The 144179-nt window shown below is 39.3% G+C and overlaps 1 protein-coding gene across 1 annotated transcript; it reads left to right on the plus strand.

Moving 5' to 3' along the window:
* The first annotated feature begins 67302 nt into the window (after positions 1-67302).
* LOC124721281 (protein jagunal) lies at positions 67303-118023 on the plus strand. The gene is made up of 4 exons (XM_047246169.1): positions 67303-67546; positions 92309-92450; positions 113127-113342; positions 114216-118023. Exons 1-4 carry the CDS (start codon positions 67458-67460, stop codon positions 114342-114344), a joined length of 576 nt encoding a protein of 191 aa, XP_047102125.1. The 5' UTR covers positions 67303-67457; the 3' UTR covers positions 114345-118023.
* Positions 118024-144179: the final 26156 nt, after the last annotated feature.

Here is a 144179-nt window from a genome sequence, read left to right on the forward strand (position 1 = left end):
CCATGCCTCCACCTTGTTCGAATCAGTTTGTAGATGCTCCTATGTCCCAGTACAAAGGCTGTCTTGTGAATGAATCTAGCATTACGGTTGGCTCTTATCGAATTTACCCGCCGAATTACTGATGCCACCAGTGTTGAAGCACTGTCTGCCTTTTCTTTTTCTTTCTACAGACTGGACTTTCAATGGCAAAAAAATATTTTACACCGATCGTGATATTGCACCAACAATTAAACCTTGCAAACTACCCTACACGTCGTCAAATACAGAAAGACTTACTAAATTACACTGCTCTCCCACTGAGAACATGAGCTTGAATATTAGAATGTGAAACTGATCTGCAACCAATCAATACATCAGTGTGTACCCTACATATCGTTAAATACGGAAAGACACCCACTGAATTACGCTGTCCCCCCACTGGGGCCAGGAGCTTGAATATTAGAGTGCGAAACTGATCTCCAACTCAGCAATATATCCCTGCCTACCATGTCGATGTAGTAAACATACGATTAGTATCCTACGCCATACAAAATCACAATTTTGCATCAGAAAGCCCTCAGCGAATCCAAGTCACTCTCAGAACTGATGTGCAAAGACTGGCCCATTTCCCCCTTGGTACAAACACGCTAATGTTTGTGGTCCGGACCTGCCTGCTTGCTTGCGTTTCTACACCCATCTCCAGACTCTGGAATTACACGAACACAAGTGCCACAATATTATACCATTTGCGATGTACTTCTGTATTTCAAACACACAGCAGTAGCCCACCAATCGCTCGTGCAACACAATTCCGAAGTTATAGACTGGAAATTACTTCTCTACAAACCATAAATTTTAGCACTTATCCCATCTGTGGTGACCTTTACGTGATAAAACTTGAAACAGTCAAAGGAAAAAGATATTTTCACTCTTGAATACCGAAGTCAGTTATGTAACAGATTCCTAATCATCCCTATAATTTACAAAGTCAAATAACATGTTTCTCATGTATAGAGAACCAGCAAACGTGTCGTCCACATGCTAGATGCACACACCACAATCGATGCTCTCTCAACTAAATAAAGACGAGGACTATGCAGAAGCAGTCAACCACACATTTTACATGGGAGGGATTAGCGGTCCAGAGGAAACGCACCTCCATATTCAATCTTCTCAAATTTCCAATTGATCACGATAGCTATCCAATACATACTAAGTATGAGTTCGCTATTCAGTCATCCAGAGGACAGCACAGTTAATTCATCTACATTCCTACACTCCAACAGGCCTCTCCAGTCTGACAGCTCCTACTGTTAACAGGAAACGTGAATCGCCTCTGCACATGTCAACGGCGCTGCGTGCTGAGCAAGAACAGGTAGAATGTTTATCCTAAGAAATCGGACACAAATATATTTTATCCCTGTACTTACAACTAAATATTACAATCGCGATCTCAGTTGAACGACATTCGACAATGAGTTAAGTATCGGAAATACACGCACTTGATGTCTAGGGCTCTGGAAATAGAAGTATCAGTACCATTCTTATGACTTGACATACTCTTCCCTCTGCTATCACGGTATTCCACAGTCATCTCCGTTGCACATGTCGGAACACAAACACATATTTTATAAGCGTGATGCTCAAGCTGAACCTATCACACTTCCCCCACTACTACTAAGTATAATACTTCGTCAATAACTGATTGCCTACCATATGAGATAATACTGAGAGAAAATCATGGCTCTTAAGTTTTTCCATTGAACCACCATGGTGTCTTAGAAATCGACCAGATGTTAAAAAACGCGATAGCAACAACTACCGTATGTTACTGTCAGAAGCAGTCTTGGTTCTACAGGTGCACACAAGTATCCATGGTAAAAGCTATACTGGTTTTATAAATCGAGGTACCACATTACCTCTGAATGAGGTGGTTTTTTTCCGGACAAATACTGAGATGGTGATCATAGGAATGTGTATTATCAGACCAACACATAGCCCACGATGCAACCTCATGATAAAATTACCACATTTTGAAAGTGATTTGGCTAAGGAACATGGTATGTAAGCGGTATATGCGACTCCCCCACAACACCCCAGCTAGGTTATTCTACAATATTGTACCGCATCCTGTCTCGATGCAATGTCAGAGGGTCGGTGATATATCTGCTGGGCTATAGGCAATGGTTGATTGAGAAGGATCACAAACAGTAGTAGATGGTGTGATGATTGAGGTCGTACGAAATGTACACAAGCTTTTCAGGTCTCTAATGCCACGCTATACGCTAGAAATGCTGTCTGGGATTTGGAATCAAGTCTTTCCATTCAATCACAGACCTGAAATGGGTCGTTTCATGATTACAACCACTACTCAATCATATTTCTGGCACACTCATATCTCCTAACGATCCACCTTTCTCGGATCCTTCTGCTGCAGTAAAATTACCGCGTCGTTTTAGGTAGCTACTATACATCCTGCAAATGCCTGCTCAGACTCAATGCTACCATTCCTGTAGCTTTGCGCACATGATCATTCCAGTGTAAGTCAGAACTGTGTAGGGGTCAGACGAAACTATGTTTAACACCTCCGGCAATCGGTGCAGAAACAGGCGAAGCTGAGTTACTGTGACAGAACTGTGTTTTGATAATTCAAGGGAAACGAAGCCTACTCCTGCAACACAAAGTAGTATAAAAGACAGCATGGGAACTGGAGGAAAGACGTGAATTTTGCTACTGCCTTGTGGTGCTTCTCCAAACTACGTACAAATACTACAGGTCCATGTCCATTTACGTTTATCCCCCCCCCCCCCTCTCCAAGATGCTATCTGCGTTATTCTGTACCATCCATCAGAGAATCCCGTAGATAAATAGATAAGATTTTTACCACATCTCCCTCCTCCCATATATCGAAAACAAATGCCGTATAGATCCGGGCATCGAGCAATGTGTAACGATCCTATTAAATATACAGGAATTGATCAACTGCAAAGGCCAGTTTAAAGTTCCATCACCTGTACTGTAGGAGGATGACCGTATCCCACAGACCATACTGTAAGCTGCAACAGACGCTCCCTGTGACCCTGTCTCGTTGTTTGAAACATTATTTTTTTATGCTCTAACACGCTTTGTACACTGCCAAACATTTTGTTTTTCTACCACGACTTCAAGGTCTCTGTCAGGTTCTAAACTGACATTAAGACGTTCTGATCCACTGCCTCTCGCAGACAGCAAGGACATCAACCCAAATTACCGTTATCCAAGACGTCACACTGTGACACTATTGACGTCATTCAAGATAGCGGCTGTGACGTCGGCTGATGACGCGATTTACGTCATTCATTAAGACGTTCTGATCCGTGGCCTCTCGCAGGCAGTAAGGATATCACCCCAAAGTACAGTTATGCAAGACGTCAGCTGATTACGCGATTGACGTCATTCAAGATGAATGCCATGACGACAGCTGATGACGCGAGTGCCGCTACCCAAGGTGGCTGGAAAGTGCCACACGCCACACACCCACTGCCTAACTTCCCCCTCCCCCTTCATGGGGGAAGTTCGAATTTTGGAGGGAAGATAGGTCAATTGGGCTACCTCTAGACATCGCACTGTATAAACCACATTGTTACCGCTGTCACCATAACACTGGATGATTTTAAATAAAAGACAATTACAACATAAGGAAATTGAAAGAGTTTGGCTGCATTGTGGAGGGTTTCCAAACTGATGACCGAAAGTGATTGACGACCTCTACATTTAAACTCATCTCCCACAGTGACGGAATAGATGATGGCTCTGTGTTCCATTTCGACTGATTCCTCATACTGCACTCATGTACGTGATCACTGTTTCGCTGCTAGCAGCCCCCAAAAGGTGTCACCAATCCACAAAACTCATTCCCCAACTCAAACAGGCGCTGTCAGTGAATCATTATATGGTAACCAACAGTGCGCCAATGCACGGATGGGATGGAAAAGACACCGCTGATGTACTGTAATAATAAGCATCACAGTTTATAGTGCGAACAGTTTTAGCAGTTTTACAGTAACTTCAATACCGGCCAATAATGTGACAGCATGTTTTCCCCATTTCAGTATCATAGCTAAACCGCACCTTCTCTACTTTGCGAGTACCATTGCAAGTGTAGATAGATGACTGCTCAGTACGTCCTTTCAGCGTTAATTCTCGAACACATAAATCATCAAAGTATACCAGACAGCGCTCTACATATTTCTAACACCTCGATCATAGTGCTTCATTCTGAGTATGAGAGTCACAGAGCATTCTCGCTGTCTTAGGGTAAAATTAAAGAGTGAAAGTCCCTCATCACACTGTCATTGACCAACGCGCTCTGCAGCACCGTGAGCGAATTAATCTGCAATCGATCAGAAGAAGATCACTACACTCCACGTCTCGTGAATGAATGAGCTTTGCGAATCATCACCCATCCAAGTGCACAATATTTCTCGAGATGCGCCCATGTCGAGGAGCTTAGCACTCCTTATCGATGTATAGTAACGGATTTCAAAGTGCCTTGGTGTAATAGCGGACAGTTAATAAGCACAAGAAACGAATGATTTTTATGCTCGATGGAGCTCCAAACGGATGGAGTTCAACGAATTTTTACGCAAATTAACCAAACTATCAGCTCTAAAGTATGGTTCTAGAGTCTAGGATCGGTACCTGGAAGGTACTGTTAAGAGAGAACATAAACACACGCACAACTAAGGCCAGAACGTTCTGCACTTAAAATGGACTATAATGTTGGATCGCTTGCGTTTCCAACCTATCAGTAGTATGGAATATAGCGCGGTTAATATTCGAATGTAAGAAATATACACTCCTGGAAATTGAAATAAGAACACCGTGAATTCATTGTCCCAGGAAGGGGAAACTTTATTGACACATTCCTGGGGTCAGATACATCACATGATCACACTGACAGAACCACAGGCACATAGACACAGGCAACAGAGCATGCACAATGTCGGCACTAGTACAGTGTATATCCACCTTTCGCAGCAATGCAGGCTGCTATTCTCCCATGGAGACGATCGTAGAGATGCTGGATGTAGTCCTGTGGAACGGCTTGCCATGCCGTTTCCACCTGGCGCCTCAGTTGGACCAGCGTTCGTGCTGGACGTGCAGACCGCGTGAGACGACGCTTCATCCAGTCCCAAACATGCTCAATGGGGGACAGATCCGGAGATCTTGCTGGCCAGGGTAGTTGACTTACACCTTCTAGAGCACGTTGGGTGGCACGGGATACATGCGGACGTGCATTGTCCTGTTGGAACAGCAAGTTCCCTTGCCGGTCTAGGAATGGTAGAACGATGGGTTCGATGACGGTTTGGATGTACCGTGCACTATTCAGTGCCCCTCGACGATCACCAGTGGTGAACGGCCAGTGTAGGAGATCGCTCCCCACACCATGATGCCGGGTGTTGGCCCTGTGTGCCTGGGTCGTATGCAGTCCTGATTGTGGCGCTCACCTGCACGGCGCCAAACACGCATACGACCATCATTGGCACCAAGGCAGAAGCGACTCTCATCGATGAAGACGACACGTCTCCATTCGTCCCTCCATTCACGCCTGTCGCGACACCACTGGAGGCGGGCTGCACGATGTTGGGGCGTGAGCGGAAGACGGCCTAACGGTGTGCGGGACCGTAGCCCAGCTTCATGGAGACGGTTGCGAATGGTCCTCGCCGATACCCCAGGAGCAACAGTGTCCCTAATTTGCTGGGAAGTGGTAGTGCGGTCCCCTACGGCACTGCGTAGGATCCTACGGTCTTGGCGTGCATCCGTGCGTCGCTGCGGTCCGGTCCCAGGTCGACGGGAACGTGCACCTTCCGCCGACCACTGGCGACAACATCGATGTACTGTGGAGACCTCACGCCCCACGTGTTGAGCAATTCGGCGGTACGTCCACCCGGCCTCCCGCATGCCCACTATACGCCCTCGCTCAAAGTCCGTCAACTGCACATACGGTTCACGTCCACGCTGTCGCGGCATGCTACCAGTGTTAAAGACTGCGATGGAGCTCCGTATGCCACGGCAAACTGGCTGACACTGACGGCGGCGGTGCACAAATGCTGCGCAGCTAGCGCCATTCGACGGCCAACACCGCGGTTCCTGGTGTGTCCGCTGTGCCGTGCGTGTGATCATTGCTTGTACAGCCCTCTCGCAGTGTCCGGAGCAAGTATGGTGAGTCTGACACACCGGTGTCAATGTGTTCTTTTTTCCATTTCCAGGAGTGTATTTCAAGTGCAGGTCATACACTACTGGCCATTAAAATTGCTACACCAAGAAGAAATGCACATGATAAATGGGTATTCATTGGACAAACATATTATACTAGAACTGACATGTGATTACATTTTCACGCAATTTGGGTGCATAGATCCTGAGAAATCAGTACCCAGAACAACCACCACAGGCCGTAATAACGGCCTTGATACGCCTGGGCATTGAGTCAGACAGAGCTTGAATGGCGTGTACAAGTACAGCTGCCCATGCAATTTCAAAACGATACCACAGTTCATCAAGAGTAGTGACTGGCGTATTGTGACGAGCCAGTTGCTTGTCCACCATTGACCAGATGTTTTCGACTGGTGAGAGATCTGGAGAGTGTGCTGGCCAGGGCAGCAGTCGAACATTTTCTGTATCCAGAAAGGCCCGTACAGAACCTGCAACATGGGGTCGTGCATATCCTGCTGAAATGTAGGTTTTCGCAGGGGTCGAATGAAGGGTAGAGCCATGGGTCGTAACACATCTGAAATGTAACATTTACTGTTCAAAGTGCCGCCAATGCGAACAAGAGGTGACCGAGACGTACAACCAATAAACCCCATACCATCATGCCGGGTGATACGCCAGTATGGCGATGACGAATACACGCTTCCAATGTGCGTTCACCACGATGTCGGCAAACACGGATGCGACCATCATCATGCTATAAACAGAACCTGGACACATCCGAAAAAATGACGTTTTGCCATTCGTGCACCAAGGCTCGTCATTGAGTACACCATCGCAGGCACTTCTGTCTGTGATGCAGCGTCAAGGGTAACCGCAGCCATGGTCTCCGAGCTGCAGCAATGTTGCGATACAATAAACTGCTATCACGGTAAGCTACAATCCGACCTTTATCAAAGTCAAAAACGTGAGGGTACACATTTCTCCTCCTTACACGAGGCATCACAACAACGTTTCAACAGGCAACGCCGGTCAACTGCTGTTTGTGTATGAGAAATTGGTTGGAAACTTGTCTCATGCCAGCACGTTTGAGGTGTCGCCACTGGCGCCAACCTTGTGTGAATGCTCTGAAAAGCTAATCATTTGCATTTCACAGCATCTTCTTCCTGTTGGTTAAATTTCGCGACTGTAGCCCGTCATCTTCGTGGTGTAGCAATTTTAGTGGCCAGTAGTGTATATATGTGTCCGATACCTTAGGATAAACATTCTACCTGTTCTTGCTCAGCACGCAGCGCCGTTGACATGGAGGCGATTCACGTTTCCTGTTAACAGTAGGAGCTGTCAGACTGGAGAGGCCTGTTGGAGTGTAGGAATGTAGATGAATTAACTGTGCTGTCCTCTGGACGACTGAATAGCGAACTCAAACTTAGTATGTATTGGATAGCTATCGTGATCAATTGGAAATTTGAGAAGATTGAATATGGAGGTGCGTTTCCGCTGGACTGCTATTCCCTCCCATGTAAAATGTGTGGTTGACTGTTTCTACACAGTTCTCGTCTTTATTTAGTTGAGAGAGCATAGATTGTGGTGTGTGCATCTAGCATGTGGACGACACGTTTGCTGATTCTCTATACATGAGAAACATGTTATTTGAATTTGTAAATTATAGGGATGATTGGTAATCTGTTACATCACCGACGTCGCTATTCAAGAGTGGAAATATCTTTTTCCTCTGACTGTTTCGAGTTTTTTCACATAAAGGTCTCCACAGATGGGGTAAGCGCTAAAGTTCTGGGTTTGTAGAGAAATAATTTCCGGTCTATAGCTTCGGAATTGTGTTGCACGAGCGATTGGTGGACTACTGCTGTGTGCTTGATATCTAGAAGTATATCGCAAATGGTATAATATTGTGGCAAACTATGCAGAAATACTTGTGTTCGTGTAATTCCAGAGTCTGGAGATGGGTGTAGAAACGCAAGCAAGCAGGCAGGTCCGGACCACAAACATTAGCGTGTTTGTACCAAGGGGGAAATGGGCCAGTCTTTGCACATCAGTTCTGAGAGTGACTTGGATTCACTGAGGGCTTTCTGATGCAAAATTTTGATTTTGTATGGCGTAGGATACTAATCGTATGTTTACTACATCGACATGGTAGGCAGGGATATATTGCTGAGTTGGAGATCAGTTTCGTGCTCTAATATTCAAGCTCCTGGCCCCAGTGGGAGGACAGCGTAATTCAGTGGGTGTCTTTCCGTATTTAACGATATGTAGGGTACACACTGATGTATTGATTGGTTGCAGATCAGTTTCACATTCTAATATTCAAGCTCATGTTCTCAGTGGGAGAGCAGTGTAATTTAGTAAGTCTTTCCGTATTTGACGACGTGTAGGGTAGTTTGTTGGTGCAATATCACGAGCGGTGTAAAATATTTTTTTGCCATTGAAAGTCCAGTCTGTAGAAAGAAAAAGAAAAGGCGGACAGTGCTTCAACACTGGTGGCAACAGTAATTCGGCGGGTAAATTCGATAAGAGCCAACCGTAATGCTAGATTCATTCACAAGACAGCCTTTGTACTGGGACGTAGGAGCATCTACAAACTGATTCGAACAAGGTGGAGGCATGGTATGAGGGTATGTATGGAAAGTTCTGGGAATGCAAGTGTTCAAAGACAAGTTGAAGCATATCATCCATCTCTGGCTGGGATGCCATCACTCATCTGCCACTATGGCATTAGGACATCTCCAGACCTGTAGCTGTAGGATACCGAAAATTCATGACTTTTTTTCTCTTCTGTATGGCAATGCTTCGAATTCTGGTTCTGTAATTGTTCTGAATCGCCCCCGTCTGTGCTTAGACATTGCTCTATTTCCAAACACAGAGAATGGTCTTATGATTAAGGGTGTTTTTGCAAGTGTGCACAGGCTTTTAGCTGTGTGAACGTTTAACGTTTCTTTGATGTATATTGGCAGCAGGACGAGCATTCCACCGCGAGATGTGAGCCATGCTTGGTATGCAGGCACGGCAGGACACGTCAGACATGGTCTGTTACAAACACTATGGAGAATGCTGCTTGTGCTATTCTGGAACGGATTTCTGCAGCGTCGCTCCACAATTAGCTCTTCACCGGACTGCAGGTAGGGGGAGTGTTCACGCCAGAACTGTCGAACACATGTGTACATGGCCCACCTAGGAGCATCTGCACTTCGAAAATAGGTCTTCGCTCCCATCCGATCACGTCATCAACGTCGCCTAGGTGATTACGTATTTTGAGAGGAATTTCTCAGGTGTGTCAGGTATGATGGAGATGCCGCCACCACATGCTTGAGAGACCCAAACATGCACCTGTGCGTGGCTTGGCAGTTGGCGGCATCGTCACTTTGCGGGGGTTGCCTCCAGCCTCCTCTTCGGTCCAGTGGACTGGGGTTGGTGGGCAGTGTCTGCGTATGTTGTTTGCATCTCTGTTGCATTTTTTTGCGTGCAGGTCAGTAGGCTGAGCTATGCACTTTTTGGACAGTTTACGAGTACTGAGCATGTAGACACATCAGTGTGATGCATTATTTAGGAGCAGATTGCAGGTCTCTACTGAAATTCTTTTGGTGTAGTAGTTTACATGTGTTTAGGCTATGGAATGCATTACTACAACAGTCTACAATTAGATAGCCTGTGTGTTGCCTTATTTACAAGTAGTTTGCAGGTCTGCAGACTGTGTATTGTGACCCCAAGCACATCAGGACAAGTGTTTTGTGTCAGTACAATAAATATACTCCATTTTTAAATAAATTGTTTTAAAAGAAATAAAGCACACTCCTTCCTCTCTCCACTAGTCTAGTGCAGGCTGAGTCCTTTTTCTCACCGTACCATAGGAAGAGGTGGGGGTCGGGTGACTTAGGTTAGTGGAGTTAGTCCAAGTGATCTATATTCCAGCCATTTTCTTAGGTTGGTAGAGAAACCGCAAGTGACCTTTCTTTACTGCCAAAATTCAAATTTGGCGCCATTTCTTAGGAGGAGGTTGTGGTCGAATAACTTAGGTTAGTAGAGGTGTTCCAAGTGTCCTTTCTTTCTCGCCATTTTCTTAGGTGTGATGCATTATCCTGTTGGGATTTGAACCTCCCGCCATTTTTGTGAGGGAGGGAAGGGGGGTTAGGTTAGTGGAGGTAGCCAAATTGACCTATCTTGCCGCCAAAATTCAAACTTCCCGCCAGGGGGAGTGGCTCTTGTCTTGGATGACGTAATGCGCTGTACACATTAGTACACGTTAGTGCATGAGTTGATAAGTGGATGTGGCGGTCGGTTGAAGATCGTGGTGGAGACATTAACTATTTCCTTCCAAGTCCAGGTGGACGTGGCACTCGCGAAAATCTGAAAAAATTTGAATTTCCCACGTGGGAGGGGGGCGTGGCACTTTTTGAATTTCTTGCCGCCGCCGCCTTGGATAATGGTTCTAGCGTCATCACTGCTGCCATCTTGGATTTGGGGTGGGAACCCTATCAGTGTATCTGTGATGTCACAGGTCTAATGGTACTTGTGTCATCATGTGACGTCATGGCCGCCATCTTGTATTTGGGGTGGGAACCCTATCATTCCACTACTCCTATTATTATGTGTTAAATCTTGTATACATGTAACAGAATAGTCCATATGTGTTTCTTTTCCAGTGAAGCTGTAAATTATCATACGGAAAAAAGTGGGAGTTCACATTAAGTCTAGCAGTGGTTAGTTTACAGTTGTCAAATATGCTTGAATCCTTTTGAAGATCCTCCTTAATGTCTGTTTGCAGCACTAGAATAATAAAGCGAGGTGTTTCTACCTGGTTAGAAGTCTTAGTTGGCGAGATGACTGTAGAAGGATCAGATATTCAAACAACTCCCATGAACAGAAAATTAAGGGCAGTTACTGTCCTGAATTAAGTACACGAAAAAGTTTAGATTTTCTTTTTTCTGATAGAAATAGTTGCAATACTTTCGAAATCAATTTATCTAACACAGTTTTATGCTCCTCCTCTCTTGTTCAATAATGTACGAGTTATTACCTTTAGCACTTCGAAATAGAATCAGTTCCTCCTTAGCATTCATTACAATATGATTTCTGTCTTCAAAGAAGCCCATTAACGATTTGAGTGAAATGCACAAATTAAAGGAGTTATCCATTGATCGATCAACGAATTATCCTGCGTTTTTCAGATCAGAGGTTGATGCAGAGACATATCTCTTGGACATAGATGTGGTCTTAACGTTTCTGTCGCAGTCGATTTTAACTCGATTGAGGCCAAGTTCTCATTCTAATGAGCAAAAAAATTTTCAAAGTTTCGGATTTTTTTAAACAATGAAAAAACACGCAAAGCGTATTTTTTGGGGGGTTTATGATTAATCATACTTTGAACTTTATTTTATATTTTCAAGAGAAAAAAAAAAACAAATGTAATTATAGTCTGATCAAGGGCCTGCAAGTCTGCAGCATACATAGATTGCGTCCAGTGTAGCCCCTCGGGAGTTGTCTGAAATAAAAAATGGTAACATCACTCGATACCACATTAAATTTATGGTAGCTTACATGTAACTGCAATGAAATAATCTTAAATTTAATGGTATAAAGCTAGCTCGAGCTTTGATTTCAACTTTTGGGGGTTTGTTTCACTCTTTCTGGCTTTACAAAAGATAGTTTTAACAAATTTCTTATAGTAAGGGTATAAGCTCCCAAAGAAAGTGTTGAGTTTTGGGGCGTTAAAGGTAGAAGTCAATAGGTTGAATCATTATTTTATATTGCGCGCAGTTTTGAAAAATTGTTTCTCAAGAAAAGCCTGTTTATAGTTTAGGGAAAACTTTTATATGTATTATTAGTTCAATATACACAAAAACTACGTGTTATTTTATATTTTTGATGTCGCTGAACACAAATCTGAAGTTATATTTTCGAATATAAAAGTGACTACTCCAATATATCGGACCAAAAACTATGTTTTGACGATTTTCTAACACAATTTGTCCAAAATTAGTTTTTTCGTCACTTACGGTTTGTTTGCAATTCCAGGACCATATATGAGCCCTTCCTCCAACTAGAATTGTTCCTGGTGAGTAATTCCCTCGTTCTTCTTGGCAAGAAAAGCCAGTCTGGCTGAACTGGATATACTGCGTTCGGCAGTATGCACGGATTGTTTTTCATCTTTTTCGGCGAATATGTTTGCAGGTATACAGAAATATAACTCATGTTGTGAACGTGCATCATGGCACAACAAATATTCTACATGAACCGGGTGTCTCCACCTGAGAGCATCCCACGACAGCCGGGACACTACTGTGAACAATGGGCTATAGATACTTCCGTAACGCATGGATCAAAAAGACGTTTCGTCCCAACATTCTACACACACATGCCTTTTAAAAAATGCAATAAAAATCGAATTTTCGACCATTTTGAATGAGAACCTGGTATTTCTTGAAACAGGAAGGCGAATGCATTATGTGTAAGGCGCGTTGTTGCTGATGGTGCTGTGGCTTTCTTAGGTGTAAATATTCCCTCCAAACATAGAAAGGTCTTGCTTGAAAGTATCGATCCATCTTGATGCTGTATAATAATTTGTACCTCATTATTAATATTGAACATACCTAAGGCAAACGGTTTGTGGGAATAATATTCCTGGCAAGAAACACGCTTCTGATATTGAACTGGAGTTGTAACATCGAATGACGTCATTACGAGGTTTCGATCCAATGGATTTAAGAAACTCGTAGTACTGGCGTATTATCACTTTCTATTTCTGCGGCGAAGTAGTCTTCTGTTGATTAGGTATGCCGTATTTACACTTATGACGCATTATTTTGCTTCAGATGAAGACGTGCTGTAATTTCCTCACCGCAAAAATTAACTAGATTCGTGTTCTGATTTACGACATGCAGCTCGAGATGGTCTAACGTCAGAACAGTCACAGAGAGATATGTCGGATTACTGGGAACTTCTGCAATTTTATAACCAGAACTGACTGTATGAAAAAATGCATACATCGTATGGACTAATCTGTCGTGAAGGTACGAATTCGTCACGATATTACACTCTATACGAATCGTACTAATTGGCAGTATGTCCATTGGCTGATTTTACTAGTAAATTTTATCAGTATTATACACCATTACTTGTCCCCGCGAGAGATCTAGTAGAAATCCTACAGAAATTTTGTGACTAAAGTCCACTGTCTCTTCTGTTGTTTTGATCTGTTTTAAACGTATTAACGTTTGCATGTAACTCAAATCCTTTTACAAATCGATTTATATATGTATTTAAATCGTCAATTTCGTAGAAGCCAGAGGGTGTTACCACAACTTCCCCATTCCCTAGATGCAGTTTTTATCTCAGTGATATTAGCCATGCTGTTATATGTTTCCAGACCGATCAATGCTATACTCCACTTCTCAGTGCTCAGATCTGTTGGAGGAAAGTAGTTCGCTTTTAATGTAAAAGAACGTTCTTTTATAGTTAGAGTGAACGACTTCGCATCTCGACTTCAGATGATGCAGTAACGCCCACACTGCTTGTTTTTATTAAAACATTACGCAGAAATGTCTACAGAGGTATGAATTTAAGCTTAGGTAGCGCTGAAAATTGTAAAACACCTGGTTTATGTCGGTGAAGTAACGAGACAATCCTTCAGCCGGTCTCAAATCGCTGGATGAGTCAAAGTAGTAGATGGTATTCCGGTTTTTTTTAACATAAGCAATTCAGAGACTTCCATATCCCCCCACTACATCTAAACTAACAATCCCACATTCCTTGGATTTCCGCATTGCCAAAGTCAGTGCAACCTGCATAAACACACCGCGAAATCTTGAGATTTTGAGTTTTCTGACGAATTCAAGGAGTTCTATGTTTGTAATGGGGCTCTCCAGTAGTATTGCTATGGGTTCCGTGTTTTTGTTTATATGCAACCCCGCCCCTTACCTATGTGGTTTTAAATATAGCCCTTTACTAATGGTAATGGTCTCCATAGCCATATTATGCTTTTTCGCTTCTTGCAGTTACTTCTCAGCGTTTTGTGCATTCTTTACTGCTTAAATTATGGCAGTGACTTCCACAGCTAACGAACAAATGGCTGATATCCCAGAAAATTCAGGGATTAGAAACGGAATTATTCCACCAGATTAGCAAGACTCTGGGCGTTTTAACAAGTCTCTTCTTTCCTCCTTTATGCCTCAGGGCACCTCTCGACACTATCACCACTGATTTGATGCAATTTTTTAAACATCCCATAGGGTTGTTCTTCTTTAGTGTGCAATAAGCTGTATTCATTATTTGCTTGAAGGTTATTCAAGTACCCAATTTAAGCTTGGTATCCATAGCATTATTGACCACAAATGCAGCAATACGTTGTCCTATACTAATATCCATTCTTCAAAATATCTGTCTAACCTTAACAGCTAATATTTGGTCTGCAATCCAACGATCTTTATTTGCAGTGTAAGCAATATCATACTCCTTGCATGTGCTGTCTAGGATATTAATTCGCTTATCACTTTGAGCTAGGCACTGTTTCAGTTTCTTACAGGTGCTCAAAAATTGTACCGAGAGGCCGCCTAGTATTGGTACAAGGTAACGTGAATTTGTCTTCGAAGCTGTGTGGGCCAAGGGCGGAGAGCCAGATGCGTCAGCAAAGGACCGGATGTGGGAATCCCAATACGGGGCATTTTGGCGAAGGATGGTCGCTTAGCAGGACAGGCAATATCGCAAGAAATGCAGAATGTCAGACAATCTTAAAGATTGCTAAGTTGCAGCTGTCTGAACTTCGACAGTAAATCACTGTTACATATTAATGCAAATCTGAATACACCTGCGATCTCAGAAAATTGAGGCACAACCAGTGACACAACTGTATTTCAATATCTTTAAAAGTACAGAAGTTAATATTTCACAGTGAATAACCGCTTACACAATAAACCTATGAATCAATAACTTTTAATCGCTTCATGCGATTTCAACAAACGATATCTCATATCATAGTATTGCACTACAGCTATCGTCCCTGAGAGCTGCGTATATGTATCTATTTCATTTATTGATTTATGACGCCTTTTATGTCTTCTTCATTATGCAAATGTTTGTCAGATCATCGTATTCTCCACATTTACGCAACAAATGAGCAGAGCATCAGCACCTCATATTTTGTCATACTTGTATTTTTATTTAATGAAGAATTTACTATTTTGCCAGCAACTTGATTAAAGTGTTGACTGTAGGTGCTATTAAAAAACTGCGCTAATTTAAAAGTGGTCAGTCGCATGTCTTAGCAGACACCACTATTGAATAGTGAAACAAAAGACGCTTCTGTCAAGAAGGCATAAATAATTATTTAAATCGTATTTAACGACAATTCATTATCATTTAACATGAACACACTAGCGCAAAAGTACTAACTTACTCATTTATGAACAATTCATTATTCACAATTATTGTGAATGGTCTGAGTGTGACACAATGTTTATAACATTTCTTTCATTTAAATATTATTGTAATATATTAGTTTAGTGTGGGAAAGTGGTAATGATGATTCAGATCATGTATTTAGAACATAAGAATGATGTATTTTTGGCGGGGACAGCCTTCAGCCAATGGAAAAGCAGTCAGTATTGGAACACTGTGGAAGTCAAGTGGAGACTGGGACTTTTCGAGAGAAGGTCTCAAGGGATTTGGTCATGTTAAGTGATTGATTCTGGGTGGTGAATGGTGAATCCGCTCTTTAATTCTGAAAGGCCATTATATTTTGAGAGGTCTGAATGTGCTCCAGAGTAGGACTTTAACTTGTTCCACTTGTTTTACAGAACTGAAGATGGACAGAGATGAGTTACTATTATTTGTATCATGTGTGTTAATTTGCAAATCATCATGTTGAGCTCTGAAATGTTGTGAGCAGGTGAATATTTCGTGTAGTGTGATCATGAAATGGACTAAGTTTGTAAGTAGGCTGTTTATGTTTTCTTTATGTAAGTAGGCTGTTTAGGTTCTTATATTGGTAACGCCGCCGCCAAGTAGCGCTCTCTGTATGAAAATTACTGGCTGTGCTGTGTGCAGTCTGTGGCTGCTTTGCATTGTTGTAATACTCGCCATTGTAGTGATGGGCAGAGGCAGCTGGCTGTGAACAGCGCGTAGCGTTGCGCAGTTGGAGGTGAGCCGCCAGCAGTGGTGGATGTGGAGAGAGAGATGGCGGAGTTTTGAAATTTGTCATGAACTGCTATATTTATATATGATGATATCAAGGTAAATACATTGTTCGTTCTCTATTAATATCTTTCATTTGCTAACTATCCCTATCAGTAGTTAGTGCCTTCCATAGTTTGAATCTTTTATTTAGCTGGCAGTAGTGGCGCTCGCTGTATTGCAGTAGCTTGAGCAGCGAAGATTTTTGTGAGGTAAGTGATTTGTGAAAGGTATAGGTTAATGTTAGTCAGGGCCCATTCTTTTGTAGGGAATTTTGAAAGTCAGATTGCGTTGCGCTAACAAAATATTGTGTGTCAGTTTAAGCACAGTCATGTATAATTGTTCAAAGGGGACGTTTCATATGTTGACCCTTAGCCTAGGATACCTCACTGGAATCTTCTGATTTTTTTCTTGTAGTTTGTGTATTTAGTGTAGCTTTTGTTTATTGCTAGCGCGTAATTGTAGAGAGAATCCCCTTTGTAGTTGTAGCCTTTCATTGTTGTACAGTAAAACAGTTGTGGCATGCCTATAGATTTGCACCAAGTATTTCGCAGCTACGCTTGCAATTAACTAGATATTATTTTCAGTGCTATGTTAATGTGTTCTCCTATTTTTGCACTTCAAATTGTGCTTTTCTGTGTTATCGTGTGAAATATTGTGACAATTATGGCGTGCGAAAAACGTAACACTAGGCTCCAAAGTAAATTGAGAAATGATAGTGACGACGAGCGTAGCTTGCCAGCACCACTGGGTAATGAATTAACTAATGTTCAAAGTAGTAATTTGGTAATTGCGCATAGGGAAATGGAGCGGGCGGCAAACAATGGTGTAGACAGTGAAACAGGTAGTGAACAGGGAAGCGTTATCGATCGATTGGTCGGCAACAGCTCGCCTCAGGAATCGGGAATGACAGAACACAATATTGCAAATACTGCAGACTCAGGTTTTGGGCTCTCACCGTTTTCTCAAATGAGTCAAGACACATTTTCCGCTTGTCAAAATGTGAATGTTGCTGGTGCAAATTCACTGCCGAAAAGCACTGAGGAACATGTTTCAGACACCAGTGCATTGTTATTACAATTAATGCAACAAATGGGACAAAAGCTTGAAAAGTTAGACACAATGGAACAAAATCAGAGACAAACACAGCAAAAGTTAGACACAGTGGAACAAAATCTTCAAAAGTTAGACACAATGGAACAACACCAGAGACAAACACAGCAACAGTTAGACGCAATGGGACAAAATCTTCAAAAGTTAGACACCACACTTGAACAAACACGTGAAGATTTAACTAGTGAGTTACATAACATTGAATCGAAATGTCAAAAAGTCTGTAATGACATAAAAACACAAATTTGTGAGCATTTTCAACCCATTTTTTCGCGGCATGAAAATGTATTACAGAATCACGAAGCAGCCATAAAAGAACTGCAAACCATTGTTCATGAAAATCACAACACCTTGCAAGCTACAATTGACTCAGTTGCATCTACCGATTCGGTTACGCATCTTGCAAAAACTCAAGAAAACTTAAAGAACACAGTAGATACGATTTCAACACAAATGGACACTCTGAAACTTGGTTCAGAAAAACACTCTGAGGAAATGTGTTCACTATCGGAGAAAGTAGCCGAACTTTCGGATAAGGTCACTAACTTATCTACAAAGGTAGATGATGATCTGAATGACACAAGACCTGTAGCCTTCACTGACACAGAAGAGTATGAACAAATTAGAAAATTCAAACAGAATCAAAATCAAATCAATACACAGTACAAAAGAGAAATCCGAGAAGTACAAGATCAGCTGACACAGGTAATACAAGAATTACGTATTTCAGAGGATACTCGCGCCCCAATACGGGAAGAGGGACACAGAAATACGGAACAGCCACAAAATAATAACACAGGGCATTTCGGAAGTTATGAAAGAAATTGGGAATGTGCACCGAATTTTGAGATGGAACGGCCGACACGACCTAACAGTGACCGATATGCGACTCGCCGACATGATGATTTTGACTATAAGCTGTTCATTACTACACGTAAATTCAAAACATTTAAGAATTCTGGCAACGACATTCATCCACAAGCATGGCTTCATCAATTCTCGCATTGTTTTCCTCCCAACTGGTCGTTAGAACACAGATTAGAATTTATGTGTGGCTACTTGGAGAATGAACCAGCTGTAAGAATGCGATCGGTAATTCACGATTGCCACAGTGAAGGAGAGTTTTACCATGCCTTCCTCTCAGCATATTGGTCTCAAGCCACACAAGATCGAGTAAAACATAGCATCATAATGATGAAACGTTTCGAACAATCTGAATTTTCCAGTCTTGTGAAATATTTTGAAGACATGTTGCATAAGAATCAGTATCTTTCAAACCCATACAGCCCCTCAGAACTCATCCGCATTTGCTTAATCAAACTGCCTGAACATTTGCGACATATTATTTTGGCAGGACGTTGCAAAGACGACATCGAAGCATTTCAGGGACTGTTACAAGAACTGGAAATTGACACTGACAATCGCGGAACGCAGGAGCACAACAATTACAGATCACATCCGTCGCAATTCCGCAATGAAAGAAATAATAACTGGACACGACAAAGCTATTCTCACAACACATATCGTGACCAAAACAGACACCACCCGTACGACAACCGTTGGCAGAGTAGTAATAATTACAGGGAAAGATCACCTCTCCGCGGTAGTGACTATCACAGAGACAATCAGAGAAACAGACAATATGGGAACCAAAATAATTATTATTACGGGAGGCAGAATAACTTTAGACGCAACGGTCCAGCGCGCAGTTACGATTCAGGGAGAAATTCTCCACCACTTAACCGACAAGAAAGAAACTACAGGAACTACCGAGATGACGACAGACGATGTGATCGTAACAACAGACCTGAATTGCATCAGAACTGGCGGGATTCAAACAGGGCAGGGCCTTCTCGTCAGAGTGAATTTGTAGAAGTTAGGTCTCCTAATCCCAATAACGGCGCGCGCCAACAAAGAGACAGACAATGACTCGCACAGCAGGCAGCCGCGTGCGCCCGCTGGCTCCGAGAAAAATAACATAAGACGCTAGCCTGGAGAAAAATTTTAGCATTCTTTACCGATGTATACAACATGATAATTGCGTTGAAGTTGAAACTCTGCGTACTAGGAAGAGTAAAGGTTTACACCACATTTCACATGTAGAACCGTTTATTGAAAGATAATCTGCTTTTTAACTTTGTCTTTGCCATATAACTTTTCACTTTACATTACTAGTATGCTGTGTTAGACTTAAGAAACTGCTAACATACAACAATGTTTGAAGTTAAATATCCAGTCTAGAACCTAGGGAACATTTTTAAACAGAAATTACGAATGCATTCTAATAGTGAACAGACGACACAGTGTTGTATTTGTACATTCTTGCTTGTTAGTTGCACGATTACGTAACGACTATCAGGCTTACATACTTAGAACATTTACCAGTACTGCTAATGAGATTTTAATGAAACATTTTGGTTACCTGAAAATACATTCTGTATTTAAAGTACTTTCTGTGAGATACCAGATGACACAGTGGTTAGTTTATGGGACAGCTACACGATTTATATCACGACGTTACTAATGTGTGACAATTTACATTGTTGCTTTTGCGGAGTATCTGTTTTATATCTGCACAGTTTTTCTGTATTATTCTGGAAAGTAAAACATGTTTTAATAGTAACTTTTGTGGTATAGCTACAATGAGACAGCCTTTTCCATAGCACAACAATACGTTACAGCACAGTAATTTCTTCATCACAACAATAAGCGTAATAACTAAGATATCTATACGCAAAGCATTTCACTTTTGTTTATCATGAGGTAAGTACATTGGCTTCTGCAGAACTTAGCTTTTGGAGGACGATAACTACGACACTTCCACAGAGATTATCTTACAACAAGATGCACATTTAGCGCTGCAGGACACGCATTTCAGTGATTAATGTTGTACTTAAAACATTTATTTTTAAAGATTTTTGAATTACAAAGAAAGTTTTCCATGATACATTTCATTCCATTGCTGTAATCTGTAACACCTGAGGGTATAATTACATTTATCCTCAGGGGGGTACACGCTTACTTTTTGTATCATGTGTTTGGCAAGCACAAGGAGCCCTAGCTAATATGGTATTTGCTTATACAACTTTACACATCGGTACCATATTTCTCTAACACAGAATTACACAGCTATCTGATCATTTAACAGAGAAAGAAACTTTTTTTACTACATCAGTGACACATGTTTATGCAACTTCACAGTTGGGTAACTTCACACTTATGAAATTGTATTTTGTCTGTACTTTGTGAAATGCTCATATTTTTCCAGAACCATTGTGATATCATGAGGGCTTTGAATGATGTATTTGGTATGAGATCATGATTTTTAAAGTACGTTTGAGGTAGATGACACTATTGAAATGAGCAGAGAATTTTCTTTAGGTTTTGAAATTATTGCAGAAAGCTACGACGTTTTCGAGGTTTGACTGAGGTGTTATGATGTTATTATTGCGACGACGATGTGTATTATGCTGCTGAGGTATGTTTATGATTAATAAGCTGATGCTATATGAGTTATTTGACTATGCTACATATTTCTCATGATGAAATATTGAAGAAGTGTCGACGAATATGTATATGTGTAATAAGGTAAGGAATAATGAGTAGTGGTTAGGGACTCTGACTTGTGAAAAAGGATGTTGGAAACCAAGAATAATACTTTAAGAGTTATGAAATGTGTGTAAATGCGTGAATGTATCACAATGCCCGCGAAAACTTTTTGGACACTTTTATATTTACAGGATTTTGTTTCTACACGTTTGTAATGCAAATTTTCGACCTGTGAAATTTTTATATGAGACTGTCACTGTAGCGAAAACTGCTGTCGTAAATATTTCGGTAAGAAAGGTAAGTGACCGTGACGTAATTCGTTGTGAGCGGCCAGGTGTGCCAGCCGCCTTGAGAAAAAGCCATTAGGTGGTAGAAAAAAAAGGGGGGAGGCCATTATCCTCGCTATCGACATTCCTTTGTAGAAAGCATCGTAAATACGACACCCTAAAACTTGAAAACATGATTACACTGTAGAGTTCTTAATTTATGATATTTACTGAAATGAAATGATGAGAAACATTTTATGTCTATTGTCTTGTTAGTTAAAGATTGTTTACTGCATAATGAAATGCCATATGGCTAGTTAATGACGTTTGACGCCTTACTTTGCCCATTTTTTTTAATATCTAGTTTCTAGCTGCATGGCAGCATTGGTTAAAATAAAATTTAATATATGTACTAATATAGTTATTTTATGCCTACAGATCCAGTCAGTAAGAAATTTATGATCTACTTCCAAGAAAACGAGGGCACATAAATAGACATTTCCCTTCACAGGAATTGCATAAATATTTTCTTTACGATTTGGTAACTTATCTGCTAGTGTAAGTTCTCGTGATGCATCACTCTAGTGTTAAGATGTGACATAGGTATTAGACATGGCCATTTTTAGTGTACTATTTTTTCTGCTTGAGCTTTGTCATGCTTAGGTATACGTCATAGCATTTGCTGCTGCTGTTTGCCAGGCATAGTGTTACTGAATTTGACTTTGTGTTACTCTTCTAAGCTAGTTTTTCTTGTTTCCTGCACAGTGCCTTATATTAGTTGTAATTTTGCATTTTTTTTGTTAATTTAGATTTACTGCTGCTTGCTTTGCAAATTGGCATTTTTTTGTCATTGCTGTTTGTATTAATTGTTTTATGTGCTGCTGCATTGCCTCGTCCCTTAGTTTAGCATCTGAGCTCAGTAGATTTAAGTTAGCTTAAGAGGGGGTAGACTATATAAGAAACTAACTATTATAAATTTATAAGAAATAGGATACTGTACAGTGGAGAAAAACTATTATTGACAGAGGATGTGAACAAAATACAGAAAGCAGGTATAGATAGGACTTTTTGGGAATAATGATGAACAAAGGGAGATCTCCATGCAAAATACTGCAGTAAAACAAACCCTGTCCTTTCCCTTTTGTGTTATCCTACTATATGTTTGTGTACCCTTGTGTATTTGTTTTCTTCTTGTCTCTGTGTAGTTTCATTGAATTTTTTCTTCTTTTAATATTAAGCTACATTCACTATGATGAGGAATACTGTTATCCTCGAATATAATTGGCATTAATAATATGTTATTTACTTTGTAAAGATGTTACACATTATTAATTCCGTTCTGTTTAATGCTCATGTGTGAAGTTGATGTTTCAAAAGTTATTGTGATCTTTTATGTATGTACTCATGTCATAATTCCACTGATGTATATGTTAGTTCGATTCTTTTGTAAAGCCTGAACTACAAATGTTATCTGTATTATTATGTTCTTTAATGATGTATTTTGTACCTTTGTTATTGTATTTTTATGTTACCAAATTGTAATTGTTACCAGTTCTTCAAATTAAGTAACATTTCACTGCACACGTTTCTGTTGGTCATAGTACATGGACACTATGTGAGAAGTTGAGACTGTTAGTGTTTGCACGTGTGTTAATAATTCAGCAAGGGACTGGATAACAGCATTGCTGGTTCTAAGGACAATTCCAAAAACTTTGTGAGTGCACAAGTGGTGGTTATGGACTTGCTATATTATCCGCAAGACTCTTCGATGGTGAATGTGCACCTGCACAATCGCAACAGATGGCTGCTGGACATTTCTACTAGGACTACAGTGGGTCTACACCTTTGCTGACTCACCAGTACCATTATTTCTGCAAGGACTGCAGTGGGTCTGCGACTCTGATGACCCACTAATACCGTAATCTCTACCAGGACTGCAGTGGGTCTACTCTGTGATGACCTACCTACCAATGTTCTTCAAAACGTCGAATGACTCTGCTGTGGGTTTGCTCTGTTGTGGCCCATTATCTGTCAGCATGTCAAGAGTCAGCACTGTCTTTCCGTTGGAAGGACAACACTACTTCTTCAAGACTGCATGGAAATCCACTACTTCCCTGTGCATTTTCTTTTACTCCTCAGACTTTGAGAAAAACACTGCAATTTTACTGTGACGAATGATGAGGACTGTCTTTATGGACTATGAGAAATTTTTAGCTTTTGACCAACATTGTATCAATAAGTGTGTGCATTTGATTTCTTTGTTATTGTAATTGTGAAAAATTTTTGTCAAATCTGTATTGGCCAGTGCCCAACACCATTTGTAAAAATTTTTTGTGGGGAGCATGGGGGCTATGTAAGTAGGCTGTTTAGGTTTTCTTTATGTAAGTAGGCTGTTTAGGTTCTTATATTGGTAACGCCGCCGCCAAGTAGCGCTCTCTGTATGAAAATCACTGGCTGTGCTGTGTGCAGTCTGTGGCTGCTTTGCATTGTTGTAATACTCGCCATTGTAGTGATGGGCAGAGGCAGCTGGCTGTGAACAGCGCGTAGCGTTGCGCAGTTGGAGGTGAGCCGCCAGCAGTGGTGGATGTGGAGAGAGAGATGGCGGAGTTTTGAAATTTGTCATGAACTGCTATATTTATATATGATGATATCAAGGTAAATACATTGTTCGTTCTCTATTAATATCTTTCATTTGCTAACTATCCCTATCAGTAGTTAGTGCCTTCCATAGTTTGAATCTTTTATTTAGCTGGCAGTAGTGGCGCTCGCTGTATTGCAGTAGCTTGAGCAGCGAAGATTTTTGTGAGGTAAGTGATTTGTGAAAGGTATAGGTTAATGTTAGTCAGGGCCCATTCTTTTGTAGGGAATTTTGAAAGTCAGATTGCGTTGCGCTAACAAATTATTGTGTGTCAGTTTAAGCACAGTCATGTATAATTGTTCAAAGGGGACGTTTCATAAGTTTTCGCATATCTGCGCTTAAAATTTAGTTTGGGCATTTTGCTACCATTTAAGTGTTACAGTGCCTATGAACAATTACATAACTAACTCTACCTCACACAAGGTAGATATACTTTCTGACTGGTGCAATGCCAATAGCCTGTCTAAGAACATAAATAAAACACAGGAATTAAACATTTCTTATAACAATAGAATGACTTTAGAGACAGTTACTGTAAAGATTCTTGGCATTGTTTTGCAAAATAATTTAGGCTGGCAGGCACATGTGAATTACTTAACACCAAAAATTTCTAAAGGAATATTTATGCTCAGAAAATTACAAGCAACAGTAGATGAGAAAATTTTGCTTTCTGTCTATTATAGTTATATTCACTCTCATTTGACGTATGGGACAATCTTGTGGGTACATAATTGCTACTCAAAATGCTTATTTACAGCCCAGAAAAAAGCTGTCAGACTGATATGTAAAGTACCACCTAGAATTCACTGTAGAGAATTATTTATTAAACTTAGTCTTATGACCTTGCCATGTATATACATATTTCAATGTCTCTTGTACATTAAAAAGAACTTCTCTAGGTTTGATCTGAATTCTGATGTACATAGTTATAACACATGACACTGTAATGATGTAAGAAAAGACTACCGCTCATGTACCAATAATCTAAACAGCTTCAAATACACATCTGTAAAGCTATTTAATAAACTACCAGAGTCAGTTAAGAGTCTGGAGCTGAAAAAATTTAAGATATTTGTAAGAACTTTATTGATTCAAAATTGTTTTTATACAATGGAAGATTTCTGTGAGCATAATTTCTAACATATGATTAGTTATTTGTGTATTTATTGTCATTGTTGTTTGTACATTTATTGACGTTGCTTATACAAGCTTTACATCCCCATAAATGTTTTGTTTTTGGGCAATAAAAATCAATCAGTCAATCAATTCTGATATCACTCTCGATGTAGCTTTATGTACTTTCTGTCTGAATTTTAACTAAATATCGTAGGATCACTTTCTGTTTATTTGAGATGTCCTTCCTTGAAAAAAACGTTATTTAACTAAATTCTATGTCGTCTAAGTAGTTACAGACGTTAGAGGAGAGCCCCTGTTATTTAATAATTAACTTTTGTTTTGTATGTTTGTGTAGTCTATTAACTCGCAGTTCTAGCCAGTGCATAGAATATTTTATTGCAGGATCGTAGCAACAAGTTATTGTTTGCAGTGAATTAGCTGCATAGCATGAAATCAGACATACATGACCCGGCCCTATGACTACATTGAGCTATTCTTTTTAAGTGGAGTCATCATAGCCCAAGTACCTAAAGTACAAGTATCCGCAAGTAAAGAGGAAGCTGATTTACTCGTCTGGATTGCTGTTTAGAAGAGCAACTACTCAGCAATTACAGTTAGGTACCATCGCACCAGGGATATGACTTCGAATGGCAGATTCTCAAGAATGCAACATCCATCTCTGTTGATGCATTTCCTAGCACTCATGTCATCCTAGTGCATGGTTTGAGGTTTGCATGTCCTATTATACAGCAAATTGCGAGTGTTCACATAGCTGTTGTGCTCCGATGAGAAGCCAAGCCATTTCACTAGTGCCTTATTCTCTTAACGCCTCATGACCTGCTCTATGAGAACATGTTCAGTTCAGATCTTTTCTGTAATTTCTCTGTGTAAAAACTCCCTGCAGTTTCTTCACCATCGCTGTCTTTTGAACTATATCTTTCTCTGTTGTTATGCTGCACCTTGGAAACTGCAAATATCTCTGTTGACCAGTTCTGTAGATAGGACCTACCAAACTCGGCTTTGTATTTCAAAATACGTACTAAATCCCCTACATTGAACTTCTACTTCCGTGGATTAACCATTTTAATACGGTTGTATACTGTATTTAGCAGTCCATTATCACTGACTTCAATATACCCCTTGTTAACTGTACCAAGAGTAGTGCGATCATACTCGTGATTGGTTTGTAGTAGGATGTTTAGCTATTTGTGCTTCCCTTGAAGATGAAATTGTTTCCACAATAGATTTTGATCCTCCTGTTCAGTAATTCGACAATTCTAGCTTTCAGATGGGAGAATCATGAGTAATGATTTATACCATATCGTTCCGTTACCACTTATTGTAAAATTCACCTTCATAGTCAGTCTGAAAATTATTGGGGCACCAGTTCGTTCCAGTATACAACAGTTGTTCAGAAACATCTGAAATCTCCTTGCCCGTCTTTACCTTCACAGGCAGGGCCCAAGCGAATTTTGAATGTGTATCTATGATCATTAGAATGTATTTGATCATGGGTGGATGATTACCCTGATGTCCGTGAAATATGACATGTATGCAAACTGCAGTCAAGTCTCATTCCCACAAAAGCGCGAACACATCACTGCACTTCATGCTCCACTGGCTGCAGAATGGGTGCACTCAGGGCAGGGCTGCTTCATGCAAATTGCAGGAGTGCAAGGGGGACAGTAGGGCCCTCCCCTCCCGACCCCTCCTTCACTGTGCCATGTGGTTCCCAGAATTGTAAGGAAATATAACGTGCACAATTGTCTAAACTGTAATATGACACCAGTGATAGGGAAATGCTGGTGTTGATGTCAGTGAATTCCTGGCTCCTCGTCCCCTTGCCACCCTCCTATCAAGGATGAAATTCGGCAGACAGCAACAGAATCCTAACATGTACCAACAGGCGCCAGGAAAGACACACAGGTAGTTTATATTGAGACACTAGGAAGAAAGGAAGGAGGCACTAGTCACGAAGAAACATGTAACACTAGCAAAACAAGCGGTGTGTCAAATAAAGAAGTTGTAAGCTACACTACACGAGCATAAGATGAAAACTGTAAAAGACATACAAGAACAAACATCGCAAAATCCAGAGAGGATAATTGAACTAGAGCAGCAGCATGAAGAACTAACGGAAGTATAGGAGAATGTCTCACAAATTAGTACATAGCAGAATGAAATTATGAAAGACACTGAAGAGTCGCAAGGTCGCCTAAATCGCGTTGGAAGTCGTTCCATGAACAGACTGACCGTGGACAGTGATTCCAGTAAACGAATGGGACAAGAAATGAACACTGAACGAACACATTCAGATATAAAGTAATATGTGCATACCGTAGAATCACCTGTGTGTCGTGCAGTCGATGCATGGCCACCACAAATATACACACCACGAGTCATGTATCAGGGTCCAAACCATTGCATAATTATGTACCATTACAGAGGTGTATGGTGCACATTAATGAAGTAAACAGTGCAGGAATATGCAGTAACTACTTGTGTAATGATGCCATACACCACAATGAAGAAATTCGCGTTTCAGAAGCAAGGGAATGAACGATCGAAAACAATGATATGAGATTCGATCACAAACATTCCCTGTCTGTTCAAAACTATCGGGACAATGGTAAAACTTTGCATCCCAAGCTGCGACTGCAATATTTCATAGGTCAACGCCCCCTTCTTGGCCATTAGAATGTGAGTGCAATTTATCTGTAGACGCATGGAAGGTTCAGTCGTGGAAAAGTTGCATGGTATTGCAAATATCTGCAGAGCATGCAAAGAATTTAGAGATTGCGTTACTTTCGGCCATGAGACATGCAGGATAGGATAAAACAGGAATCATGATGTGCCGAGACTTGGAATCATTGGGATTCAAGGATCCTGTGAAACTGTTGGAATCACTTGTCACGAAGAACCTGTTTCTGGGCAAGACATGTAACAACAGTGAAATTATCCATTTCTGTTACTGAAATTGTCGTTCAGTTACCAGGAGGTACTTGCAGAAAGGTGTGGAGACAATACTGAAGTGTTTAAAAGCATTCTCCGTGAACTGTAGTTTGCCTATGAAATGAATAACGCATAAGAGAAGAGGAGGAACTGTAAAGGAAACTTCTGCGAACCACAGTATAGGAATAACGAGAGAAGGGATAATAATAACAATAGATACGTATCTTCAGGATTACGTGATTATGGGCAGCCCCTCCAGTCAGACAGAATAGCTGCAACAACTTTCATGGAGGAAACACGACCAGACACCTCGAGAAAAACTGGAGAGAACCAGGCAGCAGACGACAAGAAGTCGAAACTGGGGAGGTTTAGCCTCTGAATCCAGCTGCAAAACATGGTAATGGATAGTGGGCCACTGTTTAACAGAAGGGGAGAATATAAATTCAAATTAGGTCAGGAGTATTTTGTTTAGATTCAAGTTGTTGTTGAGTAAGAAATTAGTATAGTATGTGGTCACATTTCACTAATAGTTTGTGTCATCCCAGGGTTGCAATGACAGTTGTGGTCTCATTCAGCTTGGAAGAATCGGACTGTGGTTTGTATCTTCATACCTGCTCATTTCACGATCACTGCTTTGAAAACGAAGGCGAGAGAATGTGCTACAGATTCACACAGAGAAATTTAGTAACAGACCATAAGTAATAAAATTACAAAGAGAGGTGCTCGTTTGTCATTCTACTACAATTTCGGAGTATCCATGTTGTTGTCTGTCTTAAACTTAGTCATCTATTCGCTTATTGTTGACAGTATTGATATTCTTTTGTGTTGCTGTTGCTGGCCATGCCAGATCTGCGTGTTGTTGAGTTTGGTCCACGCTAGGGTAGCGTAGGGATCCCTTTGTTGAGTGTTTCTTACGAACTCCCAACGTCATGGTACATGTGCGAGGCAGTCGGTTTCTTTTCAGTGAAACTTAAATAATGGCACAGACAATGCACATCACTCTGAGAGGCAATACATTAAGCAATATCTAATGACTAGGTCGACCAAAACTAACGATCTCACAAATGACATCATGAATGACAGGAATTTATAACTTTGTGAGTAGTAGGACAAAGCTGGTGTCACCCCACACTACACTGTTGCCAAATTTATTCAAGGGGATGGACCCAATATGGTGCCCATAGAGGTGGTAACATCACAATGATGTCATGGAGGAAAGTTCAAATTTTTTGCAGGAAAATAGATCAATTGGGCTACCTTCACTAACCTTAACCCTACCCCTCCACCTCCCATCCCCTCCCCCCCTCACCTCCTCTCCCCCATCTGGAAATTGGCGGGAAAAGGACTCAGTCTGAGCTGAGCTGCTGGATAGGACAGACGTAAGTCTTTATTTTGCATGCATTGTTTATTTAACCCTTGGGTGGGCGCACATTGCATACTTCTATGACTGGGCGCGTTGCGGCTTTTACACCACAGTTGGTATCACACTTTTAACCTAAGGGCCGGCCGGTGTCGCCATACGGTTCTAGGTGCTTCAGTCTGGAACCGCGTGACCGCTACGGTCGCAGGTTCGAATCCTGCCTCGGGGATGGATGTGTGTGATGTCCTTAGATAGGTTTAAGTAGTTCTACGTTCTAGGGGACTGATGACCACAGATGTTAAATCCCACAGTGCTCAGAGCCATTTGAACCATTTTAACCTAAGGAAAAATAATCTCTATATAATCGCCAGCTGCATTTTATTGGACAAGACATAACATAGCATTACATGGCTCTATAAAATTAATCTTTTATTTATTTGTTGCCTTCACAATCGTCTATTATTGTCATTGTAATTTATAACAAGCCGATATTCTTTATCGCCTTAATGGGTGTTTTAATTATATCACTTAATTGCACTGATTTATGTGAAAAAAGTAACAAGGGAACACAATATGAAATGGAGCATTCATAAACTCCCATTCCTGTTTATGACTGTGAATAAATTAGTCAACTTCCATCTGCATCACATAGTCTTCAAGATGTACAGTTAGACGGTGCCTGTCAGATACCTTGATTTTCTCCATATCCACGCTTTTATGAGACCTAATGAAACACATTTTTCTACAAAAGTAATATATTGTAGCAAATCAATATCCAAGATTGTAAAAAGTAATGAAAATTGCATATGGGAACTTCGATTCGATTCGAATATTCATTATATATTAATATAAAAGAAAAATTGCCTTGATGTAAAAGAAAAACAGAAGTATAGAAAATACTTACATCACATGGTGCATAGTGGCAAACACACCGCAAATGCAACACTCACGTTCCGAACAACAATAGCGACCAAACTGCAGAAAACATGAATCCCACAAATGTAGTAAGTGGTGACATCTGTTAAGAATAACAAGTACATATCTGGATGTGGACGCAACTGTAATGCTATCTGTAATACTAACAGAAAACTAAATCTTGCGGCTAACTGCTGCAGACATGCCCACCAAAGGGTTAAACAGTTTGCATTGTCATATGCAGTAGCTCCATCCAGTGTGTTCACCATGAGATCCAGAGTTCAACTGACCTAATTCACAGTATCACCATCAGAGGGCACTGTCGTCCCTTCCCCTCACCCCTCCTGTGGCGTAATCCAAGATAACGGTCTGAGGAAAAATGGTGGGAAAAGGACTCAGTCTGTGTCTAGCTGCTGGACGGGGATTATGAATGTAATTGTTTTCTGTGTTCAAAGGACAAGATGTCTGTGCTGGAGAACCAGGAGTATCTTAACATGTGAGGACTGTGTCAATTGCATTGATATTTGGTGACAACGAATATGGGCTAAGTTATGTTTCACAACTCATACTGATAAATGCATGTGCTGTAAATGTAGATCATTCGATAAAAGTCCAGCCAAAACACAAGAGGCAAGACATTCACCCACTCTGGTACAAGCAGCCATGTGTACAATTTAGGAAATGCTGGTGATGAGCAGGCATGAATTTAATAGGTGTACTACATGTGATTACACGACTGAGGACTGTATCCATAGCCTCCTAGACTATGACTGGAAAGAAAATACAATGGATGAGGATGTGGTGAATAGTTTTTGACAAATAATGTCAATGCAGCAGGATGGCGTGAACATGCATTTTAGTAGACATGCAGATAGACGCTTGTGCTGGAACTGCCTACCTTTTCTGAAATTGTCTAACACCCCACATCAGCTTTGTCCTGTTCCATATGAACCATAGGTGTTCAGCTTCAGGGTTGAAGACTGACTGGCCTAGTTCACAACACCACCACCAGAGTGCACTGTCGACTCCTCACCATCACCCCCACTTCCATGACATAGTCCAAGATGGCAGTTAGAAAAAAAGTGGAGGGGATATAGGGCAGGCTCAGCAACTCTGTGACCTCAGTCTTACTAAGGCAGCCAGCAGCAGCAGCAACAGCAGTAGAATAAGAAGAAGAAGAAGAACCACGAAGCCTCAACAGCAGTCGCGATCTAGCACAGCCATGCAGAACAAGAAGAAACGGAAAAGTAAGTCATATATATCACGTATTTGTCTCTAGCTGGCATTATTATTATTATTGGTTGTTTTCGTGTCTTGGTCCATATGCAGTGCTCCCTCCTCTTTGTTCAGCAGTTGCCCACGACACTTCCAAGCCTGCAGGGATGAGCGCCAACTTGTCAACCTCTGCCGTGTTCGATCCTCCAGCAACCTCAGCTGCCATCTTGTCAAGACCTGCACCGACCTCTGAACGTATGGCACCAACAACCTCCAGTATATCTTAACCTGAAGCAAGCATGTGGGATCTTGTACTGCACATAGCCCACTTGCTGGAGCAGGACATGGAGTTGTTGTTGTCTGTCCTACTCATTGATTTGTGTGATGAGGACATGCAATCTGCCCCCAACACACCAAATGCTGGTGGTGATCTAAACAACATCAAGATGGAGGACAGTCCCAGCAGAACATCCTTGTGCCAGTGCGGGAACAGAATGCAGCTGCTGTGGACAAAAAGGTATGAAGTGTACCCACGCTTTTCCATTCTACATACAATTTAACTATCAGTGGAACGAAACGTGTAAATGTGGCTATAGAAGTACATCACGTCTGGGGCATGCATGTGAGAATAGAAATTGAAAATGCATCGAAGAACATTAAGGGGCCTATTTCTGAGTTCAACTGGAACGATATGTGTCGTGCAGAGTGCTACATCAAGCAGGAGATGACCACAGAGTATTATCCAACTCGTCCCCCCCCCCAAGGACATTTGCCTTGCTAGTGTGACACTATCTATTACAACAGTGTATGACGACTCTGCACTATGTGTGAAATCAAATGACAAGTGTGTTTATCTATGGCACACCTCAGTTATGAATTTATACAATGTGGATCCTGTGCTAGGTGTTGTATTAGATAGACCAAGTCATTCATTCCCAAGCATAGATCCACATGCAGTGATGTTCTAAGGTTTGTACATATGCATAGTGTACGTGTTGATGATTTGGAGCAGTGCATTTGTTTGCACATGAGTGCAGAACCAAAAGAGAATGGGTTAAATGTGTATGCGAAAAACCCAAGTATTGTGTGGCACCCATTGGCTTGAAGGAGATACGCGCGGAATTTATTACCTATCAAAAAGCTTTGTTTGGGAAATACTGTTCAGGTGTAAGGAATAAGATAAAGAAAGAGTCACGATTTTTTTGAAATACTGCAGCCGATGTATGACATTTAAATAAATAATGTGTGTGTATATAATCTCAAACTGTGCTTGTGTTATCATTCATTCCTCTCTCATTATAGTCCAAGTATTGCACTTAATAATATCATTATTTTCAATGCTGCACCTATAATGATGCAGCAGCAGACAATTGATCCCAACTATCTCCCAAACAGTCATTGACAAAATGAGTGATGAAGTTAGTCTTCATAAAATATGTAGCTGATTTCTCTGTGTAGCCAATCTAGCTCAGTTGGTTAAATGATGGAGCTGTAGTGGCTACACATACTATTACTGTCCTTTCAAGTTTATCTCTCTATAAATGCCAACTACTTGTCAGTACCTAATGTAGTCGGTATCATGGCAGGATGCATGAAACATCCTCAGCACAATGACTTTGTTGTGGGTGACTGGTCCTGTGAAGATGCAAAATAAAACCTGAAGAAGAAGAACAAGAAGAAGAATGGAATACTCTTTCCTGATAACGTACAAGCAATTTTTGTAGGTACATCCAATTATGGCAAAACTAATTTCCTCATGATGCTGCTAACAAATGTAGATGAAGTCCGATTTGAACATGTTTTTGTACTCTCAGAAACACTGTTTCAGCCCAAGTATCAGTTATTACAGGAAATATTGCGCGGTGTAAAAGGTGTTACATACATGACATTCAGTGAAAGCGGTGATTTTCCCCCATCTGAAAAAGCACAGCCAAACACTGTCTTCATACTTGACGATGTTACTGTTGAAAACCAAGACCAAATTCGAAAAATTTCTATTTCGGCCGTCATATAGATGATTATGTATTTTATCTAAGCCAAAGTATTCCAGAATCCCGAAACAGTTGGTTAGGGATAATGCAAACCTCATTACAGCCTTCAAACAAGACAATCTGAATTTAAAACACATTTACCATGCACATGTAGGAACTGACATGTCCTTCAATGATTTTTGTAAGGATATGTACTGATTGCTGAAAGCATTCACAGTATGGATTTCTCGTTATTGATAAAACAAGAAAACTGAATGATGGTAGGTACGGGCGAAAGTTTGAAGAGTTTCTGTATATACAGCCCGATAAGGAAGGTGAGTACATCAGTATATGCTGCACCACGGACAAATTCGCGCCCATATCTCGCTCTCAACCCCAGAGAATGGGTGTCTGCAGACAGAACATTCGCTTGTGCATGGATGCGAAAATTAAGATTATTGTGTATAACGTTGGACTCTTCTGATAATGAACTGATGCATTAAATGAGTTAATTAATGAAGTTGGTAAGAAAGTAATCAACTTAACTGAAAAGATCGAGGCTATTGAGGAAAAAATGGCTGTAGAGGTCCTTGTTGTTGAGAAGGGGGAGCAGGCACATAATAAGAGGTAGAAAAGCACATACATAAAGCCTCACGCTGCGGAGACATCTGATTAGTATACACCGAGATACCAACGAAGCAAAAGTTATTCAGGCGTGGAAAGCGTTCGAGAGAAGTTGTGGTTGCTAAGGTTGGGACATATGGATCGGAAGCAAACACTAAGGGAGGCCTTTAAGCCGGTTACTGAATCTCTCAGGCAGCTCTCAGCAAAAACAAAACCACAATATAAACGATGGTGTTGCCGTTGACAAATTCATTATCCGTCACGCCCCTGGCCAGATAGATAGGACATTCAGCGTTAGCAGGAGAAGACCATACATGTTGGGAATGCGGCCTATAAATGTAACTGATGACACAATACAAATTGGTGAGAGGCGGCTTTGAGACAACACCTGCCTTAATGAATCTTATTTTCCTAATACCCACGAAAAAACTTATAAATTATTCAGTTAATGGTAGGGAAATGTACCGTGAAACAGTGCATCTGACTGATGCACGTAAGATCGCAAAAAGCCTAAGCAACAAGAAGTATAAAACCAATACTTAATGGTGAAAACAAAAACAATAACAGCAGCAGCAGCAATGGTATTGAAATTGAGCATAAAGCAGTGAACAATCGAATCTCACAGTATACATAGTATGACGACACCAACAAGCTAATAGATCGAATACGGCTGCTAATGGCATCAGCTGCTCCTGTTTATATAGCTCATTCGAATGAGGTTGTTTCAATAATCTCTAAGCTCAGAGAGAGAGAGAGGTATCATCGAGCAAGTACGGAAACAGTACTTCGAGAACTCCACAAACCAGCACGCAGAACGTACTCTTGTAGGCGTGTTATGAATAAAGATTTGGATGACTTGTGACAGGCTGACCGTGTAGATATGAGGGAATATTCACATGAGAATAATGGATTCAAATACACTCCTGGAAATGGAAAAAAGAACACATTGACACCGGTGTGTCAGACCCACCATACTTGCTCCGGACACTGCGAGAGGGCTATACAAGCAATGATCACACGCACGGCACAGCGGACACACCAGGAACCGCGGTGTTGGCCGTCGAATGGCGCTAGCTGCGCAGCATTTGTGCACCGCCGCCGTCAGTGTCAGCCAGTTTGCCGTGGCATACGGAGCTCCATCGCAGTCTTTAACACTGGTAGCATGCCGCGACAGCGTGGACGTGAACCGTATGTGCAGTTGACGGACTTTGAGCGAGGGCGTATAGTGGGCATGCGGGAGGCCGGGTGGACGTACCGCCGAATTGCTCAACACGTGGGGCGTGAGGTCTCCACAGTACATCGATGTTGTCGCCAGTGGTCGGCGGAAGGTGCACGTGCCCGTCGACCTGGGACCGGACCGCAGCGACGCACGGATGCACGCCAAGACCGTAGGATCCTACGCAGTGCCGTAGAGGACCGCACCGCCACTTCCCAGCAAATTAGGGACACTGTTGCTCCTGGGGTATCGGCGAGGACCATTCGCAACCGTCTCCATGAAGCTGGGCTACGGTCCCGCACACCGTTAGGCCGTCTTCCGCTCACGCCCCAACATCGTGCAGCCCGCCTCCAGTGGTGTCGCGACAGGCGTGAATGGAGGGACGAATGGAGACGTGTCGTCTTCAGCGATGAGAGTCGCTTCTGCCTTGGTGCCAATGATGGTCGTATGCGTGTTTGGCGCCGTGCAGGTCAGCGCCACAATCAGGACTGCATACGACCGAGGCACACAGGGCCAACACCCGGCATCATGGTGTGGGGAGCGATCTCCTACACTGGCCGTACACCACTGATGATCGTCGAGGGGACACTGAATAGTGCACGGTACATCCAAACCGTCATCGAACCCATCGTTCTACCATTCCTAGACCGGCAAGGGAACTTGCTGTTCCAACAGGACAATGCACGTCCGCATGTATCCCGTGCCACCCAACGTGCTCTAGAAGGTGTAAGTCAACTACCCTGGCCAGCAAGATCTCCGGATCTGTCCCCCATTGAGCATGTTTGGGACTGGATGAAGCGTCGTCTCACGCGGTCTGCACGTCCAGCACGAACGCTGGTCCAACTGAGGCGCCAGGTGGAAATGGCATGGCAAGCCGTTCCACAGGACTACATCCAGCATCTCTACGATCGTCTCCATGGGAGAATAGCAGCCTGCATTGCTGCGAAAGGTGGATATACACTGTACTAGTGCCGACATTGTGCATGCTCTGTTGCCTGTGTCTATGTGCCTGTGGTTCTGTCAGTGTGATCATGTGATGTATCTGACCCCAGGAATGTGTCAATAAAGTTTCCCCTTCCTGGGACAATGAATTCACGGTGTTCTTATTTCAATTTCCAGGAGTGTATTTTTAATGGTTATTGATACATACTCCACATTTGCTTGGGCATTACCTGTTAAAACAAAACGGTTAGAAATGTTGCAGATGTGTTTGTGCGTTTACTGCAAACAGGAACGAATCGATGTCCAGATTACCTGCAAACCGTTCACAATGGAGAGTTTTACCATAGGTATTCCAAGACCGTGGTGCAACGGTATGGAATACATCGCTACTCAACATTCACCCATCTGAAGGCAAATATCATGGAGCGTCTGAACAGAACAATGAAAAGTTTTAATCTTCGTGGCTTATACAAATGGACAGATATCCTCCCAGAAATAACTGCTCAGTATAACTGAACCAAACATAGCACTATAAAAATGAGACCAATCGATGTTCGTGAGAATGGACTCATGGATACAGTGTGCTATCGCATTAAAATGCTGGATCCACGCAAACAGAAATGTAATGTAGGTGGTATTTATCTCAAAACACAAGACAACATTTGAGAAATCATACCTACCGATCAGGTGATGCTGAGGGAATTAGATTAGGAAATGAGACACTTAAAGTAGTAAAGGAGGTTTGCTATTTGGGGAGCAAAATAACTGATGATGGTCGAAGTAGAGAGGATATAAAATGTAGACTGGCAATGGCAAGGAAAGCGTTTCTGAAGAAGAGAAATTTGTTAACATCGAGTATAGATTTAAGTGTTAGGAAGTCGTTTCTGAAAGTATTTGTATGGAGTGTAGCCATGTATGGAAGTGAAACGTGGACGATAAATAGTTTGGATAAGAAGAGAATAGAAGCTTTTGAAATGGGGTACTACAGAAGAATGCTGAAGATTAGATGGGTAGATCACATAACTAATAAGGAGGTATGGAATAGGATTGGGGAGAAGTTTGTGGCACAACTTGACTAGAAGAAGGGATTAGTTGGTATGACATGTTCTGAGGCATCAATGGATCACAAATTTAGTGCTGGAGGGCAGCGTGGAAGGTAAAAATCGTAGAGGGAGACCAAGAGATGAATACACTAAGCAGATTCAGAAGGATGTAGGTTGCAGTAGGTGCTGGGAGATGAAGAATCTTGCACAGGATAGAGTAGCATGGAGAGCTGCATCAAACCAGTCTCAGGACTGAAGACCACAACAACAACAACCTACTAAACTGGTCAAAAAAGATACTTACAGTTTCAAAGGTGCAAAGAACGAATCATAGAACTTATTTCTTGAAGGATAGCACAGGTAAAGCAACTGCAGATTGCTTCTACACCGAGGGGTTGCAGAAAAGCTAAGAACCGGATGTGTTTCTCGTGCCGAAAGTCATAAGACGTCGGGGAAATAGAGCCTAGGTAAATGCCTTGGTTTTCCTGCAGCACAAAACAGTTGGATTGATGCTAACGATTTGCTGTGGAATGGGGTGCATAGAGAACAACCAGCACAGTAGCATAACATGTGTGCAACGAGACACATTAGAGGACGGGGTGGTATTCTAGACAAACTTCCAGTGGATTTACACATTCCGGAATATAACTACTGTGGACCTGCAACAAAGCTTCAGAAGCGCTTGGCACAAGGTGACAAGGGGGTAATCTGACCGATGAAACGGGTATGGAAGACGACTTTGCTTAAACTGCAAATAAAGATCTCTCAAGTCGTCACATTGCAGATAGGATTTTAGCTGATAAGGCTATGGCTATACGCAGGAGAAAGGATACTGGTACAGGTCAACCCACTGCAGCATTTGCAGTTGTATAAAATCGTGCGTGAAAAATTAAGTTAGGTTTAGGAGTGATGAATTTCAAGCGAGTTATGAATGCTGCATCGAGTCAAGAAGAAGAAGACGTGTGGAAATAGTGTTGCTGTGTCTGCTTATGAAAATGTAAAATTACTTTTAAGTTGGATGAGAAATAACTGAATTTTTACCTCATAATATGTGTATGATTTTTCTGCACCCAGTTCCCGTTTTGACAGCATATAATTTTAACCAGATACTGTGTCTGTTGTTTTCTTCAAGCATCAGAGATGCAATTTCAGAAACGTCTGCTATATGTCTATAGAAGCAGATGCGGTCACATGCCTCCTGTTCCCATAACCCAATTCGTGTCGCATGATAGGCATAATTACATGCAACCATTCTACATATTTTGTTATTCTTATTATCCTCAGAAAAGCTATTTGTGACCTGCACAGCCTTTATATATATATATATATATATATATATATATCTTTTTTCCTGACATGGTCTATGTGTGTAAATACATGTGTACATTTTACATGTAAATATTTACACCACGCACACACACACACAAAATTACTTACACTATGATAAAAGGGACATACTACTACTCTGCAGACACACTCTCCCCCCTCCCCCCCTCTCTCTCTCTCTCTCTCTCTCTCCCTCTCTCTCTCTCCCTCTCTCTCTCAATTCTCTCCCTCTCACTCAATCACAGTCCCTCACCCCTTCTCTCACTACAAGTGAATACTGTGAGTACAGGAGAGTTTCAGTTCTGTCATCACAAATGACCCTTTTATCCTCATGAGGCGACAGCCTGATTTTAGACTGCAGCACAGTGTACACCTCGTGTCCCCTCGATCGAACGCTGGTCTGCTGTACCATACACAATGGCTGCGGTACAGCACCACAAAAACCGCTGTAGAGGCACCGCAAATAGTCTTCGATAGAGAGGGCTCTCGATTCCCTACAACGCTCATCCTTAGCCCGCCTCTTGGTGGCACCTTCCAATGTGCAATACACATACATTTTTGATTGCAAACTTACAAACTCCACAATCAGCAAACCATTCACTTCGTTATTCATAAGGTCAATAACCTTCTTATTCTGTGGAACAATGCCATAAGGGTTATCGAACGTGTATGGGGACATGTCGAATTCATTACTGTGATACCTCATTACTTCATATGGATCACAGTTCGTCACCCAATAGATGAAGCTATCTGTATCCATATAAAGTAATTTCTGATCTGCAAAATGCGTTTTCGCAAACTCATAATGAAAGTGATGCATATGGAGTTAGGATAGGTCTAGTATGCACATCCCCACATAAATAATTTTCATAAACTCTGTTGCAGGCTTCACCATCTCCACAGCAACAAAGTTCTTATTGAATATGGTGACTCGCTCAAAATTTGGTCTGGCAACGTATTTTCTTACGCCGTAACGCCCATCCCATTCAGTTCTATCAAACATTCACCTTGCTCCCTCACATTCTCCATTGTTGTACCAATAACTGAATTATTCATTAATTTGTAAAAATCCTTCTCAAAGTCACATGTTGCGGAAGCTCTCTGTCTCGTATTCAAATCAGTATACTCCTTCAACCAGGGGGACTGCTTGAATGAGATAGCCTGGGTAATTCTAACCAGCTCCATTCCCAAGCTGGGACACTGCTCGAGATTACGATAATGAATAACATATCTCCACTTATTCCCCAGCGTTGTCATCAGTTTTGGGGTGGAGCCACCTCACAGAACTAGTTGCTCTGGACACAGTGGGAAATCGGCGTGCACATCATGCAAACTAATAGGGTATGGGAGGTCTGCCTCCACCACATACCCTACGTAAGCATCAGCTGCCATACCCTCATGATTTTTCCAACTAATGCCTTGCATTCGTCTTTGGGCACCCATCGAAACTCATCAGTCGGCAGTGATTCCTGCATGGCATGCCCGTATAAGTTATTTACATCCAGGTGCATTATGTAACTCGAATCAAGAGATGTGTTGAAACTGTCACCTTTCCATGGGTTATTTGCCTTTGTGTGTCTATGGACACATTGGCAAAGTCCCTCATGGATCCCTTGCTCAAAGAAAAGAAGCATGTCAGTATCAGTCAATAATTTGATACTGCACTTGGTTTTCTTGATCTCTACATCCCAAGACAATCCACATGCCATGTAATAAAACGTGGAATCCAGAGAATATATGGCCATGCATAGATTCCACAATTTTTCGAAAACGTCTGCAAGTATGTGCACATCCGTATACATGTACAGCCATGCATACTTTCCTAAAGCGAAGATGTCGAATTTCCACCAGATATTCATGGCATGCTCATACTCTGCATCCACTATGGCTTTGCCAGTAAGGATGCTGGAGAATGTAGTTATGCTGGGTAGCCTGGTTTCGTTGAGTTTTGCCATACTATCCACATACTCGTATGGGAAAACACCATTCCTAGTAACAAGCTGAAACTTTTCCTCATCAGGAAATGCAGCTTGAGTGAAATGCATGTCCTCCCCCCCCCCCCCAAGGTAGAGTTTCAACTAGTTTCTGGAGTGGTGCCTGCATAAACGTGTAATTCTTACTATCATTCATTTGGAGAATGAAATGCATTTCTCGACGCTCGTGGGTAGGACACTGATCTGATTTTTCTCCCAACCAAGTACTAAACAACAAAGTGAGCGTCATACCCACTTCAATTATGGAAGAAAACGAGCATGTGCCTTGGTAGCTGGTATTTCAAATTGCTCGTATTGTGAGCAGCGCCACGGAACTTCCTCATAAAATGATAGTGGTCACCATGAGGAGTTTCCGCTTTTCTGTCTAATGGCAGCCCCCAAATATGATAATCAACCACGTTATTATACAAATCTTCATTCTCATACGATTTAGCCTCTGTAAGGCTTATCACTCTCCCATGAAACCGCAGGATTATCCACAACATAAGATTTTTAGTGCTTAAGACTCGAATCATAGGACGATCCAATTTGGTATGCTGCCACATATGGTACGTGTTTTTCTGTAAAAGTGGTATGTGAGGCAGCAGGGTCACATTCACAGTGTGTCACTGGAGCGAGGAGACATTCAAAATCGGTGTACACTACAAAATGGAATCGCTCCTGATAGCATTCTTAAGGGGAATTGGAATGCCACATCCCGACAATGTTAAATTTGGCAAATTGGCTTCCCTGTATTTCAGGAAGCACTGTAGCCATTGACATGAAACTTTTACAGGACATTAAGCTGTTTGTTCTGAGTCTACTGAACTGCAATAATTGCATTTCAGCCACTACTTGCGGAAATACAAGTTTTTAATTACACAGTTAAAATTTTGTGTACTTTTTTTGTACTTTACCCTAAATAATTTTAATTGTACATAATATTATGTTCTTCTTTTAGTTCAGTATACTCAGGATATGTATTTTATTACTCCCTGAAAATTTGAATACTCTACTCGATGTGGTTTCTGAAATTTAGGGAAAAATGCAACAGAAAATGTAAATTTTCAGGAATGCCTTCTAAAGTTTCAAAAGACTGTAACTCACTTAATATATGCTTAATTTTTTTTTATTTTTAGTCACTCAGAAGCACCCTGCACCACAGTGTATATCATCCTCTTGATCTTTTTCCAAGTCTTTTCTTCTTTCTGGACTCCTTAGTGGCCAATTGTGCTGCATACTCTGCCATATCAATGCGAACCTTGTCCATCTGTTCAAGTTCTCCGATACAATTTGCTCCAGGATTAATTCCCATATGCTGTAGCACTTTCTCCCTGCCAATTTTGCCATCATTAAAAGCAATAACAGCAACACTGGCCTCCGATTTAGTGTCTTCATTCCAACAAAAACCTGTTTTGGTAAGTGAGTCCATATATGATTATTGGACGACTTATTGGGATGTTGAGTCTGACCATTAAGACACTTCTTCAGTAATTCAGGATTTGCCAGCTCTCTGTAAATAGGTTTTATGATATCCATGACTGCTGCTGGGATGGAATGTTTATGACTGTATGAACTGTTTGAGTAGTGGGCATTGTGGTAATTGCACCATGTATCAGGTCAAGGAGGGCAAAGGTGGTGTACTGGTTTTTAATCAGTTGACAGTCTGTAGAAGAAGGTAGCCCATACTGCCTGCTTCATTTTCAACAAATCCTTAGTATTATTTCTGATGGTCATCCCATAATACTGCTGTAGTTGGACAATAATTTTGTTCAAAAAAAAAATGGTTCAAATGGCTCTGAGCACTGTGGGACTCAACTGCTGAGGTCATTAGTCCTCTAGAACTTAGAACTAGTTAAACCTAACTAACCTAAGGACATCACAAACATCCATGCCCGAGGCAGGATTCGAACCTGCGACTGTAGCGGTCTTGCGGTTCCAGACTGCAGCGCCTTTAACCGCACGGCTACTTCGGCCGGCAATAATTTTGTCTCTGAGCCTGCCTCTTATGGTTTTACCATCAGAAAATCTCTTGTCTCTCAAACTTCGTTTCAAGTTCCTCAACCTGGTGCCCATCCTCTTCTGGACATGACCAACACATTCCAGTTGTGTGATAACCTTCTCACCGTAAGGCTAAGTGCCTACTACACTGTTATATGCTTTTGAGTCACCTTCACCTAAGAACTTAGTGCAACACACTCCCCTTTCATTCACAGATCGACTAAAAATTTCACTAGCTGCAAAGACCTCCATACCACCATTTTTTTCTTTATAATTTCTGTCACAGATATGCCCTTCTTCATTCCCTGATTTAAATTTATAACAATTTTTGGTTTAAATCTGGAAATCTATTACCTTTCCAGTATCCACACTGGTCAGTGTAGCAACAGAACTCTTAGAACTGTAGCCGCACTTCTGCCAACTGCCATCAAAAGCTACTATTACGTCAGTCATACTATCATTTATTTCAACAGCTTCGTTTGCAGCACATCAAAAGCTACTATTACATCAGTCATACTATCATTTATTTCAGCAGCTTCGTTTGCAGCACACTTCATTGCTCCACATGCAACAGACTCCACAGCAGCTCCAATAAATCCTGCATACTTGTCGATTTTACAAGGTGGGCATGGCATATTCATCACGGCACACATTGTTTCTGCTGCAGTGTGTCCTTTGCCAATAGCTCTCAATCCTTAAAACCACCTAATATTTGCTTCAAAATAATTATCTTTACACTTATCGGAATTCCAAAATGAATCAGTATATTTACAACTGCCACAATTAATGATAAGTTTCCTGGCAATTCCATTTGATATCTCACTGTCTTCATGTAAACTAACTAGCCTTCCACATATTTTACAACACTCACATTCACCTAACACCCTAGTTAGGATGTGTAAATCTGTGAGAATATAGCCTAACCTACCATTTACATCACTTTTATTTTGAGAAAACTGTGTATCACAACGTTTTATTTTAATCTTGGAAGCAGTAATGGGTGTTTCTATAGATACTGACGAGGTTACCTGTATTTCATTATCTGTCACTTCACGTGTCAAATACTGAACACAATGTTTCCCTTTATTCTAAAATATAGTAGTAGTAGTAGTAGTAGTAGCTTTATTCATCTGTAGATTTCTTTTTATGACGATATAGGACATGTCAAAGTACTTACGAGTTTAGATCAATTTAAAATAAGCTATTTCATATACACATATATTTACAGACTTCCAGTTAGAGACAATAATTAGATTTACTCCTGGTATACAATACTTTTCTTACAAGTAACTTATTAAATAATATAATGCCACACTGTTCACTCATATCTCACTATCAGTTTCTGTGCACACTATACACACATTGTTTCAATTGTTTCATTAGACTTCACTACACACACACACACACACACACACACACACACACACACACACACACACACACACACTGGCAATCTCTGTGCCATTTTTTGTACTGCAACTTCCCATTTGCTATCCTGAAAAACTGAGTCAGCATCACTCTATAATGAGTGAGATGTTGAGGCCAGAAAGAGGAAGAGGTGTTAGTATTGTGCTATGCATAGCTTGGGGGTAAGTATTTCTAGAAAGGAAAAAAAGCACAAAGTGAAGGTGTTATGTGGAATGTTGGATGTTTTATAATTATTATTATTATTATTTATTTGTATAAAATTTTTGTATTAATCCCCTACTCTGTTTTATCTAAGTAATCCTTCAATGTATAAAATGTATTGCATAACAGGTACTTTTTAGCTGCCTTTTAAATAAGTGTATCTTTGCTATTTCTTTAATATCTTTTGGTAATTTATTGTACAGTTTTATTCCTTGGTAGAAAAATCTGTTTTGACATTTGTGTTTATTTTTTCTTGGTAAATGTAAGTTGAGCCTATCTCTTGTTGCATGGACATGGACAGAGCTGTTTGTGCAGTAATTACCAATGTTATTTTTGATGTGTATAACTGACTGGTAAATGTATTCACATGGAGCAGTTAAAATCCCCAGTGTTTTGAACAGATCTTTACAATGAGTTCGACTAGTATTTTTGGTTCTTTTTCTGGAGTTTGAGAATTGTGTTCATATTTTGTGCATTTGTTCCCCAAAAAAGAATGGCATAGCTAAGAATTGAGTGTACATATGAATAATATGTAACTAAAAGACACCGCATGTTACACACTGCTGATAGGATTCTAAGAGCATAACATGCTGATGACATTCTGTTTGCAAGTACTTTTGTGTGTTCACACCACTTCAACTGAGAACCAATATTCATTCCTAGAAATTTTGCATTTGTTACACAGTCTATAGAGGTGCCATCTACATTTAATTTAACATTGTCATTTTTCCTCTTTAGACTGAAATTCATGCCATTAGTTTTCTTCACGTTCAATGTCACTTTATTGCTTATTGACTAATCATACACTTCCTTGAGAGTTTCATTTGCTTTCTCAGCAAGGATTTCTCTTGTTTTCTCAGTGACTATAATATTGCTCTCATCAGTGAAGAGAATTTTTTCATCATGAGTAACACTACTGGAAAAGTCATTGATGTATATCAGGAACAGTATTGGTCCTAATATGCTACCTTGTGGAACCGCAATATTAATGTATTTTGATTCTGATAAGTGTTTTACTAAATGTTTAGATCTATTTGAAGTATGTTTTGTCTCTACTCTTTGCGCCCTATCTGTTAGGTATCATCGAAACCAGTCATTAGCTGCCCCTCTCATTCCTAATGCTTCTAATTTATTTAGTAGAATCTTGTGGTCGACTGTATCAAATGCCTTAGCAAGATCCAAAAATATGCCTGTGACACATTCATCTTTATCAAGAGCATCAAGCACAACTTTTGTGAATTCTACTATGGCTGACTCTGTGTTTTTGCCATTTCGGAAACCAAACTGTGGTTCACCTAAAAATTATGTTTATTCAGGTAATTCATTAATCTGTATTTCATAATTGCTTCTATTATTTTTGATAATGCTGACAGTAGGGAAATAGGACAGTAATTTTCGATGTGGTTCAAATGGCTCTGAGCACTATAGGACTTAACATCTATGGTCATCAGTCCCCTAGAACTTAGAACTACTTAAACCTAACTAACCTAAGGACATCACACAACACCCAGCCATCACGAATTTTCGATGTCTTTTGCATTACCTTTCATAAGCAAAGTGCGGCGGAGCAGTGTTAAAAAGTTCGCTAGCACTGAGTGAAGCAAGCTTCAAATTAATGTACACCTACCTCAGTACAGCGTTCTTTCACCATCCGTTGCTCTTCATTCATAGGTATGTATGTACACGATGTTAAAAGCAGCATTGAAGGAAAACATCGTCCATACTTACGATTGCATAGTCCTCGTAACTCAAGTAACAAAATAAACCTGTAAATCTGTAGTAATAACGTGCAAAAGTGGATGCTTCCTTCCTTCATTGAAAATGTCCGCTTCCCGATGCCTATGTTTATTATTGTCTTTTAGTTATAGTGTCAACAAGCCCACATTTACGTCGATAACACATCTACTACTAGTTCATGCAGCTTATATCACACGCAAGACAGCCAGAAATGTACTAAGCCCAACCCGAAAAATTACGAGATTAATACAGTCAATATTCTGCTATGAAATGAGATTCACACTTGGTCCATTTCAGTGGGTTCTTCAAAGGAAGATGCTCGCCAAAAAATGTTCTGTAAATGCATACTGAACACGCCACGCAGAATTCTTCACAAAGGCCGATAGTTTCACAGGCGGTTTTCTCTACAACACACACTCCAAAATCTCCCAAACTTCACAGAACTGTCCGTAAGTGCATCTGCTTGCATAGCGATATAAACCGAACGCAAAATAACAGTCACTTCTTCATTTTACAAATAACTTTTTCCGACACGTCTAACATGACCTTCTCGTCCGGCAGCTAGTCCACGACTGTCTGAATGCCATTGCTTTCAGGGTATATAACTCATTCCAATGCGCGGGAAAGACTTTACTCTGATTGGTTGATCAAAACGAACAGCCAATCAGATCAATCTTTCAAGTTCATATTCGTGCTTAAACTGTTTTACTGCGATCTACATTCGCTGGTGCATTTACGTCAGTTCATGCTGCAAATATTAACAAATAGTTCCACCAAACCAGACGAAAACTAAGAGAAAACTATGCGTGAAATATACTTTAGAACTTATTATCCTCTTATTACCTTTCTGGCTGCCTTATTACAAAAGCAAACACTCGTAGACATACGTCATCCGCCAGTTAGGGGGTTTTGCAGTTTTCATGACACATGGTACCATAACACTTGCTAGTTATGTAAGGGGTAATACAATATAGAATTGAAATTTGATGATGTCCGTTATACACACACACATTCACTCTCATTTCCTCTCACCATAACACAAAATATAAATATTAACTTTTAAACTGTTATTTTCATTACGAAAGAAAAATTATCGAAAGTTAAGAATTGAAAATCTTTATAAAATAAATCAGCACAATGAGAGTGCTATTACTGTTTTCAAACAACAAAAGAAATATAAACTGTTATTTTTACTATCTGAATTCACTTTCTTAAGTGTCAGTTAAATACTTTTTTAATGGGTTTTTTTATATGTCCGAAACTATTATAGGTAGCGGTATCAAATTTTGACACAAACTTTGCCTGAATAACAAAAGTTTATGTACCAAATTTGGAATAAAACAGATAATATTTAACATAGTTATTTAGTTTCTTAGGTGAGGTGAATAAGTGATTTTAGTATGCGCAAAAGTGAGCATTCTCACGGTCCGCTTTAGCGACTGGTGTGGCTATGACGCATATGGCAGGCCACAAGTCGGTCGCTGCAGAATGCTACTGTACTGCAGGCTTCCAAAAAAGCTTGCCATAACGTAACAAAACTTACTGCAAGAATCTGCAGTCACATAATAGCTGCGACGCTACAAAAGGTACAACTCTTGCCTGTTTTAACTGCTCTGGAAATGTCCATGATGTGAAGGATTCATTTATTATATTTGTTACGGGGCCTTGTATAATCCCTATGCATTGTTTCAGTACACACACTGGTATTTCATCTACTTACTGACTTTTTATTTTTTAGTTTTTGAACAGTTTTATTGACTTCATTCTCTGTGGTTGGAAGTAACGTCATTGTATTTAGTGCAACATTATTTACAGGTGCTATATTTGTTTAGGGGAATTTTTGCTGTAACTTCTCTGCAATACTTGAAAAATGCTCATTTACATAGTTTGCTAAGTGTTGTGGAACATTTATTACCTTATCCCTCTCCCTTATCATTATGTTATTCTGCGTTTGTTTGCCTCTCCCCGTGCCCTTTCTTACAACATCCCAGATTTATTTGCTTTTATTCTCTGCATTATATATTATTTTGTCATTAAATGACTTTTTTGCAGCAATCAGCACCTTCCTATAGATCTTTTTTGTATCTATGATAGAGATTTAAGAATTCTGGATCATTGCGAATCTCTTTCATGGAATTGAGGTGTTTAAGTGTTTGGGAGAACTTCTTAATATCTGCTGTTATCCATCTGTTTCTGTGAGATGTTGATACAGACATGCATACTTTAAGAAATGCCTTTTCAAAGTTCAATTTAAACAATGTGGAGAATTTAGAGAATTTCATATTCACATTGGTTTCCTTATACACTTCATCCCAGCTTTGTTTTTCTAGTTCTTTTGAAAAATCTTTTATTTTGATTTCTGATAGATGCTGTTTGTAGGCTTTTACAGAATTATTCGATGCATGATTTTACTGTTGTTATTTGACAGAGACGATCTGACAGTCTGAGATCTGTTACAGCTACGTCACATTTTTCCCTATTCATATTTGTGGCCACATGGTCAATTACTGATGCAGTCGTTGTAGTTACCCTTGTTGCACTATTGACTAACAGGCCCAAGCCAAAACTTTGAAGGATATTTATGAAGGTACTGCTGGATTCATTTATGATGTTAGTGTTGATGTTAATGTCCCTGCACAGAATTATTTTGACCTTTGTACTTGACACTTTATCTAGAACTTCTGTTAATTGATTGAAAACAGTGTGCACACTACCACTGGGAGATCTATCCACACACAAAATGATTAATTTCTTGGTTATATCAACCCCTGTTAATTCAATAGCTGATATTTCAAAGTGTTTATCTTCACTTACTATACTGAGGTCATGCCTTGATTTGAACTGTGTTCCTTTTCTGATATAAATGCATGATCCTCCACTCCTTCAAGTAGTTCTGTAGTAAGAGTTTGCCTTTTCGTACAATGATAATACAACATGTTGGATTTCTGTGTCTCTACACCAGCACTCAGTAATACAAACTACTGTGCAGTTCAAAGACTGGAGCTCAACTTCTAATAGATGAATTTTATTTTTTATTGATTACATATTTTGATGTAGGATTGTTAAGTTTGTGAAATGCCCCATGTTACTCTTTCCAGTGGTTTGTTTTTCATTGTGACATCTGGTATATGTGATATTTGAAGTGTTAAAATCTGTTTTGTGAGTGATTGTTTCAGTATTTTTCAAACTGCTGGAGATACTCTTTAGGCAGGGGAACCTGTTGTCTGGATTTATCCTAAAAAAGATCTACTTCTCCTACCTATGACAACAGATATTTGACCATGTGTGGCCCAAGATCCACCCCCTATACTTTAATGAATCAGCTGTACCAATCTTCCCTTCCCAGTCCTGTTTAGGTGCAGGCCATGCCTAGTGAAACCCCATCTGTTGATAGTGCCAACGGGCATCAGAGAAGCATAAGCAAAGTTGGCTGTCCTCAGAGCCATCCCTAACCCCATACTGATTCACCTCACAGCTCCAGCAAGGTGTGGTCGATCATGACGCAAGATCAGCTCAACAAAGTGTATGTTGGTACCATGAGTCAGGAAAGCTATCTTGTCCTGGTCACCACCTATGTCATATACCCCATTCCTGTCCAAACTGTTTCCCGCACCACCCACTATCACTACATGGTCCTCTTTTGTAAAGTCCTTACATAAAGACCCTAGGTCCTCTATCACATGACTTAGCCCTGCATTTAGCTTGAAGATACTGGTGGCCTGGTACGCTGCCCCTAAACTTTCCTGGAACTGAGGGCCTACACCTCGCCCATGGTTACTACCTAGCAGCAGCACTTTCTTCTTTCTAAGACTTTGTACATTCCTAGGCTTCTTGGCCTCGGTTGAAGTGTGCTGCACATATCCTGCTCCTCATTCTACCTGAGGCTATTCTCCATTTAACTCTGGCAGTGGTAGATGCCTGTTTTTGGTGTTGATGATAAAACTGTCAGATCGCGTTCTCTTTCTTCATATCCTTCTACCAGCTGCCACTTCCCTACCACCCTCCTCCCCCTATCTCCCTTGATCCTTATGAGTTCCTTCCTTGCTTTCTCCAACTGTCCGCAGCTCGTGGTCGTGCGGTAGCGTTCTCTCTTCCCACGCTCGGGTTCCCGGGTTTGATTCCCGGCGGGGTCAGAGATTTTCTCTGCCTCGTGATGACTGGGTGTTGTGTGCTGTCCTTAGGTTAGTTAAGTTTAAGTAGTTCTCAGTTCTAGGGGACTGATGATCATATATGTTAAGTCCCATAGTGTTCAGAGCCATTTTCTCCAACTGTACCTAAAGGGCAAAGATTTTCCTTTCCTGTTCCCTGATCAAAATGTTCCTACTGCATACTCTGCAGTTCCAGTAGAGAGCCTCTTCTGTTCTCCCAACATTCTCCCCCTCCCACTGAAAGTATTTCCTACAAGATTGGCAACAACGATATGATACTGTTTTTGACAGTGCACCAATATAAGCACGTAATTTAACCTTTATAATACAGCAATCCACAGCCTTCTATATAAACAATTACCGGTTTTATTAGATCTTGAAGTAAGGCATGTAAATAATTTTTTTCCTTCTAACTCCCCTTAAGCTGTATGAATTTGTTTTCCTCAGTAGGCATAATAACACGTACCAGGCCCTTGGAAGCACAATCTACTAGATAAGTCCCTAATAGCTTCTCTGAGGAAAATTAACTGAGGCATCTTAAGCAGATATGGTGTTTATGTTCATTTTTATTCATCTGGGTGGAAAGGAGTTGGGACATGTGTTTGATCCACACATGGTGATAATTATCACCTTCAGAGAAGAGCAGCAAGTTACACTCATTGGCAAATTTTGTGAAATGGATTGGGCCAAAAACAATATGGTTGTCTTGCTCATCTGACCTGCTTTTCTTCTCCAGGCCATAAACATGAACTGATATTCCGGTATTTTGCACCTCAAATTTAGGTATTTCCTGGATGTTGACAGGGAGCCCGTTACCATCAAAAGTATGACACCCACGAACATTATCATCTACGTGGTATGTACTGGGACGCTCAGGATGATCTCTTTAATTGTAATTTCTCTCGCTATCCGGAATTGATCACGTAAAACAAGCCTGATCAGTTTTATTTTCGATATTAATGCATGCCTGCTTATTAGCTATATCTGTAGGGAGCTTGATATTGTAGTATTCAGCTGAGTGCTTTAGCTAACCCTCTGACTTCCATCTAGGAAAACTGGACCAGTATAGCACTCATAGTGGATTTATGAAACCACTCAGCGATTGACTAGCTCCGCTTTATCTCGCTATTTTCCTCCCAAAGATAATGAAGAGTTGTCTCTTCAATGCCAGAGTCAACTTTGGGGGGTGCAGTAGTTCGATGCAGAGCACCGCACTGCATTTAATGGAAGGATACTGCGGATCGTTGACTACTTTGAGGAGCTCCGTTTCATGACACTAAGGCGTGCCCTTAGAAAACCATCAGGGTCGCATTACCCTCCTGCTGGGTTCTCGATCCTCATGAACAAGATTCGCTCCTCAAAGGCATCTGCAATCACCGAGTATTCCAACTGTGGTACGGTGTCACTGACCTGACATCCTTCACTAAAAGCACAGGTGAGGGAACTGTCATTAGACACAGGATCTTCTCTATTAGTATACTACTACTACTACTACAGTAGAATGACGACATCCATCATGTCGATGATGGAATTGGTGAGGTGGATAGGGGTATGCGCTGAGCCACCCATACCTTCCATTGTCGGCGAGGGCGATCAGTCAGTGCCAGATTAGGATGTGGTGGTGGCGGTGAGGACCAGTGGGAACACCCTAGTTGCAGTGATGGTGTCCAGCGATGCTGCTGCTGCATACCAGGGTCTTCACCACCACCAGCCTGGGGGTGGGAGATCGTTGCTGTTCTCCTTCTTCTTCCAACTGAATCACCCATGAATGACAGCAGTTACGCAGTGGATTGTCACTAGACGATTACTGATGGCATGTATGAGGTGCTTGCAAAGTTGCACATGGCATCTGACAGCGCATACATGCAACACATAGTGTCAGTGCACTGGATATGGAGGAGTCTTTGCAACCAGACGGCGGGCGCTAGAAAATACCCAGTTGGTGTGGTCAGCTGACTGGCATCCCGGTTTCACGCCAATAGCACTTAACACAGCGGGCCTTTTGAGGGATGTGGCCTAATCTACCTGGGTGGATGCAGCGAAGGAAAGCAAGAATGACAGCAGACATCCCAGGAAGATGGACACAATGTTGACAAACTCGAGAGGTAGTATACAGTATAATACCAGGAGGCAGTGCAGCCAAAAAGCTCTTTCCCTGGGCATTACTATCTGGAGAATTCCCATATGGCTTAACACCTCTTTGGCAGACTGTCTATCATGACCAACTACAGCAATATCTCTCTGTAATCCAGTCTAATAACCTGCACAAATTCCTTCTTGACGACTGAGTTCCTGTGACTCAGTATCTTCACTCAGGCTGTAACCAAATGAAGCTTTAGTCCATGAAATTACCTGTAACATACATATACATATCTTTTTCTCCTAGCGGAAATAGCCAGGTTCTATTGGCTGTGAAAATGGAACCAATCAGGACAAGCGTACATCAACTGGTAATTTGGATAGCAACAAAACGCCGGTTGTGCTACTTCTTTCTGAAGATATCTTGCTCACCTTAGAGTCACGTCTAATTCACTATCAATCTTGTGAGACACTCATAACAAAAAAGGCCAACAGCAGGAGTTACATAATAGACAGATCATACCAGAGAACACTTAAGTGGAGCCATTACAACAGCCTGTACACCTGTCATGACTGCCAAGCCATCACCCTATGATGCCAACACATCCACAAGAATATATCATTCTACCCCATGCTGCTTTTGACAGGAGGGATGGATGTCCATTATTGACCACAGCTGTCCCACATCCAAAGGCAGTACTGAGGGGAGATCACTGCAACTGCCCACCGAGTCTTGAACAATATGCCTACTCAACAACTCCAGCCACAATTCACCACTCAACTGAAAGTGACAGTGTCATATACATGGCAATTAAGAGTTATTGTGAAGTCGCTTGACACTCAGTGCTACAATAACGAGTTTTTGAGATTCCCATCATAAAATTCTTGACCAAATTTCTAAAAATTCATATCTAACAATTTGTATGTTTTGTGTAATATCTTAATATTATTTTTATGTTGTAACACTCTACACTGTCCTTAGCCAGGCACTTGATGAACACCCAGAAAACATATTCTCTGTGTACTCATTTTTTTTACTATGACTGCAATGACATGATGCATTGATTGTTGTTGTTTTCATGTGTATTTATTATGTACCTTTATCCTACTTACCATTTATTAAGTTAATCATTATGAAGTTAATATGTTTTTATTCTTGTGATATCATGTACGGTGACACATATCTAACAAATATTTTGTTTGTATGTATTTGCACCCTCCAAATTTTGCTTTTTTTTGGACACTGTAAGAATGAAAATAAGGTTTATTTTACATACACGCCATAACAGTCATGAGGGTTAGTTACCTTTGAGATTGGCTGAGATGAGTTGATGTTAGTCAAGGATGCCTTTAAGGTGACAAAGACGCCATTATCAACTCCCTACAGAGTTTCAATATGGTCGTGTAATTGAGCTACGAGAAGCTGGATGTTCCTTCTGCGATATTCCAAGAAGATTTGGCAGGAATATAGTCACTGTATACGATTGATGGCACCGATGGTCACGAGAATTTATGGTCCCAAGAAGACCAGTCTCCAGATGGCACAATCAAGACCAAAGACCATCGTGTTTAGCATATATCTCTGGTGCATCGTACTGCATCTGCAGCAGAAATTTTAGCAGCAGTTGGCACCACAGTGACACAATGAACTGTTACTAATCTATTAGTTCGAGGACAGTTCTGACCCAGACGTCCTGTACTGTGCATTCCACTGACTCCAAACCACCGCCACTTATGACTTCAGTGATATCAAGCGAAAGCTCATTGGACAGCAGGTTGGAGGTTGTTGTGTTTTCTGATGAAAGCTGGTTCTGTCTTTGTGCCAGTGATGGCCGGCCATGGGTTGTTAGAAGGAGGCTGGTTGCGAGCCCCAACCAACCTTGCAACCAGCCTTTGTGCATGCTAGACACACTGGACCTACACCTGGACTAGTGGTCTGAGGTGCGATTTCGTACGACATCAGGAGCACTCTAGTGGTTATCCTATGCATCCTAATGCAAATTTATTCATCAGTCTGGTGACTCAAGCTGTTGTGCTGCCATTCACAAACAGCATTGTTAGGGCCATGAACAGCAATCCAGGGGTGTTTTCCAGCAGGATATCGCTCACCCACATACCACTGTTGCAACCCAACGTGCTCTACAGAGTGTCGACATGTTGCCTTGTCCTGCTTAATCACCAGATCTGTCTCCAATCGAGCACATATTGGACATCATCGAACGACAACTCTAGCATCATTCACAATCCGCATTAACCATCGATGGAATGCCGGGGCAAGTGCAACAGGCATGGAACTGCATCCCATAAACTGCATCTGACATGTGTACAATACAATGCATGCACATGTATATGCTGGAATTCAACATACTGGTGGTTTCACAGGTTATTAACATATCAGAATTTCACGTTTGCAATGGCTTATCTTGCACTTATCTTAACCTGTGATCTTGAAATGATATCATCAGACAACAACTCTAACGCCATCCACAACTAGTATTGATTGTCGCTGTACTACATGAATTCGTGATGTCTGTCCAAAAGAACAGACATCAAGCAGAATCCACAGCTGTGAGACATTATATATCCCTGTATTGACTACTCAAGTGCAACAGGCATGGAACTCCATCCCACAAACTGACATCTGCTACCTGTACAACACAATGCATGCACATTTGCGTGCTTGCATTCAGTATTCTGACGATTGCACCAGTTATTAATATACTAACATTTCACATTTGCAATGGCTTACCTCACACTCACATTAACCTGTGATCTTCCAATATTAATCGGTTAAATATTTTACCTAGACAAATGAGTTCCCAAAATTTCATTAGTCTACATTAATTATTTTTTGGTATTGCAATTTTTTGTCAGTCTATTATTGTCACATGTCACATTCTATGTATGTCCCATCTCCAGCTAGTTTCATATTTATTATCTGAATACTTTTTCCAAGTACACTGTGTTTTACCATAGGCACTCACACATTTCTAAATGTTGATATTACGTACACATGTCACACATCAATTGTCCCACTAGCTATTACTTTTTCATGAATGAATGTTAGCAAGAGGAGGGTACTGAAGCCAGATAAAAAGACAATTAAAAGATAAGTTTCTCGGAATTGTTATCAGGGAGACCATATTTTTGTAGAGATGTAGAAATTATTTAATATTTTTAAAGTCTGTTTTAGATATTTGTTCTTTGGCCTCAGTAAATAAGTTAGGTTGCTTTTTGGACAGCTGAATTTGTTTCATTTGAGTTTTATTTATTTTTATAGTGTAACTGTGAGACCATACTGTCCTGTCAAATGTCAGCAACATCCACCATGGTCTTCAGCCCTGTATTCAGCAGTAAAATACGTATATCTATATCTGTTGGGATCCATGAGAATGTTTGTGTGTTGATTGTTGGCTCACCTTTTTCATGTAATGTTTAATCACCACACAAAATTCTTTTTAGTCCATTTTTTGACAATCAGCCAACTTCCTTGATTCACACGAATAGCAAACACAAAGAAATACACCAATATGGCTGAAACTTGGTGTGCATTCTTTCCAAAGATTCTAATAACTAAACATGACCTCAATACGCTCTGGTGGTGCCAACTCTCGGACTTTGTAAGGACTTTTCAAACGCCCCTCGTAGATGCGCAGGGCAGTGTGGTTTCCCCCATGCATAAAATACCACTGTGTTTATTGGAATGCAGTCTGTCACATCAGAAATCAATGGATGTCTGTTCCATGCCTCAAGATGGTGTGGAATTGAAGGAACAGTTTTTTTCCCGTGTTATGGAGAGAGGATGTATGATACACAGAGTGATGCAATATGGGTGTGAGAGTGCTTTCCGAGTTTTCAATCGGCAGGTTTAGGTTTTTGGTGCAAGCGCCATGTGGAGCTTTCTGCGGTCTTACATATGGTGTGAGGAACAAGGACGTTTTCCAGTCGCAATTCATGAAGGAATGTAGCTGAATTTCGGTTGTGAACTGAAGAAGAGATCTGATTTTTTGGACTTAGAACATGGGCAGGAAGGTGTATCTGAATGAGAGGAAACTACAAGGATCCGCATTCGGCGTGATGCCAAGGCACAATGGGCGCTGCAGCTCGAGTTTTATGTATCCGTACAGGCAAACCTATGTTTCTGGCATTTGTAGATTTAGAGAAAGGGTTTGACAATGTTGACTGGAATACTCTCTTTCAAATTCTGAAGGTGTCAGAGGTCAAATACAGGGGGCAAAAAGCTATTTACAATTTGTACAGAAACCAGATTGTAGTTATAAAAGTCGTGGGGCATGAAAGGGAAGTAGTGGGTGAGAAGGTGGTGAGACAGGGTTGTAGCCTATCTCCAATGTTATTCAGTCTGTATATTGAGCAAGCACTAAAGTAAACAAAAGAAAAATTTGGAGTAGGAATTAAAATCGATGGAGAAGAAATAAAAACTTTCAGGCTTGCCAACAACATTCTAATTCTGTTAGAGACAGCAAAGGATGTGGAGGAGTAGTTGAACGGAATGGATAGTATCTTGAAAGGAGGATATAAGATGAACATCAACAAAAGCGAAACGAGAATAATGGAATGTAGTCGAATTAAATCAGGTGATGCAGAGGAATTAGATTTGGAAATGAGACGCTTAAAGTACAAGATGAGTTATGCTATTTGGAGAGCAAAATGACTGATGATGGACGAAGTAGAGAGGATATAAAATGTAGGCTGGCAATGGCAAGCAAAGCGTTTCTGAAGAGAAATTTGTTAATATCAAGTATAGATTAAGTGTCAGGAAGTCTTTTCTGAAAGTATTTGTATGTAGTGTAGCCACATATTGAAATGAAACATGGACGATAAATTGTTTAGACAAGAAGAGAATAGAAGCTTTAGGAATGTGGTCCTACGGAAGAATGTTGAAGATAAGATGGGTAGATTACGCAACTAATGAGGAGGTACTGAACAGAATTGGGGATAAGAGGAATTCGTGACACAACTTGACTAGAAGAAGTGATTGTTTGGTAGAACATGTTCTGAGGCGTCAATGGACCATCAATTTAGTATTGGAGGGAATCACGGAGGCTAAAAATCGTAGAGGGAGACCAACGAATGAATACACTAAACAGATTCAGAAGGATGTAGATTGCAGTAGTTACTCACAGATGAAGAAGCTGTCACAGGATAGAGTAGCATATAGAGTTGCATCAAACCAGTTTCTGGACTGTTTTTCACAGCAACAAACATGGTTCTCATTTTGCAACAATGCCTCTAGGAATCTTTTGAGTGAATTTCTCTTACTTCACTGCATGCCCACTCCAGCAGCAGATGTTGTACAATTCAAGCACATCATGGTACTTCGTTTCAGGGTTCAGCTCACAATCTTTGTCATTACCATTAATCATGGTAACATCGCGACATCCGTTTTTTAAATCACAATTAAAGCCAAGTCACCACCCCAGGTTCAACTTCGTCAGCTGTCTATCAGAACACTTCACATTACGAACATGAGCTAGAGTATAATCTTTGTGTTATGTTGACCTACATACTATTTAACTCATGTTTTCATGAATAAATCTGTTGAATTCTATCTATTATTCAAGTATACATGAGCCCATGATCACCTTTAATAATTTTACTTACTGATGTATGAAATAATAGCAGTAATCTTCAAGTAAAAAAATACAGTATGTCATCTTCAGTTCCACTACACAGGATCTAATTTTATAGTCATTCACATTTAAATCCATTGCATATAATTTTCACAGTAGTCTCACTGAAGTGGTGGTTCTCTGCCTTAGAGATATTGAGAGGCAGATATTCATTAGAGGTACTCAAACGCCTACCCACCAGAGAGGCATATTGTATGGTTTGACATCTGGAGACAGTGACTTTGCTATTGTTATCATATGGAAGCATGAAGAGAGTCGTTTATTCCTGCTTCCATACGCTAGTGAAAGGGAATTACTAACAGTCATATAGGATATCCTCCACTAAGCACTGTATGGTGGCCTGCTGAGCATGAATGTAGTTTTAGATGTAGATGTAATGCAAAGTCCGTCAGTGACCCCCAAGTAAGTATCCAGACACTAATGGCTGACGCATAACAGGAACTAAAGGTGACAAAACAAAAGCAGAAATGCAGGACCCCATTTTTAAATTTTCCTTTAAAAATGGAGATCCAGGAAATCTGCTGCAGATTAATTGTTGCTCCACTGCCAAGATGAGTAATTTAGATATTAGTGTCAATGGCATAAATGAAATAGCTAAAATTAGACAAGGCCCCAGGGCCCAATTGATTTACATTCTATAAAAGATTTGCATCTGTGTCAGTTCCTGTTTCAAACATGATTTACCATAGATCTCTCAACAAAAGGTCTACCTGCAGGAGTTGGATGAAAGCACTAGTAACACCTGTTTACAGCAAATGTAGCAGAAATAATCCATGAAATAATGTTCAATATCTTTGACATCTATCTGCCTTGGAAGCTTGGATAATATCCTGAACTCAAATGTAACAAAATATACCGAACAGAATGGCATCCTCCAAGCAAATCAGCATGGTCTCCAATAACACACCACACAAAAACCTACTTACACGTAACATCTTGAAAGCCATGGATCAAGGCAGACAGCTAGATGCAATATTGCATGTTCCCAATAAGCATTCAACTTACAAGGTAATATTTCCGTGTGTAAATAAACGACCTTGATCAAACCTGGTGACCATGTAGAGGGGGAAAAAACAATGCAATACATATTTTTATGTTTGCACCCAGTTTCAATTTTAAGGGCTAAAACACATCACAAAAGGCAATTTGACATTTCAGGTTTAGAAGGAATATCATAGAAACAATGATATGTAAAAAATGTTTTTTATAAATATTGGTATGGAATTAATAGTCTTGCAAACTATATAATCAACTTTTGTAATAATTTGAAATTTTGCAAAATAGCCCCCTACTATTAATTAATTTTGAAAAATGAAGACTTTAGTTACAGCAGAAATTAAAGAAGCTTTCAAGCCACATACATTTGTGCATAATAAAGCTGATTTTTTAAACAATGTGCTGTCAGTGTTAGCATAATTAATTAAAATATGAAAATATTATTAATCTAACTGAAGTGCTAAAAACCATTAGGGCCTAAAGCAAAGTGTCATCGGGTTTGAGATTTTAGCATGTATGGTTTCTCCTAACATCTGCTTGGCTTACAGTGAACCAGCTTTATCTTTTCCTGTAGCCCCATACAGTATATACGAACATTCACTGAAAGCTGTCTCGCCGGTTACTCGGGTGTTAATTTCCATATGGGCCCAGAGCACAAAGTGAATTTTGTTGCTTTGCATTGTTCAATTGTTATGAAGAGTACACAAGTAATTTAGTGTCTGCATCATGCATGTGGTAGTAATACTATATAATCAGAGGTGTATTGGCAGTTTTATCTGAGCCTCAAGCCACAGCATGTGCTTAATGAAAATGACGATAATGAGGACCATGAAGTGTTGCAATAGGTCTTAATTTTGTTTTTGTATGTGATGTATCTAGTATTTGTACTTTATGTTCTGATTTAATTTTACATTAATTACTAACTTTACAGTTGTGTAAAGACACTATTGTCACTAGCCTGTACGTGGAAAATTTTGTGAACTAAAACTAATAATAAATATAATCTTAAATATTGATTAATATTTCATAACATAATGTGGGAAAATAATTTTTAGTAGGAAGTATAGAATATTGAGACTTGATTAAAAACAGTTCAGACCTATGAGACTTTTAGTTTGTCTACAAAATTTATTTTCACAAGCAACTATTTTTCTCAAAACTTTATTTCTGTACTTTGGGCCCTTATGGTTCTTTATGCATCAGTTATTTATTTTACTTATATATGTCTCGTGTTATAATTAGTTATTTTGTGTTTACATTCTTTTTCTGTTTTTTCGTTTACCATTTCACATACATCTATTTTGTTACCTGAAAATAATAAGTAACTCATTATTATGATACAAAATCAATACACTAATGTTAATCTGTAAATAAATGCTTAAAACATAACAGTTTTTTACATCATGTGTATAAAATGAACGACATTTCTTCACATTATATGTACAATGGAGAACACAATATAAAACAAAATTGTGCAGGATTTCAAACTGACACAGATGATCTTCTAAGTAGACTGACTCATATCAGGCATCTTTCAGTAGATTAGAAAGCCTTGGCGAAGAGAATTTATTATGTGCTAGTGATTGCAGCTCGATTATATCACTTCTCAACTGGAGATTGACATCATTATCATTTAGCAGAACTAAATGTGGAAATCTTCTCAAAAAGCTCTTCCAGTATCAAAAGCCATATATGTCCCACAGCTGTACCTGTACTGTCAAGCCCTTAGGTTTCATGAGATGAACAAGTTCCTTGTCCTCAAGTATGATGTTCTAAACATTACTTTCTCATTGACTACCCTAAGAATCTAATAATAAAACGGATTTTTGTCCCATACTAGGAAAGAAATTATCTCTCAAAAAATTTTTGGTCTGGTCAGACATTTCTTTAACAGATTTCGGTGCTATCATAAGGACGTTTGTTAAAACTATGAAAAGGCAGGTGGTCAGTGTGAAAAAAGACAGTTCGAGCATTGAACCCAAGGACAAGCAACTTCTTCATCCGGTGAACCCAAAGGGCTTGACAGCAGAGGTATAGCCATGGGAGGTATGTTGCTTTCAATGTTAGAAGCTTGTCAGAAGATTTGCAGATCTAGTTCTGTTGGATGATTATTACATCAATCTCCATTTGAGAAACAATATAACTTATCCACAGTCACTGGTACATAATCAATTCTCTTGATCAAGGTTTACCAATGTTCTGAAGTATGCCTGATACATATCAGAATATTTAGAGGATCACCCACAACATTCTCAAATCCTTCTGAATTTCGTTTGATGTTGTGTTCTCCACTGAGTATGTTATGTGAAGAAATTTCGTTTATATTGTGCATACAGATTATCATTATTTTAATGATTTTGTATCATAATAATGAGTTATTCTGTATTTTCAATTAAAAATACACTTACATGAAACAGTAAAGAAAGACAAAAAGCACAAAATAACAATTTAAAGTATAAGACGAATGTAAGTAAAATAAATAATTATGGTAAGAATGAATGTTTAGAAATATTATTAGTTACGTTGAAAATACACTGACAGCGCACTATGTACAGCTTATTTTCCAAAAATGGTATTTCAGAAACCAGCTCCATTACACACTTGAAAGATTATTTATTTTTTCAAAATTAATTAATGGTGGTGGTGTATTTCGCAAAATTCCAAATCATTACAGAAGCTAATTATACAGCTTTCAAAAATGTTATGTATATCTCAACTTCTGTAAGAAAAACATTTTTGTATATCATTGCTCCAAATATATTCCCTTTAAACCCAAGACGCCAAATTAACTTTTGGGGTGTGTTTTACCCTTTCAAAGTGGAACTGGTCACAAACACAAAATATGTATTTCATTAGTCTGCACCCTTCACAGACCTGCCAAGTTTCATTAAGATCGTTTGTTTACACTAGAGAATGTGCTGTTGACAATACCATATGAATACTTGTTATCGAATTTACAATAATATAGGATATCAAACTAAAATTGTAATTGAATTTAGAAATTTTTAATAGGGAGGGCTCAGTAACCTGTCTTGGATAGAGAGTAGTCATCAGCCCTAGTAGTAACTTTGGTATGCCATGAAGATGTATGTTCGATCCCTTATTGTCGATGTATATTAATAATTCGGTGGAGTATATTTATATTATTTTCAGAGTTTTTTGTTGAAATAATGCAGTTATCTCAACTAAAAAAACACTGTTCTTTGCCTTGTTTCACAAATTTTATTATTTTTACCACACAACATAGGTTTTGGGTTATAAGCCCATATTCAAATACATTACAGAGTCCAAAGATGGTAATGGAAATATAAACATGATGATAAGGCAAAGATAATCATCTCAACTTCTTAATCTATCGATCCTTGGCTTAATGCAAAATCACTTTAATGACCATTTTCGTCAAATTACATGTGGAATTAAACAATTCAGCCATTACACTAACATGTCGAAACACACCTAGGAATAAAGCTATACATCAGTCCAGAAGCTTTTATCTACTGATAGATTGAGGCCCAAAGTTTTACTTCAATCCTGGAGTTGTTGGCTGACGTATAACATTATTCCTAGGTATGTTTAGTCACGTCAGTGTAATTGCTGAACTATGTAATTCCATGTGTAATTTGTCAAAAATGGGCACTGAAGTAATTTTACATTAAACCAAGAATCCATACATTAAGAAGTCGAGATGACAATCTTTGCCTTATCATCACGTTTGTCTTTGCATTACCATCTTTGGAATCAGTAATGTATTTGGAAATGGGCTGATAACTCGAAACCTAGGTTGTGCAGTACCAATAATAAAAATTGTGAAACAGGGCAAGAAACAGTGTTAGTTTAGTTATTTTACAATATTTCACCAAGAACCCACAGCTGATTCAATTAAAACAGATGCAGTTCTCTATAATGATGGAAAAATTGCACAAATTTTGTCTCAGGCCTAGATAACTTTCCAGTAAGATGCTTAGATTAGCAATCTGTTTTACATGTTTGTAAATGTAAAGTAATACACTTCACAAAATGTAGAAACGTGACATCATGCGACTGTAATATGAATGAATCGCAACTGAAGTCAGTCAGCCTATGCAAATACTTGAGTGTGACAACTTCTGAGGATATGGAATGCAATGATTATACAGAATTGGTACTAAGTAAAAGAGGGGTCAGCCTTCTTTGGTTCATTGGTGGGATACTTCGAAAATCCATTCAATCTGCAAAGAAGACTGACTGCAAAATTTTCATGCGACCCATTGTAGAATATTACTCAAGTGTGAGGGATCCATACCGAACAGATCTAACAGATCTTGAATGTATACAAAGGAAGGCAGTACAGATAGTAAAAAGTGTGTTTAACCCAAAGCAGAGGATCAAGGACGTGCTGAACAATCTTGACAGAAGTACTCTTGAATATAGTCTCCCATTACCTGCAATAGCTAAATTTTGAGCTTCAGTATTCAATATTAACTGTGGAATCTTCGAATATTCTGCAGACCACCATGTGTCACTCGTATATAGACTGCAGAGACAAGTAGTCTAATCACAGCAATTACAGAGGCATTTAAGCAATCAGCCTTTCTATGTTCCACATGCAAATGGAATGAGAAGAAACCCTAATACAAGGTACAGTGAGAGGTATGCCTCTGTCATGCATTTCACAGTGATTTTTAGAATATGTATTTACACTCCTGGAAATGGAAAAAAGAACACATTGACACCGGTGTGTCAGACCCACCATACTTGCTCCGGACACTGCGAGAGGGCTGTAGAAGCAATGATCACACGCACGGCACAGCAGACACACCAGGAACCGCGGTGTTGGCCGTCGAATGGCGCTAGCTGCGCAGCATTTGTGCACCGCCGCCGTCAGTGTCAGCCAGTTTGCCGTGGCATACGGAGCTCCATCGCAGTCTTTAACACTGGTAGCATGCCGCGACAGTGTGGACGTGAACCGTATGTGCAGTTGACGGACTTTGAGCGAGGGCGTATAGTGGGCATGCGGGAGGCCGGGTGGACGTACCGCCGAATTGCTCAACACGTGGGGCGTGAGGTCTCCACAGTACATCGATGTTGTCGCCAGTGGTCGGCGGAAGGTGCACGTGCCCGTCGACCTGGGACCGGACCGCAGCGACGCACGGATGCACGCCAAGACCGTAGGATCCTACGCAGTGCCGTAGGGGACCGCACCGCCACTTCCCAGCAAATTAGGGACACTGTTGCTCCTGGGGTATCGGCGAGGACCATTCGCAACCGTCTCCATGAAGCTGGGCTACGGTCCCGCACACCGTTAGGCCGTCTTCCGCTCACGCCCCAACATCGTGCAGCCCGCCTCCAGGGGTGTCGCGACAGGCGTGAATGGAGGGACGAATGGAGACGTGTCGTCTTCAGCGATGAGAGTCGCTTCTGCCTTGGTGCCAATGATGGTCGTATGGGTGTTTGGCGCCGTGCAGGTGAGCGCCACAATCAGGACTGCATACGACCGAGGCACACAGGGCCAACACCCGGCATCATGGTGTGGGGAGCGATCTCCTACACTGGCCGTACACCACTGGTGATCGTCGAGGGGACACTGAATAGTGCACGGTACATCCAAACCGTCATCGAACCCATCGTTCTACCATTCCTAGACCGGCAAGGGAACTTGCTGTTCCAACAGGACAATGCACGTCCGCATGTATCCCGTACCACCCAACGTGCTCTAGAAGGTGTAAGTCAACTACTCTGGCCAGCAAGATCTCCGGAACTGTCCCCCATTGAGCATGTTTGGGACTGGATGAAGCGCCGTCTCACGCGGTCTGCACGTCCAGCACGAACGCTGGTCCAACTGAGGTGCCAGGTGGAAATGGCATGGCAAGCCGTTCCACAGGACTACATCCAGCATCTCTACGATCGTCTCCATGGGAGAATAGCAGCCTGCATTGCTGCGAAAGGTGGATATACACTGTACTAGTGCCGACATTGTGCATGCTCTGTTGCCTGTGTCTATGTGCCTGTGGTTCTGTCAGTGTGATCATGTGATGTATCTGACCCCAGGAATGTGTCAATAAAGTTTCCCCTTCCTGGGACAATGAATTCACGGTGTTCTTATTTCAATTTCCAGGAGTGTATTTTTCATCCAAAAGCTCTTTCCACAGTGTGGGATATAGTACACATACATACTTACATGAAGTTCAGAGACAGTAAGACTTCAGCAAATAAATGATTCTTTCTTATCCATTGTCTTGTTTCAAGTCTCTTTTGTTTCACACATTCTAAAAATTCTGTTACTGAACAGAAGTAGTGATGTAATAAGAATACCCTCACGTTAAAAAAAAAAAAATGCGAACAGTAAAACAATTTTTACCTTATATGGAAGACTATTGTAAATCAATACAGTTTTAGAAGTTTGTGTCCTTACTGACTGAACATGAAGCTTCTCATTTTGCCTTGTATCATGATAGATATTAATTTTTTATTTGTGTTTTTTAAATTCCTTGTAACAAATTTTCAAGTTTCTACCTCATATGAGCAGCAAAGTGGGAAGATTCACAACTTTTGTAAGAGGCATTTGAAAGGATCTGTTTTGTCTAGGGTGTTCCATTTCTCTTACAGATCTTTTCTATACAAGCTGGGTAATTGGATAAAGTATGAACACTTGTTTCAGCTGAAAGTAGATGTACACTATCATCTTATTTTCCTTCAGCTTTTGTACCGTGTGGCTGCGGCGTTCGCTACACGCGTCCGTTGTCTCCATTTCGCTGTATCATGGGCTGCATCTGGGTGGATGTTCACGCATTTAAGGTCTTTATGAATCGTATCAACGCAACGTGGCGTAGTTTGTCCTTTGGGTCTTCTGCCAAGGACTTCAAGCGTGTAACCCAACTTGGCAATAGAGTCATCACTGGACCGGAAAACATGATCAAACCATCGAAGACGACTCTCACGCATCTTGTCTTGGATCGGTGCAACACCAAATTGTTTCCTGTCATTGGAAACGTGATCTAACTTAGTGAGGCCTGCTGTCCACCTTAGCATCTTCGTTTCCAGTACACTTCGACAGTGTTCTGTCTCAACTGCAGACGGCCAGCAGTCACAACCATACAACTCACAACCATCGTATAGTAGATGTAGACTATAACATATTTTATTCAGTGTCTCTTTTTTTGTTTATATATGTATTTCATTTGACGTCACTTGAAGATACATGCCTGAAAGCTTTGTGTTCAAAGATGTAATCTTGTTGGAGTCTGTTGTTACAATGATGTTGCATAGAATATCTTTTAATCAGAAACACAGGATTTTTTGGTGTTATCATCACTGTAATAACCACAAACCATCTATTTAGTTAGGCTATGGTTTTATTTACAGCTGCTAGTGACTGAGTTGGGTGTTTCTTGTAATAAGGATGCTTGTGTCATCCGCAAAAAAAAATTATTTGTGTCTTAACTGCTAGGTCTAGATCATTTGTATACAGCTAAAAGAGGGTTGGCGCAAGAATTGATATTTCAGGAACTCCTTTTTTCGAATTTGAGCGTCTGAGAAACGTGACTTAGTATTCTCCTTCCGTTCACGTTTTATTTGCTTTTTCTGTGTCCTTTTTGTCATGTATGATGTGAAACACTTCAGTAAAGTGCCTCAAATACCATACTTTGAGCTTCTCCAACAGTATGTTGTGGTCCACAGAGTCGAAGGCTTTACTTAAATGTAAATAAGTGGTAGTCGAATTTTGTTGATTGTCTTGTGTTTCTAGAACAATTTGTGATAGATTATAGATGGCTTCAGTTATCAATTTATTTTTCGAGGTTCCATGCTGAGTATCAATAAGATTTTTGTCTAAACATTTCTTTAACGTACTACCTATTACTTCTAACTTTTTCTATGATTTTACTAAAGTATGAATCTATAGTTTTCTGCAATTTATTTGACTTCTTTCTTATGAACAGGAATCACTTTAGCCATTTTTATTCAGTCTGAAAGTCCCCAGTTAGAAAAGATGAATTGACATCCGCCTGAGGCAAGAAAATGTTTGTAACACATTGATTTGTGATGTAATCTGGAATATGATCCATTCCAAATGGTATTTTATTGAAAGTTGATGTAAAACAGATGATTCCATGACGAGTTGTTTCGAAAATGTAGAGTGAAGAGGAACAAAAGTGTACTTTGTTTTTCTATTTGTTTCTTCTTCCTCTTTTGTCACTGACTATTAAATTGATTGTGATATTTGTATAGGCTGGGGATCAGAAACACTATTTTTTATGATTCAGATTGATATTTTCTATTTTAGGGGATGCTTCATTTGCTTCCGTTTTTAATACTTTCGACACTGTTCGGCTTTTATTTCCTGACTCTGAATGTAAATGTAAAAACTCCATGTGATCCTTGAAGGCTATGGTGAGTGGTCTGGATCTGCAAGTATTGAGCAACTGTAGAAGGCGGCTCTTTTCAATGAAATCGGTATCAAAGATATTGATTTGCAAAGATGTGACTGATGCTAATTTGTGGATTAGCTGGGGGTGTAAAAATATCTCGATCAGGGGTTTTGGTATACGACATGTGTGTGTTGTTCTAGTGGCGTGCAGAAAGAAATAACGAGTAGCACAAAACTTTTTTTTGTGTTGAATACAGTGAATTGAAGTGTGGTATAGTTAGGCTTTGACAACTGTCTTGCTATGGCTTCAAAAGGTGGACCAATTGCTCTTGGCACCGATGGAGCTGATTTTGTGCATCGACAGCGTGTAGCAGCACAGTATCAGATTAGGTTTGTGTTATTTTATTAAGTAGATTATTTGAACTTTGCTTGTCACTACTTTAGGTATCGTCTGTTTCTTAAACCAATGTTGTACGTAGTTTAAAAAACACAAATGAAGTTACTTCCAACTAAGTTCCATAAAGAACCTGTTATGCTTGTAACATTCAGAGTTTTTACCAGCTGTAAATTATGACGCAAGGAAACATGTGATTGGAGTAGATGGTAATCAATGGGAGTTTCAGCGAAACTTTTTAGATTGCGGATTCATGTATTTGCATGTGAAAGTTTTGGAATAAATAACTTTCCGGTTTAAGCGCTTTCTTATCGCGCAAATTTTCTAGAAATTATGATTTTGTGATTCAGTGTCATTCCACGTTATTAAAAACTAACAAACCAGTCTGCATTAATCAAAGCTATAAAGAAGAATGATTGATTTTATCAGTATTTGGAAATGCATTGAACATCGTCATTGTAATGGAACAGTGCAGATCTTGTTTGACCAATTTACTAAAGAGTAGTCGGACTACCCAAAATAGTGATGAGTTGTACTCCAACTTCACCAGACCAAACTTGCAGTGTAAAATTTACATCATGTGTGTTTCATGTTTACCTTGAGATCTTCCAACAGAAGCCTTGTCACAGTCATCACGTATATTTTCGTAGTTACTGTCCAGTACTCCCTCCTACAATATTGCTGCTTTAACATCTTTCCTGGGAGACAGTAATAGGCATAATCTGGTTGTACCTCAGATTTCTTTTCTCCCCCATTCTATTCAGCACCTCTTCGTTAGTTACATTATCTAGCCATCAAATCTTCAGCATTCGTCAGTGGCACTCTATTTCAAAAGCTTCTATTCTCTTCTTGTCTAAATGTGTATTGTCCGTCTTTCATTTCCATACATGGCTATATTCGGTACAAATACAATCAGAAAAGACGTCACAACAATTAAATCTATGTTCGATGTTTACAAATTTCTCTTCTTCAGAAATGTTTTTCTTGCCCTTACCAGTCTACATTTTGTATACTCTTTACTTCAGCCATCATCACTTATTTTACTGCCCAAATGATAAAACTCATCAACTACTTTCTAAGTGTCTCATTTCCTAATCTAATTCCATCAGCGTAGCATGATTTATTTTGAATACATTCCATTATCTGTGTTTTGCTTTTGTTGTTGTTCATCTTACATCATCCTTTCAAGACTGTCCATTCTGTTCAGTTAATCTTTCTGTCTCCGACAGAATTACAATGTCAACAGCAAACCTGAAGGTTTTTACTTTTTCTCCCTGAACTTTAATTCCTACTCCAGATTTTTCTTTTGTTTCCTTTACTATTTGCTTAATGCACAGATTGAGTGTCTGATTCCCTTCTTAACCACTGCTTCCCTTTCATGCCTCTCAACGATTAGTATTGCCACTGGTTTCTGTACAAGTTGCAAATAGTCTTTCACTCCCTGCTACCTTCAGAATTTACAAGAAAATACTCCATTCGACATTGTCAAAATGTTTCTGAGTCTACAAATACTATTAACATAGGTTTGCCTTTCCTTAACCTTCCTCACAAGGGAAGATGGAGCATCAGCGTTGCCTTGTTCCTACATTCCTCTGGAATCCAAACTGATCTTCGTCAAGTTCAGCTCCTACCAGTTTTTGTATTTTTCTGTAAAATATTAGTGTTGGTATTTTGCGACTGTGATGTATTAAACTGACAGTTCAGTGACGTTCACACATGGCAACAACTGCTATATTTGCAGTTGCAGTTATTACATTCTTCAAGTTTGAGGGTATTTCACCTGTCTCATAGATCTTGCACACAGGATGGAAGAGTTTTGCTGTGGCTGGCTCCACCAAAGCAATCAATAGTTCTGATGGAATTTCATTTACTTCCGGGGCATTGTTTCTACTTAGGTGTTTCAGTCCTCTGCCAAATTCTTCTCACAGTTTCATACCCCCATTGTATGTTCATCTACGTCTTCTTCCATGTCTTTAATCTTCCGTGTATGAACTTTTGAGATACTCCTTGCACCTTTTCCTTATTTGTGTAGGGGTGGTTTTCCATCTGAGCTGTTGAGATTCATACAGCTGCTTTTCTTTTCCATAAAAGTCTCTTGATTTTCCTGTAGGCAGTATCGATATTTCTCCTTGTGAAATATGCTCCTAAATCCTTAGGTTTTCCCTCTAGCAATTCCAGGTTAGCCATTTGCACTTCCTGCCAGATTTGTACTTTAGATTTTTGTATTCCTTTTTTCCTGCTTCATTTTTGTATATTCCCTTTCATCAGTTAAATTCAATATTTACTTGTGTTATCGAAGGATTTATACTAGGCCTTGCCTTTTTACCTATTTGATCCTCTGCTGCCTCCACTATTTCATCCCTCAAAGTTACCTGTTCATCTTCTACTGTATTCTTATCCCCTGTTGTAGCCTGTCATTGCCTAATGCTCACGTCTAAAACTCTCAACAGCCTCTGTTCTTATGAACTTTCCAGGCCCATCTCTGTAATTTCATACCTATTTTCAGTTTCTTTCATTTTAATTAATATTGTATATTAAATCTATTAATGGGTTATCTGTCCAGTAGACAGTGTTTGAAAAGTGTTAGTGTTTATTAATCTAATCTACAGTTGAACTTGTATCCACAGATTTAATGACTTATCATATGTTAACAATTTAAATACTTAAAATTGCATTATACAAATTGCAGTAGGGCCTAGTCATTTATAGAAAACAGAGTTGTGTAAGAATACACCACTTTGTGTTTGCAAGAAGAGGGCAGTATTATAGATAGACTGAGTTTGCACTGACTTTAAATAAAAGAGAATCTTGTTCGATAGCTGGAAGTAGAAATCCTCTATCAGACTTTGATTTACCAAGCAAGGTGGTACAATAGTTGACTCACATTGTGATGACAATGGTTCAAATCCCCCTCTGGTCATCAGATTTAGCTTTTCCTAGATTTCTCTAAAATCGCTTAAGGCAGATGTCAGGATGATTCCTCTGAATAGGCTTGGCCAGTTCCTTCCCCAACTTCCCCATATCCAGGCTTGTGATCTATCTCTAACTACCTCATTGTCAAAAGGATTTTACATTAGTCTTCCATCCTTCCTATGTTTGATTTCACTTATAAACTTCTTGTGAGTACTAGAATGTTTCTTTTCTTTGCACGGGTATTTTAAAGCCCATTATTTGTAACAAATTGTGTAGTATTTAATCTCTGATAACCTTACTGTGGGAAATGAAAATAGTTATAAACAAATATTTAATACTGTAAGATTTCTCTAAAGTTGAATGAGCTGTAATGATGCAATATGCGTGACTTGTAGCAAAAATGAAAAGTGTATAAAAATTAAACTTGAACTCATTACCATTATAATAACCATTTGGGGATTACAGAAGTGGCCGATCCACCCGTATGCATTGACCCATGATGTCATCAATATGGCGGAAATTACCATTCTCAACGTCTTGAATATGGTGCCTGTGACATCCCTACATAAACACGACAACAAACACGAAAATACATATAAATACAGTAACATTTCCCTCCAAAAATATAATCAAACTAATGCGACAACCACTGGGTTTTTTGGGTGGGGACAAACTAAATATGAACATATAAAACCACACACTACAACCCAAAACCTCACAAAACAATGACAAAAAACCGATGAAAGACAACACAAGATTCCCACATTCCGCTACACCCAGAAAATCCACAGGAATTGGTCACTTCCCTTCACCTACATAACTCAACAGCAAGTATCGATACCCAAAATAAAAACATACAACTACAAAAACTGGAGTCAAGCCGCAACTATCGATACCACAAAACCAACACCAAAAACAACAAAAATTGAAATCGAACACTTTGCTTGACCTATATAGGTCAACTACAACTGACGATACCAAAGCAAATACAGCTATGACGACAGAAATTGGAATCGAACATATCCCTTGACCTATATAGACCAACAGCTGACGATACCAAAACACATACATCTTCAATGACAAAAATTGGGCTTGGACACTTCCCTCAACCTACATAGATCAACCACAGCTGACGATACCAAAAAACAAACACCTACACATGCAATAAATAAAACCAAACTCATGACACATCAAAAACCCAAAAAACGTCACAACTCGCAAACAATAGACCCAAAAAAATGACTACTTACCACGAAAGAATTCCGGCGCTACACACTAGCTTAGTGATCCCAATGACACACACACACACACACACACACACACACACACAACCAAAAATCTTCGAAACCACTCACAACCTACCAACCCCAACCCCCTCCCCCCTCCAAACTACACTTTCCCTTTCCCAAAAAACAAAAATCCCTCAACAAATAAAAACCACAAAATAAAACAGATCTTCTGCAACATAATCATAGCCCCCCCCCCCCCGCCCCCTACAATCCAACCTGCCTAAATCCTCAACCATTACCCACAATGCACCCCCCCCCCCCCCACATACTAAACCCCTTCTACTAACATCTTACTAACTGGCCTCAGAAAAACTCAAAAAATACAATACTCCCCAGGGATGCTCTTTCGGTAGTAATACTCAGGTTAGAAGAGCGCCTCTTTCCCCTACCTATGACTGATTTAACCCCCCCCCCTTCCAAAAACCCCTCTATTGTATTGGTACACGCTCCAGTTTCATATTTTTTAACTCTAAACTCTGATTTACAACTAAATGATCATAAACCCTCTTCCCCAACCCTCTATATACTCCTCAATTAATCCCACCAATTTCCTCTTAGTAACACCCTCCAAAACCCTGAAAACACAATCCGCTTACCTCCACCCCCAAAATAACGCCCCCTCCCCCCCACACACACACACACACAAACAAACCAACCGGAGACTTACCTATCCCATACTTTCTCTTCCCAAACTGAGATTCATGTATCTCGACCACCACTCCAGGCCCACCCAACTTACCCCTATACTTCACATATTCCGAACACACTTCCCTACAAAAAGAATACCAATCTAAAACTTGTTTTTTGTCCACCTTCTAAGATTTCTGATCTGCTGGGATCGGTGAAGGATGATTTGTTACTGCGGAATGTGAGAATTTATAAAGATACCGGGTCAATGTGGTATGACTTACATGGGACAGACAACGCGTACAGTGAAAGAACGTTGTACAGAACATCGGCTTTGCACTCTACTACTTCAACCCAGTAAGTCTGTAGTTGCGGAACATTGTATTTCCAACAGACATTCAATGGAGTTTGACAAAACTTCAATTTTGGCCACAGCAGCAACGTTTTGGAACTCCATTATCAAAAAATCTGTGGAAATACACATTGCGGAAAATATAATGAACCATGACAGTGGTTACCAACTGAAGACGCCAGAAGACTTCGATAGCTGCGGCCAGCAACAGTACCGACTGCAGCTGAGTCTTGCAGTTCCACCAGTGAGGGTGCTGCTGCTGGGTGGTGTTGTCCTTCTGTCTCCGCGACGTCAACACATGTGCACTATATAAGACGGAGCTGAGAACGTCTTCGTCAGTCCTCGTTCGGTTCACCTGAAGATGGCTGGCAGTTGTCCAGCTGAAATATCTTGGAGTGAAGTTTACGATGACCGGCTGCAATCCCGAAATCTCCTCAAGTCATTTTATAGTCGTACCCATACCTAATTAAAGAACCCACACCATAAATTAAACACCTTACCACATGACAAACAGCAAACTAATAACACCTATCTCCTATCGACAACGCAATCACATAAACAAAAAACAATTAATTAATAACTCACTGAAATCAACTTCAATTCTTCAGTACAGGCACACTGAAAAACTGCACACTGCCACCACCAAATCTCAAATGAACCCAATACACCACGTAACGTTCACACACACACACACACACACACACACACACACACACACACACACACACACACCACCATCACCATCATAACAAGACGACATCTACAAACACAACCAACTCATAAACTACACTCCACATCATAATGACGTCGCACATCAGGACACCCTTACACCATAATGACGTCACACACCATGACACTTTTATGTCATGGGTCAAAGCAGACGGGTGGGATCGGATGCCTCCGTTGACCCACCATTTGGAGTGAGAGTATGCAAACAAGCTACACTTTGAAAGTTGATATGATTTGGATTAATATTTTGTGGTGTTTATGTACATATTTTATAATTAAATTACATGAAACAGTTTACAATTATGACTGCCCGCGAAAGGCAAAGGTCCCGAGTTCGAGTCTGGGACCGGCACACAGTTTTAATCTGCCAGGAAGTTTCATGACTGTACTTAATGTACAATGGCTTGGTTGGTAAATGCTAAATTAAAAACCAAAAGCTGTAGTGCTCAGTTCTGTCAGTGCCGGGGTCTGTTCTATAATATACTACTTCAGTCGCCTTTGGGCAGTTCCACATCAATTCAATGCAGCGCTCAACACAGATCACTCATAAATTTAATTTGAGTGCATTCAATGATCTAGATGAGAGATAAAAAACTACCTGTCAGCAGAGGTAGATGACAATTGTGAAAAAACTTACAGGTCTGCAAAGTTCAGAAATTGTATGAAATTTATGTGCATCTCTCTCAACATAAATGGTTAAAATTCTGGTACCTAACACACATACATTAATGAAACTGATGTCATTGAATAGCTAATGAGTAGAACTTTACATTGACGTGCAACATGGTGGGTTTCTAAGAATTTTCACATTAAGGGTCAGTGATTGTGATGTTTGACCTTGAATATGTCAAAACACCTCATCTTCAAATATTTTTGGAAAAGGTATGTTGTATTGCTGCAATATGTTACTATAAGCATGGTAAATATCAAGATAACACATGCATCATGCCCAAAAATTTATTTCATCTCCACCCCTACACTAACAAAATGGAGTGAGCAGCTGTGCATCCATTTTTTATTTTAAGAACAGCATTCACTAGTATTTTGTCCAATTGGTTAACATTTCTTGCTGTAAACAGCCATTCAGAGAGACTTTTATTTCAGCCAGTCATCATTACCTTGCTTCGCAAGTATTGCTAGTTAAGTCAAAATGCAGTGTACATCTGCTGTGAAGTAGTATTTAGTAATAGTTTGTAAAAATAATTGGTTTCAAGTCAAATTGTAGTGTATCAATCCATTTAAAGCAACTGGTCATGCAAGAATACAGAAGAATTTGAGGAATGTTCAGGAGAAGATGGTAAACAATTGCCACGCCATATTGCTAGGTGGAAAATTTGCAGCAAATGTAGAAAGCAAATATCACAAAACTCATAAACCCCTGAGGATGTTGGCTTAGCTGTGCTAGGGTCTTCCAGAGAAGATTAAATAGAATTGGCTCTTTCACTGGATTCTTTAAATAATGTACTTTTGTATTTATGTGACACTCTTGTGAAGAGAGAAGCTTCAGTGCGAGATATGGTACACAATGCAAAAATTGAGATGGTTGTCTCACTGTTGGAACATACTTATGTGGCATAACTGGAAAAAGAAGAGCATGAAAAAAAATGGAGACAGAGAAATCATAGTCCAGCTGAAAGATAAGTTTCACAATTCAGACTCTATGTGCGACAAAATATAATTTTTTACTGTACTTTGAAAGAGCTGAAGTATCTGGAAAATTATGAAAAAATGTTCCACTTCAGATTGCATGGTACAAAAGCAAAATAGTAGCAGGACATGGTATATTCGTGTCATCAAATCCAAAGCAGGGTAAGACATTGTGTGAGGAAACTGACCTGTATATGATTTTTACTGTGAGCTATGTGATGCCAGAAAGAAAAGATAGTGTGTCTGTGGAAGAAAGTGGAATTGGAGTGCATAACCACCAGCAGCTAGTGTTGCACTAGATGTAAATATTGAATTCTCAAAACTTTGTGAATTGTGACCAAAGCACTAGCACTGTGTTCTTGCGTATGGGACCCCTGCTCTCTCTCTCTCTCTCTCTCTCTCTCTCTCTCTCTCTCTGTGTGTGTGTGTGTGTGTGTGTGTGTGTGTGTGTGTGTGTGTGTCACATTACCATCGTATGTGCAGTCCTGCACTTAACAGCATGTTGGTTAGGTGCAAGCCCCTATTATCCAAGTGCAACAAAACTGACTTATCTGTATGAACTGTTTCGTACAAATTGGATTGACAAACTTACATATAAGTGTTGGTTAACTACAGGCAGGGTAGTGCTATAAACTATAACAAATCAACAGAAGGTTTCATTGAATTTACGGCAGCTTGTAACACACTCATTTATTATCCAGCAGCAGTTAAATTTCTTTAAAATCACTAAACAACAACTTAAAGTAAATTAATATAATGTTTTTTTTGTGATTTTGCCAAGAATTACATATTCACCTTGAAGTGACAGGGTTTCACTGGAAAAATTCACAGGTTACAGTTCACCCAGTCATAGCTTACTACAGAGTTGCAAATACTAACACCATGTGTCATATGTGGAAATAGCTGACTGCCTTCCGTACAATACAGTGTGTGTGTATTCTTTCTAGCACAATTTCACCAATTTCATAAAATGTCACTTTACAGCTCCAAAGCACGTTTATTACTTTCTGAATGGATGTGTTGCCCAATACAAAAAAGGTCATGAATATGCTCTACCGTGAGGAAAACTTTGATGTTACAGCAGAATGGCAATTTTCCCCCCTCCTACAGTGCATGGTGAACAACCTTGTGATGGGTTGCAGGGACTGTGGACAGATTATCCACACTTGCCAACCTCAAGCAGCCTCATGGAAACCATGGTTTGACATCACAGCAGTTGTTTCAATGGTGCAAAGAAAATATTCTTTCATGTTTTGTTCACTATACACCTGTTTTCCATCACGATGAAGACTTTGCCAAGCTGAAGCAATGTTTCAGGAATACAAGGATGATTCTAGAAACCCATAAGTTTCATTGTGTAATATCTACTGTATTAACAAAAGTATAGTGAAAACAAAGGCATACTCTGCTTCTTCAGTGAGCATAAAATAGCCAGTGGTTGCTATGGTAAATGAAATACTGTTAACAGACATACATGGATTTCTTGCCTGTATGCATGACGTCATTGGTGGGTTGAATATGCCTTACAAATGAAGAAATGATGTACAGGCTAGCTTCACATCTCCATAATTTGTCTTCCTTGCCAAACAAGACAGTTGTGTTATCAGAGCACGTGACATTCTCACAAGAATGTGACATCAACTGCAAGGACATACACTAACCCTGCATTAGATATGATGAACATAAAAAATTTAATTGGAGACTTGTGAGACGAGATGCAACCTCTTTATATCGCCTTTTCATTGAAGTTACACCTTAAATTGTTCACGTTACCACTGCAATTATATAAACTATATTTATGTACAATATTACTTATGAGTTGCAGTTTTTAATAATAAATGTTTCATGTTTGTGCACTACCTACTGCATTTCAATAGTGTACTGATGCTGACAGGATAAAATTTTGGGCATGATGCCTTTGGTGTACCGTGTTTATAGTAACATACATTTTTTTTTCCTAAAAATTGAAGGTGGGGTGTTTTAAGATATAAAGTCAGTGACCTTGAATGTGAAACCCACCATGTTGAAAAATCAATGAAGAGCTCTACTCATTAGCTTTTCAATGAAATAAGTTTCATTGCTGTATCTGGATAGAACCAGAATTATAATAATGTATGTTGAGACAAATGCATGTAAATTTCACACAAGTTCCGTACTTAGGTGCCCTGTGACTATACCATCTCTAATGAGCCTGTGCTTAGTAGAGCACTGTGGTGGTCAAACCAATCTGTTGGTAGACGACAGTTTTTATTTTTTGTACACAGTATGTCTGAAATAGGCTGACTTTACCTACTGTAATAAATATTGAACTCATTCATTTTATTCAACTGTACAATGTGTACCTTCAAGTAAAAAACTATTCTCAAGACAAAGATTCAGATACCAGGTGTTTTGCACTCCGTGCTCTCTGAATTAACGCCATTTAAGCATATCTCAAATACTAAATGAAAGTTTTAACTTGTCATACGTTCCTTCCCTTTGTTCTTAAACTCTGCAGAAGTTATCTCCTAGTATTACGATATCAAAACCTCCAAGGTAGAGCACATACAGGGAAGCTTGGCCTAACCAGAATTTGAAAGGAATAAGCAGTTGTCTGTGGGAAGTTAGAACTTTCAGTTAGTCCATATGTTATACTTGAATGGCTTGATTGGTTGTACACTTTCCAAGAAACTCAGGGTGGATCCCTGAATCTTGGCCCAGCACACTGTTTTAAATTGTATCTCTGTTAACTTAAACTTGGGCATGAGTTGTCCTTTCCTGTCTTTAATGTGCAGTGTTTATGTAACTTCCCCAATTTTGCTTAATACTTAGCTCTTAACCAAACATTCTTAGTTTAATGCTCATCTCTTAATATTAAATTTGTGTGTGTAAACTAACCCTACTCTTCTTTATTCAATTTTATTACTATTTTGTAGCTTTTAGTTAAAATCAGTGTATTGGATTTATAAGCCATTGTAATAATATCTTGATTCAAGACCAGCCATATAATATTATCCAAGTGTGGGAATGTTGTTATTTCTGGTGAAGTAATTTCAGGTCTAGAAGGATTAGGCTTGTCGCTAAATGCTTGACTTACTCTACTTTTAAACAATGTGTTTTCATAATGAGGCTCCTGTAAGGAGTTCCCACACACACATATAAAACGTAGTAGGATAGGATTAGGTGAGGATAAGTCGGGAACGGATATCAATCGGTATTTGGACTGTGAAGCAGACATTAATTTATATCATGATATAGTAATGACTGAATAGGATAGTCTCTTTTGAAGAATAATCAGCTAAAAAAAGTGGTGAAAGTAGTTCTCTAGAGTAAGGGAAAAAACCTGTTAAAGAAAAAGATTAATACATTGATAGGAGATGCGTATATGACAGATGTAGAAGTTTGAAACCACCGAAGAACACACTAATTTTACGAAATTAGATGTTTGTTGTTGTGTGCATACTTAGCATGTTAATTGCCTACATATACATGATTTGTTGTTATGTGCAATTACATGCTGGCCATTTACAAGTAATTAAATGGCAAAAGGGTTTAAATTTAATAACATTTTCTACATTTGTTGTGACATAGTTACATTTAGTAACCAAAATAAATGTAAAATGTCAAATCAAAACCCCTTCAGCCATCAAAATTTCTAGTTTTATTTATGCTACCCATTTCAGCATTACATTTCGCTGAAGATGGTGTAATGTAATACTGAAACTGGTAGCACAAATAAAATAAAACTGGAAATTTAGATGGCTGGATGGGATTTGATTTGACATTTCATATTGAATGGTTGAGACCCCACAACCGTCTTCTATACAGATAGACTTACAGAGAAAAGGAAATGGGTTTCTTTTCTGTATTACTCATGCTGCTCCTTCTGTCTAGACACAAATCCTTCTGTGGAATAAGATGGACAGGTAATGTGGAGGAGGATTCACTTTTGCTTACTTTTCAGAGTTGTTGTTTGATTAGGCACCCTTTTTTCTTTTCCTTTTTTTTCCCCCACAAGTTTTATTTTGAGCCCAAAGTTGTATAGTTGTGGCTAGTATCACTATTATTGTCCCACCTCATAGTCTTATGTTAGTGGCTGTTTATCTTCCTTTGAAATTGGGATTATTCTCATTTTTATAGAAGGCTATAACTTATAAACTAGTAGGTACTGTCATTCAATAGTTAAGTAATTTTAAATCTGCAAAACACCTAAAGCATGCCCCATTGTGAGGTTCTTTCTTTTTTCTTCTGTGAGTGCACTCATTCAAACATGAATTCACCCTGTAGTTTCATAAGGCATACTAACTGTTTTACAATGTTCCATTACTGACATACATGAAGGACTGCCAGACTTAAGTGTTATTTAATGCTAGAAAAAATCCTTGCATTGACCAGGAATCAGACCTAAAATCTTTTAGTTGTGGTAGGAAATACCATAAGAATACCACAAGAAATGATGGAAATTCAAAATTATTTCTACATGAATCATAACAATAATGTGCATATAGGTACTCACATAAAAAAACATTATAATAGAAACATCTTGGTAGGATAGGTTAACACTTAAAACATCATTTCCAAATTAACCGTTGTCTTTGTCGATAAAATTTACATGAAAACCTGAAAGAAACCACAATTTAAGAGACTGGCTTTTGTATGCACTTCACCACATATGTACATAAACAAACATGCATTAAATCCCTTAGCTAATACTGTACAATCCATAATGATGATAAAATGGAGACTGAAACGCTCATCTAAAACTGTACACAATAGACATACTGTCATATGTTTTCTACATCACATATTAACTAGTATCTGTCACAGTTGTACGACATATATCAATGGATCTGACATTTGCAAATAGGCTTCTGTGTTAAACATGATAATAACAGCATTACAAACATGCAGAGGATGTTGCCTGTCAACTGTAATATGACTGCTATCAGAGACCCTTCCAATGTTTTAAGTAACTTGCATATTGAGAGAGAGTTTGGTTTTTATCAGATATTAAGGTAAACCTGAATTGTGACACACATAACTTGCAACTTACCGGAAAACACCATGCGTTGGGTTCTGTGGCAGACATCATATTACAATCATGAGACAGAAATGTCTTTGAAATCCGCATCTTTGTAATATAACTATCGATTAAGGTTAGACCCATTGCCGTTGTTATGTGGTGGAGAACATATTACAACAGTACAGAAACTATTTTATATAAATGTATCATGTCTACTGTGCACAGACCAGGTTTTAGAATGTTGTCTCATTTTCATTTTATTAACATTATAAATTTTGCTATGCTGGCTGAGAAATTTAATGTACATTTTTTTTTTTATAAATTTGTGGTGCAGTGCATATACATGCTGACTTGTGAAGGGTGATTTCTTTCACATTTTGATGTAAATTTTCTTGACAAGGGTAACTGTTAACTTGGATATGATAGTATACATGTTAGCTTATAGTATGTATAGTCAATTTGATACTTCATGCTTGCAGATAACATAATAATATGTATAACAAACAGAAAAATTAAGTGTGGGTTGCATGTTCCATGGATCATAATTACAAGCTCTTGCTATGATATGGAATGAGTCAGTGTTAGAATTATAGTACACCTGCTCACCATTTACTTGATTTCTTAAGTTTATTTTTCATGCATACAGTAATTTATATTTAACTATGCTGTGCAGCACTGGTGAGTCATCTGTCATGTTTGTGTCACTTGGATTGCCTGCTGTCCAATAGGGTGTTTCCTGGTAACTGCAGCAGCACATGTAGTAGAAGCTGTAGATACTTGTATCTATTTAGAATTCCAGCAATAAAACAGTGACCAATGACATGAAAAGCTCACACCATATATTGACAGACCAATGTCATTGATTATCAATTTCTCTCACCTTGGGTGGGCTTTCAGGTGGCCTATAGTACACATTTTGAAGATTGATTTGCCTGTGGTTTGTAAGTGAAAATCTCTATACAAAATCTTACATAGAAATACCATGTCCCTTTGCTGCTTTTGTAGAAGCCATTCAGAGAACTGTAACTGATTTTGAAAGACATTGCCATGAAGCTGTTAATGATGTGCAATGTGATAAAGATAAAATCCACTGGTCTAAGTTATTTGTGGAATACTCCTTGGGCTGATCCCACTCGCACACACAAGTTGTCTCATAGTAACGTGGATTGTCTGTTACTGCTGTTGAAAAGTTAGTTACATTTTCTCTCAGCAGTTGCTGTTTTCTTTTCCAACATTTCCAGTTTTTTTGAAATTCTTTTTGTAATATTTGCTAAGACAGATTGTGGGTGCTTGGTGCGATCATAATACCTTTCAGCATCCAGCCCCAGTGCTGCTCCAACAATTTGACAGGATCTGCTATAAACGTAAACCATTTCCAGTTTTACAACTGCTTTATACGTAGTGAAAGTTTGAGGAGTTTCGTGAGTAAGTAGTCCGATCACCACTAAAGTGAAACATGAACCGTTGGCCTTCAATTGGTCAGGTAAACACTCAAACTTCACTTGAGTTAAATGTTTGCTTGCCATTGGTACTGTAGAAGACATATGTTTGTGGGACCTTGGTGTCATGAAGGAAGGGCAATGGTTTGTGGTACTGTTGTCTCGTTACTGTTTAATCAACTTCCGTACTTGTTTGGCTGTTGAAGTCTTCTTCGAAGGTTGTTCGCAATGCCACAGAAAAAGTGTGTAGTAGACTACCATTGAAAACCAAAAAATTAAAGTCTGTATCACAGTTTGGCTGTAAGTGTTAAAATTTACTTATGTATGTCAGAAAATTCCCTTTATTGTCCACTATAACTTATTGAAATCTGGATCTTGATATATTTTCACTTTCTGGAAGGCATTAATAACAACAACATGTTGTTGTTGTTGTGGTCTTCAGTCCTGAGACTGGTTTGATGCAGCTCTCCATGCTACTCTATCCTGTGCAAGCTTTTTCATCTCCCAGTACCTACTGCAACCTACATCCTTCTGAATCTGCTTAGTGTATTCATCTCCTGGTCTCCCTCTACGATTTTTACCCTCCACGCTGCCCTCCAATATTAAATTGGTGATCCCTTGATGCCTCAGAACATGTCCTACCAACCGATCCCTTCTTCTGGTCAAGTTGTGCCACAAACTTCTCTTCTCCCCAATCCTATTCAATACTTCCTCATTAGTTATGTGATCTACCCATCTAATCTTCAGCATTCTTCTGTAGCACCACATTTCGAAAGCTTCTATTCTCTTCTTGTCCAAACTATTTATCGTCCATGTTTCACTTCCATACATGGCTACACTCCATACGAATACTTTCAGAAATGACTTCCTGACACTTAAATCAATACTGGATGTTAACAAATTCCTCTTCTTCAGAAACGCTTTCCTTGCCATTGCCAGCCTACATTTTATATCCTCTCTACTTCGACCATCATCAGTTATTTTGCTCCCCAAATAGCAAAACTCCTTTACTACTTTAAGTGCCTCATTTCCTAATCTAATTCCCTCAGCATCACCCGACTTAATTAGACTACATTCCATTATCCTTGTTTTGCTTTTGTTGATGTTCATCTTATATCCTCCTTTCAAGACACTGTCCATTCCATTCAACTGCTCTTCCAAGTCCTTTGCTGTCTCTGACAGAATTACAATGTCATCGGCGAACCTCAAAGTTTTTATTTCTTCTCCATGATTTTTAATACCTACTCCGAATTTTTCTTTTGTTTCCTTTACTGCTTGCTCAATATACAGATTGAACAACATCGGGGAGAGGCTACAACCCTGTCTCACTCCTTTCTCAACCACTGCTTCCCTTTCATGTCCCTCGACTCTTATAACTGCCATCTGGTTTCTGTACAAATTGTAAATAGCCTTTCGCTCCCTGTATTTTACCCCTGCCATCTTTAGAATTTGAAAGAGAGTATTCCAGTCAACATTGTCAAAAGCTTTCTCTAAGTCTACAAATGCTAGAAACGTAGGTTTGCCTTTCCTTAATCTTTCTTCTAAGATAAGTCGTAAGGTCAGTATTGCCTCACGTGTTCCAGTGTTTCTACGGAATCCAAACTGATCTTCCCCGAGGTTGGCTTCTACTAGTTTTTCCATTCGTCTGTAAAGAATTCGTGTTAGTATTTTGCAGCTGTGACTTATTAAGCTGATAGTTCGGTAATTTTCACATCTGTCAACACCTGCTTTCTTTGGGATTGGAATTATTATATTCTTCTTGAAGTCTGAGGGTATTTCGCCTGTTTCATACATCTTGCTCACCAGATGGTAGAGTTTTGTCAGGACTGGCTCTCCCACTGCCGTCAGTAGTTCCAATGGAATATTGTCTACTCCGGGGGCCTTCTTTCGACTCAGGTCTTTCAGTGCTCTGTCAAACTCTTCACGCAGTATCATATCTCCCATTTCATCTTCATCTACATCCTCTTCCATTTCCATAATATTGTCCTCAAGTACATCGCCCTTGTATAGACCCTCTATATACTCCTTCCACCTTTCTGCTTTCCCTTCTTTGCTTAGAACTGGATTTCCATCTGAGCTCTTGATATTCATACAAGTCATTCTCTTATCTCCAAAGGTCTCTTTAATTTTCCTGTAGGTGGTATCTATCTTACCCCTACTGAGATAGGCTTCTACATCCTTACATTTGTCCTCTAGCCATCCCTGCTTAGCCATTTTGCACTTCCTGTCGATCTCATTTTTGAGACGTTTGTATTCCTTTTTGCCTGCTTCATTTACTGCATTTTTATATTTTCTCCTTTCATCAATTAAATTCAATATTTCTTCTGTTACCCAAGGATTTCTACTAGCCCTCGTCTTTTTACCTACTTGTTCCTCTGCTGCCTTCACTACCTCATCCCTCAAAGCTACCCATTCTTCTTCTACTGTATTTCTTTCCCCCATTCCTGTCAATTGCTCCCTTATGCTCTCCCTGAATCTCTGTACAACCTCTGGTTCTTTTAGTTTATCCAGGTCCCATCTCCTTAAATTCCCACCTTTTTGCAGTTTCTTCAGTTTTAATCTACAGGTCATAACCAATAGATTGTGGTCAGAGTCCACATCTGCCCCTGGAAATGTCTTACAATTTAAAACCTGGTTCCTAAATCTCTGTCTTACCATTATATAATCTATCTGATACCTTTTAGTATCTCCAGGGTTCTTCCATGTATATAACCTTCTTTCATGATTCTTAAACCAAGTGTTAGTTATGATTATGTTGTGCTCTGTGCAAAATTCTACCAGGCAGCTTCCTCTTTCATTTCTGTCCCCCAATCCATATTCACCTACTATGTTTCCTTCTCTCCCTTTTCCTACACTCGAATTCCAGTCACCCATGACTATTAAATTTTCGTCTCCCTTCACAATCTGAATAATTTCTTTTATTTCATCATACATTTCTTCAATTTCTTCGTCATCTGCAGAGCTAGTTGGCATATAAACTTGTACTACTGTAGTAGGTGTGGGCTTCGTATCCATCTTGGCCACAACATACCCGCCCAAAAATCTCATATTCCATAGGGTCTCAATACTTTGATAATTAAAATGTATGTGTTTGTATAGCATTGTAATGACCATGCTGCATAGTATCACTGATCAAAATGTATCACTCTTCACTATTGTCCCTAAAAGGTATACTTTATACTGGATACTTGTAGTCAAAAATTTATGAAAGAAGTCTAAAATCTTCCATGTCAAGTCAGTATGTCTCAACAGTTACAACCCATCCCAAAAAAGACTATGCTGGAGAATTTCCTATAGCATAACGGTAGTAACATGTTTATCACATGTGAACACATTATAAATATTACCTCAAAACTGTTTGAAGAATAGCAGAAATAGTATTTACAGGTGTCTACAATTATACAGAGATCATAGAGAAACGGCAAAAAGATGGATTTTGGTGTATCAATAATGTATGAATATATCAAAGTCAGTTTCCTTTCCTTGTACCTGTCTGCTACTCAATGGGTCATTTGTATGGTGAGTAGCAATCTATCCTTTTCCTAATATTGTTGATAATCCAACCTGGAGTTTCCATTTGTTGATTTCAAAGTCAGATTTGATCTCCATGAAGTGTGATAATGCATTCTGAGTCCCATGTGGCCTTCAAGATGCAAAACGACCTACAATGAATAAAGAACGCCTGTGCACAAGAGAGGGATATCATTCTCCATTTGCAGGTTTTTGTCAGTTGCTTGTACAGTTACCCATTTTCTATACTATGGCAGGAAGGAAGAAAGAAATAGTGCTCTGTATGTCATTGTGTGAATATCTCCTGTGAAGCATAGTAGTCCTTCAAGGTAATGCATCACTCACTTTTTGCTACACAATTTTCCTGAATTAAGAAAATGCCTGTTGTAAATCTGAGTATCTCAAAATGGATGAATGGTAGTATTACAGTGATTACCTTGTGTTTCTAAGTGTAACAGCTAAGTGGCATTTGTAAGTGCATGTTGTGGGTCAGCTAGACTCATAAGCAATAGCTTATAAAGTAATGTTCAGCAAGGTATCTGTGTGAAATGACAGCATTTTGCCTTAGTATAATTACCTGTGCGTAAGTAAAGCTGTCATCAAACCGAAGTTCGAGTGGAACGCCACAGTGTTTTGTAATAGTCCTATGAGGAGAGATTTTCACTTGTCTTCCTCCAATCTTTAACCTGTTTTACCTAGCCAGTTACAGGATGGCCTACAGTTTAATACGCTCTCAGAACCACAGTACAGCTTGACATTTTTCACATCAAACAACTATTGCCAAAGGAGAAAGAAGCAATAAGTGGCAAAAAAATCCGAGGACCAACCTGGGATTGAACCCAGGTCATTAGATATGGAACCTGGCTCTTACCCATTAAATTATTGCTGATACTTGTTTTATGGGCATAAGGCCATGCCCATGGCATAATTATCTGCCTATACTTGTTTTATGGGCATAAGGCCATGCCCATGGCATAATTATCTGCCTGATGTTTTGTTTTCCAATGCTGGAGACATCATCAGAGGCTTTAACAACTCAGAAAGCAGTTCCAGTCTCGAACAAGCTCAACGAGCTGAACCATTAATATGTATCCATTCAATGGTCAGTTACTGATGTTATCAGACTACTGCCTAAGATCATGAAGTCATGCAAATGTTAAGTTTTGGAGCTTTTAGTGGGGAAGAGTTAGCACTGTTTGTTTCATTTAGCACTAAGGCCCACGACATAGATAATTTCAGTCCTTCTTTTCTTTTAGAGCTTTTTGTGCTTTTGAATTTCTATGGCTTCTCTGCACTTCTTAGCATAGGAATGATTGGGTCTTGCTAAAACCACAGTATCAGATGAATGAATTTGGTGGTTCCCTTGTCCCAGGCAGATGTCTGATGACACAAATGAACCATTTCTTGTATACATATAAACAGTTCGACCTGCTGAGCTTGTTTGGGACTTTTAACTGCTTTCAGAGTTGTTAAAAACCTCTAATGATGTCTCCAGCATTGGAAGATGAAATGTTAAGCTGAAAACTTTGCTTTAGACTGAGGCCTTATGCCCATAAACCAAATATGAGGCATGAAAGCCTGCATTCTATGACGACTTATCCACTGAGCCTCAAAGCTACACTCCTGCTTGTGCCTGCAACAGATACAGTTTAAAAAGCTAATATATCTTTGGTAAGGGACTACAGTCTCAACAAGAACAACTGACTTGGTATCAATTGGAGTAGAGGTCTGTTTGTCATCACCACATTTCACTGTTCACCAGTACCACTTACAATTGCAAGCAGTTGTTTCACTGAATATGATGATGTGTTCATTGTTCTTGCCTATACATGCCATTCTAAATTGAAAGTGCTAAATATAAATATTCAAAATTTAAGAGTATTCTACAATACTCCTTAGACAGGTATCAGCCGAGCAAAATTGTGGGTGATGGGAAAGATCTGTGGTGCTTCATCAGCTGCTTTAGAAAGCTGCTTCAGAAACAAAGATAGCTTCACTACCAATATAAACATAGTCAAAGACTTGTAGACAAACAAAAATCTGGCTAACCCTAAAGGAATGTAAGGCTTGCTATGTGTGACGCAGTCTACAGATTCAAAAGTAATATTTTTTCATCTCCCAATTTCACAGAAAAGTCTAAAAGTTTTTGATGAACATTGCATTAGTTAAGCAGATGAAGTTAACTACTCAGTTACATAGTGGTACCAAAACAGAAGATGATACAGAGAAGGCCAAAGTGCTAACTTCTGTTTTTCAAAATTGTTGTGCCTAGGAACATTTTATTTTGATTCCTCCTTTCAGTTCACACGAGCACGAGAATGTCGGATATTGAGATAAAGTGATTTTGGAAGAGAGTCACCTAAATTAATCAACAGAGGAAAAGTGACTGGATCTGATGGAGTACCTGTACGAGTCTGTCTTAGTTGCTGGAGGAATGAGACATTACAGGTGACTGCACAAAGGCACAGGGCATGCCTATTTCTGAGAAGAGTATGTGAACGGAACTGTAGACCTATATTGTATATGTGAATTTGTTGTATAATTTTTTAACATGTTTCTGAAACATGATAAAAAATTGGCATGGATTACACAAAGAAGTATCGTGTGAAAGCCATCATGCCTGTTTGTCCCCAAAACCCAGAAGGCAATAGACACCAGAACCCAAGTTCATGCAATGTTCCTTGATTTCCGAAATGTATTTGATACAGTTTGCTCTGTTGCTCAGTGAACAGAGTAAAAGCTTACAAAATATCGGGCCAGTTTTGTGATTGAATTGAAGAGTTCCTAACAAATAAAACACAGCATGTCATTGTCAACAGATGATGAAGACTATTTTCTTAACAGAGATGTAACACTAGGTTGGAGCATGTTCAAAGGGACAGTTACAGGACCATTACTTTTCACAATTGCCTAGTGGGTAACATCTGAAACTCTGTAAGGCTGTTCTTGGATGATACTGTTGTATACAGAGAAGGCACATCCATAGAACATTGCAGTAAAATACGGGAAGAGCTGCAGGGGATCCACTCTTGGTGCTGGGATTGCCGACATCCTCAACATAAATAGATAGAATGTTTTGTACCTAAATAGGTGAAAAGACTTGTTATTATTTGATTATACAAATTACCAAATAATCACTAGAAACAGTCACATTGATTAAAGACCTGTAATATGCATACAGATAAATTCAAAGTGAAATAATGATGTAAGATTAATTGCAGAAAAGGCATATGGCAGACTTGAGTTACACTGTAAGAATCAGTAGGAAATGTGTTTAACCCCAAAGAGCACGTTCTTAGAAGATTCAGTGACTATATTTCCTCTCCTACATATATCTCACAAAAATAAAATTAGAGAAATTCAAGTTCACAAGGAAACCGACTAAGTTTTCTCCCACTATTCCTGACTGGACACGGAAAAGGATCCCGTACCAGAATCCATAAGTGTGGTTGTGAAGTATATATAAATTGCATATGTTCAACTGTTTCTTCCACTTGTTGAGATTTTGAGCTACATAACATGTGAAGCTTTGCGAGCCCCTTCCTCTGTGAGCAGCTTTGTTCTCACATAAACATCCATCTTATGTGCCATTTAATGAGTGACACTCATCAAGAGTCATTGATCTGATCCCCACATCTTTTGTTGTGGACATGATTCATTTTGATGTAGTGCATAGTGTTGTATTTGTTTGAATGCTGTGGTGTAAATGTGGAAGTGGTGAATTATGTTAATAGTGTTTTCCACAGAGCCACAGAATTATCCATGCCAAAGTCTTAGGACCAGCTTCAAAAGCAGCCTGTTCATAGTGGACAAAGAAATGCCATTCTGCAGGCATGTACAGGCAACTTACAGGATAAAATCAACGGAGAATGTCATATACTTTCCTGTCAGGAGAACAAAAATCTGGAAAGTTATGAAATAAATCTGTAGGCCCAAGTAAGAGTTCCACTTTGGATAATCATTCGACGACTACCACAATATATTTGAAAAAGTTTAAGGCAAAGGCAGATTAACTCAAGGTACTTTTGTACTAAGGAACTGAATAATCGTATGGCATTGCCAGCTGGGAGGCCCCATCTGAGAAAGTTCGGCCGCCGAGTGCAAGTCCTATTTCAGTCAATGCCACATTGGGCAACTCGCGTACCGGTGATGGGATGAAATGATGATGATGACCCCCAGTCCACGAGTGGAGAAAATCTCCAACCCAGCTGGGAATTGTACTAAGGAATTGAGTGTTCTTGACTTCTTGTGGTAATGTTGCCCAAAAAACCCTTCTTCACATTTGAACACAAGGCCACATTGCATGTGTGGCAATTCCACAATAAAATACCTTTGGTGTATATAGCATTTGTGACGTTGACATTTACTCATCAGATCCTCCTAAACTATTTTTGTCTGTGAGAAAGACACACACACACACACACACACACACACACACACAGAGAGAGAGAGAGAGAGAGAGAGAGAGAGAGAGAGAGAGAGGGGGGGGGGGTTAAACTCCCCTATACAATTTGCGTATTATGTTGAGAGGTTGCATAAGAAAGATGCTTGATCAATGGTGAATTATTATTTGTGTGATACACCCACATCTTTTGTTAATTACAGCTTCAGTCAACTCTTAAGTGAATGAAGGAATAGCTGGAAAGGCAGGCTTTTATCTTTTATCAGCAATTTTGATGAGGAAATTGTAACTTTTTTAACAGTGTTTTAATTTATTGGGGTTGTACCTGATGGGCATTATTCTTGATTTTGAAACTTCTGTGAAGTTCGTGGTCTTACTTTATTACAGAACACTTCATTTCCAGATGTGAAGGAACTTCAGGCAAGGACTGTAATTGTAGTGTCTCAATAGAAATTATTGTGGTTCAAAGATGATTTTGTTATATTAGAGTATATTATCAGCTGGAAGTAATACATGCACACACCATGATTAATAAGGCTGGCAACAAATCAAGGCTTGCTTCACAGCTTCTTCAGATTTGAATCCTCATTTAGCTCACAGTTTTTACCTCTAATGTATAATTACAACAGTTTTATTGCTGCATCTAAACCTAGTCATAGTTCTGTTTGCTTTCCATCCTTTTCTAGTTTCCTTCTATAAAATTCAGTCAAACTAACTTCCTTTCTTCAGGAAAACCGGGAATTCTCAGGAAATTGAGATTTTATTTGGAAATCTCAGGGCATTTCTTAAAAATCTCTTAGAATTCTATGTTTTTAACATAGATTGTAATTTAATTTCATTGAGCTTCATAAATAACAAATTTTAAAATGCTTAATTCTTCAAAGTTTGTTAATTATATGAATATTATTCCATGTAAATTATCAATATTTAAAAAACCCAGGTTAAACTACTACTTATTGGCTAGTATCTTTCAACCGTGAGAAAAAAGAGGCATTATTGTAATGTGAGATAACCTACCCCAGTCTGTTAATTTATCAGATGCTTCTTATGACATCATCAATCTGGAATTACTCAAAGAATTCTTTTATCTTACTTTATTATTTGTCCCATGTTTGAGCTGCCACCCTGTTCTAGTACAATAACAGAGAATCACTAAAGGTGACGAAACTTCATTGAAAAAATAATTTCTTTAGATGTTTGAATTAACTGATTGCTCCATTATTTATGTAGTGGGTAAAAGGGCTGAGTTTGTGCAGGACATCCCCTCCTTCACAGTGGAAAAGAAAAAAAAAGTTTCTTGTCAGCAGGATATAGAGGAAGTAAGAACAACGATGCACAGTGCATAAAATGCTTTTTTCCTGCATAATATTACCTGCTAATTGAGGAGAAAGATCTATGGTAAAATAACTGAATTAGATGCAAAATGGCAATTAAAGCAGCTGCCTGTCCCTGGCAAAGTTCGTACCAGTTTTTCAGATCCAGTGAAATCACTCTTAATGAGGTGTGGCATGAGGAAAAGAACCTTCAATATGAGGTGGGCTTCTGTTGTAGGTAAATCATTCCATATGCGTGTATCACGATATATCAGTCACAGTGAACCACATTTTAATTCACTGCTTTTCACGTAGTAACAAGGAGCTGTCATTACATCCAAATAATTTTTTTTGCATATCTTATGTGGTAAGACGTGCCTCATGGATCTTCCTGGCAGAGTAAAACTGTGTGCTGGACCAGGACTCGAACCTAGGACCTTCGCCTTTCATGTGCCAGTGCTCTACCAACAGAACCGAGTCCCAGTCTCCACTTAGTCTTATTGTAATCTGCCAAGGAGTTTCATAACAGTGCACACTGTGCTACAGAGTGAAAATTCGTTCTGCACACAATTTGCCATGGTGTGGTTAAGCTATGTCTCTGTATAATCCTTTCTTCCGGGAGTGCTAGTCCTGCAACTTATGCAGGAGATGGTAGCAGATGAGGTGCTGGCAGATCCTGAGTTGTGCTCAAGTAGCTCAGTTGGCAGAGCACTTGCTTGTGAAAGGCAAAGGTCCCAGGTTTGAGTCCCAGTCTGGCACACAATTTGTAATCTGCCACAAAGTTTCATAACACTGCGCATTCCGCTGCATAATGAAAATTTCTTCTGGAAGCCTGATGGAGGTTTTAAAATCCTGTGTGGTGGTCTAAGTTACTACTTTACGATAGGTAAGAGGGAGGGAGGTAACAGATTAATCTGTTGTATTATTTTAGTGTTTTGTTGAATTTTTCAATATTTTCAATAACTTTCTGGATTTTTCAACTACATTCGTCACACAGTGAAATGACAAAGTTGAAGCTGTGCTCTATGGAACTTCAATACCTCTCTTAATTCTGGACATGAGTTACTTTTCTAATTTCCTTATACTTTTCTCTTTCTTCTTCTCTCTTTATCTTCTAATGGAAAAGTCCAGAAACATGAAATTTTCTTAGTCAGTGGATCTGTTGTCTATTTTACTTACAGTTTTTTCAGTGAGTATAGGTTTTTAATCTCGTAATAATCAGTTGATCATGCATTTCCTTACTATTTCCTAGTTTGGAATTAATTATGGGATAATGTATTTCTACATATTAATAATGTGACTTAGAATACGTAATAATAATTTATTGCTTATATCAGTAACTTCTTCTACATGAAACTTTGTAACTACATTCTTTATAAACTGGTGCAACAAAGTAAAGTACTACTGTATACTTGTAAACTTAATTATACTCATTATTTTAACTATATCGTACATCAATTTGTGTCCTGGGAGGTTTAAGGAAATAATGTTAGAAATAGTACTCTATTTGTAATGCAGTGCCTTATTTTTTTCAGTGCTCTAAATAAATCACGGCTTAAATACTGCATATTTTTTCACTACTTATTATTCTTTGCGATGCTTGCAAAACTGTCTGCAGATATTCTGGATCGCTTGGATATATTCATTTTAGAAATAGAAGAACTTCAGATCCCAGAGGTATACAATTTTATATTTTGTTTGTGACTGTAAGCAAATATTCTTTGTTTTCGTGTTTCAAAATGTCATCTGTATGAACAGAGTACTCAGCAGACATGCTCCATTTGTTTCTCCACTTCTAGAAGTCTTAAATTTGCTTGGGATAGTGTGGAGTGATATAGTATGTATGATGGTGTAACCATTCCATTGCATTGATTTTTCATGTGTTGAAAGTGCAGTAAAATCTATTCCTGCTGTCTCGAGGAAGGATGTAATAGAGACCAGCTTGTACATGCATGTATACATAATAGGTTTTGTGTAGAATCTGAGCTCCTATTGTACTGTATTCCTAGATCAAATTATTGGTTTGGAAACCATCATTGTTGCATTCTGTGTGTTTCTTTTAGTTTTAAGAAATCATCATACTTATTCATATGTGGGCTTGTATTTCTGAAAACTTTTGCAATTGAGTTCAGTTTTATTTTCAAATTTCATATCATCAATTTGTCGTACACTGTTTTGCTATCAGAAATTGCATGCAAACCATCTCTTTGCCTTGAGGTGTGTGTATTGTGTAGTAACAGTAATAAAGGAATGTTATGTGGGCTGCAGATGAGATTTGCATTATTCCACCATGTTCTGGAGAGAACTGAAAAGCATCTATCATAAAATAATAATAATAACAATAATAAGGCATGTCTAATTGAGCAAATTTTATAACTCCCCCCATTGATACTTTCACCTGTTGTACTTGTCCTCAATTTTCTTGTCTTTTGTGTGTGAATATTGCATGTCTGTTCATGTATGTGTGTACTGCTGTCTTTAATTCTGAATTGTAATGAAAGATATCAGTTAGTGCTTCATGTGTGTTTCTTTCTTACTTATTAATTCCCAGTAAGATTTTCAGTTTGTATAAAAAAAAAAGGTGGTGGTTGTTTTAATATATTCTTCATAGTGACTTGTGGTGGAGACAGTATGACAAATCATAATTTCTAATTTCTATATAGAATTTGTTTTAAAAGAAACTCACTGTACAAAATTATTTCCGTTTCATAGATTGTCAATAGTGGTTTCATGCTACACATGTAGAATGTGTAGACACCGAGGAGACAGTTTCTTGAGAATGGTGTCCATGCATCAAATACTGACAGTATCTGTAACAAACACTGTCAAGAGCCACACAAGCTCACATCAATTTTATTTCTTGTACTCATGTTGACATTTATGACATTTCAGCATCTAAACCACATTGATAGTAGCTTTAACCTGGAATTACATTTGTGAGATTTACAATAAATGTTTGCAATCGGTGGTGTATATGTTGTCGACTTATTGTTAACAATTCAGTGAGGCTGCATACCTACATCAAATACAATTGTGTAAAATTACTTAAATTTTCATAAATATCATTCATCATTTTCTCATTCTTTTGGAAGTGACTGTACAATACTTCCAGCTGTAACTAAAAGGATTGAATCACTATTTGTTGTTTTTGTTTCACTTGTAATGAAAGGTCACACACACCCTACTTCATTGTTTTTGTGCTGTTACCATGTTTTTTGTTGTTTCAGAATAGCATCGAGAGGGGGGGGGGGGGGGTGTCAAACTCTGTCAACATCTGGTGGATAGATCATGATGAAGTGTCACACAGGATAGGTCTAAATACAGGCTATTGATGAACGATACAGGGTGTTTATAAATGAATATCGGGCTTTTAATGCTTTATAATATTTATCATATTAAAGTTGCAGTTATAAATGATGTGTCAAATGAAACAGCAACTCACAGTTTCACCAAGAACCTTATAAATGTTCAATGTGAGCACCATTTGTCACATGGCACACATCAAGTCTATAGCCGAGTTCTTCCAAGACATTGATAAGTGTGTTTCCAGTGATTGTAGCAACAGCTGCTTCAATCTGGTTTCTTAATTCAGGGAGGTCTGCTGGTAGTGGAGGCATTTACACATGATCCTTGATGAAGCCCCAAAGGAAAAAATCACATGGCGTTAGATTGGGTAAACGTGGAGGCTGTGCAAAGCAATCCCTGTCATTGGGCCCCTTGCGGCCTATCCAGCACTTGGGTGCATGGGTAAATGGTGCTCACATTGAACATTTATAAGGTTTTTGGTAAAACTGTTTGAGTTTCTCTTTCATTTGACATATCATTTATAACTGCAAGTTGAATGTAATAAGCATTATAAAGGGTTAAAACCCCGATATTCATTTATAAACACCCTGTATAATGATCATGAACTGTATGCCATCTCGTTTCTGCTGATGATCAATTTCCTCTGAAGAAAATTGCTCCTGCCAGTGACCAAACAAGATGACATAGTGGTTAAGACAATGAACCCATATTCAGGAGAACTTGGGTCTGAATCCCCATCTGGCCATCCAGATTTAGATTTTATATGGTTTTTCTAATTCACTTAAAGCAAATCTTACATTGGTTTCCTTGAAAAGGACACAACCCATTTCCTTCCCCATCTTTCCACAATCTAATCGTCAGGTCCATCTCTAATGAGATAACAATATGTTGACAATCAGGGGTGAAACAGGTTACCTCAGAGTCATGTTCCACTGCACTAGCACACATTAATTAACCCCGTAGCAACAATAAATGTACCATTTATACTAAACAAACATTCCTTGAAATATTGAGTAACATTTTCATTTCTGTTTTCACTTCCCATGTAATAAATAGTTTCATGCTATGACATGTAACACCTTCTCAGAAAAATTACCAAGCGAAGTGGTGCAGTGGTTAGCACACTGGACTCACGTTCGGGAAGACGAACGATTCAAACCCACGTCCGGCGACCCCGATTTCAGTTTTCCACGATTACCTAAATCATTTCAGGAAATGCCGGGATGGTTCCTTTGGAAGGGCACGGCCAACTTCCTTCCCTAATCCAATGGGATCAATAACCTTGCTGTTTGGCCCCTCCCTCAAATCAACCACCCAACAAGTCAGAAAAATTACTCTAACCTTTGATGTTGTACTTATGTAACTAATTACGGTAAACTTTCTTTTATGAATCATAATCAGTGAATAAGCTGGAAATTAAATACTTAAGCATATAGCATGTAGCATAGTTTGAGGTTGTGTAACTGGAGCATCCTCTTGAGTGTTAAAATGCATCAGTTGTAATTTATCTCAGTAAACACGTAAGACACCTTACATTCTCATGTGTTACATAATTTATTTAACTGTCTTGGTAGTAAAGCTTTCTGAACAAGATCATTGATATCAGCTACGCAATAGCCATCTTCAGAATCTACAATAAAACTACAAGAAAAAAGTATTGTTGTCTACTACATTAAAAGGTTAACAAACGAAAAAGTTATATTGTAAACATGATATACCTCTCATTGTGCTCCGCTGAAACAAGTCATTAATATCTAAAGTAGCACAATTCAGAGTTTCCATGCATGATTCAGCCACTAGAAAATATGCAAATGCTATCTTCAAGGTCATTGACACGTGCATAACATACAGATAATTGTACAAAGTAATTAAAATAAGATTCATTTAGAGGCACAGTTCTTAAAAATATTCTCAATTCTATACAAGTAAGCAAACAAACTTATATATTTAATCATGAAAAAATCTATGAGCTTTCTGACAGTTACAGCTGATCAGAATGTAGCAAACTATTCAAAAAATAAAATTTAATTACCAAAATCATGCTAAAATTGAACAGATGACTTCGGAATTAGTACTGGGTGGTTATATTTATAGTGCAGCTACTCACAGAGATCAAGTGGGAGCTGTAATTATCATATGGGAACGACACTTGGTAGATATTCTAATGAGCTAATGTGGACCCAATTTACGCTGGTGCAAACCGTGCTGTACAGCATCTTGTTGATGTCTTCAGTGCTCATCTGAACCAGCTGCACAACAATCGGATTTTACAATATCCAGTTTTATGGCACTATACGATAAGTTTGTTGATTCGTAAAAGCATATGGAGCCTGTAGATGGCAAAATGAATTGCCGAAACTGGTTGCTTTCAGAATAAAATAAAATAAAATAAAGTATCTTAAAGTGTATGGCTGTTAGTAAAGTTTATTGAATTGAAAAATTGTGTAAGTGGTGGTTAATAATAAAATAAACTTTATGTCTTTCTCACTTGTTTGCTCTTTTCTGCCCATGTTGTGTTCCTAATCCTATACATATTGTGGTGTCACTGCCAGACACCAAACTTGCTAGGTGGTAGCCTTTAAATCGGCCGCGGTCCGTTAGTACACGTCGGATCCGCGTGTCGCCACTATCAGTGATTGCAGACCGAGCACCGCCACATGGCAGGTCTAGTCTAGAGACTACCTAGCACTCATCCCAGTTGTACAGCTGATTTTGCTAGCGATGGTTCACTGTCTACATACACTCTCATTTGCAGAGACGACAGTTTAGCATAGCCTTCAGTTACGTCATTTGCTACGACCTAGCAAGGCGCCATATTCAGTTACTATGAATGTATTCTGAACAGATATTGTGAATCATGTACCATCAAGAGCGAAGTTCATCATTAATGGATTAAAGTTTAGTATCAAACTAATTACGTCCGCTTTCAGAATTCTAATTCCTTGTCATGTTCCAGACCTCACGTCAGTATAGTCCTTCCCTCCTCACACCAGCCTGCGTGAGCTAAAACGCGTGCATTTCGGCCTCCGTTAGTAACACGGTGTTGGCTCTTCTGCCAACACAACACACATAGAAACATTTCTATACGTCTTTCTTGTGTTCACAATGCCATGTTTGCACATGCCAAAATTTGAACTAATTTTCTCCAGCATAAATCAGTTCCACATTAACACATTAGTATATCTACCAAGTTTCGTTGTCATACAATAATTACAGCCCACATTTGAACTCTGTGAGTAGCTGCACTTTAATTACAACCACCCGGTATTTCTGAAGGAAGAATGTGGAACAAGCTTTGAGCGCACATATATTAGTGTGCTTCACATATTCAAATTTATTTTGTGGTTAGAACAATAAGTAAGAAAAGTGAAAATGGAAAGTGAATCAGGTGTGAAATGACAGAAAAGAGTAAATTACACCAACATTTCAAAAATAAATGAGAGATAACATAATTTACGTTGGGAAGATAGTGAAGTTTAGCAACTATTGCTAGATGGTGCAGGGTACTTGTAGTTTGATGTTAGTTTATCTCGCCTACAGTTCTTGTTGTGCCATTCAATGTAGCAGACGCTCCTGCAGGGAGCAGCACACAGCCCTATGTGCCATGCGTACCCTAGAATGCTGTCTCTTAATGACAAATATTTAAATATCATGTGATAAGATATCTACTTTTAGGAATGGGGTGCAAAATTTTCACGTTGTGTGCTATGTCCATTACTTTTTATTTTTTAAGTTTTATTGCAGGTGTATGTGTTCTCTTTAAATCTTGTTTTGAAAGTACGTCTCATGTGCCCAGTATAAATAGAAAGCAATTGCAATCATCACAGGTAGTGGTTGAAAATGCCTGCGCATTTATAAGTTGGGCCAAATGCCCAGGATAAATGCCTGGGCAAATATCCAAAATTTGTAAATGCCCAGGCATTTGTGCATTTTAAACATTAATTGATAAGTGGTGCTGATAAAAAAAATTCTAAGCTGATATTTTGTATTGGAAAATATGTTTTCCAACACTGCTTCTGTAGCAGTTGGGTAACTGAGCTGAAAAAGCTGCTTGAGAGTTAGGGGAGATAAATTGGACTGTGATCATAACTTTTTACATCTTTAATGACGTCAGTTCTTGGGGTAGTACATATTAAAAAATAAAACAAGATTCAATGTTAAAAGTAATTTTTGAAATAAAGTGTAGTTTATATAAGGTGAGCAGCCTATAGGTAGTATTTTTACTTATACTATACTACTGCAAAAAAATTGGAGTAAAAATTTATCCATAATGATTTTAATTAGGGATATGTCATGTTCTGATTCCAATTCTCTAGGAATTGATTAGTATTGGAATCAATGATTCCAACATCTTGGACATCGATTCTTTGTTATTAAATCTTTTTTATTTAGTGTTCTCATTTTATCATCACGAAAGTAGATAGAAGAAAGCAGCAGAATAGAAAGCTACAGTGTGTCTCAAGTGTCACTACATTTGACAATGAAGCATTTTTTCACTGAAAACAGTTTTAACATTTAAGAATACATTTATCATCAAGAAACACATTCCAGCTGTTTAATACATTCAATAATAATTTTGTTAGCAATAGTCATTCGTCAATAATAGTTTGAGATTTGACATGGATTATAAAGTGTGTTACATTAGAAAGCGATGACCTAAGTTTTCTTTTTTTTTTTTCCCCCAGTTTATCACTACACAGCTGTTCTACATGGTGTGTGTGTGTGTGTGTGTGTGTGTGTGTGTCATTCGTTTCCACATGCACGCGCTGGAGAAAGAGACCAAGAGTGAAGAGTAGAACTGGTAAAAAGAACAACAACATTGTAAATGATAAACGGGTGTCAGCAACATGCAAACATGCACCCCCCCCCCCGCCCTTCGCACAAGAAGTTGGAATGCTAGTAAAAAATAAACATGCTCCTCTCTTCTTTCCTTTTGTTCTTAGTAATAAATGCTTCTTCCTGTAGAAATACAAATTTTAAAGTCACCAGAACATATTCAATTTTTGCATGATTTCTGTAATTAAATTTTATTTTTTGAACACTTTACTAAATTCAGATCAGCTACAAAACTATCAGAAAACTAATAGATTTTTATGTGGTTAAATATAAAAGTTTGTTTGCATACTTGTGTACAACCAAGAATATTTTTAAGAACTGTACCTCTAAATGAACCTTCTTGTAATTACTTTGTACAGTTATCTCTGTGTTATGCAGGCACAAGCAACCCCCAGGATAACATTTGTATCTTATACAGGGTGATTCTCAAGGATATGCAAATATTTTAATATGTTATTCTACAAGTAAAACCAAAGGAAAAAGTTTATATAAACATAGGTCCGCAAATGTTTAGTTACGGAGTTACGGCTAATAAAAGATTTTGCCTGAAATTTAGCAACTTCACTGATATGAAGCCATCACGAAACTCTACAAGGTTAAAGAAAAGCATGATTTCCAATTTTTTTATTTTTTTATTTTTATTTTTTTATTTTTTATTTATTTATTTATTTATTTTTTTATGTGCTGAATGTAATAAAACATGTCTCAGGCGTGTATCTGCAGTAGTTTTCCAGAACATCCAGAGATGCAAAGAAGTAATTTTGTAATTTTTTTATATTATTAACTGCTTGTCCCAGTTTGTTTTTTAAATTCCAGACAATTGCACAAAGTTTTCAATAGAAGTTCTAGAGTATTTAATTCTGGAAAATTAATGGTAATGACATTAACTGAAACTGTATGAATGTATCAGATAACCTGCTTTTATTAATACCATAGCACATGTGAATTCATGTTAAACTAGAAAAAACAAAGCTCAGTGTTAAGAAAGTAGTACAGTGTACATACAATTCCACAATACAATCACAATAAATGTTCATAAATGTCTCCGCCGAGTTCCATACATTTAGCTGCGCGTGTATGATCAGGTTTTGCTGCTCACTTCAGTTTCACAGGGTTGTTCTTTATTTCGTCTATTGCATTCATAATGGTAGCAAGTAATGCCTAACGTGTATTGACTTTTTCCTCATAAACTATGTGTTTCATCCATCCCCATACACAAAAATCCATTTGTGTTAAATCACACAATCTGGATGGCCACAGACATGTAGCACCGTGACCAATCCATTTCTGGGGAAAATGTTCATTTAAATGTGAAGCAACGGCATTGGTGAAATGTGAAGGCATGCTCTCATGTTGAAAATACATTTGCAATTGCATAGCAAGTGGAACATCTTCAAGCAAGTGAGCTATTTCTTCTTGAATGAATTGTAAGTACTTCTCGCCTGCACTGTTGCATGTGGGTTTGCTTCAGACCATACATGCTAGTTACATAAATTGTTTAAACCATCTTGAGTAAACTGTGCCTCATCAGTAAATAAAATGTATTTGTGCAACTGCTGATAAGTATTTAACCAGTTGCACAACTCCAAGCAAAGGGCAGGATCTTCCGGATGCTAGTAAAAAAATAAACATGCTTCTCTCTTCTTTCCTGTTGTTCTTAGTAATAAATGCTTCTTCCTGTAGAAATACAAATTTTAAAGTCACCAGAACATGTTCAATTTTTGCATGATTTCTGTAATTAAATTTTATTTTTTGAACTCTCTACTACATTCAGATCAGCTAAAAAACTATCAGAAAACTAAAAGATTTTTATGTGGTTAAATATAAAAGTTTGTTTGCATACTTGTGTACAACCAAGAATATTTTTAAGAACTGTACCTCTAAATGAACCTTCTTGTAATTACTTTGTACAGTTATCTATGTGTTATGCAGGCACAAGCAGACAAGGCAGCACTTCTTGTGTATGGTAAGGATATAGATTATTGTACTTCAGTGTACACCATACCTTAGATTCTGAAATGCCTAATCATTGAGAGAGATACATCCTGTACGGGTACTCGGGCTACGTTGAACAACATCCATAATATTCTCATCGTCGTCTTCACGTATCAAGTGCTCATACTGATTATGAACGCAAGCTAGAGAACCTGTCTCCCATAACATTCAAAATACTCCACTAATGGATTGTGCGCATACGGAATTCTCAGAGTTGGAATCGTACATGATATTCTTTAACTGTAGCCGTAGCATTACCATTACATTTGCCATAAATAAACACCATATCAACATATTTCTCTGTCATAAATTTGAAAGGCATCCCTATTTCATGAATAATCTACAGACTACAACAGTTACTATGTGGTTTCATTTAAATACACTATTGTTATCATGTTCTTTTGCTGAACAATACAGGAAACCAACTCGTTTCATGGTTAGGAAATGACTGAAACAACTCACTAACAATTGCTAACAATGACATAAACGTTTCTATGTTCTTAATGGAAAGGAAACAAATTTACTTGTGCAACAATCTTTGCAACTTGGGACGTTCTGGAAAACTACTGCAGATACATGTCTGGGACATGTTTTATTAGATTCACCAGATTAATAACAACAAAATAAATGGAAGTCATGCTTTACTTTAACCTCGTTCAGTTTTGCGATGGCTTCATATTAGCGAAGTTGCTACATTTCAGGCAAAATCTTTCATTAGCCATAACTACTTAACTAAACATTTGCGAACCTATGTTTATATGAACTTTTTTCTTTAGTTGTACTTGTAGAATAACATATTAAAATATTTGCATATCTTTGAGAATCGCCCTGTATATGCATGTTGAGGCATTCATGGCAGCTTTCACTCGTGTTATTTTGTGTGTCGATGAATTGCTGCAGATCCTTCTTATTTCTCTGTACAGCCTTTATAGAAAAGGCTGGGAAACCATTGTGTGCCCCTGACAGGTAGACTGCAATGCAAATCAGGATGGTAAGGCCAGCTGATACTTTTCCCACACCATCTGCCAGTTGTGCAGGGCAGCCTATATGCCAGGGACTGGGAAAAACACATTTTGGCCCATATATTTGGTCCTATTGGAGCTAAAGAGGTTATAAACCACACAGTGCTGATACTTGGGGCCTGCTGTTTGTGTGCCAAATTTGGTTGAAATCAGTTCAGGGGTTGGGGAGGAGATCCGGAACATGCTCTGCTTTATAATTGGTTGATTTCTGTTTCATTTTTAACCTTTTAATGTAGTAGAGAGTAATGCTTTCATCTTTTACCTCTGTTTTAGATTCTGAAGAAAAGAGACTGGAAATTTTGTTAAAAAAACTTTGTGATCAAGACAGTTAAATAAAAAATTACATAAAACATATGATTGCTCTCCAGGTGGTCATTTTATGCCAGATTTTACTCACTCTCATGTCCGTTTTTTAATTTTGTGAACTACAAATTTAAGCACTATTTGTGTGTGTGAAACAGGATTATTTCCATAACAGATTTTCCTGTTTACTGCAGCTATTTTTTATTCCTTGTTCAATTTTACTGTGTCCAAATTAATTTTTCATTGTTTCTGTTTTTTGTATGTTGTCAGTAGCGATTTTTTTGCGTGTTCATTTGTCTGACTAAGCTTACTCATTGCATATGGTATACTCAAACATATAAAGTCATTTCACCTATGTATATTCATTAAATTACATTAGTATGTATGGTACACAAGCAGTCAGACTAGAAATAGGACAACATTCTGCTAACTTATCTTGCATTTTGCAGTAGTTTTTCACTGACACCTCTATGTAAATAAGACCATTGTTTACAGTCTCAGGAGTTGGTAAAAATATAATTTTATGAAATTTCAATTGAGTATGTTCATTTACTACTTTGCATTCCTCCAGAAAAAAATAGTTACCAGCTCTGTATACTGATAATTTTCTCATTTGCTGCTTCTTATCGAACCATGAACAATTTTTAGAAATTATTTTCAGTCATGTTATCGTGATTGTGATTTGTACTATTTTTTGAGGAAGGAGAATAGAGATAATAGCAGAGGATCTTAATGACTGAATGTATTGTGAAACAGTTATCAAAATACTAAGGTGTTTAAAGACATCTCTGCAGGACATTCTATTGAAACTTCCTGGCAGATTAAAACTGTGTCGGTAGAGCACTTGCACGCGAAAGGCAAAGGTCCCAAGTTCGAGTCTCGGTCCGGCACACAGTTTTAATCTGTCAGGAAGTTTCATATCAGCGCACACTCCGCTGTAGAGTGAAAATTTCATTCTAGGACATTCTATTACTAACTTCAGATCCAATTACCAAGTGAGATGTCACAGTGATAACACACTGAACTCGTATTTGGGGGGACAATGGCTCAAATCTGTGCCCAGTCAGCCACATTTAATTTTTTTGCTTCGTGATTTCTGTAATAGCATAATGCAAGTGCTGTGACATTCCCTTTGAAAGGGCATGGCACACTTCCTGCCTCTTTCTTTCCCATTCTGAACTTGTGCTCCATCTCTAATGACCTTGTAATTACATTAATAAGTAACTTTCACAGAACCCAATAGAAGTTGCAGCTTGCCTGACATCAGCCCCAGATATTTTGTTGTCTACTATTCTTGCAGCATTTGTTGTGCATATTTGCACTTGTCTTCTACTTATATCTTGACTCACCTGTTACTGCACATAGTAGATACACAAGAACCTCATTTATTCAGCCCTCATTAATCAGGAGATAGATATAGTTGGTGCAATACAGTATATGTACAGTTACTCTGTTGGCACCACAGGCAGCACACAGATCACCTATCATATGCTCCCAGCTACTGTTACTGCAGTCTGTGTAACTAGTGTGACTGTGTTCCTTATAGTGTTAAGAAGCTATACTGGTACTGTTGTATTGTTCGTATGTGCCTGAGTGGAATTGCTTTGAAACGAAAGTAAGTGGTTTTGCGATGGGCAAAAAGTTGAAAGTACTAAACAGAACTGTCAAAGGAGAACTCCTGGAAAACATAGCTGCAGAATATGATGTAGAGACATCAGTTGTGTCAAACTGAAAGGAAATTGAAGACTTCCGCTTCAAAATGATAATGAAAGACAGTTTGCAGAACTGCAAGTTTGCAGAACTGCAGTACAATAAAGAAAGCAAGAAATGAAACGCTGGATGAAACATTATTCGTATGGTTTAGTAAATACCAAAGATGAGGTTTTTGTGCTTGCACCTTCTTGAAATCAAGTTACGTAACTAATGATTTTGAAGTTGCAGAAAACAGTATGGCTTGCTATTTGTGTTCCACCATCAAAGTTTGTGAAGTTGTCAACACCTCTGAATTTCATGAAATGTTAGCATAAATTCATGATTGTTTGCATGTAACGTAGATGCCTGGTTGCAGAATGACAGTGATGCTGGATATGGCATGTTGAGTAATGACAAAATTTGTTGCATCACCTGCTGTACTACAGATAATGATAGTGATGGTGAACTGCTTCGTGCGGGGGCAACAGCACAATTCGAAAAACTACAGCTAACTTAGATTTTAGAATGTCTGCCAGAAACAACTCCAGCCCAACTGAAGTTAGTGAAACTCCGCCATGAATTTGCTGCGGCTCAGACTCCACACAAGTTCCAAACTATTTCAGTAAATTATCATAAGTAGACTTCAGTAATTATGTAGTATAAGTACAAAAAAGTGTTTCTTGCTAGTGCCAAAATAAAAGGTTTGTATATTGTAGTAAATATTAGAGTTTTTGCATTTAGTAGAATATTTCCAGATTTTCAGTAATTTGGATTACATCTGGTCTCATCTGGTCCAGATAAACAAGGTTCTTGTGTAGTCTGCATAAACAGTGCAACCTCTTGCTTCTCTCGCGCTCCTGGTTTTTCCAACAGAAGCTCGAGGCAATGTCCTAAAAGATGAGCCTGCAAACAGAGGCTTGTGCTCGTCCTGCAGTTAGTTCTTTCAAAAACTGTTTTCTAGGGCAGGTCAGTTTGGCTCTTTTGCCACAACAATAACCTCTTGGACAATTATAAAGGACTGTTGGACATCAGATGTTCCACAATTGTGAGAGTAATATCAAATACTGATATTTAGTCTGCACGGTAGCAGTGGTAGAAATTCGTAGATCTTATTACGATTTTGATACTAAATTTCATTCTAGCCATGTACAGCTCTGATACTGAGTCTCCAGCGAGATCTGAACTATTATGTAAATTTATATGTAGCAAAACTTCTCAGGAGCTGAGAAAATAAATTTACAAAGTGTCTCAACTTACATATGAATTACTCAGAATATTTCATGAAGTTGACAAGGCTATATCAACTGAATTTAGTGGGCTAATTCTGGGCAACACCTGTAACTGGCAGACAATAACAGAGTTGCCAAACATATTTCATCACATTCATAGTGGGGGCTTGGGTGATTTGACTATCTTACACTATTAAAGAAAAGCCAACTTTCCCAGCCTTAAAAGATGAGGTGCGGTTGTGAGTCAAGCTGAAAAAAAGAAAAGTACTGAAAGGATACTCCATAGAGTTTTAATCCCACTTTTGTAACTAATGTAAGGTGCTGAAGCTTACCTAGAAATAGTGTCCATGTGAGGTGATAGCAACCTAAGCGACAAATTAAGAGCTGGTGATTCACCAAGCATTTCAGTGATGGAATGACAAATTACAGGCCATACTGTTTCCTGCGACTTCAGAATCATTAGTTCAGTAACTTGATCCCAAGTAGATGCAAAAAACCACATCTTGAATATTTACTGAACGAAACGAATAATGCTTCATATAGTGTTACATTTAACATAGTTTCTTTATAGCACTGAATATAAAAAGTGCTTCAAAATGTTTAAGAACTGATGGTCAAATAAAAAAGATAATTAATTTATGATATTTTGGGAAACAGTACAAGAAAATGGTTTAGAAGAAAACTTCTGTGGTGGGTAAGATACACTAGATGGGAATTTCGTATGGTACAATTAAGTATATATGCAACAAAACATTCTTATCTAAAACAGCAAAACACAGCAATGAAACCAGGATGGTTATACGCTAGCAAATTATATCTTCATGTATCATTTATTTTCTTGTGTGTGGAAGGGGGGGGGGGGGGGGGGGGGAGATATCAACAAGCACTAGAATTTGAAAGATAAAGAAAGAAAGAAACAACATAAGAGATGTGGTAGTGCTAGAAAGAGAAACATTTAGGAGGAAAGTTTTAAGAATTGAAAATTTTCAAGGGAGAAAGGAAAAGGAAAGAGGTACTAAATGGTCTAAAGAAAGGAAAAAAGTGACAGAATGCCAGAAGAAATTGAAGGAGCAATGAAAGGATGTGGTCCCTAGAAGGCCTTAATGCAGGAAGAACGGAAAAGCTCAAGTGCCCTAATTGAATAATGTTGTACAGTGATTAGCATATTGGAGTCGGGTGTGGCGGGAGTGGGGCCCAAGTCCACAAATGGCCAATCAGATCCATACTTAATTACTAATTTTTGGAGGATATGAATCATGTCAAGGTGATACCTGCCTGTGTACAGAACTGAAATTATGTTTCTCCAAAACTTTGAGGCAAGTACCAGGATGATTCCTTTGTAATAACCATCTGCAGCTTCATGACCCATTTGTCTCTTCACTGAAATTCTTCTGTCCTCCTGGTGGACAACATTTGATTCCTTCATTGAAAATCACCATGTTCAGTCCATAGATGAGTTTCATGCAGCTCTCCTTCCTAGTCTACCCTGTGCAAGCCTCTTCATCTCTGCGCAACTGCTGTAAGATACGTCGTTTGCATCTGCTGACTGTAGTCCAGCTTTGGTTTCTCACAATTTCCTACCCCCCACCCACCTTCCCCCCCCCCCCACACTTCCCCCCCCCACACTTCCCCCCCCCCACACTTCCCCCCCCCCCACACTTCCCCCCCCCACACTTCCCCCCCCACACTTCCCCCCCCCACACTTCCCCCCCACACACTTCCCCCCCCCCACACACTTCCCCCCACCCACACTTCCCCCCCACACTTCCCCCATCCACCACTCTCCCCCGGCCCGCCACCCTCCCCCCCCCCCGGCCCGCCACCCTCCCCCCCCGGCCCGCCACCCCCTGCCCGCCACTTCTTTTTATGCATATAATTTTTGATGGAATGAATAAGGCATAAAATCAAATCCTTTATACCACATCTTTACTTTGTGTTCCCATAATGTGCATGACATAACAGTATGTTCAAAACTGCCATTTATATATAACAACACACTGTAGTATATAAGTTTGGAGTTGGAAGAGTCATCGTCTGGTTGAAAGCTATTGCTATAGCTGTCGTCATTTGTGTCAGGTTCAATTTTGTGCCTGGGGATCTTCATTTCTGTACTTGAAACACTGTTAGCAAAAGTGTGAGAGGGGCCGGCAGAATTAGAGAGACTGAATTGGTTTTTATATTTTCTCCCAAATATGCTTATGAATACAAGAAGGTCTGTGCTGTTTTCCAAACATTTGATTTAGTCTGAAAGTAGCTACAATTCAAGTGAAAAATAGTGTCTATTCACATTTCTATATGTAGTGTAACAGCTTTCTTTATATAAAGTTTCCCACTGCTTGGTTTATTTTCCACTGCTTTTATTTTGTAACCTGGTGGTTTATTTTTGAAATTTTCTTGTCTCTTTCATCCTCTGGTGGTGCATTTCCATATTTGTTCATTTCTGCAACCATATTTCTTCCATCTACTAAGTGAAACTCCTGCTTAAAAAAAGTTTGTGTACTGTGACAGCCTTTTATTAATCAGAAAGAAGAAATTGCCGATTGTAGATGTCCTTCCTGTAGTATCATGCCTTATAAATTGATGTCGGTCCACTTGAATAAGAAATCTGCAAATCAGAAGTCAAAAGTTCTTAGAGTACAAAAAAAGCCCTCCTGAAGACAGCCATTATCTTTTCAAAATGGAAGATTAATAAAATTCACAAGCATCAGGTGAAGTGTGGAATAATGGATCACTTAATTAGGTAGGTAGGTAGGTTAGAGAATTTAAAAAGAGAATTGGGTTGTCTTAAATTAGGTACAGAGGGAATCAGTTAAATCTGATAGCAACAAGAACAACACTTTTGTTCTGGAGAGTACAGGTTAATCAATAAAAAATCAAATAGTATATATATATATATATATATATGAAATTTTCAGTACCTGTTACATATTTCCCAGTGGTTCCATTATTTTAAATATCTCAATCTTTTACATCATTGCTCATGTACTCTGATGGAAATATTTTGATTAGAGCTCCTTGTCTTGAGCGCTATTTTTCTGTCTCAGATCTGTTTGGATCTTCCCAGGTCTAATATGTAAACATTTTTTTTCCTTATCCTTATTTCTCCTGTATGTACAGATTTATTTATCTTGTACTTACAGATTTACTGTACAGGCCATTGTACAATGTATTGCAGAAGTTAGTTGGTATAATTTAGCATCCTGTTTCCTGTGTTGTAAAGTGGAAAAATAATTATGCACATCCCATTTGGCCCAGATCCCTATCATTTTATCTGTTTGCTGCGTATAATGAGGCAAGGAGTACTATTGCAGATTATTACCACAACTTGTGTTCATGAAACTCTTGAGTGGTTTCTTTGATACATGCCACATAATACACTTCTTGTATTTTTCATATTGATTGACCATCTATGTTTAAGGCCCACTGCTTATTAAACACAACTTTTCACAATGTGTCTATTTGTCCTAAGTATGTTTTTAGTATTTTCTCACATTACAAATTACTAAGAGTCATACCCATTCTAAGAGTACCAAAGAAAAGGCCATATGGGAGTTTTAATAAGAATTCCTATTATGAAAAACTACAGTTGCTCAGAATGCTTTCTATGAATTGAAAACTACTCTTTGCATTTTCTATTAGTTGCTTAATGAATATGTATCAGGTGTCATTGCTCTGAATGGGTGTCCTGAAAGTATCTTGCACATACATGACTGATATGAGTAATGTAACACTAACAGACTCAGAACTATAGCATGGTTTATGTTCACTGATAGAATTGACTACATCATCATTTGTAAATAATCGTCAAATGCTGCTGGCGTTGTTTCCAGAATTTATTTACTGGTGTACCTAGGATTGACTCATCATACTTTCTGGATAATGTACATAATTTTTGCATGATCTCTCAGACATATTTTTATCTGTTGGTGCCCATGCGACTAGTCCTCCAGTTTATATTGTTGTTCTGAATTCTTGAATGTAGTGTTCCAACAATTGCATCAAACTTCTTGTCCAAAAGTGCCTTGTTCTTCAGTTTTTTCTAATCATCACAACCTGCCTTCTCTTCGTGTTTGGTTATTCTGTTTTCACTAAGTTCTTCAGGTTCAGCAAAGCGATGCAGTGGTTAAAGCATTGTCCTTCTATTAGTGAGAAATAAGCTTTACATTTTTACAATCCAGAATTAGCTTTTGCACTCTTCCTTCTTTTCATATTCATTTTCCAGAATGTGTGTTATTCTATGAACAGTTCAGGTATACCCAAAGGAGATATACTGTCCTCTTCTGCTTCATTATGCTGGACAGTTTCTTAGTATTTGCTGTCACTCTACATTAAACAATTCATACGCTAATGCATTCAGTTGGGCGTTGAGCACATGAGGCCTATATATTGTGTGTGTTCCATATTTCAAATTTCTTTCAGTAAGACTTCGTTAAATTTTAATAACCATTATATTGCATTATAAGTCCATTTGGTTCCTATTCTAAATTAGTTTGTAATGTAGTATTTGTTTACACCCCACACTGAATGCCATTTATCATGTGTGTAATTTTATATTACTAAAAATGATTTATGTTAATTATATTTATTAACTATAAAAATTGTGCTTTAGTGCAGCATTTGTTATAAGTATCAAGTTAAAGGATTACACGCACAGCTGCAGTAATATAATTACTGTCTAAAATAACTGCATTTTGTAGTCATTGAATGTTCCATTTTGGGCTGCTGCTAATTTTATTGCAGTTACTCTTTATGAAACATATTCTTTCCATCAGACTCCAGTATTAAAAAGAAAACATTATTCTCATTATATTAATAACTCTAATTGGTCACTTTCCAAGGTGTTAATTATTACTTTGAGACAAACTGAACAATGACAGGCAGACTTTTACTCGAGGGCTTGGGTGTATGCTAATTGCCAAGCAAAGCACTGACAATGAGACTCATGGCACTTAGCACATGGAGCATTTTTGCTTGGTTGGTGCGAATACAGCAGTTGGACTGTGTGATTGTGACCCATTCTAGACAGGGTCCCTGCTGTTATCACCAGTGACTCTCACCATTTGTCATTACACTCAGAAGTTATCTCGAGGAATATCAAATCACAAGCTGAAATGACTTACATCACACCTTGCAATGAAGTATTCCACACAAGGAGTACAGCTGTTCCATAGCAATCTGTAAAATTTGCTGTGCGCATGTCCTGACATCTGATTCCCAACCAAATAATTTGTTAGCAACTTTTTTCCTTGCATATCACTCTCCTTTTCCGATGCTTTTTTTTAAAAAAAGCATTCCTCTGTAAAAGCATTCATGTGTGATCTTAAGACATGTTTAGTTTCTTCAATATCTGCAAGTTCTGTTTCCTGTTGTTTCATAAGTATTGTCTTCAGACTAGTCTATTGTGCAATTTCACTGACAAACAAGGTGACAGCAAACCTTCTGTCTGGCCCTTGGAACCTGCATGTATAATGGCCATAGTGCATAGCATTGTCCTCTAGTGAGATCTTCCTGTACCTGGGTCTCCACCAAAATACAGAACGGCTCAAATTGACTATGCATTGACAAATATTTTTTAATATCTGTTAATGGGTTTTTGTCACTGCAATCTCTCTGTATAGATTTTATTGCCGGATTATTTTGTTACATACATTCTTCACTTGACTCTTTATTCCTTTTTGTGCAGAACTCTGATTCATTGAACCATGTTGTAATCTTCGTAGTGAGGCAACTGAGTTATTATACATCCTTAAGATGAGTAGTTTCTACTTTCACAAACCTGATAAGCTTTTGACGCTCTCTCTCTCTCTCTCTCTCTCTCTCTCTCTCTCTCTGTGTGTGTGTGTGTGTGTGTGTGTGTGTGTGTGTGTGTGTGTGTGTGTGTGATATCATTGCTTGCTTTCCTCATCTCAGATTTCTTGTATAGTGGTAATTTTTACTGTCATCATTCTAAAGTTATTCAAGTGCTCCCGCAGATATGCTTTGACAGATTTACAACAAAATATTCTGTATGTTCTTGCAGTACACACACAATTTTTTTTTTTTTTTTTTTTTTTTTTTTTACAATATCTTCTTTGGAGGTGGTGATCAATGCATGTTTAGTGTACTGTGTTGTCCCAGAGCTTCTTTGAAAGTACTGAATTTCTAGTTCTAATGTCACTTTGGATGAAAATTGTTGCAGATGAATAGTAGTCAACAGTTTCATAATGGTTAGTCAGAAGGATGGGAAGTAATGCTGTTTCCCTTGGTCCAACTATGGTTTTGTACTGACCTTAATCCAATCCATATGCAAGCCTTTGCTGAACAGTGCTGAAAAAGAGTCCCCTATCTTTTTTCTGCCAATTCCATGCACCTCCTGTGGTTGCATGCAGAGAATTCGGTTTTACACAGAAAATTGTGAGACTAGCACCCGAAGAACACTGTAGTTCTACACAGTATGTGTGCTTGTTTCAGTCACAACGAAGTCTTTGTGCAAAATTGTTAGTCATCTGAAAAAACTTGCTGTATGTTATGTATTACAGTTTTGTGAGTATTTAAACTGTCTGCAAGAGCGTGATCAATTGTTTTTACATTTTATATAGCAGAGGTAGATCATACCATGCCCACTTGTGTGACTGCAGGAAGTACTCCATATTTTCACTAACTGTTTTGAAGCCACTATAAGGGAACTTGAAACACTAATTTTGACAAAATAATCTCTGTTATAATACACAGTACATCATTGGAGTGTAACAATAGTGTATATGCACTCTAAAGCAACTCTTAACAAGGTGACCGATGGGAGTAGCTTGCTTTGAATGAAACTGAAAAATGCTAATTGATATTTAATCCATTCTGATCACTACCAGCTTTAGATAATACTGTGTTTAATAGGACTATCATGTCAATAAATAAGGTGTAGTTGACGTTGCGCAACAGGGTAGCTTTTCTCTCACTTTCCTGTGTTGAGCAGTACAATGACAATTTCAAAAGCATAGGTGGAGACTGACTTGCAAATTTTTTAATTTTATTTTTCACAAAAGTCTTATAAATGTGCCACATTCAGGGCTCTTGGAGCAGTTTGGGGCTTGAGGGTAAGCACCAGTTTTCTGGGATGTAATAAGCTTTTGGGTCACTTACGAAATTTAGTTCATGTGGCATGACACATCTCAAAAGTGACTAATTTATTTATGTAAAAAATGCAAGTCTTGCCACCCACCTCAGCATATCTGTATCTTCCATAAATATCCATGAAAATTTGTCACAGCATTTGGATGTAAACGGGATACTAGGCAAACACTACTTACAGCTGTTTATATGAACATACTATTTTTGTAATTATTCTTACTTAAAAAAAGAGAAGGCAGCAATAGTCTTCACGTAATATTTTGGTAACCAATGTAGTTGTCTTCATCAAGTGCTACATGCAGTGATTGTAAAGTGAGCTTGTTGATTAGACTCCGACTAGAAATCACAAGAAGTACTTTGATTATATTTCATACTGGAAGATGTGTACATGTGTTATTAGATTATCATAAAGGTTATTTAGTCTGCTTAAAATGTGCAGCTACAAACACAGTGAAATCTGTTTATTAAAGTGTAAGACCTTCAGATATCATTGCTTGGGTATCTATTGGTAGTGTGTTAATTTCGTCTGGATGATACGCTTTTCAGTAATTATCTTGCATTTCATCAGCTATCTGTCATGCAGTATATTCAAAGCTATTCATGCTGTAATACAACTGTCCAGAGGTGAAAGCAGTTGGTTTTGCTAAATAAACCATTGCAGCCAGTATGTCATTTATTGTCTAGGAGTCAAGTACATCTGCAACTCATAGGACCAAATGTATCATGTATTACCATTCTAAGTTGATCTCCTCATTAAGACTATGTAAGGATGACCTTTTTTCAGTAAAAAGGGGATATCCTTATAAAATATCATTTATTGTTTATATATATTTCAACGTTTACACTAGTGTTTAACAATGTTTCAGCCGCTGTGGTGGGAGTATATCTGGTGCATTAGTCTGCTCCTGTCATTTCTTGGATTGGCAGCTGTACGCAAGAACCGGATAAAAACCATGAAACAATATATGATGGGAATAATTCTATTTGGATTTGGCCCACTTATGTATGCAGCAGTGTTCTATTTCACTGAGGTGTTGGAATACCTCAGTGATGGTGAAACTGAGGAAATTCAGATGTGGCAAGTAAGTATGAAGAGTGTATACATACATGTCTCCCCCCTAACTCTTTCACCCTCTGCCCTCCACAACTCCCTGCCACTCCCTCTCCCCCTATCCCTCCCTCTCCCCCCCCCCTCGCTTCACACCCTCCCCACCACTGCGCCTCACCCACGCACCCACCCACCCGGTTTCCCCTGCAAATCCCTCTTATAACTTCTTTTCTTCCCTCTCACCCTCCTTGGCTCACTCTCACTTGCACCACCCCTCAGCTACCTCTCGCCTCCATCTTGCCCCTCCCCCCTCCCCACCTCTGCTCCATCTCAGCCCCCGCTCATTTGACATCCCTTCACTCCATCTAACCACATCCCACTCTGCGCTGTCCCATCCCAACACTGCTCCTTTGTCCCACTTCTGCACCCTTCACCTTGTCTTATCCCACCCCCCACTTCCACCCCCTTCACCTACATGCACCTAATCATACATCGCCCCGCCCCGCCCCTGCCCCTTCACGTCTCGCCCCGCCCCTGCCCCATGCAGCTATTTTAAATAGTGGCAAGGAAACTGATAACAACATAATTAATTTTAGTGTGAGTGGTCTTCTGCTCAAACTTATTTGCAGAAGAATATAGTTATAGTTAGGTGATAGTTCCTGCACAGCATCAAGTACAAGATTATAAGTACTGGATTGGCAGATTAAAGTTTTTACAAGTATAATGATTTCATCTGTGTATGTTCCTTTATGAGTGTTGTTCTCAAGGAGGTTAGTCTTTCTGCTTCTTGTGACTGTAAGGTTAATGTGTAGCTTCTTGTATTTTATGTCTTACCACTACAAACCTTATTTGCTGCCTAAATATAGCAAGTTTTTTCATCAGTTTAATATTGAAATTTTCTTTCCAGGGATACCCCTATGCACTACTGTGGTATGGATTCATCTTACTAGCTGTCCAAGTCCATTTCTTTTCCTTGTACTTTGCATGGAATCTTGTAACTGCTTGGAAAGCCAGAGGAACAAAAAAAGTTGACTGAACGCGCATTTTTTAATAATTTCATGTATTCAGTTTTGTTAATGATGCCCTCTGACAATTCATTGGTTTTTTTCTTTTTTAAAAAACATTTTGTTCACTATACCAGTATTTTAATTCACAAGTTGCAGATGGATGCATACAATAATGTAACATGCAGAACAGGCTTGTATTTAATGTCAGTGTGTTAATACTGCATAAACAAACTGATTATTTCATGAACCTATTTATTTTCTCAACAAACAATTTATTTTCAAAATATTGTTTCAATCATTCATTAGGTTAGCTTTAATTATTCTGAAATTGTATCACTGTCACCATTGAAGAAGAAGAAGGATGATGATGATGATGATGATGATGATGATGATGATGATGATGATTGGGGGAAAATGGGTGCAGCATTTATTAGCTACCTCAGGTTCCTTAAAGCTGAATACCTTGGGAGCATTTGCTTTATTTTGAAGTGGGAGAAAATTATAAACATTTATTACAACTTTGGCAATCTTTCATACTCCCTTTCACTTTAACCATCTTGTCATAATGAGTTCCTACTTTGTTTATAATTTAATGAAGCTGAATATTTGACCCAGCCTCCAACAAAAGTTTCAAAAGCTTACATGTTGTATGAGAGTGATCATGTTCTGAAACAAAACAAATATGTTTATGTTGCAGCCTTTCCTGTCCATCCTAGTTAGCCATGTGCATAACCACAACACAAATTCTTAGTGATACACCTGCAATATCTTGGTGATATGTGCTGCAAACTGGTAGCAAAATGTGTAGTGTTGTGTGGACAACATAATTAATGCCTGTAACCCTATTGCTATGTTTTTCCCCCAGATGGTTGTCCTAAATTTGTGGAGTCTAATGTGACTGAATAATTGTCTTATGTATTGCTGACATATTTGTATAATTTTACTAGTACAAACAATCATTGTCACCTTTTTTATTGATATTTAATAATGAAACTGCTGTATGTGAAGAAGGTGCAATTCTACATTACACATTTATATTCATGTTTTGCAGAAGTAGTACATGACATCTCTTTGTGTTCCTAAAATATTTCATAGGACTTCCAAAAACTGATGGTATTAGAATGTACGTTTGCTGGTAAAGCAAAACGTGTTGCAGAGCCTAATTCCATTTAATTAATGGAGGTTTTAGGGATGTACTGATTACTTAAGTCTCATGCAGCAGGTTCTGAAATACAGATTTTGCTAATAAACTATGCACCCTGGCCAGCTTCCTTTGTATGCAGGCATATATGGACTGTGAGAATATGTTCATTGGGTAGTATCCCATTTTATTTTGTTTAGTCCCATTCTTACATCCTTATTTATTTCATTTTTCTTCATTGCCAGAACATTTATCTGTGTATAATAATTTTTCTGATAATAGTTTTTCTGTGGCCTAAATCATTCATTGCTCATATTGCCCAGGCATAATTTTATTGTATTTGTACATTCGTTCTGTACATACTTTGTCAGAACTTTTACTCCAATCACAGCAAACTAGTTTTGGGTAGCTCACTACTCCCATCCTCAACCCTGTTGTCTCACTGTGCTTACTTTTTTTTGTTTGTTTTACCATTAACTCATTAGCTTTTTTTATAAAAAAAAGACAGAAATGAAGCATGAAATACGTGTAAAAACAGTACACAAATTGCAGCCTGTCTGTGTGGCCAGTGGGGAAATTCATAACTGACTACTGAGTCTCAGTCTTTTGAAGGCATATGTTTCTTAATGCTGGACACTAAGAGTGGCCAAGATTCTAAAAACAATTTATTTTACATTCATTATGCCACCAGTGTGTCATTTATGCTGATGAAATGTCAGTAATATTAACAACCTTTGTGAAGGAATGTTAAGTTCATACTCGTGGACAGTATAGCATTAATCAAATGCAAAATCCTCAGAAGTTGTCCACAGTCATATGCCTGTGACTACTTTATTCATGCTTAACGTACTCATCTAGTCCTATGAATTTAAACTCCACTCTTGCTTCTTCACTCCTTTTTATCAGTGTAAATCTAGATTCCATCTTTATTTGGTTAAGCTGCATGACTAATTAGCATTTGTTACAGAGTTCCTTAAATATTAAAATCCAGTGCAACAAATAAATAAAGTTGTGTTACTGGTAACACAAGCCCCATCTTTAGGGTAACTATTGAAAGTTGTCAATATATTTACCGGGTTCTAATGAAGTAGCAGAAATGATGATATTTTTTATTTTAATATGTACTTTAAAAGTTAATATTTTGAGGCACTAGTTAAGTGTGTGTGTGTGTGTGTGTGTGTGTGTGTGTGTGTGTGTGTGTGTGTGTGTGTCAAATTTGTTCCTTGTTGCAACAATAATTTTATAATGTGGTATTGAAAATATACATCATACATGTCTTTGAATCTATTCCTCCATTCTGAAAGTTTTGTTGTAATAATTTTGACTGATAGTATTTCAAAACTGTTCCATTAAAGCTTGTTTGGAGGGTCTCTGTAATCTTGCATACTTTATTATGCATTTTTAATTTTCTGTGTAGTGTCACAGAACTGTATATTCAATTTATTATTGCAAGTTGGACAACATGGAGTATTATAGGACAAATGTATTTGAATTGCACAGATCATTGTTGTGAAAATTAGTGACGCTATATTTCTAAATGTAGGACAATTATTTTCAAAGTGAAACATGGATGTCATAATTTTCCTGATGGATTGAGGACAATTGAATGGGCTATATTTGCCTACAAGTAAAATAATTGACTGCTGTCAGAAAACATTTGTAAATTTGTTTGAAAGGACTCTCTGCAGGGTAGTTTCTAAAAGAGAGAGGAAGGCAGTTGCAAAAATGGAATCAGGGCCTAGTTACAAAGCTTCTTAAACAATGAGACACTCAAATAAGTTTTCTGTGTATATAGACTGAAGTGAGTAGTGAAAATTTGTACCAAGGCTGGGAATCTAACCCGAGTCACCTGTTTACTAGGCAGGTGCATTAGCCACTAAGCCATCTCGACACAGCGGTTCACACAACTGCTTGGATTACCCCAACATGCCTCCCTCCCCGATCCAGATTCTCATTGCCACCACAGTCTACTTCAAATTGCCTCTTACACACAAACATAATTACCTAGGATCATGTTGTGGAATAGCAGCTAATCATCAAATGTAAATGGGGCCTCCAGTCTGACACCCAGTGGCAGTTACTTATACAAATTCTGCTTCAGTCTATATACATAAAATCATATCTGTATGAGACCATTAAAGTCGCTGAAATTGTGTCATTTCACTCAGATAAGTTTCTACTTGTCTTATAACTGACAGCATTATGTCCATAAATTCAAGACTCTGTGTACACCCACCCGTCTCCCTCTCTCTCACTTTCCATAAACCTTCCACATCGTGTTTAGTTTCAGTTAGCCACACCACTGTTCCCCTTTACCTGTAACTGCTACAACACAAATTTTCATAAGTTTATGCATGTGCATGCATACACATATTCATGTTCACACATTTCCTATTGAAATGCTGAAGAAAGGAAATTGATTATGGAGAATAATATACTGACCACTGAATCTGCCCTCTACCTGTTCCCTCCCTTGCCACAAACCTTGTAAATTACTGTGTTTCGCTGTTCTTAGTGTAAGTAGTAGCCTGTGAGCCTTTCGTGGTTGCTGTCAACTACAACACTGCGGAAAAAAAAAAAAAAAAAAAAAAAAAAAACAGCAGCACTGTGTCTGAAATGTTATATTTCAACATAATGTATATTCCACTGTATTGAATGTTTGTGACAAATACTGTAATGTAACCTGTATGAATCTAAAGTCATTTCTACCATACACAGTCAGGTAATTGTTAGAGAAGAAAATAGCATTGTGCGTAAAGTGTTCATTTTATGCTGCTGTTGCTAGTGGATGCATACAAAGTTATGAAAATGAATTTGTAATATAACTACTTAAACTGACTATTAATATCGTATATGAGCTTCGCATGGAAAAATATTTTGTGATTCTGTAATATAAATACTATAGTGAGGTACAGTGGCACTCACTGATTGCTTCAGAGCACAAGGTCCAACATGTCTTCATTGTGGCATAAGGCTGCCTTATTTTTACAAACCTAGTATCTATCCCACCACTAACCTTCACCTGCCCATTTCTAGTTGTGCAAATTAGGTTCACATAAACAAGAAAAGATTAGATAAATATCACAAAAGTCATCATATTTGTCTCCTATGGTTTTAGATGGGATATAAATATTTTTGTAATGTGTGCATTAAAGCGTAATGTCAAAGTCAAGGTATATAAAATTTTCTAACAGTCATCGTAACACCACATTGTAGCAGTTACAGAAGAGATTTATGAAAATGAATTATGGAGTGTTTCTGAAATTAGTTTGTTTACTGAAGTGCTTATGAGACTGCGTTATGTAATGCATATGTTACAACATTTACTGCAAAGAGAGATTTACAAATGACATGTTTAAAGGCTCCTCCAAAAGAGCACTGGTTTGTCCTAATAGGACAGTAACATGAAAAATTTGTGAATTTATTAATACAACATTTGCATGTATTTTTTATCTGTACCAATCAGAAGTATTATGTCTTCTGCACCAGTTCTTGTTGACAAATGGGTTGAAAAAATATGTATCTGGCCTAATGATTGGAAGTTCTTTTCTTCTTTAGCAAGATTTTGTCCCACTACATTTGTTTTTGTGAAACAGAAAATACACACACTGTGCTTGTAACTTGGTGTCCCTTGTATTTTTATGGACCACATATATCACTGCCATGTTAGGCACTTATTAAATATGTATGTATATATATGTATTTTTTTAGAATTTTTTTTATATTCAGTTTGTTTGTTTTATTGTTGTGTTCTAAACAACACATTTTTAAGAAAGATTGAAGTGCACATATTCCATGGCATTTTACAAACCTACTGCATGTACTTACTAAAGAGTTTTCAGATGAGAAGAGCTTTCTATTGCGATGTGATGACTTAATCCATTGACCATCCTGGACCAAGAGTCAATGAATGTCGAGCAACAGAACACAGCACCCGTACATATCTAGGCAATTCTGTCATAGCTTATAAGGTGGAAAATCTCATTGACCTAGTTTTTATTATTTTTTAAATGCTACAACCATCATATTGTAACCAAGGTCTCAAAATTATTGTGCCCCCCACCCCCCCCCCCGCTCTCTCTCTCTCTCTCTCTCTCTCTCTCTCTCTCTCTCTCTCTCTCTGTGTGTGTGTGTGTGTGTGTGTGTGTGTGTGTGTGTGTGTGTGTGTGTGTTTTAGCTATAGTGTGGTTTTCTTAATTTCGTAGTGTACATGTTAAGCTTTCTAAAATTTGCGTTTAATGTTCTAAATACTGATGTTTAAGTAACTGCGTAAGTGGAGGTGTAAACAGAAAATTAATTCCAAGTATCAATTTGTAGTACCTGATTAAACACATTGCATTGTATGGATGACAACAGCTTCTTTTGCCCAATCACAGCACAGTGAGTCTGATTTTGGTATTTTCAAAAGCACAGTCTGGTAACCTTTTTTCACATTTAATAGTAATTGTTTTATCAGGAATAAATCACCAAATCAACGCAAAACTCTGTGCGCCAAACGGTCCACTTTTTTTTTTTTTAGCTGTGTCCGTATATGATGGCTTACAGTATCAGTATAAAAGTTTTTTGTGTGTTATTCCACATTTTTATATCTTCTGAAGCTTTATTGTTAAGGAACTTGTTCTCTCGAAATTCTCTCTATCTTGAGTGGCTTTTGCTTAGGTGTTCCCCTCCCCACACTGCTTACACTCATTACTATCTTTGATGTTTAGAGCATTGTATCACCTTATTGACATACAACTAGATAAGAAGACAGAAAATTTTGTTGTATATTTTTAGCTGTGTACAGATTACATGCTGCTCTGTGTGCTTATTGTTAAATCTGTACTGTAATAACTGGATGACCTAATAATGATTAATTATTGATGTTACTCACTGTTAAAATACTGAAGTTTTTCTGTTGTTGATGATGATGTTGTTTGCTTTGTGTAAACATTAAGCAGGAATGTTGAATAAATATAAGTACACTGTAAATCTGTATTTTCCACACTTGATGCTTACTATGTTTATAATTTACACAAAGTGTATGCCATATGTTTCACTGTCATGTATGTTACATATTCTATATAAATTATCAGTGGAGTTTTTATAGACCAGTAAAAAAGGACCTTTAACTAATTAAAAGTTTCCACTTTCCTTATACAGTCTGATCTGTAACATCTCCTATGTGATCGTCATCCAAATAATAGGAATAAATCCTCTTTATTGCACAAGACTAGCCCTTTGACTGCTGTGGACAAATTAACTTGTCATGCTCTGCAGCTCCCTACGTGCTGAGGACATATTTTAATGGCTGAGGACATAGTTTTCGATGTGTGGGAATGGGAATTGGCATGGCATGCATGACCATCCACTGGATATAAAAACCAATAACTTGAGAATGAAATGAGACATCATTCTGCCATCAGTTTTCAGTTGATATCTGGTCTTAAATACACAGGAATACATGTGCTAAAATCGATCATATGCAAAGTTTATGCAGTGTGTTTTATCTCTGCAAATGCTTTAAAATTTCATGCAGTGTGTTACTTAACTTGATGCAGCACAGTTACTATGACAAATAACAAAAAGAAATTCAGTTAAGTATTTCATAGTGGCTGGAACGCCATCCCTTGGCACAGGTAACAGCATTAGGCAAGCAGTAAAGAGCACTGCGGTGATGCGAGTTGGTCTCTCACTGCCCTTTCAAACAATCAGTCTATCTATCTGGATAGCTTTCAGGTTGTCTGCCACTTAACTTTTCGATGGTAGATAATGATTTGCCAACAAAAGCAGCGTTCACAAAAATTTGGCTAAGCACCTACCCCGCATAGGCCATGCAACTCCAGTACATGGGCAGTAACTGAAAGTTTGTTAAACTATCGGGCATTTGGGATTCTTGCATGACTCATTTGAAAAAAAGGTCTAACATTTCCTTTAAGTTGGTTTATTGTCTTTAAGACACAGAAAATGGCTATAAAATCCGTATTTAATATCCCAACATCAATTATGCAGTGTTACTGGCTGTCCCTGTTACAAGTTCATGCCTGAAAGCAGTCAGAAGATATTTTAAATGTAATAAACAGTCACAGACCCATGACTACTTGTGAGTTAACACATTCAGTCGTTCAGTGTGCTTCTTGTAAAGAAGTGTTAGCCACAATGTCTTGTAATCACGCGGAGTTTATGTTCGACATGAAATGTTCACATGTGAATATCTCCTAAAATAAACCATTCACAAAGCTCAAACTTTCATGAAATACTCAATACTGTAGTCACTTTTTGTCAGCAACATGAGGACTGATCAAATGCGCATAGGTGTTTACCAGAAGATGACTCCCGAGCAACTCTCTCCTCTCGTAGAGCTGAGCCACGAAGCCCTACTCAAACATTTGGGAAATGCCAGATTCTTATTGGCTAGCACATAAGCAGCCAATCAGATCATCTCAAGCACTTCTATACTCTAATGTCAGTGAATCAGATTACCACAAGTAATTTAGACTAGAAATCTCATAATTCCGAAACTAAATAAAATTTAATGAAAACAAAATATGAGTCCTTTCCACAAAATTAATTACTAATAAATTTCATACTGAGCACTTCTTCTGGCTACCTCTCACAATATCAACCTCACTCGGACACGTCACAAATTCCCCTATCACACAACTTTCTCATGCATACATTTACGTAGTTTTAATAAAATATCACTCTCTCCCTTTATGTTTGCCCTCCATTCAATCTCAGTCTCTCCAAAATACTGGCGCAAGCAAAACATGATGAAATAATAATTTTCCAAATCACTTTTAATTAGATCAGAAACTGTGGTAATGAAACTAAAGAAAATTACAGAAACTTAGATTATATGAACCTATCCTCTTGGTTGTGGTTTAAGTTGATACTATAGATGAATACATTACAGTCCCTAACTCAGTTTCACAGTGCTACCACAGTTATTATGTATTTTAGGTAAAAACTTATGCCTCCAAAAGTCAAAAGTTTTGAACTTATTAATTTGAAATTTTAACAGAACAGTTGTTTTATCCATAGAATCTAGTATACTAAGTATGAAAAAGATTGCTTAATACTTCACAGTTGTTCTTCAGATTCATAGAGTGCATGTGTTACATATTTCACGCAGCATTAGGAAAGCACACGGCTTGCTCGGTCCAGTAGCCAGCATTAGAATCAAAATCTCTCCCCCCCCCCCCCCCCCCAAAGACCCAAAAATTGCTCTCAAGTACATTTGAGGTTCATATAATGGCAAAATTATTGCCACAACTTAATTTTAACTGAACAAATTAAAACTAATTGCCCATGGATTCTTTACAAAATTTTGAATGCCAAAAATCTTATTGAAAAAATGAAAATTTATGGAACATTTAACTCTGTTACAATAATACATTGAATTTTTGTGGATTGGGCTTGATAACAATACACTGAAATTATTTACAAAAATTGTGACGAAAAAAATGTTTTATACAAAATTCAAATTTTTAATTCTTTTGAACAAAGCAAATGTCCATTTGGTAAAAATTTATTACAAAATTAAATGTTTTTCAGACTTTTTTTTTAAAAAAAAGACTTGAATTTCTCATTTTCATTGCAGAAATAAATTTTCATGATGAAAGAACCTACAAAACTAGTTCACTGAAACCATATTTATATAAAAGGCACTTTGGTGGGTGCCCTTCATTACAAATGCATTACCATTCCTGAAATTCACTATGGTGAGCTTTCATAAGAAAACTTGTAACATTACATAATCTACACTATTTCAAGGTACTATGGAGGATGTCTCTCTTTTAAGTAAATACATCTTTTAACAAACTTCTTACAAAAAGCACTAGGGTTGGCATCCTTAAAAATACCTGATCTACAGTAGTACAAGAGGGGGAACCATTTCCTATCTTTCACAAAAAGTTTTTCATTGTGGTGAGTGTCTATGAAAATTACATAATTTCAACACCTATTTTTCAATGAAACAGCATGGGGACCTCTTTTCACATTTACTCTTACACCAACTCCATACCTGGGTACTTTATAAACATGAACATCCTCTCATCTGGTTTACGTAATGGGTGTCCCTGCAAAATACTGTATTTCAAAGCCAAACAGTCACTACTTTGCTTCCTCGTAAGAAGAATGTTATATATATTTCTTCCAAATACATACACTATTTGTTTCTTGTCATCATCGGTACATTTACAAAGACAATTTTCTGGATTTCATTGACTTTACATATCCAGTTGCAACATTACTCCACTGAGGTACTGTTCATTATAAATTCTTCTTCAGAAAAAATATTTTTCAGTACAAAGTGAACTAACAATTACTAATCAAAAGTAAATGGTACTCTAACTATCCCTATCTTTACCCAACTCATTAAAAGGCACATCACACTCAATTTCACTCAAGCAAGTTACTGCTGAAAACATCTCTCTTTACTGTGCAAATTCTTTGCCTCTGATCATAAATCTTTCCAAATTAACTCTCAAATACCAGTAGACACATTTCTCAACTTTAGAAAATCTTTAGCACATTTCATCACACTAACATTTTACATTATCTTATTCTTAAAAAATTTCACATATTTTCCTCTCTCATTCCTCATGCACTATTTAGTATGTTAGTACAGTATTTATTACTGAAATTTGTTCAAAAATGGTTTGTCAATAACTTGTATCTCTTACAAAACACTATATACACAAATAGTGAAGAAATAACAGACGATAGTGAAAGTTCTGAACGAAGAAGAGGTAGGTTGTCAATATGAAAACAAAAAGGAAATAATATTGCTAACAACTCGGGATACCTGGTGTTCGTCAAATACCTGACGTTGCAAAGAATATGTGTCCCCAGTGGCCACTTAGTTACAGTTACTACTGTCCCCATCATCTTTCTGTATATACTTCTTTAGGTCAATAACATTGCGTAGTCCTAACAGTTTGTATGTCTTAATAGTCCTAACAGTTTGTATGTCTTACAACACTCTAGCCTATAGGCATTCGCATGAGAGTTGTCCACTATTCTAAAAGGACCCACATATTCATCTGTGAATTTCTTGGTTTCTGCAGACACCTTTTTTCACTTTTCCTTAGTTTTAACGATTAGCAAGTCTCCAGTCTGAAAACTTGTAGGAGGGTCCCTAGCATCGTGCCTTTTCTCCCCCCACACCCTCCTCTCCCCCAGGGGGCTCCTTCCAAATATTTGCCTTTGCTATTTTCGTTTTCTGCTCCACTGCTCCATAGGCACTTCTGTTAGTTCAGGGAATCCCACTAGCTCGAATAATAAATTATTAGATCTATTACCACACGTCAATTCTACAGGTGCAAATCCAGTGGCTTCATGCTTTAAGTGATTAATCACCTCTTCACAATATCGAATATAGTTGGCCCGAGCTAACTGTTTCTTACGACGATATGTCCTGCAAAGTCAATTCAGTTCTTTCATTATTCCTTCACACATATTACCATGTGGGAAATACGCAGAAATCTTTATATTTTCGATATTTCTATTTCTCAGACACTCTTCAAACTTCTTAGACACAATTGTGGCCCATTATCTGACATTATTGCCTTTGGTACACTAATGCTCACAAAATACCCTTTTCCAGTTTACTAACCTTTATTCTGTAATTTGCGTTTTTAATGGGGTACAATCTAACATACTTAGTGAATCCATCGACTAGTACAAATACGTACTCACAACCCCCCATTCAAGCAGGCAACAAGCAAGGCAGGACGACCTTCCCTAAATCTACTCTATTCTGAGGTTCTTCTGGATACATCTGTCCCTGCACTATTCTGTTGTTAGCTCTCACCTTTTGACATTTATCACAGAACTCTAAATGCTTTTAAATTCTTCTCCACATGTTGTTTAAAATTTTCTGATCCCATAATGACCATATTGTTGATGCATATGGTCTGTTACTAAATCGACTTGTTGCTTTGGAAAGCAAAGTTTGCTAGTCCTACCTACCGTTTTTTCTTTGTCCAAACAGCACACCTAGATGCAATCTGTAATATTCTACTAATTTTGGAAAATTTGGATGACTGAGTCTGCTTTTAACTACGAGGGTGAGTCAAATGAAAACCTTAAATATTTTTTTAAATACTATTTATTGTGCAGAAGTGGTACAAACCTGTATCGCTTTTCAACATAATCTCCCCCATGCTCAATGCAAGTCCTCCAGCGCTTACAAAGTGCATAAATTCCTTTAGAAAAAAATTCTTTTGTTAGTCTGCACAACCACTCGTGCACCGTGTGGTGTACCTCTTCATCAGAACAGAACTTCATTCCTCCCATTGCATCTTTGAGTAGTCCAAACATATGGAAATCACTTGGGGCAAGGTCTGGTGAGTCTGGTGGATGAGGAAGACACTCAACATGCAGGTCTGTGATTGTTGTAACTGTTGTACCGGCAGTGTGGGGGCTTGCATTGTCATGTTGCAAAAGGACACCTGCTGACAGCAATCCATGTCGCTTTGATTTGATTGCAGGCCGCAGATGATTTTTTAGGAGCTCTGTTTATGATGCACTGGTGACAGTGGTCCCTCTAAGCATGTAATGCTCCAAAATGATGCCTTTTTGGTCCCAAAAGAGAGTCAGCGTAACCTTCCCTGCTGATGGTTCTGTTCGAAACTTCTTTGGTTTTGGTGATGAGGAATGGCGCCATTCCTTGCTCGCTCTCTTCATTTCTGGTTGGTGGAAGTGAACCCAGGTTTCGTCCCCAGTAATGATTCTTGCAAGAAAGCCATCACCTTCTCGTTCAAAGCGCCAAAGAATTTCTTCGCAAGCATCAACACGTCGTTATCTCATTTCAAGAGTCAGCTGCCGTGGCACCCATCTTGCAGACACTTTGTGAAACTGGAGCACATCATGCACAATGTGGTATGCTGACCCATGACTAATCTGTAAACATGCTGCAGTGTCACTTGGCAGTTTTCCTTCACTATGGCTTCAACTGCTGCAATGTTCTGTGGAGTCACAACTTGTAGTGCCTGACCTGGACGAGGAGCATCTTCCACTGAAGTCACACCATTTGCGAACTTCCTACTCCATTCGTAGACTTGCTGCTGTGACAAACATGCATCACCGTACTGAACCTTCATTCGTCGATGAATGTCAATAGGTTTCACACCTTCACTACGCAAAAACGGGATAACAGAACACTGTTCTTCCCTGGTGCAAGTCGCAAGTGGGGCAGCCATCTTTATACTGATACTGTAATGATGATTCTGCAACACTACTTATTATTACATGACCACTGCTGTTAGTAATTATCTGTTCTACATTTGTGAGTCTTGTGTCATGCTCTTGTGGGTTACCACTTACTGCTTTACCACATTCTGACACGTTAGTTTCTAAATCAGTTATTCTTGCACACGTTGCCCCCCCCCCCCCCCCAAGCAGTCTGCATTTTACACATTCCTCCTTAATTTTATCAGCCAGAATTTTGTGATCCTCATTACACTGTTTTCAGCATGATCTACTTGGGCCTGTACTTTATTCAAGCCAGCATGTAACTGCTCACCTAGCTGTTTACTACCTTGAGCAACTTGCTTTATATGAGTAGTTAGCTCACCTTTTACTGTTACAATATCATTCTTACATTCTTGTTTTGCATGGCAAATTTGTCCTTTCAAACTTTCATTAAGTTGTGATATCTCATTTTTTACAGAATCACTTAAGCCTGAAATTCTGTGATCCATTTCTCCCTGAATTTCCTCTTTAATATTTTTCAATTTATATTCAGACTGTTCTGACTGTTTTATAAACCCCAGATCAATTTCAAAAACTAATCCACTTATTTTACTATCCACATCAGACCCAAGTTCAATTATTTTTGTATTCATATTACTTATATCAGTACCCAGTCCACTTACACACATCAAAAAAGTATTGCATCACCTTGGTTCTGAGAGTTCTGGAACCTGTACAGAAAATTGGAAGGGAGATCAACATAAACATCATTTCCGCCCATTTTATTGTTCATGGAAACCACACATTACATGTTGTACCACCATACAGTGAGACTTTCAGAGGTGGTGGTCCAGACTGCTCTACACACCAGTACCTCTAATACCCAGTAGCAAGGCCTCTTGCATTGATCTGTGTCTGTGTTTGTCGTGGCATACTGTACACAAGCTCATCAAGGCACTGTTGGTCCAGATTGGCATAGATCATTCAGAATGGTTGGTGGGTCACATCATTCATAAACAACCCTTTTCAATCCATCCCAGACATGTTCGATAGGGTTCATGTCTGGAGAACATGCTGGCCACCCTAGTCGAGCAATGTCATTATCCTGAAGGAAGTCATTCACAAGATGGGGGTGCAAATTGTCATCCATGAAGATGAATGCCTTACCGATATGCTGCCGATATGGTTGCACTATCGGTTGGAGGATGGCATTCGCATACCATACAGCTGTTACGGCACCTTCTATGACCACCAGTTGCGTATGTCAGCCCCACATAATGCCACCCCACAACATCAGGGAACCTCCACCTTGCTGCACTCCCTGGACAGTATGTCTTAAGACGTTCAGCCTGACTGGGTTGCCTCCAAACACGTCTCCGACAATTGTCTGGTTGAAGGCATATGCGACACTCATTGACGAAGAGAATGTGATGCCAATCCTGAGTGGTCTATTCGGCGTGTTGTTGGGCCCATCTGTACACGCTGCATGGTGTCGTGGTTGCAAAGATGGACCTCGCCATGGATGTCGGGACTGAAGCTGCGCATCATGCAGCCTACTGCGCACAGTTTGCATTGTAACACGGCGTCCTGTGGGTTCACAAAAAGCATTATTCAGCATGGTCGCATTGCTGTCAGGGTTCCTCTAAGCCATAATCTGTAGGTAGCGGTCATCCATTGCAGTAGTAGCCCTTGGGCGACCTGAGCGAGGCATGTCATGGACAGTTCCTGCCTCTTTGTATCTCCTCCATGTCCGAACAACATCGCTTTGGTTCACTCCGAGACACCTGGACACTTCCCTTGTTGAGAGCCCTTCCTGACACAAAGTAACAATGTGGGCGCCAACAAACCGCCGTATTGACCGTCTAGGCATGCTTGAACTGCAGACAACATGAGCCCTGTACCTCCTTCCTGGTGGGATGACTGTAACTGATTGGCTGTCGGACCCCCTCCATCTAATAGGCGCTGCTCATGCATGGTTGTTTACATCTTTGGCCGGGTTTAGTGACGTCTCTGAACAGTCAAAGGGACTGTGTCTGTGATACAATATCCACAGTCAACGTCTATCTTCAGGAGTTCTGAGAACTGGGGTGATGCAAAACTTTTTTTGATGCGTGTATTTTAATATCCATTTATTTCAGATCTTACTTCATTCATAATACTACTGCTAATACCAAGCACCCATTTCATAATGTTTTGGAACATGGTTGCAACGCTAACTTTCTGCTCACCAGCCTCCAATGTTAGCTCTATTGTTGCTTCAGTAACAGTAAATGGTACTAATTTTAACATTAGGGCCAGGTGTCTGTTCCCTACTTCTTTCTTGAATAAGAATACATATATTTTTTCTCATCAGCTTCATAATCTGACTCCCTTCTTATTTTCTTCACAAGACCTGGTGCCAACTTAACATTAGCTTCCACCATGACTTGCTCATTGATTCACCCATAAGTATCTGAGATTGAATTTGGATAACCACTGTCATTAATTTGAGGCACATCAAAACTAATATTTCCTCTCAAACTATCATCTGCAAGTGTGGAATCTAAACTATCATCTGCAAGTGTGGAATCATGAAAATCTACACCCTCCTTCGTTTCACTTATTACAGGCTTATCACTTTTCTTCATGTTGACAATTTTCTCTCCACACACACACACACACACACACACACACACACACACACACACACACACACACACAACAGAGTATGTCCGTCAAATGCTGCCAGCTCCGGTCCAGTTACTGGAACCCCACAGCACTGTCCATGGCTGCAACTGTTTCTACTGCCAGTCTGCTGTGGCTTGCTGCTCCAAGCTGTTTCTGTTCACCTCGAAGATGATGGATTCACACCCTCCCATCAGCATGATGAAGAAGGTACCGGGATTCATCAGACCATGCAACACTCTGCCACTGTGTGTAACAAGGAAGGACATGACTAGTAGTGGTCTGTGGTACCCTCCATCATGCACTGTTAGGTGGCTTGCAGAATACGTACGTAGATGTAGATGTCTTCTCCAAAACTGACAGTGTCTTTTAACAGGATAGTTGTCCATGTCACAAGGCCAGATTGTTGCTACAATGGTTTGAAGGGCATGATAGTGAACTCACACTGATGCCTTGGGCACCAAATTTGCTTGACCTTAACCCAATAGTACACATCTAGGATTCTCCATGCTCACAAACCACTAGCCCATAATTTGTAGGAAATGCATGAATATCCAGTGCCAACATATCTCCACAAAATCACCAAGGATTGTTGAATCAATGCCTTGCAGAGTCACTGCCATATTGTGTTACAAAGGTAAACCAACATGCTATTACGCAATTGGTCAAATGTTTTGGATAGTAAAAGTATGATTTATGACAATTGTCCTATACCCATAAATAAATCATGGTTGCAGATAAATGGAAGAAACCAGTTAATAATAGTAAACTTTGTAATGCAGTAATAAAACATCCTCTTACCATTAATAATGCAATGCCAGAAAAAAATACACTGAAGATTTATTGTTGCAACAGTGCATATGGAGTTCGTGAAATGATTATATTTACATATCAATAACACGTGTGGTTCTGAGGTACTAGGTATTTACCCATGCTGAAACACCCGCATTAATAGGTGATGTAGTCTCCACAGGTGGCAATGCAGATGTTGTCTGGCATCCAGTTGATCATACAAATGGTGAATACAGTCGTGGGATACATTATGCCATACCTCTTGACCTGTTCACACAGTTCTGTAAGAGTTGTTTGTTGACGAGTTGCACGTGTCGCTTCTTGTCCCATCATATCCCACATGTCTCTGATTGGAGATAAGTCCGGAGATCAGGCTGGCCAGGGAAGTTGCTGCACATCTAGCAGAGCATGTGGAGTTTCACTGGTAGTGTGTGGGCAAACATTATACTGTTGGAACAACACATCACTTTCCTGTTGCAAGAATGGCAAAAGAACAGATCAAACAACATTCTGGATGTACCAAGAAGTGGTTAGTGTCCCCTCCACAAACACCAAAGTTGACTGAGAATTGTAGCTTCTTGCACCTCATAAGGCCTGGGGTGGGGCCAGTGTGTCATGGATGAATGCACTCTACAAGACAGCACTCATCAGGTCTACACTGTATGCACACATGACCATCACTCGCATGCAGGCAGAATCTGCTTTCATCATTGACCATCTTCCGAGTGACCCTCTGACAACATCAGTAGTTGTGCACATTGATGATATGATGTAAGAGGAAGATGGACTAGGGGTGTGCATTCCTGTAGTCCCACTGCTAATAAATGGTTTGCAACAGTTCGAGTTGATGTGTCTGGGCACACAAGTCCTCTTATCTGTGTTGTGGTAGCTGTACCACCTGACACAGCAGCCTTAACAGTACGATGATCGTGGCAGGTGTCTGTGCAGCACGATCATCCTGAACTTCACCTACTAGTGTGAGAATGTTCACGTGACCACCAATACCCACCTCATTGCATAACTGATGCAGCATGTCCAAGTCGTGTGGCAATTCTCTGAAAGGACCTTCCCACCACTCGGAAGGATACACTTGCAGCATTTCAAACTTGCTCAGTTGTCTGCAGGAAGCATAAGTGTTTCTCCATGGCATGGTTATCTGCCTGCTTCACACGTTTGCACCACACTGAGCCTTCTGGCTGTGAGCATTCCCTATTATAGGAGATTGATAGGGAAGTCATCACTCAGGCACTTGGATTAATGGGGAGGTCATCTCTCAGGCACTTGTTCCTCTGATCGTATAGTCGTAAAATTTTACCTCTCCTGCTTTTGATCGATCAACCGTCAAGGCAATCCATTTCTAGACGAAAACGCTCTTCAAACTACACTGGTTTAATAACATCGTTAGGACCAGTAGGTTTCTACAGGCGTAGAATTTGTAAATTACTTTAGAATTGTCAGATGGTTTTAGATATTGTGAAAGAATATACTGTCGCTGATTAATTTCTCTTTGATGATTACTGACGTGTTCAATAAACTAATAGAAAACGCAATTTAAATATTCACTGTACTAATAGAAATCAAATTCAACTTACTGCAGAAACATCACGACGAAAGTCTATTTTAATAAGCCATCAAGTGTCTGTAAGACGATTGTGCCTATTTGGACACGAATTAGTAGTATATTACCAACTTTTTGACTTCAAAGAAGTCTGTATTTACTTCATGTAAATAGTACTCAAGTATTAAAAGTGTGGCAGTTCATAGATAAAATTATGAATTCACAACAACAAAAAATATGTCGACAGAAAACAAAAATGGCATTATGAATTTTGCAGTACCATAACGCTTTTGCTCTGACACTAAGGAGTACCAAAAGTAGCAAGACGAATTTTGCTCGAGTGTTGTCTTACGATTCCCTTACTGTATTTCCATCTGCCTGCTTGTAGCTCTGCTACAAAAGAATAAAAATCTGGCATTCACCGACACTCAATAGACGAACAAAAGCGACTTGCAACAGACAGGCAAGCACTTTACCACGGAGCTAGCGAATAGGTGCAGTTTCCTTGTCTTACTTACTGCCCCAGTAGTCACTATGACAGATAAATTGCAACATAAGAGACGTGAGTAGTTGTATTTCCTGTGTGGAACGAATTTCGTGGACCCAAAAGTATTAACTAATATACTGATATCATATCTCAAGACAAATCATTCACATTATTCAATTGAAATCATACGATAATATCAAGTGAATTTAGCAGGATAGTTCCGTGCCATCAAGGAAGTAACTCGTTCATCACAGAGTTGCCACTTGCCAAACATATCTGCATTGTTGCCAAGTTTCAGTTATACTGCCAGGAAGGATAGCAGCTGGTGTCTTCTGTGAGTGATCGCGGAAATGACTATAGCTTCGTCTCAAAGATGTGGGTAGCAAGGGCCGGAATATCCTCATTATCTGTCAATGAGTCTTACGATGACAGACACTGTAATTAATGCACGAAGTAATCATCTCGTGAACGTAAATTTTCCATATCGCTGTCACTTATTAAACTTGAATTGTTCAGAAAATTACTACTATATCTAGTGAAATAAGTAGGTTAATGCAACTCCAGTCCGTCACTATCGCTGAGTTGCCAAACATTTTCCGAATAACACTTCAGATATATATATATTGTGTGTGGTGTCTGTTCTTTCGGACACGTCTGAAAGAACAAATACTACGAATCGAAACATTCAGCCTTGTTAATCAATTAAATATCGAAGGACAGCTGTCTAGGCTGTCACAGGGCGTTAAAAAACCAGCTACAGGGGCAGATGAAAGTTTGTGCCTGACCGGGTTCTAACCCAGATTTGGGGTTTCTTTTCTTTTGAACATGTCTGAAAGAATAGGCACCACACATATATGCATATACTGGGTGTTTCAGGAGGAATATTAGATATTCTAGTAGATGGTAGTATAGACGAATTGCATAAAATATTCCATATAAATGTGTTCACCTTTTATTGAGTACAGTGGTACAGATGTTAGTATGTAACCCTAACAGACTCAAAGCAAAGGCAAGTGAGGGCGTTCAAAGTTGATTGTCAAAAATTCCCCTAGCAACTACAATGCACTTTTGACTTCTCTTGATAACACCACAGGTAGCTCTTCTGAGATCGTCTTTCTGTTCTTTTATGAGGGCTGCACTACTCATAATCTGAACGATCAAATTGGCCCTTGGGCTTACTTTTGTAGACTTAGCCTTTCAACCATCCCCATTGGCAAAAATCCAAAGGGATAAGTTCTGGGGACCTTGGGTGCCAAGAAAAGTGCTCATATCTACTGATCCATTATCCAGGAAATGTTAGGCTTGGGTGCTGTTTCATCTGACGACTAGAATGTGCAGGAGCCCCAATTGCACTGGACGAACATACGCATTCTTGTAGCCAAATAATGCTACAAGCTCATTTTCAAGGAAGTGTCGACAACGGGGTCCTATAAGGACCGACAAACGAAACGAAAATGCGTGGAACCCAGCTGTATGTACTTAATAAAAATTGGACATAAGTTATGGACGTCTGTCCTTCGATATTTTAGATGCAATTGTTTTTTGAGGCAATACAGGTGTTTTGCGAACATTTGTCTTGCCATCAATGTAATGGTACTCCAACAGCATCCATTCCTTAGTCATTACTTTGTGATGGCGCTAACCCTTGCCACATACATGCGAATCAGATTGTAGCGCATATTTTGTGAAATAACGAATGGTCAGTATACAAGTATTTACGAACAGTACAAGCAGGTTTGCAGAGAGCTGATTACTTAACCAAGTGCAGCATAGAGTACCTGGGTAGTGAGTCATTTCAGCTGCATAGCTGACGGTAATATTTGTCAAGCTATCACTGCAGAATTAGTGTAATATCTGAACAATGATCTCTGTAGTCATACTGTATCATTAGCAGTTCGTGAATGGAGTACTATGTTCGTTATATCAGATTACGCAAGAGGACGCCAAATAAAGAGAAGCGACGAATCCACCACACTATCTCTACTCAGTTAGTCAGCGCTGTATTATGTGCGCCACCATTACGTTACTGTAACCAGTCTGACAGCATAACACCACCACATGAACTGAAAACCTGTACCATTATCATCACAAAGTTGTTACTCACAGTGATTACAAGTTGCTGATGTTTGTCAAGAATAGTGGAAAGTGCCTCGTGAATGTGAAGCTCTATTTGCATTACGCCTAGGACAGAAAGAATCCAGTAAGAGGTTACCTAGCGAAGGGAAAATGTCTCGAATTCTTGCAGTTTGATATTAATGTAGTTCCTGATGGTTTCTCAATAACGGGTTCTTTTGGCTATCGGAATACTCATATGGGAATTATCAAAGTGTAATTGCTAGAACACTCAACTACCTTAATAATACCTCATTTTGGACTGAATATGACTAGGAAAGCGACGTTAATTTGACGTTTCCGTCCGTCTCCTGACTACTTACTGAGTGAGGTCTGAAGTGCACTCACAGTTGTGTTGCCCACCACATGAATTCTGTAAAGTGTTTTGGCAGCTGGCAGTCATTGCTGAATACAGACATGTGCAAATATCTTCGCTGCTCTAGGGGAACTCGTCCTTGTTGCATTTTTTTTCACACTGTGATTAGCACAATAACATATGGCTCATTCTGCTGAAGAACTTGATGCCCACAAGTCCTTAAATAAGAATCTGAGAGTGGTAGGCCGGCCGCGGTGGCCGTGCGGTTCTAGGCGCTGCAGTCCGGAACCGCGGGACTGCTACGGTCGCAGGTTCAAATCCTGCCTCGGGCATGGATGTGCGTGATGTCCTTAGGTTAGTTACGTTTAAGTAGTTCTAAGATCTAGGGGACTGATGACCTCAGATGTGAAGTCCCATAGTGCTCAGACCCATTTGAACCATTTTTTATTTGCTCACTGCAGTCAGAGTTAAGGTGATTTCTTTCTGTTTATCACAAAGCGTCTGCTGCACTGTCAACGCTCAGCCAACATAAACAAATTGCAGCAGCATTGGGCACTGCTAATTGCTGCACTTGTCGTGAGCCGCGACAACATGAGCGCACTGTCTCTCCTAACGATATTATGGTGTTAATACATCTTACTTAATGTAATATGCTGGACATGGGTTGGGTAAAGATTCAGCTTGTAGTAACTAACCAGCCACTGCATTAAAATACTTTACAGTTATATTTGATACAATATTTATTGTTCTTTCTCTCTCTAATGTTAATAGTATTGATTCAGATTGTGCATGAACACACACACGCACACACACGCACACACACACACACACACATTCATTTATTCCAGTGAGACTGATGACTGCTGTCTGTTGAACAACACATGCGCCAATTAATTCCTCAGTTGGCATCAGTAATAGAACAAGGCGGGCGTCACCCCACTCTCCATTGTTGCCAGATGTATCCAAGATGGCGGCGACGACGTCATCCAAGATGGCGGCCTGTAGACTTGACAACATTGCATGACATCATTCAAGATGGCCCATTTTGGCGGGAAGAAAGGTCAATTGGGTTACTTCCACTAACCTAAGTCATCCGCCCACCACCTCTTCCTAGGGATTGGCGGGAAAATAACTCAGCCTCTCCTCGGCTGCTGGAGAGAGGAAGGAGTGTACTTTATTTATTTTGGAACAATTTATTTAGGGATGGACATTGAAAAATAGTATATTTATCACAGTGACACAGAACACATGCTCTGACATGCTTGGGGACATGCCACACAGCCTACAGACCTCCAAGCCACTAGTAAATAATGCAATAAATTTATGTCCAGAGAGTCAAACAACTCGTAAATCGTCAAAATAATAATCCGTCTAAAAGACTCTTCAAACATGCTTGCTAATCGTCAACTGTCGAAATTATGCACCAGTCTTTATTTAAACAATTTGAGGCACTACCACCATCCAGTGTGTCCGCCATGAGGTCCAGATCCAACTGACCTAGAACACAGTACCGCCAGCAGAGGACGCTGTCGTCCATTCCGTGACATAACCAACCAACCAAAGATGACTGTCTGAAAGGGAAAATGACTCAGCCTGCGCTGAGCTGCTGGAGAGAAGAAGGAGTGTACTTCATTTATTTTGGAACAATTTATTTAGTGATGGATTTGAGATAGTATATTTATCACAGTGATACAAAACATGCTCCGACATGCTCGGGGTCATGACGCAGAGCCCACAGATTTATAAACTACTCCGAAATAATGCTCTGGAGAGATGCAAACAACTCCTAAATTACCGAAATAGTTTCAGTACAGACATGCAAACTACTCCTAAATAATACAGTACACTGATGTGCGGACACGAAATCAACTCGTAAACTGTCCAAATAATGCATAGCAGAGCCTACAGACCTGCTCACAAAGTAACAACATACGCAGGCACCGTCCGCCGCCCTCCGTCCACTGGGTCTCACCGGAAGATACCGCACACGTTCCCAGAAGTTGGGATGCACTGGCACCCCACGTGAAGTGATGTGCAGCTGCCCGTTTGGGTCCCACAAACATGAAGCAGCGACATCCCTTGCATACTTGGTACCTGAGAAATTCCTCTCAAAATACGTGTTCACCTAGGCACTGTTGCAGATGCGACTGGATGGGAACAAAGACCTATTTGCAGAGCGCAGACACTCCAAGGACATGTGCGAGCCATGACTCTCACTCCGCTGCCGACGGCATGAGAAAGTTCTTCGAATGTTATACTGTAGTGTCGCGGAATAGTAAAGAGTTGGAAACGTGGAATATGGTCAAAGTTTCGTTGCCTATGCCGAGATCCAGAGGCAGGAGGGTTGCACATATATGGGAATGTGTCGTCATGCAGGGACAATGGCCTGGTTACACACAACAGGCGAGAGAAAATTGCTTAGCACGCGGGTTTGTGTTAGACGGAGACTTTCGTAGAGTGCAAGACAGAGGTATAGCGTCAGCTGTATTGCATTTCACAACTTTGCGTAAATCTGCCGTAACAACACGTAACTCTGTCGCAAGAACACCTAAGGGGCGAGTACGACAGATGAATCAGCAGTATAAGTGGAACGAATGCGTTCATTACAAACGAGCATGACGTCAGGACGTCGCTCGTGCTTCCTTTAAATACGCCAGCTTTGATAGCAACAAGGCACTTGCAGTTAGACTTGCAGTTAGATGTGTACTGGGTCGCTGCGTAGCACTCAGCTCGGTGATCGACATGTTAATCTTTATTAAGGAGATGTTTCAGTAAGGGCGGCCCATCCAGCAGCAGACGTGAGGGGACAGTACCAGCTCTGGTCCTCTCTGCTGCCGCTGTCAATCATCAACCCAGGATTAGCAGACATCGCGGCAGACTCACTCGCCGCCAATGCTGACCACATCAATGAGCCATCGTCGAGATTGTGCGGGGCCTAGGCCCTGTGCATCTGCCATCGCAACCGCGTGAGCCGACGACGCTGGGGGACTGCATCCCGTTCCGCCCGTCCACCGCGGCCGAGCCACCAGGAGGAGCAGGGAAGAAGAAGGGGTGGGACAAAGTACTCTCTGCACTACAGCAGGGCGCCACCAGCCACGCGCGGCCGAAGTAAGGGCATTCCTCCGCTACGTCACAGCACGCGGTGCTGCGCTAGCAAGACATGCGGCCCAGAGCTGGTGTCATCGCTACGAGGCAGCGAGGACTCGGGGAAGGTCGTTGATATCACCAAGCCACATTGTACTCGGCAGGAATAAAGTTGTCATGAATTGATAATGTTTCTTTGGCGTTTCTGACGCGTCCACAGTCATTTCCTAGCATCCTGACAACTGGAGAGGTCACCGCTCGGCCTCCAGTCCACCATAGGCGATTGGAACCACCGGGGCGCCTACAATACTGACGTCACATGTGTATCTAAATAAGCGCCAAGTCATCCTCTGTACCGTGAGGGCCTGTGTTTAACGTTACTAGCGCGGTGATGCATAGCTGCGGTGCGGGTCCATTGTGAGAAGCGTTCGCCATTGTTTTCAGCAGATGAAACTTTCAGCGGTAAAATTATTTTGCACAGATTGCTAAATTGCACTGACAGTTAAATCCACAAAAGTTGTCTACAGATCATCAAATACACTGAAGACTCACAAGAATATTAGAAGTCAGGAACATATTTACCAGTGTAACTACAACTAAATATTACGATTGCTGCTACAGTCTGACACTGATAGATGTACAAGTTATGTCTCTTCTTGATGGCTGTGGTTCTGGAACGAATCTCACTATCTACAGTGCACATAATTTTCCATGTAAAAACTCTCTCTCATATCCTCGCAGTTATTGATGTGCTGAATCTATAGGTCCCACATGATAGGACATACACTCATATTATCTGGTCATGACATAACACAAGCCACAGTAACTTTACACTGCAATTTATACGCGTTTTACACAAACAGTGTACTTGTCTTTTATATCTGTACAGCGACTGACAAAATTGTGGTATGCCTACACTCACACTAGCTATATGTCTCGATTTTCCTCAGTCCTAGGAAATTGTATGCCAAAGTCTCCGAATCGGCGCTTCTGGAAGGTGCTGCATCCTGCCAAGATTCTCTCAAACAAGTGTTATGAAGGACAGGTGTCCGGCACAATGTGATAACGAATACCACGCCCGCAGATGTAATGCTTGGAAAGACATCACAGTACTGTAATCATCACCACTATCGATAGAAACAAGGAAAATGCGAATTCGTTCTTCCTTGCGGTCCTAACGTGGCAACCCATCAATCATGTGTTACCCTTCCTGCTTTTAACATACACAAACGCCGGAAGGTGTGACCAAGCAGTTCTAGGTGATTCAGTCTGGAACTGCATGACCACTACGGTCACAGGTTTGGATCCTGCCTCAGGCATGGATGTGAGTGATGTCCTTAGGTTAGTTAGGTTTAAATAGTCCTAAGTTCTAGGGGGCTTATGACCTCAGATGTTGACTCTCATAGTGCTTAGAGCCATTTGAACCATTCACAAACGTTCTCATCACTATTTACAGACTCCTATATCCCAGCGCAAAGGATGTCTTGTGAATGAATGGGGGATTATGACTGATCCTCATGGAATTTTCCCCTTGGCACTGATGCATTACTGTTTCTGGTCTGGACCTACTTGTTTGCTTGCTTTTCTACATCCATCTCCAGACTCTGGGATTACAGGAACACATGTATTTTCGCATGGTTTGCCATAATATTATACAATTTTCGCGCTACTTCTCGATATCAAGCACACAGAAGCATCCTACCAATCGCTCGCGCAACATAATTCCGAAGATATAGACTAGAAATTATTTCTCTACAATCCCCAAACTTTAGCGAGTTGGACTATGCTCTAGACCACTGACTAGAAACTTATCCCGTCTCTACATCTACATCTACATTTACACTCCGCAAGCCACCCAATGGTGTGCGGCGGAGGGCACTTTACGTGCCACTGTCATTACCTCCCTTTCCTGTTCCAGTCGCGTATGGTTCGCGGGAAGAACGACTGTCTGAAAGCCTCCGTGCGCGCTCGAATCTCTCTAATTTTACATTCGTGATCTCCTCGGGAGGTATAAGTAGGGGGAAGCAATATATTCGATACCTCATCCAGAAACGCACCCTCTCGAAACCTGGCGAGCAACCTACACCGCGATGCAGAGCGCCTCCCTTACAGAGTCTGCCACTTGAGTTTGTTAAACATCTCCGTAACGCTATCACGGTTACCAAATAACCCTGTGACGAAACGCGCCGCTCTTCTTTGGATCTTCTCTATCTCCTCAGTCAACCCGATCTGGTACGGATCCCACACTGATGAGCAATACTCAAGTATAGGTCGAACGAGTGTTTTGTAAGCCACCTCCTTTGTTGATGGACTACATTTTCTAAGGACTCTCCCAATGAATCTCAACCTGGTACCCGCCTTACCAACAATTAATTTTATATGATCATTCCACTTCAAATCGTTCCGCACGCATACTCCCAGATATTTTACAGAAGTAACTGCTATCAGTGTTTGTTCCGCTATCATATAATCATACAATAAAGGATCCTTCTTTCTATGTATTCGCAATACATTACATTTGTCTATGTTAAGGGTCAGTTGCCACTCCCTGCACCAAGTGCCTATCCGCTGCAGATCTTCCTGCATTTCGCTACAATTTTCTAATGCTGCAACTTCTCTGTGTACTACAGCATCATCCGCGAAAAGCCGTATGGGACTTCCGACACTATCTACTAGGTCATTTATATATATTGTGAAAAGCAATGGTCCCATAACACTCCCCTGTGGCACACCAGAGGTTACTTTAACGTCTGTAGACGTCTCTCCATTGATAACAACATGCTGTGTTCTGTTTGCTAAAAACTCTTCAATCCAGCCACACAGCTGGTCTGATATTCCGTAGGCTCTTACTTTGTTTATCTGGCGACAGTGCGGAACTGTATCGAACGCCTTCGGGAAGTAAAGAAAAATAGCATCTACCTGGGAGCCTGTATCTAATATTTTCTGGGTCTCATGAACAAATAAAGCGAGTTGGGTCTCACACGATCGCTGTTTCCGGAATCCATGTTGATTCCTACATAGTAGATTCTGGGTTTCCAAAAACGACATGATACTCGAGCAAAAAAAAAAAGTTCTAAAATTCTACAACAGATCGACGTCAGAGGTATAGGTCAATAGTTTTGCGCATCTGCTCGACGACCCTTCTTGAAGACTGGTACTACCTGTGCTCTTTTCCAATCATTTGGAACCATCTTTACTTGAGAACTCGAAACAAATAGAGGAAAATGATATTTCCACTCGCAAATACAGATGTTGGTGATGTAACAGATTCCAAATAATCCCTATAATTCAGAAAGTCAACTAAGGTGTTTCTCATGTCTAGAGAACCGGCAAATGTGTCTTCCACCTGCTGGACGCACACACGACATTTGATCTTCTCTCAACTAAATAAAGGAGTCAAATGCAAAGAACCAGTCAACTGAACAATTTACATGGCAGGGAATAATAGCCTATCGCAAACACATGTCCGTATTAAATCTTGTCAAATTTCCACTTGATCAGGAAATCTGCCCAACACATACTAAGCATGAGTTCGCTATTCAACTGTCTAGAGAACAATACGGTTAAGGCAGCTACATTCCTGCACTGCAACAGGCCACTCCATTCAGACAGTTTCTACCGTTAACGGGAAACGTGAATCATTCCCGTCACCAGCTCTGCATGCCAAGCACGCACAGGTAGAATCGTCCTAGGAAACTGGTCACATGTATGTTTTATCATTTTATTTACAACTAAATGTTACGGTTGCGGTCTTAGTTGAACGACATCAGACAATGAGCGAAGTATTGGAAATACACCCTGCTGACGACTGTGGCTCTGGAAATAAAAATATCTGCACCATTCTTATGACTTGACATACTCTTCCCTTTGCTGTCACAGTACTGCATGTCATATCCGTACCTTCCTTGCGACTGGACATAGTCATTTCCTTTGCAAATGTCGGAACACAAACACATACTTTATAAGCCTGTTGCTCAAGGCAAACATATCACGCACCGCCGACTACTAAGTATAATACTTCACCAATAAATTATTACAGATGAAAAAAATAAAAATTCTGACCGAAAATGAACGATGGGTGGACATGTCTCATAAGTTTTTCTTGCGAGTGCTACAACTGTGTCTTAGAAAGAGATGCATAATCGTCTTACAAACCGTTATAAGTTAAAAAAAACTCTACCATAGTACCATCACAGGCGGTCTAGGTTCTACACCTGCACACAAGTACCCATGTTAAGAGCTATACCGGCTTTATAAATCCACATATGGCATTACCCACGAATGAGGTCATTTTTCCAGACAAATACTATGACACGGAATGTAGACAGTGATCGCTGGATTGTATGTTATCTCACCAGCAGATCGGTTACACGTCGCCGACAGTGAATTCTCGTAATAAAATTGTAGGACTTTGAAAGTGATTCGGCTGAGGAGCGTGGTATGAAACAGATATCTGCAACCCCCTCAGGCCGCCGCCACTGATATTTCTCCAGTATTTGTAACACATTCTGTCTCCATACCATATCATATTTCTGGCACTCTACTATCTCGAAACGAGCCACCTTTCTCTAACCTATCTGCTAAAGGAAAATTCCAGCATGGTTTTAGGTAACCCCTGTGTATCTTGCAAATATCCCTCAGACTCTGCGCTATCGTCCCTACAGCTTTGCGCATGTGATTGTTCCAATGAAAGTCGGAACTCAGTAGAAGTCGGAGAAAGCTATATCTACCACCTTCGGCAACCCATGTAGGAACAGGCGAAGCTGAGTTACTGTGACAGAACTGGGTATGGACCATTCAAGGGAAACGAAACCTGCTCCTGCAACTCAAGGTAGTATAAAAGACAGTACGGGAACTCTGGAAAGGATGTGGATTTTGCTACTGCATTGTGGTGCTTCTCCAAACTGCAAGAAGGTACTACAGATCCACGTCCTTCAGGGTACATTCACGTCTATCACTCCAACATTATATCTTCATTATTCTGTTCCATCCACCAAAGAAAAATTACGAACTGTAAAAGCTCCTCTAACTTTATCTGATAGAGAACTTGATAAGAATTTTAGCGCACCTCTCTCCTCCCATATGTTGAAAACAAATAGCACGTGTGTGCTGGCATCGAGCACATGAGACGATCCTATTAAATATGCAGGTATTGATCCACTTCACAGATCAGTTTACAGTTTCATCACCTGTACTGTCGGAGGATGATCGTATTCCACTTCCACAGATTATACTGTAAGTCTCAAGAGACTCTCCCTGTGACCCTGTGTCGTTGTTTGTAACATTGCTTTTTTTTTCCTGCCGTAACACGTTGTGTACGGTGCCATACATTTTGTTTTTGCACCACGACTTCGAGGTCCGTGTCAGGTACTATACCGACTTTAACACATTCTGATTCATTGCCTCTCGCAGAAAACTAGACGTCGCATGTTGTAAATCATATTGTTACAGTGGCTACCATAACACGCCACACAAAGTGGATGATTTTAAATAAAAGACTGTTACAGCATAAGGAAACTGTAAGAGTTTAGCGGCGTTGTGGACAGTTTCCAAACTGCTAGCGAAAGTGATTTACGACCTCTGCATTTAAACTCATCTGTCACAGTGACTGAATAGCTGATGTCTCTGCGCTACATTTCGACTGATTCCTCACAGTGCAGTCATGTACATTATCGCTTTTTCGGTGCTATTCATCCCCAGAAGGTGTTTTCCCTCCACCAAGACTCTTTCTCCAACTCAAACAGGCGATGTGAGTCAGTCATTATGTAGTAACCAACAGTGTACCAGTGGACAGATGGGGTGGAAAAGACACCACCAATGTACTCTAATAATAAGCATCACAGTTGATAGAGCAAACAATTTTAGCAATTTTACAGTAACTTCAACACCGAGCAATGCTGTAATGGCATGATAGGTTTGCCTTGAGCATCAGTCTTATAGAGTATGTGTTTGTGTTCCGACATTTGCAAAGGAAATGACTATGTCCAGTCGCAAGGAAGGTATGGATATGACATGCAGTACTGTGACAGCAAAGGGAAGAGTATGTCAAGTCATAAAAACGGTGCAGATATTTTTATTTCCAGAGCCACAGTCGTCAGCAGGGTGTATTTCCAATACTTCGCTTATTGTCGAATGTCGTGCAACTGAGACTGCAACCGTAACATTTAGTTGTAAGTAAAATGATAAAACATACATGTGACCGGTTTCCTAGCACGATTCTACCTGTGTGTGCTTGGCATGCAGAGCTGATGACAGGAATGATTCACATTTCCCATTAACGGTAGAAACCGTCTGAATGGAGTGAACTGTTGCAGTGCAGGAATGCAGTTGACTTAACCGAATTGTTCTCTAGACAGTTGAATAGCGAACTCATACTTGGTATGAGTTGGGCAGATTTCCTGATCAAGTGCACCGTCTAGAGTGGCCAAGCGGTTCTAGGCGCTACGGCCTGGAACCGCGCGACCGCACGGCAGTAGTTTCGAATACTGCCTCGGGCATGGATGTGTGTGATGTCCTTATGTTAGTTAGGTTA

Source organism: Schistocerca piceifrons, chromosome X (assembly GCF_021461385.2).
Source record: "Schistocerca piceifrons isolate TAMUIC-IGC-003096 chromosome X, iqSchPice1.1, whole genome shotgun sequence".
In the NCBI taxonomy this organism is placed as follows: domain Eukaryota; kingdom Metazoa; phylum Arthropoda; class Insecta; order Orthoptera; family Acrididae; genus Schistocerca; species Schistocerca piceifrons.

Bases quoted from the DNA above. Each gene is read 5' to 3' on its own strand.
- LOC124721281 (XM_047246169.1), top strand. From the start codon at position 67,458: ATGGCTTCAAAAGGTGGACCAATTGCTCTTGGCACCGATGGAGCTGAT. The intron at 92,451-113,126 runs GTATACAATTTT...ACAATGTTTCAG, and splicing joins AAGAACTTCAGATCCCAGAG to CCGCTGTGGTGGGAGTATAT. The intron at 113,343-114,215 runs GTAAGTATGAAG...TTTTCTTTCCAG, and splicing joins AGGAAATTCAGATGTGGCAA to GGATACCCCTATGCACTACT.